Source organism: Patella vulgata, chromosome 4, assembly GCF_932274485.2.
Source record: "Patella vulgata chromosome 4, xgPatVulg1.2, whole genome shotgun sequence".
In the NCBI taxonomy this organism is placed as follows: domain Eukaryota; kingdom Metazoa; phylum Mollusca; class Gastropoda; family Patellidae; genus Patella; species Patella vulgata.
In genome coordinates this window covers 81,477,862-81,599,562 of record NC_065882.2, presented here as the reverse complement: position 1 = coordinate 81,599,562, position 121,701 = coordinate 81,477,862, and the positions used below count along the sequence as shown (strand labels likewise).

Sequence of the window (121,701 nt, the reverse complement as noted above, 5' to 3'; positions counted from 1 at the left end):
CCCATTTCTCTCTCTCTCTCTCTCTTTGCTCGGAATGATGTGTAGGCCTATTTCTACAGATCGTATCTAAGAAATCAAAACTGCGCTACGGACAATATTGAAACGGAAATAAAATTGTCACAGACTGTTTATATCATGTTTATATCTGAAAAGGCACAATCAACATAAAACGTTAAAAGTATATTTGTAGAGATATCAAGCTTCAAAGAGCTAGAATGAATTTATTTGGCTGAGAACGCTCGGGGTTCTTATATCTCCTTGTCGGGAATGTCACAAACTGTTCAAATGTAACGTGTAATAAATTACATTTCATAGTTCCCAAGCCCTGTCTTTATTCTGGGAAAAATGGTAAAAGAAATATCCCAAAAAATCTTTTTGCCACGCTACGTTCGGCCACAACCTCCTTTGCGCCCCCACTCCCTTTTCAAAATTCCTGTACTCGCCCCTGCTACCCCATGACTTTGGTATCTGTGAAAGTTTGATTTATATTTGAACCTATCATTAAAAATGTGTATTTTTATTTTTTAAAAAATATATATTTTGTATCCTTCCGTTTGTCTACACCAAGCTTGAAAGAAAATTGTCTTTCATATACCAGTTTTGCTAGGCAAAAAGAAATGTACGACGTTGGTACCTGTGTGGTGCTAATATCATAAAATCTCAGAAGGTAGGCCTACAATCTCTAAAATACACAATTAACGCTAGTTAAAAAAGGTGACAGATTTTTAACAATCAGCGCTTAACAGCAGGGTCTATGAAGAGGAATGAACACCCCTCATTTCTACCTAGTTTCGAGCTACTTTTTAGCGGAAATAAGAGAGAGAGATAGAGAGATTTTAACGTCCACTCGACACAAACTAGGTCATTTCGGGACTAACATACATGTATGGTTCAATTTTATTTCAATAATTCGCTTGCGCGTAGGGGTTTTTAGCTATGGGATGAAACCGGACGACCAAGAGAAAACCCACGAAGATGAACAGGCGACCTACTCCTTGTGAAGTACAACCGAGGAATCGAAACCACGCCAATATTGACTCAATGACAGACCTTATGATACAACCCCGCCTCTTTTGATGGGACTTTTTGTAATCCAAATGAATTCAAGCCAGGTGATTTTCTACCGTTGATATTTGGGTTTTTTTTTTTTCATTAAATGTTAAATGATCAATGTGAATAAATTTGAGATTGGACTGAGCCTTAATAATATTCAATATTGTCCGAGAGAGAATCAAATGACGATCGCTGTATTTAAATTTTTTTTACTGTTTTGTATATTTGTTGTAAATCTGGTTTTGTGTATTTGTTGTAAATCTGGTGTTGTGTATTTGTTGTAAATCTGGTTTTGTGTATTTGTTGTAAATCTGGTGTTGTGTATTTGTTGTAAATCTGGTGTTGTGTATTTGATACAGTACTATAAAATGGTGTTGTGTATTTGTTGCGGGCCTAAATCGGATTCTATTTTAAAACAAAAAACACACTTATATGGATATACTACCACTGAATTTTATTAGCATGCTACGTTTCGATACACATACAGATATCGTTATCAAGCAAATAATGATTAGTTAACAAAAATGTGGTGCAATATATAGAAGAACACTTTTGAAGCCATTTAGGAGATAAAACAATAACAACAAATTAATTAACAAGATGAAAGATTTTATTAAAATTCAAAAGTAGTATATCGCCATATAAGTGTGTTTATTTTTACTGAAATCTATTTCTATATGTCTTATAAGGATTATGATTTAGTTTATTTTGTTGTATATCAGATTTTGTGTATTTGTTGTATATTTGGGTATCAATTATATATTTGATTATGTGTATTTATTAATTGTATTCTATAATTGGATTTTTGCGTTAAATATGCGTTTATTGGATTTTATGTAGGCCCTATTTATTGTATATTTGGTTTGTGTATTCCTTATTTACTAGTCAACAAAAAAAGAAGACGTTTATTAGTTCGGAGAGTTAGACCGCTTAGCTAGGGGGGGGGGGGGGGTCTAGTGGTCTCTCTAGCTGGCTGGTCACCTCTGGCTTGCCGTCGTGAGCGTATATGTGGCTAGGAGATAGGGGCGCCCTCTAATTAAAAAACAATATGACTTGTCTGCAACATCACCATCAGTGGAAGCGGACGTTAAACACTAATAGAAGAACCGCTTTGTAATCAAATCTATAGTACTGGTATTTGTCGTTGTACTCTATGGAAATAATTATTACACCAGTCCTGTTACAAACTATGTAGTCAATCCGTCAATTTATATATTTGCCGAAAAAATTTCGTAAACATCCGATTTTTGTATTTTATTGTAGATCAATTTTTAGATATAACTGAATTTTCTGTTTCTGATGTTAAGTTTGTTGCGTATTGAATTTTATATAATTTTAATTATTTTAGATCAGATAAGTAAAATCTCGTACTTTCTCGTCCAGCTGTCTACGTCAAGGAAAAATAATATCCGCCATATTGTGGGTGCATCCAAAACATTCATCAGACGGTGGTGACACTTTTGTTTATAAAACTTATTTAGGTTGTTGAAATTGTCATCATGACAAGCGTGTATCCAAGATCTGGACTTGTTCAAAGGCGAACAGCTTCTTCTAATGCCCATGATAGTTCTGGTTCAAGGGAAAATGAGGCCCACAATCAAGAAATCGATGACGAAAATGACGACCGCGATTCGAAAGAAACAAGATTGACGTTGATGGAGGAGGTTTTGTTGCTAGGTCTAAAAGACAGAGAGGTAATCAATTATTTATCTTTATAAAACCCTGATCTAAGACTTGTGCAGGCTAGAAATATTGTAACATTTATTTGTCATCTTAAATTTCAACGTCTGAGCCAGCACGTCGATTGTGTTGTTGTGTCAATGAATAACCCGTCATTTTTACTTTTTATTTTTTTTGGAGGGACGTGTGCGACAACACGGATATCAGGGGTTTTTTTTAGGTTGTCATCTAGAGTTTTCATAGCAACATATACCTTCTCACACTTGCAAGCATTAGAATTTCAGTTATCTTAGATTGTTTAAATTACATTTTGTTTACAGACTGACTCTGTGACAGTTGATCGTTAGAATAAAAAAAAAAAAAGTTTTGTCGTTTTGTTTTTTTTATTTATCAAGGTGAAGAAATTTGATTTTTCATTGATTTTGGAATGGTACTGGCTCGCGTCTTAAGGGGGTCAGCCAGCAAATGCGTGCATGTTGCATTATTAGGTCTGTCATTTAGTCAAGTGGCTTGTTTGACTGTTTCGATTCCGCACTTGTGAGTGACTAAAGAATAGGGTCACCTGTCCAAACTTGTGGATTTTCTCTGCTGCCCTCCGGTTTCCTGCCACTGCTGAACACCCCAACACACAAGTGAACTAATGAAATAAAATTAAACCATGTGTTAGTCCTGAAATGACCTAGTTTGTGTCGAGTGGACGTTAAATCCCCATTTCTCTCACTCTCCATCCTCATTAGTAGAACAATAGGACGTTAAAGGGACTATCCCGATTTGAACAGAGTCTCAAAAATAAGTCCGAGTATGTATGAAATTTAAGCACCCAAATATAGAGAAATGGCGTATTTACCTTGTCTCAAAATTTCACCTTAAAATATTGAGTCGTTTGGATGTGAAAGTCAAAAATGCTTATCCGGACACGTAACCCTTTTAAGATTTCGGGTCAATTTTTTCGTTGGGCGACCTGATAATCGATTTCCATTTCTTTAGAGGTCTATACAGTGAATGACCCATGTGCTGTACTTCATAGCGAAGGGTAAATTTCACCTACACATTATTTTTATAAATAAAAGTCCAGTTTTATCCAGACACCGTATAATACAGTTTGGACACGGGTCTCCATTTCCAGATGAAGACTGGCGGGTTTAAGTTGTTTGAAAACGTATGACAAATATTGAGTTAGTTGCTCGGCTCTTAGGTAGAGGATTTTAACACAAAATTAAACATTTTTATTCTCCAGAATATTATTGGGATTGGCCCTTTAAAACTCTTTTCTTTTCATTTACATTACATGTATTATCGTGTGTTAATGTTTATTAACAAAAAAAATCATTTAATATGTTTGCATCATGTCCGCTGAGTTGGTTTTTTGTTTTTTTAATTCACCCAATTGTAGGTCTACCATAGAATTGAGAATTTTGAAAGAATATTTTAAAGCGTCATTATTGAAGATTATATCAAGAGCTGACAGTTCTCGCTATAATAGTTAAAAAATATAATAGTTAAAAAATAGATTAGGTAAAGGAAATAATAATATGCTGAAAATTTCAGTCAAATTACTTCACTCTGAGCTGACACTTCCCCATTTTTTAATAACACTGTATCCTTGATTGTCATTCTTACCATTGTTACGATAATAAACAAAATCTTGATTATCCATTTTTATGGTTTATCATTAGGTCCCGTGTATACATTGGCGTGCACGTAAGAGATCCCATGGCAGTTGGTAGGCCATACTGCTGCTGCCCAGGCAAAATTTCCCTCCTAGCACACTGTATAGCATATGCCCATTAGCCCAGTTGGAGCAAATCAGTAGTACGTTACATAAACCCCATTTCATTTTGTATTATTCAGGGTTACACATCTTTCTGGAATGACTGTATATCTTCGGGTCTACGAGGCTGTATACTGATAGAACTGGCTCTACGAGGGAGAATAGAGTTAGAGAAAGCTGGTATGAGGAGAAGAAGTTTATTAAATCGTAAAGTTATTTGTAAAAGTGATACACCCACTGGTGATGTTTTGCTGGATGAAGCGCTTAGACACATAAAAGAGACACAACCCCCAGAAACAGTACAATGTTGGATTGAATATCTTAGTGGTAAGTTTCACACGTTAGTCGTAAAATGGGACTCATCATGTCTCGATGCAGAGGGTGTTGGCTGGGAAAATTACTCAGGATTTTGAAGCATTGTTTTCCCTTGTCGTTGGTGCAGGACAAAAGGTCTGGCAAGAAACAAGTGTCTAGTTGTTCGAAAGGAATGAAAAACTAAGGCACACCAATGTGTACGTGCGTTCATAGTTGGAAATTGAAGGGAAGGTAGAAATGCTAAATTTCCCTCATGTCACACTGCAGGGCATATAATGGTCTTCATTCTAGTTCAAATAGTGTATTTCATGCCTTGTAAATAAAATGTTCTACAGGTAAGGTAGGTACATCGGACGTACAGTTGAAGTACAGTTGATAGTGTGTACTTGTTTTAAATTTTTTCACTTTGACTTAAATATTCGGGGTAGGGGGTAGATGGCCGAATAGTTAGCGTGTGCATGTTGTATCATAAGGTCTCATTGAGTCAACTGGCATGGTTTCGAAATGAAATTGAACCATATGTTGGTCCCAAAATGACCAAGTTTGTGTCAAGTGGACATTAATCCCCACTCTCTCTCTCTCTCTCTCTTAATTAAATATTCAATGTTTAGTTCCCATATTTTCACAGTAAGATAACAACATGACTATTAATTGGAACAGATCAATAAGTCGTGTTTGTAATGTAAGGATAAATATTGAGTCAGAGTTTTACATCCGATAAATGTTAAATAATGAATCCCCGAAGTCTTCGATGTTGAAAACACAAATTATTTGTCAATTTAAATCAACATTGATGTTGTGATCTTACCGGGAAAAGATGGGTTTCTGATATCCAATATTTAAGACAAAATAAACATTTCTAATATTAATAAGGGACTCGAAGAACGAGGCTAGACATATTTCACAAGTCATGTCAAATGGTGACACCATATTCTTATCTGAAGAGCATGCACAATAAATTCTATCGGTGTAGACTGGAATAACCAGATGCTAGAGATTGTAATTCGATTGAGACTTTTGGCATATTTCGCCAAACATAACTGATTAATTAGAAATTACATTAAAAAAAGATTGAATGTAAATCAGTTTATATACATTCATATTACATTATTATATACGTTGCGACCCATTTGTGTCAATTTCTAGGTCCCAAATATTAGCAATTTAGCTCCCTTAAAAGCTGTGAACAATTAGTTATTATAAAGTTTGGTTTGTTGAAACACATGTGTAACTAGTATATTAAAAATGATACAAAAATAGATTTTGAACAAAATTGATACTTCTTGTATATTTTCCTGTAATCTGATATCAATTAGCCTACATTGTGTACATGTACATGTATGTAGTAGGAATGAGGATATATTAGAATTGTTACATGTAAGTGCTGTATTGTTATTATTCACACATGTAAGTATCAGACACCAGCTTATACATATGGAGATACATGTACATGCAACAAGCAGGCCTCACAAGAGGGGGATGCAGCCTGTGCACCGACCCAGGGCCCCATAAGAATGGGGGGGCCATGAATATCAAAGTTCAGAATTGAAATGGGCAATTACGCATAGATTTTTTATTGTTCCTTTGAAGCTTATATGATAGTAAGTGTAAGTACATGTATGTACAAAAGTTTTTGCTTTATCGCAATCTGCTAGTGAATCATCTAGATGTGACACGTAAAAGAACCCTTGACAGTTGGAATTCGATCTAAGAGTAAGTCGTAGTCCTGCTGTCAGGGCAAAATTTCCTTCATAGCGCAAATCATGGCATACATGTACATGTATGCCTGTCTTCATTAGCCCAGTCGTAGCAGAACAGTAGGACGTTAATTCGTTAATAGATAACATGAAAGTAATACATATATATGATTATTTAATAGATACATGTATATTTTTATATACCCATATTTAAATGTCGTCATGTACTGTTATCACATACCTGTATTCGCTGTAATTTATACTCACATTGTTTCTGTTGATGATTAAAAGGTTCAAGTTTATTGATTTTCAACCGTTTCCGCTCCAGTATTTATTGTATGACATGCTGTGTAAATATTAGCACTGGCATTAACTACAAACCAATCATAATTTAATTTTAGTTGATAATTATTTAAGGGGGGTTAGATGGCTGTATGGTTAACGCGTGTGCATGGTTTCAATTCCCCAGTTGTACATGACAAGCGTAGGGTCGTCTGTCCAACCTCGTAGGTTTTCTCGGGGTACTCTGGTTTCCGCAAACTGTTAACAACCTCTACACCCCTAGGCGCAAGCAAGTTACTGAAATAAAATTGAACCATATGTTAGTCCTGAAATGGCCTAGTTTGTGTCGAGTGGACGTTAACCCCCATCTCTCTCTCTCTCTCTCTCTCTGTCTCTCTCTGTATGTCCAGGTGTGCCTATAAGTGCTCCAAGTATCTACAAAAGAATAAATAAACAACTTACATGTATGTATACTGCTCGTATGACCCAGCTGCGCTGCTGGCACATTTTTTTTTGCCTGGCAAACTATCTTTCTATTGAACAAATTGAACTACATAATGGTATGAATGGTTGACAGATGAAAATGAGTGTATGATGAGTAACAATTGATAAGAGATCTATGATACGGTGTAATGATTTATAATGTAGCCTGGGGTATACAAGTAGACCATAACATTGGTACATGTATGTAATGGTTGGTTGTTCTGTTCAGATAACACACAGTTATTTTAACTTGTCTTATAAAATTATATAACTTACCCATAGGCAACACTTACATATCTTTTAAAAACAAATAATACATTTAGTGGTCATACACCATTAGTGGTCAGATCTTGTTTAGATACAGATTTCATTGTAATGAGTAGTCAAATATTTCATTTAAAGTCAACATTTGAATGCTCTTTAAATATTTGATTATGTTGCAGTTTAAGATTTCTGGAAACTACTTGTCTTTCAAATCAATATATATTCTTTTAACTGTGGGGTGGGGGGGGGGGGGGCTGTCGGCTCCTTCAATGAGTTGGAGAGTTGGGTGGCTAGATGGTTAATGCGTTTGATTATCATACATGTACATTGTAAGGTCTGTCATTAAAATCAAGGGGTGTGTTTTCAATTCCCTGATTGTACATGACAAGGAGTAGGGTCAGCTGTCCAACCTCATGGGTTTTCTCCGGGTCTACTACTAAAAACCCCTACGTGCTACAAATTATTGAAATAACAGCGGGCGTGAAGTCAGAGGAGAATTCATTGTATACACAAGACGATGTTGTCTTTAATCGCTGACTATTTATTACAAATATCGCATCCTAATTAAATTCTTAGATTATCCACTGCCCGCTTCTTTTTCCGTGAATTTTATCTCAGGAAGTGTTGTACGTCTAACTCTTCACCAAATTTATCAACATGTACACCAAGCGCTCAATCTTCGCGTACAACCTCCAACGTCACGCGTGCAGGTATTCCTAATCGTCGGACTGTCGATTAGGGGACCCCTCACATTTTTGTCCTGTATACGCTCCATGAATGTTTTTCAGGGAATCCAGTATTTTTCTAGTAAGATTGGATATCTCTACTTTCCATATATACCAAAATTGCCATACTTCTATTGGAAATAACCACCCGATAAATACTTTTCTGGGAACCTTTCCTTAAAAAAGCGAATAATTGTGGTTTATATTTGTATTTCTTTAGATATGTCTATTGTGCAATATTTAATAAACTTGTCTGTTAAATATTAAAGATTTATAACTTGACAATGGATGTAGTGTTAATAAGAAAATAGCCAAACGTTTTTAAACTTTTTAACTTATGAGTTTAGAATGGAAGATACATGTAGAATGAATGAAAAGATAACATAATAATACATGTATATATTATATAAACTGTGGATATATATATATATATATAAATTATAACTTATAAATATAACATGCATGTACTGTATATGTAAACTGTGCATATATATCACGCGTGCTCTGTATCTTACATATTCTTACAGTATGTCATTGAGTCAACTGGCAGGGTTTCGATTTCCTGGTTGTACGTGACAAGGAGTAGGGTCGCCTGTCCAGTTACCTCCCAATGATAAAGACCCCTACACACTTAAGCGAATTATTGAAAAAAAATTAAACTATATGTTAGTCCCAAAATGACCTAGTTTGTGTTGAGTGGACTTTAAACCACATTTCTCTCTCTCTCTTGTGCATATGTAAATTATAGAATATATAACATACAATGCATTGTAAATAGTGCTCCTATGGTTAGGACTTTTTGTTATTCGAATAGCCGTAGCTATTAACCGGTTAGTAACCGTTAACCGTATGGTATCAATTTTAAACATAAAACAGAGCTTGTCAGGAGGTGCGAGTCATTACTCGTGCGCACGTTATACTCGCCTGAAAGGCATTACACGCGCAAAAATTTCAGGAATTCTTTAATGAAAATTTAAACTATCTAAGGCCGTAGTTATTTATTTACCTGGTTAACTTGGTTCATTTGAAACATTTTTTAATTCAATATATATCTACGATAATATACAAAACAATACTCTGTTTCCCTTCGTAAGTGACAGATGGCGATAATATTACGATCACACAATGTTACTAAGAATAGAATAAAGTAAATTGGAAGGCGTCTATTGATTGGACAATAAAGAATTAATTCCTCGCATGCAAGTAGAATTTTTATGATTGGTTAATTTAACTATAAACCAAAGTAGAATTCTTGCGAGAAATTACGTGATATGAAACGTGTTGAATGTCATAACAAATCTAGTATAATGTCATTTTCTATCCTTTGATTATATTTTGAATGGTGGTTACGTTTTTAAGTAAATAATAAACAAGGTAGAATATAGTTAGAAATGCCGAGAATTATTTAGATTGGATTAACATTAGCTAAAGTCAGAACATGGTCCGTTGACTTTGCCGTATGACTACGACGAGTGCTATTAATAGTATCATTGCTTAGCAGTCGACATTGGAGGACGACTGTTACATTCTAAGATTTTCAAACACCAAATACAAAATGACAACGGGCAAGTTTTGTTATAAAGAGGAATATAATCAGACACAACTCTATGTAATGGGGGACATCTCCGAATAACCGTACTGTTGAATTCGAACCGTTTAACCGTCCAGTTTTAACCGTTTACGGCTATCCGACTAGTCGTAGGAGCACTAGTTGTAAATGTTGTATCATAGGACGTTGAACCCCATTTTACTTAATTTGTATGTTGAATCTGTACTAATATTTGTGACTGTTGTTTGTCTGACTGTTCAGGGTTGGCAGCGGCTACACTAGGGCTGTCCCGAGGGTGAATAGGGGTAGGTCGTATCGGGGAGTAACATACATGTACATGTAGGCCTGGTGGAAAAAGACCACCGCTTTTGGTGTCGGGAATTATGCTATTTCCGGTTCATGGCTACGCAAGTCAACCACTAAATGTACGCATTGGCCGTGACCTCGTCAAACTTATCAGTGGTCCACTGAATTTATAGAAATGTTGGAACACTATCAAATATATATTTATCCTTTACCGTATTGGTAATTTTCTTCCAATAAAATATTAAAAAGCTCAAATTTAAACATTTTCATAGAAACAGAATATGAAATGAATATTTTATACAGGTTTACATATTTAAAGATACATTATTCTAAATCTAACATAATACATCTTTTAATATTAGACTAAGAATAATAATTTTAATTAAGAAATTGATCAATCTGATTTAAACACAGATCCTATTTCGTTTTGTTTTTTATAGTTCAAAATATCTTTTTACTTGTCTTTACTACACTAGGATATGGAAGAGTTGTTATATTATCGGCGTTTAGGTTGAAGTGATGGATTAGCCAATGAAACGGTTTATTATGGAGTTATTTTGGCGTGAGGTGCACTGAACTGTGTGTAAACCCCTAGAAACATCAACACTGATTGGTTAATCAAATATCTGACATCATAGGGTCAAAAGCAGCTCATATGATCCCTGACGTGACCTTCCATACAACCGGTCAGATCTTCATGTAGTGTAGACCATCGAAAGTATAAAAAAATAAAACGAAATATAGATCTGTATTTTAATCAGATTGGAAATAAATTGAATAACGATAAGTGTTTAAAAGTAGTGGCACAGCCGTTTTATTAAGTCCAGATTACATTGTAGGGATGTGATGTACGACGCCTAGATTAATGTATAAATATTATCACAGAACGATATATTATAGAAAGTGTAGAAATATGCGACAGATATTTCAAACAGCAGTCAGTATTGATTATCGTAACTTGATCCATGCAGTAGGTTAACAGCTGGTACCAACGTATTAATATATCATAAAACATATTTTATAGTTTTCACTCCAACAGGCAGATTATATCAATAAATACTTTTATCCCAGTGAAAAATTTACAAATATGTTTGAAGATACATTATGTAAGATTTAGATAAAGAGCTGACCATTCTTGAATAGCTCAAAAAAAGATAATCCAAAATGAAATTTTTGAAAATTTCATTCAGATTATTTCATTCTGAGCCAAGTTATCACTGTTTGTAGTTTTGACGAGATATGTGCATTGTGGTAACCAGGGCACTGGTATATTCAAGACTTAGCCTTGCTTTCCCATTTTTAAATTAAATTTTTAAATGGCGAACCGTTCTAATCTAGTAAAAATCTTGAGTATCTGATGCCATCGAGAGTTGATTATGGTCTTGTTTTGTTAATAAATGTCTAATTAATAGTTTATATAACATTTCAGGCCTAAAAAAAGACCTGCAATAGGCAGATTTAGCTCTTGCATAATGTCTGTTTAAAAAATGCAAGCTCGACAGTAATGAAAATGTCTCGTATTACCCAATACGATATAAATAAACCACCTTTCTTTTCCACTGTTCCGGTGTTTGGATGGCCGAATGGTTAGCGCGTGCGCGCTGAATCATAAAGACTGTCATTGAGTTAACTGGCATGGTTTCGATTCTCAGGTTGTATGTGACAAGGGGTAGAGTCGCCTGCCCTACCTCGTGAGTTTTCTCTGAGTCCCCCGGTTTCCTCCCACTGCTAAAGACCCTTATGCGCAAGCGAATTATTGAAATACATGTAAAATTGAACCATGTGTTAGTCCCGAAATGACCTAGTTTGTGTGTGGGGTTAATCTCTCTCTCTCTCTCTCTCTCTCTCTCTCTCTCTCAATTTGAATTAACAGTTTATTTCTGTAAAATGTCTGTTTACAGTATGTTATAAAGGCCGTTATCAGGTTGAGTTATAAATGAGCTGTTTTTGTTACCATGGAGAATAATTCATGACACGGCTATTGTATTAAATCAATGATATTTGAAACTGTACTTATTGGCTGATAAACTTCTACATATTTATTTCATTTTTTTTTTTTTTTTTTTTTTTTTTTTTTTAAAAAAACCCAGTTTATTAACCAACAACATACATATACATATATATAAAACATGCATATATAAATCATGAATATAAGTATAAATATAAATCTGTAGATAATCTAAAAACTAGGATTGAATAAATATTACCTATATAGAGAACATAACGAAATGTATATTATATGTATGAATAAATATTTTTAATGATTTTGTTTTATCTTCAGGATGTTGTGTCCGTCTTCTGTGTTGTATATTATCTTAGTTTTCATTTCGATGTATGAAGTATAACTTCTGGTATTTGGAACACTTTTTTTGACCTTACATGAGTAGATATAGTATTTTGATAACAATATAAGTAAATTAACAGTATTTAATTCTTTTTCATTTTTTAAATTCTCATGTATAATTATACCTAAGTGTTTAATTATACTAGTAAGATTAATATATATATTATTATAGATTAATATTTCATGTAGTTTCTGCCATACTAATTGAGCATATTCGCATTGAATGAAGAGATGATCGATATTTTCAATTGTAGAATTACAAAAATCACACAGTAATGAGTTAGATAATTTCATTTTATATAATCGATCGTTAAGGTAAATTACATGGTGTATATATCTAAAATGAAATGTCACCATTTTTGAATCTCTAGTTATTCTTCGTATCTGTGTAAAAATGTGTTTAACTTGGTCTTCTTCTAGGGCAATACTATAATTATTTTCCCACCTGGCAATAGCTGGTGGTTTTGTGTAGTTCTTTTGTACAAGTTTTTTATAAATGTCTTTTGAGGTTATATTTGATATATTTTTTTTGTATAATTTTTCTAAAAAATTATCCAAATTTACATTTAATCTATTGTCAAAAATTTTAGTATTCCAACTGTATTCCGTTTCCGATATTGTTTCCTTTACCTTTTTAATGTTAACCAAAATTTGATTGATCTCCATTAACTTGATAAGATCATTATCATATTTGGAAAGATTGATGTCTGCGATATCCTCAACAAATAAAATGTTATCGTTAATTAATATATTCTTGATTGAAGACTTATTGTTAATTCTTAGATTATGGTTATTCCAAATCAATTGATTTCTTAAGGGAACCAATCCGTCAATATAGCACGTGTATATGTTATACCAGTTTTGAAATAGATTTGTATAAAAGGGTGTCGAGATAATGTCTCTAATATTGAAGTTAGATAACGGTATTAAATATCCATTCTGATTTTGTAGGATATGTTCGTAAATAATTTTCCATGGTTGTTCTTGTTCGGAGTATATTTTTTTTATCCAAAAGATACTCTGGCTTTTCAACAATTCATTAATGTTTATCATATTTAAACCCCCCATTTCAAATTGTTGGGAAATAACATTTCGTTTTATTTTATCTGGGCCTGACCACAGGTAGTTATATATAATCGTATTAAACTTTGAAATGATATACTCTGGAATATTTATCGTTAATGTTGGGTACAGTATTTTAGAGATACAGAACGTTTTTATAACCTGGATTTTGCCTATTAATGTTAAATTTCTTTTTTTCCACCTATTCAGTATTGTTTTGATATCCGAAATCCTTTCTTCATAGTTGTATTTATTGCTTAAACATTTATCATTTGTGAAATAGATTCCCAAAATCTTAATTTTTTCTTTCTGTAAAATTATTCCGAATTCATTAGCAATGGATTGTATATTTTCAGTTTTACTATTTAGGTCTGCTATCTCGGTTTTGGTTGCATTGATTTCAAGACCGGATACTTTACTAAATTTCTTTAATATTTCGAAAAGGTGTCTTGCTGATTTGAAGTTTTTCAGTAAACAAGTGATGTCATCAGCAAAGGCGGTCAGTTTTAATGATTTTTGTCCAAATTCTATGCCTTCAATATATTTACAGTTTCTAATATTTTGACATAATGTTTCTAAAACAAGGTTAAAAAGGTTTGAGCTACTTGGATCCCCCTGTCTAACTCCTTTACTTACTAGGAAGTGCTTCGTTGAGAAACCATTGTTCATAACAGTACATGTAATATTATGATAAAGGGTCTTAATCCACCTCACAAAGTTTTTTTGAAAGCCAAAATATCTAAGCACTGAAAATAGATAATTATGATCAACACTGTCATAGGCTTTCTGAAAGTCTAATGCTAATAATATCCCAGTGATTTTTTTCTGGGCTGCTAGAGTAAAACAGTCACTTATTATCCTGGTATTTTCCTGTATGTGTCTACCAGGCACAAAGCCTGTTTGATTTGGATGAATGAGGTCGTTAAGGAATGGTTTTAGTCTTATGGATAAGGATTTGCTTAAGATTTTTACATCTACGTTAATTAAACTAATTGGTCTCCAGTTAGTTAGTTGAGTTTTATCTTTTCCGGATTTTGGAATTAATTTTATTACTGACTGTCTCTGCGAATTAGATAAGGTTCCATTTTCGAAGGCACAGTTGAATGAATTAAGTACATGGACCCTTACAAGTTGCCAGTGTTTTCTGTAAAATTCAACAGTAAGTCCATCGTTACCTGGTGTTTTGTTATTTTTGAATGATTTGAGGGCAGTTTGACATTCACAATCACTAACCTTGTGTTCAAATATGTGTGTTAAGTTGTCTTCAATTACTGGGTGTGTATTATCATTCATTATAAAAATATTTTGTGTTTGTATAGATTTATTCGTTTGTGAATACAATTTTCTGTAAAATTTATAAATTTCAAACTGAATTTTGTTAGAGTCTGAAATCATTTCGTTATTTTCATTCGTTAGTCTTTGAATAACCGTGTTTATTTTGTTTCTTTTTTCTATTCCAAGGAAGAATTTTGTATTTTTTTCTCCTTCTTCGTGCCACTGAATTTTTGCACGTAGGATTGCCCCTTTAGTTTCATCCTCATAGATATTGTTCAATTTAATTTTCACCTCGTCAATACGGTTCAAAATGTTTTCAATATTTTTTGTTACGTTGGCACTACCTAGTTTATTCTCGTAATGATAAAGTTCGTTATTCAGAGTTTCTTTTAATTTTCGTTTGATAGTTTGTTTACATTTGCAGTACAGTATTGTTTCATGTTTAATTTTAAATTTGAGAAAATCCCATAGCCCCCCCTTATCATATTGATCATGATATGAGCTACACCATTCTTCTATCGACTTTTTCAATAAGTTATAGTAATTGTTATCATTGTTTAAATCATTATTATAAATCCATAAACCTGGACCTCTTCTTTCATTCACGATAACGTATTCAATAAAGACTGCGGAGTGATCGCTTATTGTATTACGTATAATAGAGCAAGATTTTATATAATTTTGAGTACTCTCTGATGTCAACCAAAAATCAATTCTACTCTGTATAAGTGGTTTATTTTGTCGCCATGTAAATTGCCGCAGTTTTGGTTTTCGTATTCTGAATATATCTACTAATTCATATTCATTAATAAGTTCTTTTAAAGCTGCTAATCCCTTGGATTTTACTCTGTAATTACCCCCACTTCTGTCTAAGTTTGTATCTAACACATTATTGAAATCTCCTCCCACAAATATTATATCATATTCTTGGTTAGAAAGAGTTTTTGTAAGTGTATTACGTAGTTTATTAAAATAAGCATTTTGATCACTGTCGGATGTTGGACTGTATGTATTTACAAGAACTGTAATTTTTTCTTCAGCTTGTATTATTAATATAACAAAGTACCCATTTTCATCTGATATACTCTTAATGACTTTTGGTTGAAAATTCGAATTGAATAGTATTGAGGTTCCTGCAGAATTTGTTGAACCATGAGAGTAGTAAATTGTCCCACCCCATTCTCCTTGCCAAAAGTCTTCATCTTCCTTTGTACTATGTGTTTCTTGTAAGAATATTATTTGACCCTTTTGCTCTTTTAGCCATAGGTAGACTTTTTCTCTCTTTTGTTTATTTCGAAGTCCCCTGACATTAAGTGAGAGTGCCCTTATTCCTGCCATTTTAACGGACAATATTGTATTTTATAAATTATCTTCGAGATGTTATTTAAGGTAATATTGGGGTTTTTCATGGTTGTATATTTAATAATAATGTATATGTGATTGTATATTAATGTGTGTATATTATATGGTGCTTGTTGAAACTGGTTTGTTATAATTCGCGTTCGCTTCATCCTCCTAGGTTGTTAAATTGGAGAGATGTGTACAAGGTGTTTTATGCTATAAGTATAATTAACACAATCTATATTTTGTATTGATTATACCATTGCGCATGCCTATTCTTATTCACTATCTAGTGATAATGATATATGACATTACATGATATAAATACATAAATGATATAAATACATAAATGATATAAATATATAAACGATATAAATATAATAGTTCGTCCTTATTTTAGTAGTTATAATTGAATATTGGTGAAGAGATGTGTTTGTGGTGTCTCTGAATACGATATTTGATGTCCCACCGTAGTCACCACCACCCTTGGGTTTCCTCGATAAGAGAGAAGCCTCACCTAATTGAATATATTCGTTGGATGATTATCACAAAAGCCTGTGACTGGTATTTACAAATTATATTTTAGTCCAAAATTTCCAGTCTGTAGCGTACTTGCGTAACAATATTTGTGACTGGTTATTAGTGTTTGTACATATAACCGAATTGGGTCAATGCATGGTCATGTACGAGGCGTGTGTCAACAATAATATTTACATCATGCTTTAAAGATCCGTTGACTGTCTTCTTTGGTCAAAAGGGGCTGACATGAGTTTGTCTCGAAAATTTTCGAATAAGTTAATCTTGATTTTTACTCTTCCTTTAGATTTTGCATATACCTGACCATTGTAATACCACGATTTTTCTACACAGTCCATGTTATTAGCCCTATTCATTAAACTCAGATTGGATTTGGTAATGTCGTCAGTAAATTTCACGTTTTTTTCAGCTACTATTTTTTTGTGTATCATTAGGTTTCGTTTGGCTTCCGAATTCGACATTTTTACTAAAATCAGGCTAGGTTTATCGAAATTCCTGGAAGGGAGGGGGTGAATGGCTGTTATTTCAGTTGGTGATACCGAAACTCCAATATGCTTATGAACAAACTTCATGAATGTTTCTTTCATAGGTTCGTCACTGTCGGGAAAATGTATGCCTGATACTCGGATATTGTTTTTACGAGAGTATTGCTCGTTGTAATTAGCCATGCTTATGGCTTCGTTTATTCTCTGTCTCTCAGTTTCGCTTGTTTCCTTCAATTCATTAAAGTCGGCCCTGAGTTTATCATTTTCCTTCCTTAAAAGCTCGTTTTCTTTCAGTGTAGTATCAAGTTTTTCGTGAATTGCGTTAAATTCTTCCTTGAAGCTTAACAAGACCGAACTAGTAATATCACTTACTATTGTTTTAATATCATCTTTTGTTAACATATTATTTTTCATTATTGTGAGTTTATTGTTCATATCTGTCATTTCTGTAGCGTTGAGGCTTTGCCTTCTTTGATCAGTATCTATTTTCTTAAACGCTCCCCTAGTGCCCGACGACATTATTTTTTGCAGTGGTATGAGTTTTATTAATACTGTTCAACACGCGTGAGTCACTTTAACTCCCAGGTTTGTTATACAGTCACACTATACTATAACAATATACCCTGCTTGTCAATCTATAAATAGGTCAATATCTTCACTTTACAGAAAAAAACTCACTTACAAGTTAACGTCTTTTCCGATCTTCTATATATATTTACTAGGTATTCACGGATATATATAGTGTATAGTTACCGATTTTTAGTAAATAGTTTCACATATTTTAAAGACTATTACATAAAACACCTGTACACATCTGTGTGTGTTGTTGTCAGGTCGCCATTGTTCTTGTCGACCGATCCATTTATTATACATAGAAAGATCAGGTGTCGAAATAACACTTGTCTACTTGTCGAATCCTAGTAACATTTTCAAATGACAAGTAGAAATAAAATCAGAATAATATCTATAAAAATCTGGCGAAAAATGTCTTGTCTAATTTATCCATTCCAATAAATTTGGAAGAGGGGAATCTTTCATAGTTTTATTTTGAACTAATTAGATGTTGTTTAACAGCAGCAACATACATGTAGCTGTCTGTTTGTCTCCATAGTAGCGTGAATTTCTCCCCGATTAACATGACTGAATGTCTAATTTATCCATTCCAATAAAGTTGGAAAAGGGGAATCTTTCATAGTTTCATTTTAAAACAAATTAGATGGTATTTAACAGCACACGACATATCTGTCCGTTTGTCTCCATAGTAGCGTGGTGTTAAATTCTCCCTGATTAACATGACCAAAACTTATATGGTCGTTTTAAGTTCGCTCTATACATCTGGAAAAGGTTTCTTTTCATTAAATTAGTAACACTACTGATTCTATGAAAACTGCAATGTCAATTGATGTTCATTCTTAATCAACCAATCACAGTCTATATATTACATAACTCCATGGCAATCAGGTCTCAGACTGCCAAACATTGATTACATGTGCCCCCAATGCCTCTGTTACTCTAAATGTCATGAGGTCATCATTTAAGCAGTAATGGCCTTTATTTACATGTACATTCAGTCAAAACACTGATAACGTACATGTACGTATCTAAAGAGACACACAGGTAATGTAAAAATAATGTTGAAATGAAGATACATTATGGGAGATTAGATAAAGAGCTGTCAGTTCTCACTATAATAGTTAAAACTAGATAATGTAAAGACAATTTGCTGAAAATTAAATTTCAGTCAAATTGATCCACTATGAACCGAGAATTAAAGATACATTATGGGGATTAGATAAAGAGCTGGCAGTTCTCACTATAATAGTTAAAACCAAGCGCTGAAATAAGCGTCCGGACACGGACAATGTCCGGGCGAATTGACCCCTTTTGACAGGCCAAATTGCCTTTCGTCCGGACATAATTGTCCGACCGTGTTTTTGTAAAACATTAAGTCAAAAATATTTGAGTCGATCGCTATTTATTATTAGACTCGAAAGTCCAGGACCAAAAATATCAATGACCCGAGTCATAGTGAAAATGTTACTATTTATATCTCGGCCGCGTGCAGATAAAATCTTCAATAATTTTTAGAATCGACTCTTTTACGCTGGTTATATCAACGACCCGAGTCATAGTAAAAATATTACTATTTATACATGTATCTCTCTCGGTCGCGTGAAGATAAAATAATGAATAATATTGAGAATCGGCTCTTTTACACTGGTTATTCGAGTCTCTTGGCTAGCTTTGCGTTACTTTCGTATATGATTAGCTCTAAATCACACCTAACATGACATGTAATTATATAAATTATTAGTAATAAAAGTAATAATATTTTAAAATTAGTTTACAAGAAAATGTTCAAGTTGACTATGGATGTAATTAGGTGCAGACTTTTTATACGAAAATATCTCACTTTGTTGGACACTTCCGATGTGAATGTAAATAGAAGAGCCGTGAAAACATGTCGAATAAAATAACTTCTTACTTTTCCCAACCCTCGGACACGGATATCCCGGCTAGTGGGACCGTTCCAGAAAATTCAAAGACCGGTACTGTGTCTTATGTCTCTCATAAAGACACTTCTAAACGGGGGCCGTCGCCGTCACCAGTTCGAAAATTACAAACACGAAGTGACGAACCGTAGAAAAGTGGATCAAAAATGACTTGGCAGATTCTGAACCATTTACGACAACTCAAGATGTCTATTCTTTAGTTAAATTTGAATCTTAATCAGAGTTTTTAGGATTTAGTCCCCAGCCCCATCAAAGAGATTATAATGACATTATTATATGAACTATAAAGTTGTATTCCATATAGATATAAAAACTTACAACTCCAGGTTGTATGTGAGTCATCAATTTATTTTATTAATAAATGTATGTATAATAATATATAAACATAGTAAATTTCAACAGTTTTTTGGTTTAATATATATTATAAAGTATTTGTCAGGCTGAAAATCTGAAATGTCCGGCCGAAAATCAGTTCAGCCTGACATCATGTCAGGCTGAACCTTAGCAGTTATTTCAAGGCTTGGTTAAAACTAGACAATGTAATGGGAATTTGCTGAATATTTCAGTCAAATTGATCCACTATGAACCACGGGTTAAGCTGTTGAAATTTTGGCCTAACCTCGATCATCATTACTAAAGTCGGTATGATAAAAAACATGAATAAAAGTTGGGCAGCAAATCGAATCATAATCCAATAAATATTGCATTCTAGCGTTGACATCGAGAGTTGATTATGGTCTGGATAAGTTAATTAATGTCTAATAATTTAGATAACATTTCAGGCCTAAAGAAAGACATGCAGTTGGTAGATTTACCTCTTGCATAATGTATGTTTAAATTTTGAATCTAATTGTTCTTCTTTTTTCAGGTGAAACCTGGAATCCTCTCAAATTACGATATCAGCTACGAAATGTCCGGGAAAGATTAGCCAAAAATTTGGTGGAGAAGGGAGTCTGTACGACAGAAAAACAAAACTTTTTACTCTTTGATATGACAACTCATCCACTTACAGACACAACATTCAAACAGCGTCTTATCAAGAAAGTCCAAGATTCCGTTTTAAGTCGCTGGACCAATGATCCGCAACGTATGGATAGAAGAATATTGTCACTTATATACCTGGCCCACGCATCTGATGTCCTGGAAAATGCTTTTGCTCCGTTGTCTGATGATGATTATGAAGTTGCTATGAAGCGTGTGAGAGAACTTTTAGATTTAGAGTTTGATACGGAGACAATGAAAGATGGAGCAAACGAACTAATGTGGGCCGTGATTTCATCTATAACAAAATGAATCTGGTGTTGTCCCGTTTTAATCATCCGTGTGGGGTCGAATGTTTATTGTTTAATACAAAGACTAAAAGAAAAAATTATCTCTGTAATGTCTAATGGACATTTTTGTGATCGGGAAACATTGAAGTATATTTATTAACAGATGCATCAGGGGGAATAACTCGTATCGGGATTTATATATATTAGTTGCATTTTACCATGTATATAGATATATTAATCCAATTGTGAAAATACCTAAAATTTTCTGTTTTCATTTTATTTTTCTCATTTGTTTTTTTTTTCTTCTTTGACTGGCTTATGTTGATGTAAATAATCCGTATTTCTACTGTCGCGAACTTGAGCTTGTTAAACAAAAGGTAAAAAGTGTATGTTTGGCTTGAATTAGACAAGTAAAAGTAAAACAACCATGGTTTTAAAATTTTGAAAAGATAAGTTCTTCTTTGATTTGATGCATAAACATGAAATAGTTTTTAGTTTGAATATATTAATTCAAAGAGTAGGTTGTGCATGCATGTCTTCTTATCCAGAAATCTCGACAGTTTGATTTCGATAATAAGAGTAGGCCGTAGCGCCACTGTCTAGGCAAAATTTCCCTCATAGCACACTGTATCGTGTATGCCCATCTTCATTAAAGTAGTCTACTTGGAAACACTCACTCTTCACATACATGTACATTGTGCCATTATTTTTTCCACACCACGATAAGATATAATAATGAACATTTGTTAAAGCGTATTAATCTGTTCTAAAAACCTGCTCACATCACTGCTGAAATAAAGTCAGTATTGTGGTTAAAGTAATCCCCCGATGTCTCTACATTTCTATCAAATATTTTTGATGGTACATCATGTATCAAATCTTAGTGACTCCCTTAAAGATACATTATGGAAGATTAGATTGTTTTGTTAATAAATGTCTAATTGAAGATACATTATGGGTGATTAGATAAAGAACTGGCAGTTCTCACTGTAATAGTTTAAAACTAGATAATGTAAAGGGAATATGCTGAAAATTTCAGTCAAATTGATCCACTCTGGACCAAGGTAATAGCGATTGAATTTTAGGCCTAACCCCAATCATCATTACTAAAGACCCCTCTCAACAAATAGGCTTAATGATTCTAGACCGCCTTCCACACCAGATCAATTTGTCCCGTTTTTTGCGAACGGACAAATCTGATATATTTAAATATTGAGAAGTATCTCTGTGGCCATTAAATAATAATATTTATTTGTGATTAAATATTTTTTACGTAAACATCATTACATTGATTCATTGAACACCATTTACATAAATGTTATTTGATGGCCACAGAGAGAACAACAGAACACAAATTTCAAACGCATAATTCTCAATGTTTAAATATATCAAATTCGTGACAAATTCTATGTTACGTTTCCACCCAGCCTGATCAGTTTAAATGAAATAGATATTGGGTATTATTATGATTGTGTAATCTGTTTTTATTTGGGGGTTTATATCAAAGGGAGATAATCATTGTAGAATTAGTTGGTATTATAATGTTCATAGATAACTTCCTATTTGAAATCTACATGGTTTATGTAAAACGATGTTTTGTGTTCTGATAAGAATCTTTATATTAAGAAATTATCAATTAAAATAATATCTCTATAATTAAATTAACTGTGATCAACTTTACATCTGCTGATCGTCGATTGTATTATTATGACATTATCTCTGTCTTTATGGGTTTAATCTACGATAAATTGTAGTCGAAACCGATTTTAAAAACAGAACCGAGATATCATGGTAGTTAATCTTGTGACTTGGATTCAGTTGTATTTAAATGAGGCCCATCAAAATATTTAAATGAGGCCCATCACAATATTTAAATGGGACCCATCAAAATATTTAAATGAGGCCCATCAAAATATTTAAATGAGGTCCATATTTAAATGGGACCCATCAAACTATTTAAATGAGGCCCATCAAAGTATTTGAATTAGGCTTATCAAAATATTTAAATGAGGCCCATCAAAATATATAAATGAGGCCCATCAAAATATTTAAATTAGGTCCATATTTAAATGGAACCCATCAAAATATTTAAATGAGGCCCATCAAAATATTTAAATGATTCCCATCAAAATATTCAACTAAGGCCCATCAAAATATTTAAATGAGGTCCATATTTAAATGGGACCCATCAAAATATTTAAATGAGGTCTATCCAAATACTTATGAGGCCCATCAAAATATTTAAATGAGGCCCACCAAAATATTTAAATGGGACCTATCAAAATGTTTAAATGAGGCCCATAAAAATATTTAAATAATTCCCATCAAAATATTCAACTAAGGCCCATCAAAATATTTAAATGAGGTCCATATTTAAATGGGACCCATCAAAATATTTAAATGAGGCCCATCAAAATATTTAAATGAGGCCCTCAAAATATTTAAATATGGCCCATCAAAATATTTAAATGAGGCCTATCAAAATATTTAAATGATTTCCATCAAACTATTTAAATGAGGCCCATCAAACTATTTAAATGAGGCCCATCAAACTATTTAGATGAGGCCCATCACAATATATCATCCAATACCTGGCTTGGATGTATAGTAGTCAGAGGATGCAGGCTGTTAACAAATTTTCGATTTGGATTATATCTGTGTAAATATTGAAACGGAATTGAACCATTTTTGCGCTGATATTAATGTTACAGACTCGAATTTCGCTTTATTTTGGTTTTCAGGGGGTTCTGAATCCCTCTAAATGTCGATCAGCAACTTTAAGGCAAAAACTAAATTTTACATTTTTCATAATGTTTAAATATTTTGTTAATTATCCATAATCCACTGATCTAAAGTCAAGTAATGATTTTGATTTCCTGGAGATTTGGTGCAGTAGTAGTAGACCATTCAGAGATAGAAATTAATTATTAAAATGTTAAGTTTCAAATTATATAATTTGTATATTATGTCTGCGATTAATGATTTTTTAAATATTATATATATTTGTGTTTTTTCGTATACATGTATTTGGGATTTTTTTGAATTTTTTTTTTTTTTTTTTTTTTTTAAATGTACATGTTTGAAGATGTATTTGTTATGTATATATATATATACATGGAGGTCCTTGTTGCACACGCACGTCAATCTAACAGGCAGGGTATGCTTATACTTTCTGATACCACTTCTCATTTGGAAAGTTCGCACGGCTAACACCTTGTTTCAAGAACACCTGATATGACTTCTCAAACACATTGTTTCTGGAACACCTTATATCCCTTTTCATTTGAGGAGTTCCAGTAACTAACGCTTATCGTTTCTGGAACACCTTGTAGCACTTGATGAGTTCCTGTAACTTACACATTATTGTTTCTGGAACACCTTGTAGCACTTGAAGAGTTCCTGTAACTAACACTTATTGTTTCTGGAACACCTTGTAGCACTTGATGAGTTCCTGTAACTAACACTTATTGTTTCTGGAACACCTTGTAGCACTTGATGAGTTCCTGTAACTAACGCTTATTGGTTCTGGAACACCTTATATCACGTCTCATTTGAGGAGTTCCTGTAACTAACACATTATTTCTAGAACATTGGATAACATTTCTCATTGTTTTTGTTTGTTGGTGCAGCAGGTCCTTGATGAAATACATGTCATGAATTCAGTGCTTTATAGATATATATAATAATAATAATGTATGTAAGGATATCTCTGTAAATATTATAATAACTCTCACTATATTTGTCATGAGTTGTTTATACAGTCACAGGGGCCACCGACAAAACTATCACGCTAATTATGTTTTATTCAGTAATTGAAAGGGACTGAGGAACGGGCATACCCTATATAAACATCTCTCCTATATTCAAAGTGATACTAATGGGCATCATATTAAAGCTACACAGGAAATTATTTTGTTGAAACCTGTTGATATTAATATAGATGTTATTTTTTAACAGTGGTTGGGAAATATTGGGACTAACATTGTTCAAATTTATTTCGATACTTCTTTTGCGCATAGGGATCTTTAGCAGTTGGAGGAAACTGGAAGACCTGGAGAAAACACAAGTACAACTGGAGAATCGAAACCACGCCAGTTGACTCAATGATGGACCTTTTGATCACATGCGCATGCACTAAACCACTAGACATCTGGGGATCACTTGGCTAAGTGGGTAAGACGCTGGTTCGCTAGCCTGGAGGTCGGGTGTTCGATCTACCCTGCATTGGCCGAGCAAGTTCATCCAGATTTTCCAGCGTGGTTTCCCCTTGTCAGTGATGCAGGATGGAGGGCCTGACAAGGAAAGCTGTCTAGTCGTTCGGATGGAACGGAAAAACGAGGTCCCGTGCACACATTGGTGTGCACAAAAAAGATCCCTTGGCAGTTGAAATTCGATATAAGAGTAGGCCGTAGTGCCGCTGCCCGGGCAAAATTTCCCTCATAGCACACTGTATGGTGTATGCCCGTCATCATTAGCCCAGTTTAGGAGCAGAACAGTAGGACGTTAAACCCCATTTCATTTCACTTCACTAAACATCCAATCCCCCAAAGATGGAATTCGATGAAGACTAGGAAGAAACGGTGACTGAGTAATATGCTGTCTCACTACCCTGCAGGTCGCGGGTTCGATCCTGGTGTTGGCAGAGAAAGTTCATGAGGATTTTCTGGCGTGGTTTCCCCTTGTTAGTGGAGCAGGATGGAGGGCCTAACAAGGACAGCTGGTTTCTTGGGAGCGGGTCAAAAAATTTGTTGAGTTGGCATTAACTAATACTGCAAATATTTCATGGTCCAAAGAAATTTCTCATTATGATCCTTGGAATATTTCATGATGTATAAATAAAGATGTAAATACGGATGTCATTAATATGCTACTAATTACTATGTATCATTGTGGGCATTTTATTATTATTTTTCATTTCCTGTTTCAAAGGGTCTGACACTTATTGATACGGTTAGATATATTTGACAAGGTCAAATGCATAATTTCTGCAAGGCCACGAAATGTAAACAGGGCTAGCGCTAACCTGTAACCCTACACCTTACACTAAGCCTTACCCACAATCCTCGGCAACAATCTTGTGCCCTAGCCCCGTTTACATGTCGTGACCTATGACACAAAAAATTGAGCTGGCCTTATCATTTAGCACTAACCCACATCACAGTACATGCCATGTCGATAAACTTGACAGTCCTTGACCCCTGTATGATTTAACAAATCATACCTTTTCCGACTATTGAGGTGTTCTCCCAGAAAGTTCGTCAGGTTTTCTAGTGTGGCTCCTTGTCACTGGTGCAGCATGGAGGGACCTGGCAAGGGAAAACGTATAGTCTTTTGGATGGTACGAGAAACCGAGGTCCGAGTACACATTGTCGTGCATGTTAAAGAACCATTGACAGTAGGAATTTGATATAATAGTAGGCTGTAGTGTCGCAGTCCGGGCAAAATTTCATTCTTAGCCCACTGTATGTATGACGTATGCCCGTCTTCATTAGCCCAGTTGGTGCAGAAAGTTCGTCAGTAAATCAGAGGAATTGATATATTAATACCAGGACATCTCTGAACAAACTAAAACTACTCTTCCTCAAACAGCCAGAAAAATATATGAATAGCTAGTCCTATTATAGGTCCATTAACAGCTCTTCATCATAGGTCACGAGATATAAACAGAGCTAATACTAATCCCAACCCTAACCCTTAACTTCTCAAAAAGAATCGCCAGTATCGCAAAACATTATCTCCAAAATTATCGCCAGAATCAAATTTTAATCACCACTCATATTTTTATTGCAAATTGCGACTTGGTGACCGACAGTGTGAGCCCTGCCTTTGGGGTTGGGTATCCTGCACGCTGTATCATAAGGTCTGGCATTGAATCAACTGTCGTCGTATCGATTCCCCAGTTGTACGTGACAAGGAGTAGGGTCGCCTGTCCAGCCTTGTTGGTTTTCTCCGGGTGCTACAGTTTTACTAAAGACCCCTACACACAGGCGAATTATTGAAATAAAATTGAACCATGTGTTAGTCCCGAAATGACATAGTTTGTGTCGAGTGGACGTTCAACCCCTAGACTTACCTCCAATGCTTACCCAAACCCTAACCTACAACCTCGCCAACAATCACGTTCTGTAACGATATTTACATCTCAGTGACCTTGACAAAAATTGATCTGGCCTTAACAGAGAGATTTAGCCTCCATTTACTACTTCATGGGAGATGGGGGGCTGTGCATGTGACTGGTTGATCCTAAGGAGCCCTATTTAAGGTGGTATAAATGCTAAAGGGTCAAGCGTGTTATAAGAATCTTAGTGTTCATCTGTTAGACAGCACTTTAAATCAATCAGATTTTAATATATATATATATTATACAGGGTGTATATGTACATTAACATGGAAAAAAAATAATAAACTTTTTGTGATATTTTTATAGTTTTAATTATTACTTGAAAACAAAAATTGAGACATTCAGTGTATGGATACAATAATAAACACTAACATAGGCTTATGGAAGAAAGGGAGGTTGGATGGCCGAATGGTTAGCAAGCACGTGCATGTTTCATACGACCTGTCATTGAGTCAACTGGCGTGGTTTCGAATCCCCGGTTGTACGTGACAAGGAGTAAGGTCGCCTGTCCAACCTCGTGGGTTTTCTCTGGGTCCTCCGGTTTCCTCCCACTGCTAAAGACCCCTACGTGCAAGCGAATTATTGAAATAAAATTAAACCATATGTTAGTCCCGAAATGACCTAGTTTGTGTCAAGTGGACGTTAAACCACATCTCTCTCTCTCTTATGGAAGAAAGGGGGTGGGGGCTGAGTGGTTTAACGTGTGCACTTTATTAGATCGGTCGGAACAGAACCAGTAGGATGTTAAACCCCATTCCATTTTATTGTATTGGGGCATTTAGTGAATGAATAGAATAATAAACTATTACACGTGCTTAAGGAAGAAAGGGAGTGGGGCCAACCACTTTAGATCATAAGCTCTGTCAAGTGACATAGTTTTGATTCCCAGTTTGTACACAATCTGATTAAAACACAGATTCTATTTCGTTTCGTTTTTTTTAATTTCATTTTACTTGTCTTCATGAAAGTATAAAAGAAAAAGAAAAAAAAATAGATTTGTATTTTAAAGATACACTATGTAAGATTTAGATAAAGAGCTAGCTATTCTTGCTATAATAGCTCAAAAATAGATAATGTAAGTGGTAGTTATTAGCACATTTTCCGAGGTGTATCGGTGAATATCAGGACAGTTTTGGTCGAGGGGCCCAGCCGAGGCGGCTCCCGACCAAAACACCGAGGAAAGGTGCTAATAAGTTACTTACATCACATTTCTATCGAGTATTGTGAAGCAAAATGTGAAAAATAGTATTTATTATCGAGTCGTTTCAACCGAAAAGTGACAAATACTTTCTGCTCTTTCGTTATTTATCCCTTTCCGAGCCTCACGTTACATTTCATGGTAGAATGATTTCGCAGTGGAGAGACGACCTGAGTAGTATTTACACGTGCGTCTTGCTATGATACTCTGAGCGTAAAACAATCACGTGTTTGTTTAGACCACATCGTCAAAACAACTTGTCTATGGCGTAGAGGACTGCGATATTATTAAATGTAGTGTAAAGGAAATGCGAAACGTGGGTCATTCCTGGTGAAAGTATGCATCGGCGGATGGTTCTTCCGTTGAAATTTATTTGTAATAAAGTTTATGACTTTCGAGGCGTTTTTTTTTTCATCCTGCTTATTTTCAATGCCTGTGAAGTGTCCAGCAAGAGAACTGCGCCTTCTATCATCACAATTAATTAAAATAATTATTCAATATTCTAATTTATATATTTTGTATATTAATATATATCAAACCAAATTATGAAATAGATGCCAATTGGTATGTATAATAATTGATTTTTGTAATATGTTGTTATGTTAATTTAATGTCATTGTATATGTTTTTGAACTGCCATGTAGTTCCCCCCATTTTGTTTTGTTACTATGATTTTGACTAGTTGTTTCACGTACAAAAAATATAGTCATAAATTTCAATTGCGATCTGGATCGGACAAAACGTCCGCTACTTATTGCTTGATAGATATCTAAAACGGTATGAAAGTATCCGTATATCAGAAATGGACAGTTCTCTATTTGTACATTTCTGATACTCGGATACTTTTATTCATGCATAGCAAAAAAACAGGACAGTGGGATGTAAATATTGAAAATTTCATTCAAATTACTTAATTTAGAGCCAAGTTATCAATGTTTGTAGTGTTGACAAGATGTGTGCATAGTGGTAACCAGGGCACTGGTATATTCGAGATTAGCCTCGCTTTCCCATTTTTAAATTAAATTTATAAATGGCGAACCGTTCTAATCTAGTTAAAATCTTGAGTATCCGATGCCATCTAGAGTTGATTATGGTCTTGTTATGTTAATTAATGTCTATTTAATAATTTATATAACACTAGAAGAATGCCCGGCTTCGCTCGGGGGTCATAACCCTGAAACCGAAAGTGGTAGACTAACGCCACCTGGCCTATGTTACTCCCCGGTCCGAGCTACCCCTATACCCCAAATTTCAGACTCGGGGCAGACCAAGTGTAGCTGTCAACCCCGAACAGACAGACAAACAGACAGACAAACTTCACAAATATTAGTATAGATAGATTTCAGGCCTAAAGAAAGACCTGTAATAGACATATTTAGCTCTTGCATAATGTATGTTTAATATGATTAATACAATGACGTCATTATTAATGTGACGTCATAATGTATGTTAAATCAGATTGACTTGTACGTTGTGACAACCAGTAAGGTAATCTGTATTTTAAGCAGACTGACATGTATGTGGCAATCAGTATGGTCATTTGTTCAACCATGTGCATTTTCTCCGGTTTCCTCCCACTGCTAATAATCTCTACGAACAACTTCTCATTCCGTGTAAAATTTGGATTAGTAATTCCCATGGTGTGAATTAAAATTTTTACTAAATTAAAGTAAAATTACGATTCATAGATTTCATTGTTGTTTGTTTGCTCTTCTTTCTAATAAAAAGGGGTGTTGAATGGCTGAATGGTTAGTGCGCTGCATCATAAGGTCTGTCATTGAGTCAACTGGTGTGGTTTCGATTCCCCGGTTGTACGTGAAAAGGAGTAGGGTCGCCTATCCAACCTCGTGGGTTTTCTCCGGGTCCTCCGGTTTCCTCCCACTGCTAAAGACCCTACGCGCAAGCTAATAAAAAGTGTCCATTATTAACAAAAGGTGTCCATTATTAACAAAAAGTGTCCATACTTAACAAAAAGTGTCCATTATTAACGGAAACTGTCCAAAAAACTATAAAGTAATGAATAGTTTTGTCTTAATAAGGGACTGTTTGTGAGTGATATTAAAGATCAGTCATACATTCTACCAGGGATTAACTACACAAAAGATGACGTCAAAGCAAGACTTTAGCATCAGAAGATGCTAATTGTAGGCCGGTTGGGTAGGTTCGGGAATTTCCAGAGTCAACAATGGACGCTTCATATAAATGGGTATTTTGGGGAATACTAACACTAACCCTTTTTAGAGGGCTGAACTTGGTTCCAATTTACCTTTTACCCCTCTAGGGTTAGGGTTAGTATTTCCCAAAATACTCTTTTATTGACCTATAAAGCGGCTATTGTGGACTCTGGGAATTTCCGAATTTCCCCAACCGACCTACATTTAGCATCGATCATCTGGAATAGGCAGATTTAGCTCTTACATAATGCATCTTAAAGCGAGAATTTCATATTTTCTAAGAAAGTCAAAACATAATTATTTCTATGTCTTTTGCTCAATAGGTTATCAACTCACTATTATACGATCATAGGTATCATTCTTCCACTTATAAATCCTTGACCCCGGAAATAATAACACAATTACCTCCCTTGTTTTCCTATTGCCTCCATGCATTAGCTACCTTCAAACTTTGGAATTTGAACTTGAAAATGATATTTTTGTCAATTTCTCAGCTGAATTATAGGATTAATAGGATTATTATTTAACAAGGTAGGACGGTTTATGGGTACCATCTATTTTAAGGCTTTATTTTAATAAAATTTAAAAATATAATTTAAAAATATGAAATTGCAGCTTTAAATAATTTAAAAGAAAGATGTAATAGAAATAATGTGACAGGTTTTGACGGTGGCCATCCATTCTACACACAGAGATCCATCTTCTTCATACTTCGAAAATAGATCCGTCCCTTTAAAGGCTCAATAGGACTCTTGTTGTAACTGAATAATATGTCCCAATCTTTATTCTGGTCAACAAATTGTACTATTTTAGAATATTTCAATTAATTGATGATACAAATTTCATCTTAACACACCTTATTTAAATATTTTGAAAAATTCAACATAATGGTTTGAAACGTCTAACGTAAACCTTTTCAAATGAAACTTCGATTTAAAAATATTTTCGAACCCTCTGGACAAGTAAAATAGGATGTAATGGATAATTTACACAACAGGTAGGACACTTAAACATCTAGTACTTAGATAGAGATATTATTTATTTTCTGGAGCTTTCAAGCCAGCAAGAGTGTTATTGTCCCTTTAAATGACCGCCATATCCAAAAATGAGTACATTGTTTTGTAATGAGGTTCTACTCCGTTTCATATCTGTCATACACACAATAACTTTAATAAACCTATTCAATTCTATCAAATGGAAGCAGAATAAATACTTCTCACAAATCTCCAAGTATCCTTCGTGTTTTCAACTAAAATCTTCGATTTTGGACTTTTAAAATGTCGGTCAACTAGTTTAGTGTCTGTTCTCCAGCAGAGCTAACTGTAGACAGGCCGCCTAAGTTTAGTATGGATGGTCATCGTCTCCTAAATGCCGATAGTCTGTCGTTGATGTCATGAGGGCGATATCCGGATAATGATTTGGCGACATGGTTGACCTGACTCCCTTTTATTTAGGGTTAGGAATATGGTCTTGAATATTGGTCACATCAAACAGAAATGCCGAGGATTTGAGTGACAAAAAGTTAAGGGACATAACTCTACATAAATTGAAGCCAGCCTATCCCAGTAAGTTTACGTGAATCATTGACGAATGGACTGACGGACAAGGGTCACAACAGTATACACCTTGCCTGTAATGCGGGTGTATAAAACAGGTTATTTGTGTTTGGGTGTTCCATTTTATTTTACTGTCTTTTGATATACTTATATATACACAACCCTAGCGAATTAATTTATCCTCACTTCGCTAAGCAACTTTATCAACCATTCCACTCAATTCCCACTTTCCGGTATTCAATCCTGGAACTGCCAACCAACAAACCTTTCTGTAGTATTTTATTGTCAGTGCAACTATCGTCACACAGATAAAGAAGAACAGCACAGACTCTTTCGAAGTCGGAAGCAATCGGAACCGTAACTTCTTCTTATTCCAGGTCATTGTACAAATGGCGTCATCCTCTTGATTCGACTTGTAATTACATTTCCACGGGTCGAAGTCCTTTAGTTGTGATAATGGAGTCGGATGTTTGACCCACTCTAAAGTCTTGGTAACGGTTGTGATGTACACGTCATCCATCGTCAGCAGATGTTGGATAAATTTATCCATAGCCTTAAGATTAAAATCCTGCTTAAACCATGACGAGTGGAGGTTGACGTGGTAGGGGGCTCGATTGGTTCTATAATTCCTTAAAAAGTTCTTCCAAAGCAGGTGAAAGGACTCCTTGATGTTCGTCCTTTGGTTTTCACAAGAATCGATGTAGACGCAGTACTTCTCCTCCAGATAGCCCATGACGATGACCACAGGCAGGAGCCAGAAACCTGGGTAGGTATTCGCGGGACAGGGATCTATATGACAAACGGTATTGAAGCGGTAATCCAGGGTAAAGGGCCAAATTACCTACCTGTGAGTAAGAATCCAGAGGGAGGCAGGCCCGGCGGAGTGGGGGGGGGGGCTAGGGGGGCTTTAGCCCCCCCCCCCCAATAATTTGGCCGCAAGTACTCTTTTCTCCAGGTTATTGCGGCCCCTGGACCCACACCTATAAGGACCTAGGATGGAAACCCCCCAATCAAGAATTGCTTCCGCCGGCCCTGGGAGGGGATGAGACATGTTGGCATCAAAAGTAAAATTATGCTCTGACAACATCTCGAACATTTTATCTGCACCAGGCTGCAAGAAAGAACTCCGCCATCCCCTTATGCCCGATATTGGTGTACCCGCATGGGTTGCCAAGGTTTGTCTCTGAGTTAAGATTTCGTATGCCAGTTCTTCCTTACTAGCATTGGCCCACCACAGACGAGGTAACTTGTGAGTGTAGCTGTGATCGGCTATTTCCATTCCCCGGGCGTGAAGTTTCTGTATAATTATTTGACACGAAGACCGTCATGGCGATCGGACACCCGTTTGGATTCACACGACTCCCATCTAGCGGGAAAAGATAGCGGTAATAATCCCAATTCTCCCAATTGCTGGCGTCATCAAATGTTATGACTACCATTTGAGGTGTCTCTATTCTGGTGTAGCCCCCAGGAATATCGATTCCCATACATCGACATTTGGGTAGCGTACAATTATTAGAAGCATAACATTCCAAATTCGCAGGATACGGGAAACCTTCGCATACCACACAAAACACGAAGCAGATAAATAACTTCTTCATCGTTTAAAATATAAAACACTATAATGTTAGAACTCGTGGACCGCAAAACTTACCACAATTCGACCTCATCATAGATCTTTTTAAATGGACGAATGCAACTCTGGACAACGATCAATATTGAAGTGTGGGTTTCTATAAATTCACAGAAGCTACGATAACTAAGAGTTAATTTCGTTTAAACATACATTATGCAAGAGGTAAATCTGTCTATTGCAGGCCTTTCTTTAGACCTGGCCATCTTGTGTGTCCGATTTTCTTTGGATTTGAATCCGATTTGCTGTTCAACGTCCGTTGAAGATTAAACCCAAAAATGGATAATGGACAATGACAATGACAATCGTGGCTACAGAGATTTAAACATACATTATGCACAAGCTAAATCTGCCTATCGCAGGTCTTTCGTAAGGCCTGAAATGTTTTCTAAATTATTTATTAGACATTAATTAACTTATCCAGACCATAATCAACTCTCGATTTCAACGCTAGCCTGCGATATTTACTGGATTAGAATCCCATTTGCTGCCCAACTTTCATTCATGATTTATTCATGCGATACATAATCGAGACTATGTTTTTTTATCGTATCGACTTTAGTAATGATGATCGAGACGAGGCCGAAAATTCAATCGTAAAAATCTCGGTTCAGAGTGGATCAATTTGACTGAAATTTTCAGCAAATTGCCTTTACATTATCTAGTTATTAACTATTACAGTGAGAATTGCCAACTCTTTATCTAATCTCCCATAATGTATGTTTAACATAATAGTTTTTAACTATTACAGTGAGAATTGCCAACTCTTTATCTAATCTCCTATAATGTATGTTTAAAATAATAGTTTTTAACTATTATAGTGAGAACTGCCAGCTCTTAATCTAATCTCCCATAATGTATGTTTAAAATAATAGTTTTTAACTATTATAGTGGGAACTGCCAGCTCTTAATCTAATCTCCCATAATGTATGTTTAAAATAATAGTTTTTAACTATTATAGTGAGAACTGCCAGCTCATTATCTAATCTCCCATAATGTATGTTTAAAATGTAAAATGTAATGGAATGGGTTTAACGTCTTAAATTTTTGCACCGACCAGACTAATGGAAATGGACAAACGCCATGAGGTGTGCTATGAGGGATATTTTGCCCGGACATCCGAATGACTGTACATTGTCCCTTTTTTTATTTCGATTATCAAAGGTCAGGGAACTTCGATGTGCTGCCCATGGTATACACTATACTCTTTACCATAAAAGATCCTTTCTTTTACATTTGGATGGCCAAATGGTTAGCACGTGCGTGCTGTATCATACGGTCTGTCATTGAGCCAACTGGCGGGGTTTCGATTCCCCGGTTGAACGTACCAAGGAATAGGGTCGCCTGTCCAACCTCGTGGGTTTTCTCCGGGTCCTTCCACTGCTAAAGACCCCTACGCGCAGGCCTAAGTTCATTTATATGTTTACGTGTACAATTCTTAAAGAGGAGAGAGAGAGGGAGAGAGAGAGAGAGAGAGAGAGAGAGAGAGAGAGAGATGGGGTTTAACGTCCACTCGACACAAACTAGGTCATTTCGGGACTAACATATGTTTCATTTATGTTGTTAACGAGAGAGAGAGAAATGGGGTTTAACGTCCACTCGACACAGACTAGGTCATTTCGGGACTAACATATGGTTCAATTTATTTCAATAATCCGCTTGCGCATAGGGGCCTTTAGCAGTGGGAGGAACCCGGAGAAAACCTACGAGGTTGGAAAGGCGACCCTACTCCTTGTCACGTACAACCGGGGAATCGAAACCACGCCAGTTAACGACAGACTTTATGATGTAGCGCGCGCTGACCATTCAGCCATCGCCCCCCCCCCCCCTACACACACACACACACACCTATAAAGGGGTGGGGATATTGTCCACACAGCGGCATTTTCGCGTACTTTTCCCCCGAATTCCAACTACTTCCCTCATAGCACATTGTACTATGGCGTAACCCGTCTCTTTATTAGCCCAGTCGGAACAGAACAGTAGGACGTTAAACCTCATTTCATTTCGATTCCCCGGTTGTACGTGACAAGGAGGAGGATAGCCTGTCCAACCTCGTGGGTTTTCTCCGCGTCTTCCAGTTTCCTCCCACTGCTAAAGAGTACTAAAGACCCCTATGCGCATGCAAGCGATTTTTTGAAATAAAATCGAACCATATGTTAGTCCCAAAACGACCTAGTTTGTGTCGAGTGGACGTTAAACCCTCCTCTCCCTCTCTTCCATTTCATTTCATTCCATTCCATGTCATTCCTTGCAGTTCACATAGTTAACAGATTACCATTGTACCATAATACAAACATCAACTAGAAACATTTCCCTATTAAAACAGGTGATGAATAAATATAGATTGGGATTAAAGGGATTATTAAACAATTAATGAACATGGGATTATTTGATTTAGATTAACTGGAGACATGGGTGTTTAGTTTAACCGTGTTTGTCTACCGACAACAACCCGCCATTCTTGTCATATGACGCCATTACTATTCTGTTAACATCATGGCGGGGTTGGTGGCCGAATGGTTAGCACGTGCGTGCTGTATCATAAGGTCTACCATTGAGTCAACTGGCGTGGTTTCGAATCCCCAGTTGTACGTGACAAGGAGTAGGGTTGCCTTCCAAGCTCGGGGGTTTTCTCCGGGTCCTCCGGTTTCCTCCCACTGCTAAAGACCCCTACGCGCGTGCGAATTATTGAAATAAAATTAAACCATATGTTAGTCCCGAAATGACCTAGTCTGTGTCGAGTGGACGTTAAACCCCATCTCTCTCTCTCTCTCTCGTTAACCTCATAAATAAACCGTGCAATACAGCTATGTAAACTCGACAGATAACTAAGAGGTGATATGGGGTGTTCTAAAATTAAATGAAAGTAAGACTCACACAAAGTCATCCCGGGACTAACATATTGTTCAATTGCGTAGGGGTCTTTAACAGCGGGAGGAAACCGGGTATTCTAAAATTAAATAAAAGTAAGACACACACAAAGTCATCTCGGGACCAATCTGGTTAAAATAGATCTATATTTTGTTTCGTTTTTTTTATACTTTCGATGGCCTACACTACATGTAGTAAAGACAAGTAAAAACAAAATTTGAACTATAAAAACGAAACGAAATAGGATCTGTGTTTTAACCAGATTGTCTCGGGACTAACATATTGTTCAATTTTATTTCAACTATTTCCTTGCTCGTTGGGGTTATTAGCAGTGGGAGGAAACCGGGGGACCCGTAGAAAACCCGCGAGGTTGGACAGGCGACTCTACGACTTGTCACGTACAACCGGGGAATCGAAACCATATTGTACAATATTGTATAATACTACACCGTATTTTCTGTATTATACTGCCCCCCCCCCCCGTAAGACTGCCTTACGCCGTTCAAATAGGGAAACCTGCAAAATTAGTTACATTCATTTTCTTGTTGTGAGTGCAAATCTCCCTTTAAGGTGGTAATGGCTCTATGCTAGTAATAATTTCCCTTTAAACCGTTCGAATAGGGTAATCTGCATAATCGGATACTGTTATTTTCTTGTTGTGAGTGATAATCTCCCTTTAAAGTGGAGGAATCCACGCCATGACGGTATGCTAGTAAACACCTTCGATCAAACAATGACAGGGCTAATAACTCTACTTCAATTATAACCGTCACATTCTTCCTGTGGTAAAACAATTTAACTATCATGTCCAGTCCCCGCTATATCCACTGTTTAAAGGGGGTTGGATGGCTGAATGGTTAGCGTGTGCGTGCTGTATCATAAAGTCTGTCACTGAGTCAATTGGCGTGGTTTCGATTCCCCGGTTGTGCGTGACAAGGAGTAGGGTCGCCTGTCCAACCTCGTGGGTTTATTGAAATAAAATTAAACCATACGTTAGTCCCGAAATGACCTAGTTTGTGTCGAGTGGACGTTAAACTCTCTCTCTCTCTCTCTCTCTCTCTCTCTACTGATAAAAGGGGCCACGATGATTCAGTGACTGGGCGATTCCTCAATAACCTACAGGTCCCGATTCGATCCAGGTTTTGACCGAGAAAGTTCCCCCCCCCGTGATTTTTCGGCGCGGTTACCCCCTTGTCAGTGGCCCAAGACGTTGCTATTCGAATATAACTGCAATATTTGTAGCTGTGATAATTGTCTTATTTACGGCTACAATTGTTACACTATTCGAGGCTTTGTGCAAGTTAAATTAGGTACAATTGCAAAATTTTCAACACACATCACCACATTTGCATGGAAATACGTAATTATGTTACAAATAGTGAAGAGTGGAACACTGAAATCTTTATCTTATCTTACTGAACAGTTTATCTGTATTTTCGAGATGACGTGAAATCACGTGCGTGTTCTGATTCGGGCTCGACAGCCATTTTAAATGAACAGAAATTTCGGTAGCAGTTGGGTCTTATCAAATCAAATAATTATGCGTTAAAGTTTCACCCTTTTTTCAATGGAAATTGGTTTATTATATGTTAAGCTATGTGCAAAGAGTAGGGTCGCCTGTCATACCCACGAGGTTGAACAGGCAACCTTACTCCTTGTTACGTACAATCGGGGAATCGAAACCATTTGACTCAATGACAGACCTTATGATACAACGCCCACGCGCTAAACATTCTGCCATCCAACCCTCCGAAATGAAATAGTATCTGTGTTTTATTTATACTGACATTTCTGGTAACAACTCGATCATTTGTTTCGCATTGGCCGAGAAAGTTCATCTTGATTTTCCGACGTGGTTTCCCCTTGTCAGTGATGCAGGACGGAGGGCCTGACAAGGACAGCTGTCTAGTTCTTCGGATGAGAGGAAAAACCGAGGTCCCGTGTATACAATGGAATGCGCCGCTGCCCGGGCAAAATTTCCCTCATAGCACACTGTATGGCGTATGCCCGTCTTCATTAGCCCAGTATAGGAGCAGAAAAGTAGGACGTTAAACCCCATTTCATTTCATTTCATTTCATTTCATTTGTTTCGATTTTCTTCAACAGTTGCTCGTCGTTTGAAAATAGATTCTACATAGACGTTTCATTAAAAACAACTACATGGTTTCTAAATTCTAAAAAATAATTTACAATTTCACATTTTTCTCTAAGTAAACAAATATTTGAAGAAAGTCGGTATCACTTAGTAATTATTCCCCATTCAAATATTTCGTTCACAAAAATTTTACATTCTCATATTTTTACGAGACTCAGACGTGATTAATATTATGTAAACAGCCCGACTCAAACTTTTAGAATATTTCACGGATATACGATACATTATATTCGAGGGATTTAAAACATAAAACTAACCAAATATGGCTTCAATTTTTTTTGAAAATTTCAAAGTATCTGATAAAACGGTCATATCTCTGATAAACTGGTACAACAACGGGATTTAGAACAATGGACTTTTACCAAAAAACAGATGAAATAGGATATATTTTAAACAATTTTTGTCTGACAATACCAGAGTGTAAGACGCATCTGTGACCGTACAGCGTATTAACTTTGTACAATGAACTTTAACATATTTACAAAAAGCAAACAAATAAAGTCCCAGTTCTGTGACATTTTGACAATTTTTCACAATTCGATAACGTAAACATTAATATTTTGTCTATTTTCTCGTCTGGTTGTTACGGCGATAAGACAGACGTTGAAAAAAAAAAAATAAATAAATAAAAAAACACAACAAAAAAAGAAAATCAGACCCAAAACAATTAAAAATGAGACCAAAAAAATTGCGCCAAGGTTAGGGCACGTGATTGTTGGCGAGACTGTAGGTTAGGGTTAGCGTAGGCATTGGGGCTGGGTCCAGGGTTAGGGTTAGGATTAGTTTGCATCTCGTGACAAATAGAGCTGGCCTTAGCTGTTAGCAAGCACTAACCAAGATAAACAGGCACAATCTGGCAGGAATTAACCACCTTCGAAATGCGCAGGAAACCAATACAATTAGTAAAAATGTCGATTTGATGTTGTATTTATTATGTACTTACTGAGAACAACGGCGTGGGTTCCAGCAAGCTTCGTCAGGTTGCAGCCATGGATGGTTGTTTCCAGGCCCGTAACTGGGCGGAGGGGGGGGGGGGGCAAAACGTTCTGCCCCCCTATGAAATAATTATCGACCATAGATATACATTGTCCGTCAATTTTACAACACTGCTGATAACACTTCCAGTCCCCCCCCCCCCGTTGCTCTGAGCTAGTTACCGCCCTGGTTGTTTCCGGTGACAAACGAGCTGTTCAGAGGAAGAGAAAAAAAGAAACAGAGAGCTGGACTCCGATTTGACCGTGAATCATTCTAGCACCACGAGATTTAGATCTATTATTTTTTTAACAAGACTGGAGACCTCCTTGGGCTGCGATACAGGACACGAGAGGTCCTCAGACCGCGACACAGGAGACGTTCTCAGACTGCGATACAGGAGACGTTCTCAGACTGCGATACAGGAGACGTCCTCAGACCGTGACACGGGAGACGTCAAAGGACCGCGACAAAGGAGATGTCCTCAGACCGTGACACAGGAGACGTCATCAGACCGTGAAACCGGAGATGTTCTCAGACCGTGACACGAGAGACGTCCTTAGACCGTGACATAGGAGACGTCCTCGGATGCTGCATGCTTTACCCATGTTCTTCTACCAAAGACACCCCCCGCCCCCATCCACCCCACCGGGCTAGATATTAAACAAACCTAAACTTCTAACAACTCGACTAGAATAATGAAATATAGCCGTGACAAGAAATTAATTCCAGGATCTTGCTCATCCATGTATCAGCGACGCTGACGTAGAAACCGGAAGTTGCGCACCATCGTAATCCGTCTCAGTCTGTTATACAAGTGAAAAATTGTACCGGATTCACCAGGACAAGGACGAAATTTACCAACAAAAACAAAAATATAATTTATTTTATTTTTAATATATTAACCTATTTATTTACATAAATTGAGTAAACTTACAATAAATAATTCATCTATATTAAAGGCACCATACCCAGCCATTTATCACCAACAATCTTTTTTGTTTCCCGTTTTGGCCATACATTTTCCCCTTTTTAGTACCTCCCGCCCCTTATCGCCATCCCAAAACAATTTTTTACGCACAATCAAATGCTTTACCTTCGGGCGATCTAGATCAATCTTGACAACTTGTTTGAGAAATAATAGATATTAGTTGTAGCAATAATTTTATTTTATTTTCTTTTCCCGAGAAATATTTCACACAATTTTTTGTTTGTTTACCATATTGTATACAACATACGACTGTTACGACATACGACAAATTAAAACTAATATAGGAATTCAAAATCAAAATAAACATAACACAATAAAACACAACCTGATTAAAATACAGATCTATATTTCTGACCGGTTGTAGTGGAGGGTCGCGTCAGAGGTCATACGAGTGGCTTTTGACCTATGACGTCAGTCATTCGGTTAACCTATCAGCGTTGATGTTTCTCGTGGGTTATCCACAGTTCCGTGCACCTCACGCCCAAAACTCGTCGTAACAGATCGTTTCATTGGCTAATCCCTCACATCATCATCCAGAACGCGGGTTATATAATAACTATTCCAGATCCTAGTGTAGTAACAAGTAAAACGAAATTTTGAACTATAAAAAACGTAACGAAATAGGATCTGTGTTTTAATCAGATTGAATAAAACGCAAATCATTTGTAACATTTTTACTTTAGTATTTACTAACATAAGAAAAATAATAATTTAAGCAATCGTTTTCCCAAAATATATTTTTCTTGTTTTCTCCCTGTGATAAAATAACGATTGGTTATAATCATATCGACAAATTAAAATTACTTCTGATAATATTTTAAAAAACCAAAAAACCGAGAGTATATCGTTTCAAAATTTTGTAACAATATTTTTTAGAATTTACTGGTAGAAGACAATTTTTCCCCAACTTGTTTCGTATTCCTTTTCCCCGAGATAAAATAACGAATAATCATATTAAAGATGCATTATGTAACATATAAATCTTTTTATTCCAGATCTTTCTTCTGGCCTCAAATTTTATATAAATTATTACTTAGATATTTATTAACATGACAAGTATCAAATCGCCATTTTAATAATTTAATTTAAAAATGGATAATCGAGACTTTGTTTACTATCGTAACAAAGGAAGAAGCAAAATTGAGATGACGCTCTTATTCAAAGAGTCATAACTTCGCTCAGAATAAAGTAATTTGAATGAAATTTTTAATATATTTATTTTTCATTATCTTTCTTTGAAACTTTTATAGTAAGCACGACCAGCTCTATATCTAAATATTACATAATGTATCTTCAATTATTGTCGCTTGTTGACGACATTATCTATTTTTTTTAGAGCTATTATAGCAAGAAAGGCCAGCTCTTTATCTAAATCTTACATAATACATCTTTTATTTCTAAGATATATATATAGAGAGAAGATGTTTTTCTCCAAGTGATAAAATAACGAATAGTTTTATTACGTAAAAGAAAAATATCAAAGCATACGAGATTGTTTGGTCAACAGAGAGAGTTAAACACAGTTATTATACAGACGTCAACGTTCTTAGCTAAAATGTCAACCGCTTAAAAAATCACTTCTGTCACCGCCATGTTGACACACGTGCACCGCTTCGCGACTTTTAATATCCCTAACATACACTTCAAAGTTTCTTAAAGAAGCGAGATCTTTTTTTTATTTATTTTCTTTAATTTCGATTATTCTGGGATTCCGATCTACTTGCGTGGTGTCCAAATATTTTCACAGTTTGTGTTGAAAAATAAATTTAAAGTTGTTTTTTTTTAAGGATTTTATCTCCATTTGAAATAAATCATAAAAGTTGTTTGGCGGCGAGACACAAAACAAACAACAATGTGTTAAGAGACGTGGGTATTCTTGGTGAGTCGTTCTTAAGAAACCAGGGTCTCCTGTTTCTAGGGTCGTTGCTACCTCGTCCATTCCCTTTACCACCCTTTGGGGGTATCCCTAGATCATTCCGATTGTCTCCGCCGCCTTGGTTGACGTAATTGGGTCGTTGGGTCGTGGTGGTGGTCGGCTTGTTCGGAGGACGAGTTGTTCGCGGTTTATAAGTGAACGAACAGAATGCATCATCTTCTTGGTTGGGTTTGAAATCACATTTCCAGGGTTCGAAGTCTTTGATTTGCGACAATGGTACTGGATTCTGGACCCATTCTAACGCCTTACTGACAGTTGTTATGTACACGTCATCCATCGTCACCAGCCGTTGTATGAAGTCATCCAAAGCATCCAGATTAAAATCGACATTTAACCACAGAGAATGAAGATTGATGTACAATGGAGCCCGATTCGTCCGGTAATTCCTCAAGAAATTTTTCCAAAGAAGTTGAAAAGCTTCGTCCTGATTTCTTGGTGCGTTTTTACAGAAATCCACATAAGCACAGGGTAGATGCTCGCGATAGTCCATCATCACAACCACGGGTAAAATCCAGAATCCAGGATAAGCTTTTTTAGGGCAGGGGTCGATGTTACACACGAGGGTATAAGAATAGTCCAGGGTGAAGGGCCACATTACCGGGGAATAAACGTTCCTCGGGAAAGGGTATGTCATCGTGGCATCATATGTAAAATTATTTTTGTATAAAATATTAAACATGGTGTCACCTGTTGGTTGTAAGAAAGGACTTCTCCAGCCCTTTAAATCCTCCATAGGGATCTCAGCAAGGTCCGCTAAATTCTGTCTCTGCGTTAAAATCTCCTCAGAAAGATCCTCATCGGTAGCTTCCGCCCACCATGCGTGGGGTAATCTGTGGGAAACGCTGTGATCGGCTATTTCATTCCCCCGCGCGTGGATCTTCTTGATCATACAATAATCGGTGAAGTTGTGGGACACGAAAAGCGTCATTCCGATCGGACATCCATTAGGGTTAGCCCTGCTTCCATCAGGAGGAAATAAACGAGAATAGTAGCCCCAGTTCTCCCAATTCACAGCATCGTCAAACGTAATAATGACCATCTGTGGGATCTCTTCCGGTTTGTAACCCCCGGGTATACTGTGTCCAGGGCAGCGACATTTTGGTAGTTTACAATTAGAAGGCGTACATCGGTTTTCGATGTCGCTTTTTTTCTGCGCAACGGCTATTCCAACAACAAAACACACAAATAAAGTCAATAATAACCAGTTCATGATTAAAACACAACATAAAATATTTCAAACTATTGTTCTAATAAACACTGCTAGTACACCCTATATTCTCCAACGACGAGGGGTGTTTCTGTTGTGTGCGAATTTCAACTACTGAACCGCCTCTCGTTATAAGGAATTTAAATATACCGTCAATAAGCGAACTGCGCAGGAATACCTATCTCGGTTGTGGCGTGTATTTACCTAAGTATAAAGCGAGGTTTGCCGAACTTTCTACATCTACGTTTTGTGATACGCTAAACGTGAGGTCTGACTACCAACAAAATGTCTCGTACTAATAGCCGTGTCAAAGTTCACACTTGTTTCTTAAATAGAAAAGACAAACGCAAGTCATATTTAAGACGAATTTGGTACATTATGGCACGTCCTGTTTTAAAATCCACGTTAAGTTGTGGCGACGAGGGCCTGTTGAGTTTTACTCGCTTATACCACTCGTTAAACATGATCCAAGTCGAGAAATTAGACTTGACTTAACGATTTTCTCAACGTCCAACCCCAAAAGACAGACAATTTAAACTTTGTGTTTTTATTTCCCCATACTTGTTGTAATCTGCGCAGGGTCATTGTCAGGAAAGATCTTAATCGCTTTGTTCTTTTATTGTGCTGACCTTCGGTTTCATTGTTTTACTACGTGGTAACAAAGAAGTAATTATGTTTTGACGTCAACATGAAAGGGATGAAGACATGATATTGTTCCAGTGTTTTGTCTTTTTGTAATTCGACGGACAATAGACCGGTAGTTTCCACAAATTATTAGCTAGACATTATAGAAGATTTGTGAACTTGGAAACAATGGGAATTAAAAACAGAGTCGAATGAGTACATATCCTGGTGACCGACTTTCCAATAGTGGAAGTGGTAACGGGTGTTTCCAAAGTGGAGCGACATTTAGCTAACTGGATGGATGGGAAGTTTAGCTGTCTGGAGGGACGTTTCGCTAGCTGAAGGGACATTTAGCTAACTGGATGGATGGGAAGTTTAACTGACTGGAGGGACGTTTCGCTAGCTGAAGGGACATTTAGCTAACTGGACGGATGGGAAGTTTAGCTGACTGGAGGGACGTTTAGCTAGCTGAAGGGAAGTTTAGCTAACTGGAGGGAGGTTTAGCTAACTGGAGGGACGTTTAATAGCTAATTAGAATGAAGTTTAACTAATTGGGAGGAAGAAATAACGGGTGGGGGGGGGCTGACTGGAGGGAAGCTTAGCTAACCGGGGATGAGTTTAGCTAACCGGGGGGGGGGGGGGGCTGGTTGATGGGAAGTTTGTCTAGCTGGACTGAAGTTTAATTAACTTGAAGCACGTTTAGCTAACCACAGGGACGTTTAGCTAACTGGGGATGAGTTTAATTAACCGGGGGGGTTGGCGTGAAGTTTAGCTAACTGGACTGAAGTTTAATTAACTAGAGGGACCTTTAGCTAACCGGAGGTAAGTTTAGCTGGCTAGAGAAAAGTTTAGCTAGCTAGACGGACGTTTAGCCTTCTGGAACGAAGGAAGTGTGGCTAACTGGAGGGAAGTTTGGCTAACTGGAAGAAGTTTAGCTACCTGAGAGGACATTTAGCTACCTGGAAGGAGGTTTAGCTAAGGAGTGGGGGTGGTGGCTAGAGAGAAGTTTAGCTACCTGGAGGGAAATTAAACTAACTGGAGAGAGGTTTTGAACCTGGGCTGCTGTAGCCGAAAGATAGTGGGTAGATATCACTACTGGGTTCGAGTACAAATCGCTGCTAAATTTTAAGCAGATGTCGATTATTAAAATGAGAGGTTCACCAAAGAATACCCATGCCTATTTTCCTATTTTAAAATATCTTTTACTTACAGGATCCGAGAAATGGTTCAAGTTTATTGATGTCTTCCGTATCGTGTCCATAGGACAAGACGCTTCTGCAGGTAACAGGGCTCCTCTAGGATTCATGAAAAACAAGATCACGTGAGAGCACAGAGAAAACAATATCAGTGGGTGGGTGCATGGCGAGGGGGGCGGGGATCCCTGTCCTTGCCATAATGTCTAGTCGTTCGGGTGGAGCGAACAACCGGGGTCCCGTGTATACATTGGCGTGTACGTAAAAGATCCCTTGACAGTTGGAATTCGATATAAGAGTAGGCCGTAGTGCCACTGTCCGGGCAAAATTTCCCTTATAGCACACTGTATGGCGTATGCCCGTCTTTTAAAATTAGCCCAGAATAGGAGCAGAACAGTAGGACATTAAACCGTATTAAATTTTATATCATTTTATTTTGTAAGTTCTTGTCACTTAGCCCCTACTCGGATTCTTAGCCATTCTTGTTATATCGAACAAATGTGACATAATACTATTCTCGGATTCTCAAACAATACAATACAAGGGAGAGAGAGCGGAATGGGGTTTAACGTCCACTCGACACAAACTGGGTCATTTCGGGACTAACATATGGTTTAATTTTATTTCAATAATTCACTTGCGCGTAGGGGTCTTTAGCAGTGGGAGGAAACTGGAGGACCCGGAGAAAATCCACGAGGTTGGACAGGCGACCCTACTCCTTGTCACGTACAACCGGGGAATCGAAACCAAAATACAAGGGAGAAGACTTTCATCCACCAGAAAGCCAAGTATAAAACACACATTTCGGACAGCTTGAAAATTATAGCCTCAATGATGACGTTATATTAGGGATGAAAAAATATATAAAAAGCATGTTGCTTTTCGGGCAGAACATTATGACATAATATTAGTGATGAAAAGCATGTTGCACAAGCTGCGAGATAAAATGGAAAATTATTTGTGCCATTTAAAAGCTGAAGGCGCTAAACCAGAACAAACCGATCGCCTTGACGTACCACTCCCACGTGTTACATCATTGCCGTTAACACGTGGATGTAAATCTCAACTTGTTTTAGTGGAAGAAAGAAATTAGGGTTAATTTATTTGATTTCCTGTTGAAACCAATGTGTAAAACATGCACTTTACTAACACCGCCGGTGACGATGACATTCAATATACGGTTAAATGTACTCTAGTCCGCGAACCTTTATTGAACAAAGCGTGACATAATTAAAGATACATTATGGGAGATTATTCTTTGAATGGCCTTTAGAAATTGGAACATAATCAAATAACACACTATTTATGGAATAACAATTAATATGGTTTATTTCACTGCGACGTTTCAACAAGATTTCACAAGTCGTTATCAAGCATATAGCCTACACAAATAGATAAAAATGAGAAAGATATGAATACATATATACAAACATCAGTGCGAACTATCCAATGGAATACAAGGAGAGTGAGCATGGGTAGCTATAACATGCTCATTCTCCTTGCATTCCATTGGATGTAATTGTTATTCCATAAAAGTGTGTTTTTGATTATGGGAGATTAGATAAAGAGCTGGCAGTTCTCACTATAATAGTGAAAAACTAGATAATGTAAAGGGAACATGCTGAAAATTTTAGTCAAATTGCTCCACTCTCAACCGAGATATTAGCCCTTGAAATTTAGGCCTAGTCTCGATCATCATTACTAAAGTCGGTACGATAAAAACATAGTCTCGATTATCCACTTTTGGATTTAATCATCAATGAGCGTAGCAGATCGAATTCAATTCCAGTGAAAATCCAACACATAATAAAGATGGCATCGAGAGTTGATTATGGTCTGGATAAGTTAATTAATGTCTAATTAATAGTTTATATAACATTCCAGGCCTAAAGAAAGACCTGCAATAGACAGATTTACCTCTTGCATAATGTATGTTTAATATGATTAATACAATGACGTCATTATTAATGTGACGTCATAATGTATGTTTAATGATAAAAAAAAATGAAAATTAAATCAAATGGGATTTAACGTCCTACTGTTAATTCTGTTCCGACTGGGCTAATGAAGACGGGTATACGCGCTGTAGTGTGCTCCTCGGGAAATTTTGCCCGGACAGCGGCATTGCGACCTACTTTTATTGGGAATTCCAACTGTGAAGGGTTTTTTTTTCGTGCACTCCATTGTGTACATGGTCCTCGGGATTTCTTCCCATCTGAACGATCGAACGATTATACGTTGCCCCTTGCCAGGCGCTGCGTTCTGCATTACCCACAAGCGGGAACCAGGTTAGCGAGTCACTGATACACCGCTGCTCCCCGGAAATCTGTGTTGACAGTTCGGTACGCTAACAGACACCCCCCACCCAACCCCACTCTACAAATTAAAGCATCTTTCCGACTGGCGTACGTGTGAACCTAAAATTGCATCTGTATGAAGCTCCAAAGCAGTTTCATTGGCTATTAATGTATGTTATAAGACCCCAGAAGGCACAATCAGAATATTTCTCGGGAAAGGTTCCACTTGTCAGTGGGTGCAGTACGAAGTTCCTGGCAAGAACAGCTGTCTAGTCGTTCCGATGGTCCGAAAAACCTAGATCACTTGCACACTTTGGCGTGCACGTAAAAGGATCATTGTCTTTATTAACCCAGTCGGTGCAGAAAAGTAGGACGTTAAACGTTTCTATTTATGGGGTTAGAGACTTATTTGAGGTTTCTAAAGATGGAGTACAATGAATAGAGTCGCCTGTCCAACCTTGTGGTTTTCTCCAGAACTTCCGGTTTCCTCCCACTGCTAAAGACCCCTGCCCGCAAGCGAATTATTGAAATAAAATTGAACCATATGTTAGTCCCGAAATCGAAATAACAAGGTTTGTGTCAAGTGGAAGTTACCCCCCCCCCTCTCTCTCTCTCTCTCTCAATGGTTACTTGTAATTTGTGATATGTCTGATGTTTTAATTAGAGAACCATGGTAATTAAATCCATGTTGACCTAGAGAATTGAAATAAAATGTAACTGGCTCATATATACGTGTTTATATATATTTAAAGTATGAATATAAGTACATCCAGAATAGCTAGCATGGAGGTCGGGTGTTCGATCCCTGCATTGGCCGAGAAAGTTCATGCAGGACGGAGGGCCTGACAAGGACAGCTGTCTAGTCCTTTGGATGAGACGAAAAACCGAGGTCTCGTGTATACATTGGAATGCACGTAAAAGATCCCTTGGCAGTTGGAATTCGATAGTGGCGATAGTGGCGCTGCCCGGGCAAAATTTCCCTCATAGCACACTGTATGGCGTATGCCCGTTTTAATTAGCCCAGTATAGGAGCAGAACAGTAGGACGTTAAACCCCATTTCATTTCATTTACATCCAGAATAAGGAGCCACGGTGGCTCAATGAGTAAGACCTTGGCTCTCTAACCTAGCTGGAGATCACGTGTAAGATCACAACATCAATGTTGATTTAAATTGACAAATAATTCGTGTTTTCAATGTCGAAGACTTTGGATGATATTGAGAGAGAGAGAGAAATGGGGTTTAACGTCCACTCGACACAAACTAGGTCATTTCGGGACTAACGTATGGTTTTAATTTTATTTCAATAATTCGCTTGCGCGTAGGGGTCTTTAGCAGTGGGAGGAAACCGGAGGACCCGGAGAAAACCCTTGAGGTTGGACAGGCGACCCTACTCCTTGCCACGTACAACCGGGGATTCGAAGGATGATATTGAGTTAGAGACTTAGCTACTTTAAGTATAGCTATATTGTAATTACATTACAAGTGTTATGTATGTCTAGTATCTAAACCGTTGTTTGACTCACGTCAATATTTCACCTTTAATTCAAACAGAGCTGGTTATTTAGTTGAATGTGGCTTTTATAACAATTGACATCGCATATATTTAAAACAGTGACGTATTCAAGTTGGTATATTACTTAAATGGGTGGTAAATGTGCCGGGGGTCGGATTACCCACCACACAAACAGATAAATACCCACCACCGCATAAACAGATAAATACCCACCACCACATAAACAGATAAATACCCACCACCACATAAACAGAAATTTGCATATTATATGTACCCCTCCCCCAGGGGCGTGGGGACTCATGATTTTGTATGGGGAACAAGATCCCGTCCGGGTCCCCAAAAAACATTATTTATATGTGTATGCAGAACTCAACCGACATTACAGTGTAACGTTGATGTATTTGAACGTTTTTCTTTTTCAGTCGGATAAAAATTGAAACTTCCAGAGGGACCACAAGCTAAAACCGCAATTTTTTTGTACAATCAGGGACGATAATTCAGGAAGTTACGATCCGATATGCGCGAATTTCGATAGGAACCAAGATCGCTGGGTTATAAACATGCATGACAATAAATGTGACATCTAGAGTGTCCACAAGCCAAAAGTGATTTTCTGTACTATCAGGGGCCATAACCCATGACGTTATGGTTCAATACATTCCAATTTCGAAAGGAATCAAGATCATTGGGAGATAGGCCTATATTTCAAGTGTCGTCAAAATCGGATAAAAATTGTTACCTGTAAAATGTCCACAAACACATTGTGGACTGACAGGGGCGACGACAATATACGTCCCTATGAAAATGTGGGTGTATAAAAATGTTCATTGTTTTTTAAGTACTTGATATTAGGATTCCACATTTTCACAGCAACATAACAACATCAATATGGATTGAAATGGGCCAATATTGAATTCTAATTCATGTTTTTAATTTCGAATATTATGGATAATATTGAGTTCCTTTAAATCCAGGTTAGCCCATGTAAAAGAACCCTTGGCAGTTCAAATTTAAAGAGTAGGCCACATGGTGGTATCACGGCAAAATATCCCGATAGCGTACTGCACGTTATGACTGTGTCATATGCTCATCTTAATTGGCCCTGTGGGTGCAGAACAATAAAATGTTTAATCCCCATTTCATTTCATTTTTTGTTTTTTTTTTACCTGTACATCAAATGTTGGCACCAACTAATTAAGTAATATTGGAATTAAGATCAGGAATCACAGTTGGGTGGGGAAGGTTAAGTGCCGTACGTGGATGGGACCCCAGATTTTGATTCAAGCCCCACTTACATTTCCAAGCTTCTAGATCCGTCACTGGCCACGCCGTGACAAAACTTAAAATATTGTCTGTTCATTACCGAAGGAATGCAAGGGCGTGGTGACCACCAATCTGTTTAAAATACAAATCTATATTTCTTTTCGGTTTTTTTATACTTTCAATGGCCTACACTTCATGAAGATCTAACCGGTTGTTGCGGAAGGTCGCGTCACGGGTCATATGAGCTGCTTTTGACCCTATGGCGTCAGACATTGATTAATCAATCAGCATTGATGTTTCTAGTGGTTTACCCACAGTTCCGTTTACTGCACGCTAAGAACACGCCGTAATAGACCGTTTCGTTAGTTAATCCCTTACATCATCCAGAACTTGGGTTATATAACTCTTCCAGATCCTAGTGTAGTGAAGACAAGTAAAACGAAATTTTGAACTATAAAAAAAGAAACAAAATAGGATCTACATTTCAATCAGATTGGGTGATCACTGATTTTGCAGGAGGATCGTGATGGGAACTCAATCGAATTGCTCTAAACCAATATTACACAAAGATTGCCTTCTATCAACCTCTTCACTTAGCCATCAATGGAATGACGTGTCAGACCAATGACGACCCCTACCCCAACCCCCCAAAAAACAACATAATATGGAAATGACTATAAAATATATATTTTTCTTGTTTTAAAGGAAAAATCATTTTATACAATTATACATCAAAAAGTCATATATAAAAAAAATCAATTTCTATTGGCCCTTTTCTTGAAACATCTCCAACAATCAACTATTTCGATTAGAATTTGTCAGTTAAAGTTACAAATAAAACATCTATTAAGTATATATATATATAATTCAACATGCACCATCAGTTTTCGAAAAGCCGTTTTATTTTGCTTTCTCTGAATTTTTAAAAATTTTATTTCAGTTCTTAACAAGGCTTACTACATCATCAAAACATGACTAGTAAATACCAGGCTTAGTATGTGATTACAATTTTACCTTCTTTTTTTATATTTTATTCCAGTTTTAAAGGCTCAATACCACTCTTGTTGTAACTGAATAATATGTCCCAATCTTTATTCTGGTCAACAAATTGTACAATTTTACAATATTCCAATTAATTGATGATACAAATTTGAAACAAGGCTATTTTTTATTTTTTGGAGCTGTCAAGCCAGCAAGAGTGTTATTGTCCCTTTAACAAGGATACTGAATCTGATTAAAATACAGATCTATATTTCGTTTCGCTTTTTATACTTTTGATGGCCTACACTACATGAAGATCTGACCAGTTGTAGTGGAAGGTCGCATCAGAGGTCATATGACATTTGATTAAGCAATCAGCGTAGATGTTTCTAGTGTGTTACCCACAGTTCTGTGCACCTCAAGCCAAAAACTTGTGGTAACAGACTGTTTCATTGGCTAATCCCTCACCTCATTCAGAGTAGTATAGACAATTTTAAATCGAAATTTTGAACTATAAAAAATGAAACGAAATAGGATTTGTGTTTTAATCAGATTGCAAGGTACTAGAACATCAGCAAAATATGACTGGCTAATTACCACAACGCATAATAAATTTCATCAATTGACCACCAGAGGTCACAGTTAGACAAATTTTTATTTTATAAGTTAATTGCATAGATATTTGTTAGCTTAATATCTGCGACAATATAAATAATAAACATAAACAATTCTAATATTATACCACACTATAGTCATTATCAATCTACTGTGATTAGGTGTCAAGAGTTATTCCCCTTTGCTACATTATACCTCTAATGGTAGGTACTATTATGAAACTAACTATAAATGAGAGAATATACTTTGTATTTGGTTGATGAATTTATATGACAATATTAAATATTACAATTACAAATATATGTCTATTTGATGTCAGTACCATATATGTTAGATGTGGGTTATTTTTTATCAATGAGTGGATATGTTATCAATTATAAGTAAAGTTAATATTTCATTTCAATAAATGAATATGTTATTAATTATAGTTAATATTTCATGTCAATAAATGAATGTTATTAATTATAGTTAATATCTCATTTCAATAAATGAATAAGTTATTGATTATAGTTAATATTACATTTCAATAAATGAATATATTATTAATTATAACTATACAATGAATGAAGGTATAATGAAATATAATATTAAATACCGGTATATATATTTAGGGAATATATTTTTGACAATGTATAATATTATTTTTTAGAGACAATGTATTAAGGTGGTAAAATTATATTTATATAAAATGTCTAGAGACTTAAGCCTTAATCAATGAGCACATTTCAGTTCTAGACCTTTTAGCTGATATCGTATATAAAGCTTCACATTGCAAAAGTAGCAATCTTGTCTGCGATATTACCCAAGGTGGAAGCAGACATAAAACCCTACAAAAGAACAATCAAAAGCAGCGATCTACATTCACTTTCTAGCTTGCGGCAATAAAAAAAATTTGCTTCTGTTATCGGCCCAAAATCAGAAACTACCGATAGCATTGATTATTACATCACATGACAAGGCTTAATGCGAGAATTTCAAATTTTCTTAGAAAGTCAAAACATAATTATTTCTATGTCTTTTGCTCAATAGGATATCAAATCACTATTATACGATCATGGGCATTATTTCCCACCCTTAAAAATCTATGACACAGGAAATAACAATACAATTACCTCCCCTGTTTTGCTATTGACAGTATGGGGCAGCCATTTTCCAACGTTAGAATTTGAAGTTAAAAATGATATTTTTGCCAATTTCTCAGCTGGCAATAGCGAATTATAGGATTAATAGAATTATTCTTTAACAAGGTAGGACTGTTTATGAATACCATCTATTATAAGGCTTTATTTTAATACATTTTAAAAATATAACTTGAAAATTTGCAATTTCCGCTTTAAATAATCGGACAAGGCAAGTAAAGGAGGTTGATGAGTCTGACTCTAGACTATCCTCTTATAATACGCAATATTAAAGAGACAATCACAATAAATAAATAATTGGGTATAAAAACAGGTCAATATAAAGAGTAATTAAAGAGACAATTTGTTTAAAATAACTCAGCAGTGAAGAGAAAACAGCAGGATTCTCCAATCTCAAAAATCTATTAAGCCGAGTAATCCAGTTGGATTGAAAGCTTCCTTATATTTGTGGTTTTAGCCTAATCACTTGGTATATTTACTGGATTGCCGTACAATAAGATTAACAAACAATTAAATCGTGGCTTCAAATCAGGCAGAATATGACACTTAAGGCAGTTCTTCAAGAACAGAGGTCATATTCACTCATGGTGTATCTTTAGCTCAATTAGCTCTTCTATAATGCATCTTTAGCTCGATTTGCTCTTACGTAATGCATCTTTATCTCAATTAGCTCTTCCATAATGCATCTTTAACTCAATTAGCTCTTCCATAATGCATCTTTACCTTGATTAGCTCTTCCATAATGCATCTTTAGCTCGATTAGCTCTTATGTTATGCATCTTAAGCTCAATTAGCTCTTCCGTAATGTATCTTTAGCTCAATTAGCTCTTACATAATGCATATTTAGCTCTTATGTATCTTTAGCTCGATTAGCTCTTATGTAATGCATCTTTAGCTCAATTAGCTCATACTTAATGCATCTTTCGCTCTTACATAATACATCTTTAAATGATCGCGAAACAGCCGAGAGTCTGTGTTTCTCGTTTATATCTATAAGCAGCACTGGATGGACAGTTATTACATACATATTATAAGAGATATACAAAAACATATCAATAAATCATTAAATACTAAACAAACTATTTACACTATTATAATCAGAAATCATAAAATACAACACATAACAAATATGGTTAATAAATTATTGCAAATATTTTACACAAAATTATGCTGTTAATTAAATAGGCATTTATTTGTTCGAATTAGCTTATAACAATAGATGTTTACTGATAATCAGTTTCAAAATAAAATAACATTTATTTATCTTTTCAACTTGTTATTGTTAGCCCTTTATAGTAGACCACTTCATCGAAATGCCTGAACTGTCGCAAAAATACTGCTGCCTCTTGCACCTCATGTGAATCGTTGTGAAATGTTTAAGGTCGGTATTTCGATGACTCTAGCAGTTGGAGGTGGTCTAATGTTTAAGGATCATATACCACTGTGTGGGTATTTCGATGACTCTAGGGGTTTGAGGTGGTCTAGGGAGCAGGAGAGACTCATGCGATTTTGAAAAAATGAGCTAAATATTTCTCTAATTTGGTTCAGGGAACTGGGGTAGTCAAAGGGTTAATTAGGTATTTCGATGACTCTAGCAGTTTGTGGCGGTCTAGGGAGCAGGAGACTCATGCGATTTTGAAAAAATGAGCTAAATATTTCTCTAATTCAGTTCAGGGAACTGGGGTAGTGAAAGGGTTAATTAGCACTCCATAATCACATGCAGGATAGTTTCTATCGTATCATCAGAAAAACAGGAAGTCAAATATCATTTTCTTACATACAGAAACAACAGCAGTAGTATGTCTAAATTCTAACAGAATTCAAGAAAACAATCTTAAACATAAAACATAATATTAATTAACATAAGCCAACAAAACAATTTACTTCCTATTTCAGCGATATGAAATATTAATTAATAAGCCAACAGGAAACTTTATTTCCTATTTCAGTAGTAAGAAATATTAAATACTTTATTTCCTATTTCAGTAGAAAAAAATATTAATTACTAAGTCAACAAGAAAATTTACTTTCTTCATACTTCACTAATAATTCACAAACACAACTAGGCTTAATCTTTAATACAAAATGATCAATTCTGTTTGTTAAATCAACAAAAATCAAGTAAGAGGACCGTATAATCTTCCATTTTTCACCACTCCTATATAATTGATCAATTCTCTTCGTTAAATCCATAGATACCAACGATCAATTCTCTTCATTAAATCATGGATAAATATATTAATAGGTCGATATCCTTCTCAGAACAAGAACCAATTCTTTATCCCTCCTAATCAGCCAACAAGCAGAATCCATCATGGATATAATTTATGCTGTTGATCGTTATTTGTGGGATGTTTATTCTCTTGTCAACTACAATACTGTGAAAGTTGAAACTCTATTAGGAATAGTAGTCCAAGATATCTCAATTCTGTTCAGCCATGTCTCATTTTAAATCTGATTAAGAGAGAGAGAGAAACTAAGTCATTTTGGGACTAACATATGCTTTAATTTTATTTCAATAATTCACTTGCGCATAGAGGTCTTTAGCAGTGGGAGGAAACCGGAGGACCCGGAGAAAACACACGAAGTTGGAAAATCTGACTGAATCCAAGCTGGGAGAATTATTGTAATATTGTGTAATTTATTTGTAACTGGGAGAGGGGTTTATATAGGATTTGCCTGTTCCCTAATCCCTTAAGTTTCTGAATAAATATCGTTTATAAAAATAAAAGACTGTTGTTTTTGTTTTCTTAATCAATTTTGAACGTAGATTAAGCCATGAAATGTTGAAGATTGTCTGAACAAGAATGCAAATGACAACTTGGCAGCTTTAACATAACCTATTTGATCTAATTCGTAAAAGAGTCAACATTAACAAAATATACTAGGAATATATTTTTGAACACATTATGCAGATTATGTTATAAAGCGAAATTTATTCGGTTGGTGTTGACGTTAAGTTCGTGTTTCTGCGTATGGTCAGTTTAACTTCGCCGTCAGGTAGAAACTTGAGATGATTCCATGCCTCGTAATGTCGCATCGCTCTAAAATCCATGTCGTTAACTTGTAGAATCTGATCTCGTACTTGAAGCTGTCCACATTTCTCTGCTGGTCCACCTTTAAATATAAAATATCATAAATTAATATTGAATTGAGAGAGTTGGGGAGAAAGTGGCAGAGTATGAGAGAGATAATTATAAATTTACCCTTAAAGATCCTCTTGATAATTATAAATTTACCTTTAAAGATCCTCTTGATAATTATAAATTTACCTTTAAAGATCCTCTTGATAATAATAAATCTACCTTTATGGATCCTCTTGATAATAATAAATTTACCTTTAAATACCCTCTTGATAATCATAAATTTACCTTTAAAGATCCTCTTGATAATTATAAATTTACCTTTAAAGATCCTCTTGATAATTATAAATTTACCTTTAAAGATCCTCTTGATAATAAATGGACCTTTAAAGATCCTCTAAATAATAAATCTTCCTTTAAAGATCCTCTAAATAATAAATCTTCCTTTAAAGATCCTCTAAATAATAAATCTTCCTTTAAAGATCCTCTAAATAATAAATCTACCTTTAAAGATCCTCTAAATAATAATAATTTGACCTTTAAAGATCCTCTTGATAATAATAAATCTACCCTTAAAGATCCTCCTGATATTAATAAATCTACCTTTAAAGATCCTCCTGATATTAATAAATCTACCTTTAAAGATCCTCTTGATAATAATAAATCTACCCTTAAAGATCCTCCTGATATTAATAATTCTACCTTTAAAGATCCTCTTGATAATTATAAATTTACCTTTATGGATCCTCTTGTTAATAATAAATCTACCTTTATGGATCCTCTTGATTGATAATAATAAATTTACCTTTAAATACCCTCTTGATAATTATAAATTTACCTTTGAAAATCCTCTTGATAATTATAAATTTACCTTTGAAAATCCTCTTGATAATTATAAATTTACCTTTAAAGATCCTTTTGATTATTATTGGCATATCTCCTCTTGGTGATCCGATTCCACCTTCAAGACAGAACCCTACTCCTGTTACACCTTTCGTCATGACAACCTCTACTGGTTCACCTGTTGCGTAATCAGCGTAATTTGCTGCACTATAAGATGGTGTGGTGGGCGTAGTTGGGGTCATCGGAATAGTGGATGTTTTAACAGGTTCAGAATCTACAAGAAACAAGATTTACTGTATTATTGATCTGACAGGCTGGCCTAGAAATAATCAACTAGCACCTGACATTTTGAAATGAAATGAAACAGGGTTAAACGTCGTACTGTTCTGAACCAATGGGACCAATGAGAGAGAGAGAGAAATGGGGTTTCACATCCACTTGACACAAACTAGGTCATTTCGGGACTAAGACATGGTTCAATTTTATTTCAATAATTTGCTTGCGCGTAGGTGTCTGGGAGGAAACCGGAGAGCCCGGAGAAAACCCACGAGGTTGGACAGGCGACCCTTCTCCTTGTCACGTACAACCGGGGAATTGAAACCCCGCCAGTTGACGGGACCAATGAAGACGAACATGTCTCAAGAAGTGTGATATATATGAGATAAATTTGGCACAGATGGCACTCTTTTTCAAATTCTAACTGCCAAATGTTATTTACGTGCAAACCAATCTCCCATTGTAACGACTGCTGTCCTGCACCACTGACAAAGGGGAAACCATGCTGGAAAAATCTGGAGATCTTTCTCCGCCACTGGTGGGATCATATCAAGGACCCCCTGGTTAGCTAACCAGCGCTTTACTCATTGAACCACCACAGATCCCTCGTCAAACAAATCTCCAAACCATATAATACTCACACCTGGGATCCAAACCACGAAAGCAAGCCAGAGGTGACCGGTCAGCTAGAGCTCAAAGCACAAGACACCAATCACTCAATGGAAATGAAATGGGGTTTAACGTCCTACTGTTCTGCTCCGAACTGGGCTAATGAAGACGGGCATACGCCATACAGTGTGCTATGAGGGAAATTTTGCCCAGACAGCGGCACTACGGCCTACTCTTATATCGAATTCCAACTGCCAAGGGATCTTTTACGTGCACGCCAATGTGTACACGGGACCTCAGTTTTTCGTCCCATGCGAACGACAAGACAGCTTTCCTTGTCAGCCCCTCCGTCCTGCATCACTAACAAGGGAGAACGACGTCGGAAAATCTGGATGAACTTTCTCGGCCAATGCAGGGATCGAACACCCGACCTCCAGGCTAGTGAGCCAGCGTCTTACCCACTTAGCCACGTGATCCCCCCACTCAATGGAACCCCTCCTTGTCCTTCATTACTTACAAGCAATAAGAGAGAGAGAGAGAGAGAGAGAGAGAGAGAGAGAGAGAGAGAGAGAGAGATGAGATATGGGATTTAACGTCCACCCGACACAAACTAGCTCATTTCTGGACTAACACATGGTTCAATTTTATTTCATTAATTTGCTTACACATAGGAGTCTTTAGCAGTGGGAGGAAACCGGAGGACCCGGAGAAAACCCACGAGGTTAGACAGGCGACCCTACTCCTCGTCATGTACAGCTGGTGAATCAAAACCACACCAGTTGACTCAATGATAGACCTTATGATACAACATGCACATGCTAACCATTCGGCCATTCACACCCCCTACAAACAATAAACATAATTACTTACCTTTAGAAATGTTTAAAGACAAGTGTTTGGAGTTATCTCCCCTGGACAGTACTAGTACAACTGTTAGACATGGTGTTTCTAAAGCTTGTTGTATATCTTGTATAGTTCTATCATCTACAGATTTACCATTCACAGATAATAAACAATCTAATACATGTACTTTACCATCAACGCTTGCTAAACCATCTTCACTTAATCCTGATACCTGTAATATAATAATCTTATTTAAAATACAGATGTGACGTCATCCTTTGATGTTGGAGTACCATTATTTAAAATAATCGTACAGGCAATGTGCCAAGCGTAACTTGGTAAAATATTGAACTCGAGTGACGTGTTTCATTGCAAAGCATGTGCAAGTGTCTGTATTTTAAGTTGTTTAATGGTCTCGAGCTTAAGACATTGCGTAATATATTGTAAAAACTGTTGTTACAATATATTACTTAATGTTTCGCTCTCAACCATTAAACAATACATACTTAATCCTCATACCTGTTTATAATAATATACCTAATCCCGATACCTATCATACAATAATCTTATATACCTAATGGGGCATTATGGGAGATTGGATAAAGAGCTGATATTTCTTACTATAAGAGTAGAAAAGTTGATAACGTAAAGAGAATATGCCAAAAATTTCAGTCAGAATGCTCCACTGACTCTGAACTGAGATATTAGCGATTTAATTCTAGAGAGTGAGAGAAATGGGGTTTAACATCCACTCGATACAAACTAAGTCATTTTGGGACTAACATATGGTTCAATTTTACTTCAATAATTCGCTTGCGCCTTGGGATCTTTAGCAGTGGGAAGAAAACCCATGAGGTTGGATAGACAACCTACTCCTTGTCACATACAACATGGGAATAGAAACCACACCAGTTGTCTCAATGAAAGACCTTATGATACAGCGCGCACGTGCTAACCAATCGGCCATCCAACCCCCCAGTATGTTTAATCCTGATACCTTTAATAATACAATAATCTTTATAATTAAGAACTAAATACCTACAATACAATAATCTTAACTATTTTAACAAGATAAATGAAATGAAATGGGGGTTTAACATCCTACTGTTCTGCTCCTATACTGGGCAAATGAAGACGGGCATACGCCATACAGTGTGCTATGAGGGAAACTTTGCCTAGGCAGCGGCACTATGATTTGCTCTTATATCGAATTCCAACTGTCAAGGGATCTTTTACATGCACGCCAATGTATACACGGGTCCTCAATTTTTCATCCCATCCGAACAACTAGACAGCTGTCCCTGTCAGTATCTCCATCCTGCACCACTGACAAGGGAAAAACAGGTCGGAAAATCCCAATGAACTTTCTTGACCTATGCAGTGATCAAACACATGACCTCCAGGCCAGGCTAGTGAGCCAGCGTCTTACCCACTTATCCACCGTGACCCCCCTTAATCCTGTAATTACAGGTAATTTTAAGGACTAACAATTAAATTGTTCTCTCGATAATTTTGTCATGTAATCAAATGAGATGAATGGAACAATAATTGTTGAATGTCTAAAATCTCTGATGTGTTTTAAATGGTTTGAATCACCAGTAATATGTTGTTATCTTTTCTGTCATGAGTCATCTCCATATCAAATATTGATCTGAATCTCTTTCTAGCCACAAATTACTTCAACACAGTAGAACTAGAAGGGAGAGAGAGGGAGAGGGAGAGGGAGAGAGAGAGAGTAACATCCACTCGACACAAACTAGGTCATTTCGGCACTAACATATGGTTCAATTTTATTTCAATAATTCGATTGTGCGTAGGTGCCTTTAGCAGTGGGAGGAAAGTGGAGAACTCAGAGAAAGCCCACGAAATTGGACAGGTTACCCTACTCCTTGTCATGTACAACTGGGGGAATCGAAACCACACCAGTTGACTCAGTGACAGACCTTATGATATAACTCACATCCAACCTCCCCAGTGAATAAGAAAAATATAAATTAAAATAAAAATAGAACTTACGAGAATCTTGCCATGTGATCCTTTCTTCAATTCTAATCCAACTTTATCTGTTGGTTGGTTTCGATGTAATAGAGCTACAATAATTTGATCGTGGATTGAGCCCCCTGTTTTATCCATCGTTTGATTGGCTAGATCAACCAGTCTTTTCAGTTCCTCTGGTTCAATCAGAGAAATGTTCGAAAAATCGAGAAACTCGAAGGAAGTGTTGGCTTTACCTTCTAGAACACTAGAATCTTTATCGTTTGATAAGAACGACCAGTCTCTTTTACTTGATGATACTTTGAAAGCCTCGTTGGTTATATTGGGTCCGTTGCTCGTTATTGATATATTTACGTATTCACTGGTATCTAGTAGCGTGCTTACATTTGAAGTGTCAGATTTAATCGAGCTATCGATATCGATATTCTTTGTCACTAACTGCTGTGTTCCTTGACCTCGTGCTGGAGTCGATGAAAATATTTTGGCTGATTCTTCGTTGTTTTGGTCAGTACTGGGCAATGATTGCTGGAAACTTGAAACCTGATTGGATGAAGTAGTAGAGTTATTTGTTATATTTGATATATCTGACATGTTGCTCTGCCTTTCCGAAACAGGGGAGACAACTACAGGCTTAGCAGAAAATAAATTTTCATTTGAGTCTAATAAATCGTTTTTGCCATCGATCTGAACATTATTTACATTGGTGCTAACAGAGTCATTTGTGATATCAACATTAATGGCAGAATTTTTTGTGACGCGTTGATCGGCGGCCCCCATGGTGTCGTAGGCTGATACAACACTTAGATCTTCATGCTCAGGTGCACATGCAGAATTTGACATATAATTATTTTCCACAAAATCCAAAGGATCAACGCTGCTACCTTCGGTTTCTGTGGTAACAAGAGTATCAGTATTGCTACTCATAGTTTCCGTGGCAACTAAGGTATCAACATTACTGTTTATAGTTTCGTTATTATCAAAACCGTTCACATTTTTCTGGTATTCATTTTTATCGACACGGATCACAGAACTACTTTCAATTTCATTGTTTACGGTTATTGCACTTTGATTGTCGGGTAATTTATCAGGGGAGATTACTCCAATCATATTAGGAACAGACGACACATTCGTTACAGTCTCTATTTCAATTTCTTCTTCTTCTTGCATGAAAGAATTATCAGTAACCAGATCTGGTTTTGGTAAATCGTCCATCTTCAATGTTGGGATTAAATCATTTGACATAAATTCAACTAAATCTGGGGGGTCTTCAATGCTTCCCATCATTGATACAGGAGGAGGAATTGACATCATTGGCGGGGGAGGGGAGGAGGGAAGTGGTGGAGGAGGGGCATCAGGTAATGGGGGAGGAGAGGGAGATTTCTCGCTGTCGGCAGTTTCAGGGACTGATATGTTGTTCTGAACAATAATATGATCATTTTGAAGATTGTTTGACAATTCAGATGGGCATTGACCACCATCAACAACATCATTAATAATATCTGGTTTGCTTTGATTCACTTCGGCAGAAACAGGAGAAAAAGATTCTTCGACTTCCCTGTCAACAATTTCCATTTCATGATTACATTCTATAGTTTCCTTATTTCCAACTTCTTCTGAAATACCATTCTCCTCTGACTGGATTTCTCCATTTGCCAATGAAGTCAAAAAAGAGTCTTTAGCACTATCGATTACTTTTTCTACCAGAGCAGCTGCAAAAGGTTCCACCACACTTTCTGACAGAAGGTTCTGATCCTCATTCACTTCATCTCCCTCCTCAGCAGATTGATAATCAACGAGTGAACTTTCCACATCTTTATTCTCCAAAACATCTCCATGACCAGGTTCTTTATCACCAGCTTTTTCAGAGTGAAGCTGTTGCATCTCTGTTGCTGCTGCTTCTTGGTTAGTTTCATCTTGAACCTTTGATGCATCTTCTTGATTTTCTGGTGGTGATGACTCAACCATCACTACTTTTTCAACTTGGATATCATCAAGGATCACTGGTGTGTTGTTATCGATCAGTGATTCTTTCTCAGTGACCTGCTGGGAATATTCTGGTTCGGAAACAATTTTGGTTTTTGGTTCAATATGCACAACAGTAGCAGCAACTATACCATCTTGGTTACCAGAATCCAGATTCAAGAGGCTGTCAAACTGGTCAGTTAGTGACTTCCTTTTTTCTTCATCGGTAGATTTAGATTTAGGGCTGACATATTCAACCTTCATTTCAGACGAAGAAGGTGATTCTTTTGAGAGCAAATTGTCCAAATCTGACTTAGTGCCGGAGACAAGTTCTGGTGATTTAGTGCTTTGTTTTGGTGAAGTGAGAGATTGCGAAGGTTTACCAGGTGATTGGTAAACAAGGTGTGGTTTTGTGCTTACAACATTAGACGGTGAAGACGTACATTCAACATTGGACATGCTACTGGAGGACTCCTTACCTGCGAACCATGATTGCTGACTTGGTTTCTTGCCCTTAGATTCGGATGGGAGATATGAGGGAGCTGTTAATTTTACTGTTGATTTGATTTCAACATTCTGATTTTGAGGACTGCCTTTGGGAGCTAGAGCCCTGTTCAACTTAACAGGATTGATTTTGGCAGGTTTTTCTGAAAGGTCTTGGAAAAATGGGCTACTGGGGGATAATGGTGATTGGGTGGATGAAGATGTTCTTCTCCTGGGGGCGGACAGATTTTCTTCTACAGATTGTTTCCTAATTTCCGTCCTTGTTATCTCAGTTGTGTTGTCTGTGTTGGCAATCTTCATAGAATAGGCACGGTTCTGATCTGTGGCTAAATCTCCCTTATTTGATACGGTTGTCGTGAAAACCATGTGTGGAGAATGTTTATCCTGTGCATAAGATCGTGATTTAACTTCAGGGGCTTTGCGTTCATCTTGAAAGAAGACATCCCGATCGGGAGAAGTTGATCTTATGGAAGCTGTGGAGTGTTCAGAACTGGAAGAGGTTCTACGTGATGTAATTGGTGGAGCAGCAGGTTTGGCTAAATCGGTCTGTCTTTGAATTTCAGTTTCAAACTTTTTCAACTTGTCTGTTAGTTTGAGTGTTTCAGCACCAGGTGATTTCTCTTTCTGTCGTGTTGAAACTGCAGACTCTTGGGGAACTTCAGGGACAGGTTTAGGAGCTCGTAATTTAGGTTTAGGTGCCACTGGAGGTGGACTTTTCACAGATTGAGGAAGAGTGTCTTCATCTATTTCTTTCCCCCAAGTTGCAGCAATAATTTTACTCTCGGCTCTTGATTTAGGTATATCGATTCCAAGTTTGGATTCTTTGGATTCCTTGCCCACAAAAATTTGGGTAGCATGAACTTTTGTGGTTTCTTGCCTAGGAGAAGTTTTGGGAGAGACTCTTGGCTTTGAATCTGTTTCATCCAACCTTGGTGACCGAGGTGAAAGACTGGGTGTACTGTCTGCAGATGATAAATCAGTCTTAATTGCGATTTCTTCCTCATGCCCGTTTTTAGCACTGGATGAAAGTATGTCAGTATTAACCTTTTTCACAGAGTCAATATTTTCTCCCGGTGTGTTAGAAATGGAAGCACCATTAGTGGTTCCGTTAGTAGCAGGGGTTGACGGGGCATCAGGGGCATTCTTATCGAAGGGAAATTCCACATGAGTTTCAGATTGTTTATCTATCGAAACTTTACGATACGTTGGTGCCGCCACAGGCGAGAATTTACCCTCTTTTATCACAGCTAATCCTTCTGCAAAAGACTTGGCAGTTGTTGGAGAACTTTGTGCTCCAAGACTTGAGAATGGTTTAGGGGAAAGACGAACACCATATTTAGTAAATCCAGTGTTTGCAGGAGATCCTGGTGAAAGCTCCATACTATCGTCTAGTGTTGTATCAGTGTCAATTGTTAACGGACCTGAAAAGAGAAAAGATCTTTAAATCTATAGCAACAGTAAAGATAGGTTGTCAGGCAGCGAAACATACGCCAACATCCGCTAAGTCGTCTGGGCAGTCAACAAGTGTTGTAGCATATGTTTTCTTCTGTCAGTAAAGAGAACATTTAGGACACATGAAAATCTGATTACGAATAATAACCCATGAAGTAATTATCGGAAATCATTGAAAATGAAAAGGATTCTTTGTCTCATGACCTTAAGCGCTGTGTATAAATCTAAAGTCAATCGAATATTAACTTCAGCCTGTGGAGCGTCCACAAGCAATTGTGGATGCTGTTTTTTATAGTTCAAAATTTCGTTTTACTTTTCTTTACTACACTAGGATATGGAAGAGTTCTTATATTACCGCCATTCTGGTTGAACTACAAATCTAGTCCTAACTCAATTTTGATAATAAAAAAAAGTGAGTTACTAGGTTTTGGCTTTTGACGGGAGATCTCTCTATCTCTCTCTCCTTAATGTAGAACATTAAATCCTATATCCATATAGGCATATCACATGTTAATCTCAAAATGGAACACATATCTGGTTTTAAACCTGCTAAACCACACTTTCATATCTCTCCCTCTCTCTTTCATTTTTTTCTTAAATCTAAGAATAAAATGCCAAGTGAGTTGAACCCCATTCACGAATTATTTACATGTATTTTGTTGATTTAAAAAGAAAGTAATTTGTGACAAAGAAATCTAAAATAAATATTGACACACCATGTCTATATTGACGGAACAACGACAATTAAACATTTACTAAACGTTTTACAACCACAAAAATTATTCATTTAACTTTCGTCTTGACCTGGTATTCAAAAGAAAGGGGTCCATTAGGTGCTGTGTTATTTTATGGCGTTTGTCTAATTTTTGTTATATTTCTGATACATCATGGGTTGTTTGCTGTTCTGACATGTTGATGAAAGTAGCGGAACGTTTGTTTTCTGTTAAAAATAACATATTGAATTCCAATGATCTGATTTCGATGGAGCAAGTTCTCTAGGACTAAATGTTCATTTTGATAGGACATGAAATAGAGTTGAATGTCCTACTGTTCTGCTCTGACTGGGCTAATGAGCTAATGAAGATGGGCATATGCCATACAGTGTGCTATGAGGGAAATTTTGCCCGGGCAGCAGCACTCTGGCCTACTCTTATATCGAATTCCAACTGCCCCGCGATCTTTTATGTGTACGCCAATGTATTAATGGGTCCTTGGTTTTTTGTCCCATCCCAAAAACTATTCAGCTGTCCTTGTCAGGCCCTCCGTCCTGCATCACTGACAAGAGGAACCATGCCGGAAAATCACAATGAACTTCCGCGGCCTATGCAGGGATCGAACACACGACCTCCAGGCTAGCGAGCCAGCATCTTACCCACTTAGCCACTGTGGCTCACCATTTTGATAGAAGTTATTAGTTTTATACAGGTAGTTTTGTTTCTGATGTTAATAACTGACCGTTCCATTTTCTGGGCAAAATTACCTTCATAGCAATAAAATGAAATGGGGTAAATTTTGCTCCGACAGCAGCACTATGGCATACTCTTTCGAATTCCAACTGCCAAGGGATCTTTTACGTGCACGCCAATGTGTACACAGGACCTCAGTTCTTCCTACCAGACCAGGCCTTCTGTTCCCAACCACTGATAAGTCGGAACCATGCTGAAAAATCCTGATGAATTTTCTCGGCCAACACCGCGATCGAACATGGGAGTCACAGCAGCTTCCGTCCTTCATTGCACAATGCATGATTTATGCCCCTTCTTAGCCCCTGTTGGTTTAAGTCGGAGAGGGAGAGAGAGAAATGGGGTTTAACGTCCACTCGACACAAACTAGGTCATTTCGGGACTAACACATGGTTAATTTTATTTCAGTAATTGCTTGCACGTAGGTGTCTTTAGCAGTGGGAGGTAACCGGAGGACCTGTAGAAAACCCACAAGGTTGCACAGACGACACTATTCCTTGTCACGTACAACTGGTGAATCAAAACCACGCCAGTTGACTCAATGACAGACCTTATGATACAGCACGCACATGCTAACCATTCGGCCATTCAACCCCCCTCATAAAATGTCAATGGAACATGAAACCCAAATTTCATTCCACTCCATAAAGTTGACCATAAAAATTATAACAAAAGTCTATGAACACAGAAAGCATTCCTTTACCTAAAGAAATCTAATTGACACAAACGATATTTCAAATGTCCCGTTTAACTTGAGAATGTATTTCTACGGCCATTGTTGACACAACATCAATTAAAGTTCTACTGTTTGACGACTTATTTACATTTTAACTGTCACCTTGAAATATTTTAACACAGTATAAAATGGCAGAAATCATGCACTTCAAAAACACAAATTTTAATCAATACAACAAAAACACCATGTGGGATACTCACGTACAAAAATGATTTAAAAACTAGAAGCATACACTGAGTGTTTTATAGGGGAAGCAGAAAAATAATGTCATTGAGTGGAAAAATACAGTTACACCTTCCTGGGTTCAAATTCTGTATGTAAACAATACTGAGATTTTTTCAGCCATGTTCTCATATGTCAGGAGGGGTGGCTGATTGGTCGAATGGTTTACCGCATGCTCTTTAGATCATAAGGCCTGTCATCGAGTCAAGTGGTGTGGTTTCGATTCCCCCGTTGTAGGTGACAAGGAGTAAGGTCACCTGTCCAACCCCGTGGTGTGGTTTCGATTCCCTGCTTGTACATGACAAAGAGTAGGATCGCCTGGAGTGGTTTCGATTCCCCCACTTGTATGTGACAAGGAGTAGCATCGCCTGTCCAACCTTGTGGCTTTTCCACGGGTACCCTGGTTTCCTCCTGCGTGTAAGCGAATTATTAAAATGAAATTGAACCATATGTTAGTCTGAAGATGACCTAGTTTGTGTCGAGTGGCTGTCTCTCTCTCATTTGTCAGGAATTGTGCCAACAGGACTTTTAGTAAAAGTGTTACCTAGTTATTTGGATAGGACAAAAGTGACGTTCTGTTCGAAATAACCCTTGACAACTGGAAAATTCGACAATGAAATGAAATAGAGTTTAATGTCCTACTGTTCTCCTCCGAACTGGGTTAATGAAGACGGGCATATGCCATACAGTGTGCTATGAAGGAAATTTTGCCCGGACAGCGGCACTACAGCCTACTCTTATATCGAATTCGAACTGTCAAGGGATCTTTTACGTGCACGCCAATCTGTACACAGGACCTCGGTTTTTTGCACCATCCGAACGACGAGACAGCTGTCCTCGTTGGACCCTCCATCCTGCATCACTGACAAGGGGGGGAACCATGCCGGAAAATCTGGATGTACTTTCTCGGCCAATGCAGGGATCGAACACCCGAACTCCAGGCTAGCGAGTCAACTTTTTACACACTTAGCCACTGTGATCCAAATTCGACAATGAGTAGGTGACAAATAACACCGCTATCTCGGTAATATTATTCTCTCTTGGGACCAGAGAAGAAAGAAAAAAGGTTTAACGTCCTACTTTTCTGCACCAACTGGGCTAATGAAGACAGTCATGCGCCATGCTGTGTGCTATGAGGAGAATTTTGCCCGGACAGCGGCACTACGGCCTACTCTTATATCGAATTCTAACTGTCCAGAGAAGAAAAACTCAACCATATTTTTTATTCATGCACATTTCCATTATTCAATGAAATTTTCGAAAAAATACAATGTTGGTCTTAAAATAACCAAAGTATTATTATTATTATACAATTCCTCAACTTCTACAATTTATTTAAATACTAAAATAATTTAGGTGTTTATTTTTAAAAGAATCTGTGTGAGTTTCATATGACTCATTGGCTCATCATAGCAAGAAGAATTCATGAAGTCTTAACCATCTCTACACACTGCCAGGAATTCAATCGTTTAACAAATATTGGAAAGAAAGATTTTAAAAGAATGTAACATTAAGTTCTAACATGCAGATTCATGGCTCCATAAATCTAACTACCTACAGAGTAAACATATTAACATCTGTTTCTTGCGGAACTTCTACACATTATAGAATTCATCATCCAAGGTTTTAAAAATTGATTCAATTAGAAATTCTTAATTCAGAAAAAAAAACGTTTAACTAAATTTACTTCTTCATGACTGTAAACCCCATCTTGTAGTCCCACTTGAAATTTAATTAACGCGCAATTATTATATTCTCTAAATGAGGTAAAAACACATGTCCGACTACTAAACGGGATGTTAAATATTCTAGAAGCATAACATCTGAGTTTTATTATGAATCTGTAATTTATATAAAACAGTTATTTCACTATTTAGGACAGCACTTAAGTTTATTCATTTCATTCAAGAAAAAGTTCAGAAATAATTTAATGCTATATATTATTTAAAAGGTTTGTATTTCTTCTCAGCTGTAATTATAAGTTTATTTCAGAATAAGTGATTTAACTAATTTCCAAGCCATGAATGTGTAGGCAGGCTATTAAATAATGTATAAATATTTGCTGGCACAGTTTCTTACTAAATAATTTTCCTGAATACTTTAGAAATAATTCAAAGAGAGAGAGAGAGAGAGAGAGAGAGAGAGGGAGGAAGGAAACCGGAGTATCTGGAGAAAACCCACAAGGTTGGACAGGCGACCCGACCCTACTTCTTGTCACCAGAAATTAAATGCTTGTAAATTGGACACTCATTATCAAAATTGAATGGTCAGCTTTAAACTGGAGACAAGTACAAATTAGATGATTTTGGGTGATTTTAAATGAATTTTACAAATTTTTAATCAAAGATTTGATATTAAACGAATGTGAAAGAAATTAGTGCTAAATACACAAGATTAAATGATACCCAGGTTACAGTGAGAAGATGAACATACCTGACCAGTGGTAGAACCTAGTTTTAAAGTATCAAGTTGGACTGATGGTAGTATAATAATGGTTACTATGGTATTGATATGGTTACTAGGGAGATTAGTATAAGGGTACCATATGTTATTTAAAGTGCATGTTTTATGTGTGGTATCTTCCTGTATCTATATATCCTTCAAACATCAATTTCATCAGGTCATTAGGTTTTAACACTCGGTTCTCACATTCACATCCGAACTCTCCATCTTAGTTATCGGTGCCTTACATAAGGCTAAGTTTTTGTGTGATTATTGCTTTTAGAGCATCTATTGCACACTACAATACTGTGAACATGGAATATCTAAAAATGGTTAAATTCTGTTCAGAGAGAGAGAAATGGGGTTAAACATCCATTCAACACAAACTACGTTATTTCGAGACTAACTTATGATTCAATTTTATTTCAATAATTGGCTTGCTCGTAGGGGTCTTTAGCAGTGGGAGGACCCGGAAAAAACCATGAGGTTGGACAGGCGACCCAAATCGAAACCACAGCAGTTGACCCAATGCCAGATCTTACGATACAGCGTGCATACGTTGACCATTCGCCCCCCCCCACCCACACTCAATTTGATCAGCCTTTTCTTAATCTGCTTGAATCCATGCCAGAAGATTATGTACCGTCAATACCTACATTCATTTTGTTAATTTGAAAACCCAACTCCTTTTAACATTTAAATGTGAACCAGTGCATGCCAGGATATATGGGTACATCATAAACGCTTCATACAAACAAGATGGTTCCCTCAAAGCCAAAAAATATTAATTTGTCTTATCAGTAATGTGAACCAACTTTATTCTGGCTCTAGGCCCAATGATCTAAATCTAAATGCCACAATTTGTTATCCTGATTTAAAATATAAATATTTTTCTGCTCGGTAAAATGTACTTAAGCAGACTATCCTAAAATATATTTGAATGAATCATTTTTCAAGAATCTGAACAGTTACTTATTCATATGTTCAGAAATAAAATTGTAGAATTTAAAAGTATCAGAAATGAAATGAAATGAAATGGGGTTTAACGACCTACTGTTCTGCTCCGACTGGACTAATGAAGACAGGCATATGCCATACAGTGTGCTATGAGGGGAATTTTGCCCGGGCAGCTGCACTATGGCCTACTCTTATATTGAATTCCAACTGCCAAGGGATCTTTTACATACATGCCAATGTATACACAGGACCTCGGTTTTTCGTCCCATCCAAACGACTAGGCAGGTGTCCTTGTCAGACCCTCCGTCCTGCACCACTTTCTCGGCCAATGTAGGGATCGAACACGCTACCTCTAGACTAGCGAGCCAGCCTCTCAGCCAGAAGATTTTAGATTGAATATGGGTCAAGACTGAAAAAGTTCTCTCATCCCAAACCAATGTTTGAGAGAGAGAGAGAGAAAAAAAAAGAGTAAGTCTTTAATATATTTGGAGAGAGAGAGAGATAAATGGGGTTTACCATCCACTCGACACAAACTAGGTCATTTCGGGACTAGAATATGGTTCAATTTTATTTCAATAATTCGCTTGTGCGTAGGGGACTTTAGCAGTGGGAGGAAACAGGAGGACCCGGAGAAAACAAACATTATCTCTCTCTATTTCGGTCATTAGATTCGAAGATTTTTAATTACTACAATCTTACATTGGTCTGTCTGATATGATCCCAGGGTCAGAACTATTATTAATGTGTTAGTAAGAACTACCGATATTTGACCTGTAACCTTTCTGTGGAACCCGCCTGCAAGTCTGGAATTTTCAAGAGTTACTGGGCCAGAAATAGAATTCAGGCTAGCAGCAGGCTGGCAGGTGTTTCCACACACACAATGATATCTGAAAGTTCAGGTATTGCTTTGATAGGTGTACCATCATCAAATCCGCAGAGCCCACAGGGACTTGTTCAACATGTTCATGGTTCCATTTGTATTGCTCATGTTGCTATTTATATCCGGTAGGAACACGATTAAGGGTTTATTTATATCAGAGAGAGAGAGAGAGCGAGAGAGAGAAAGAGAGAGAGAGAGGGAGGAAGGATTGAACGTCCACTCGACACAAACTAGGTCATTTCGGGACTAACATATGGCTTTGGGAAGGGTTTAACATCCACTTGACACAAACTAGATAGATTCAATTTTATTTCAATAATTCGCTTGCGCATAGGTGTCTCTAGCAGTGAGAGGAAACCGGAGGACCCGGAGAAAACCCACGAGGTTGGACAGACGACCCTACTCCTTGTTACGTAAAACCGGGGCTTCGAAACCACGCCAGTTGACTCAATGACAGGCTTTATGATACAGCACACACGTGCTAACCATTCGACCATCCAACCTCCCTTATTTATATCAATTAAAGGCTTATTGCTTGATTCTTTCCGGTTATTTATAGACCTGAATAGCAGGAATTTAATTTGACAGACACCCATCTAAAGTCAAATTATGTCTGGAACTTACTAATTAAGTTACGGCTGAATCTTAAAACTATTCTATATGTATATGTATTGTTTAACAGACTGAAATGTGTCTAATTTCAGTGGCTATATATTCTATCAACTACCTCAACAAGACAGGAATACGAAGAACTACCTCAACGAGACAGTCAATGTATTACGTATTCTAAGTGTGGAACACAAAACACACCAAATAATAGTTCTAATATCGCTGACCAATAACTTGACCAAACTATGGTGGCGAGTGAGATTATCTCAGGTTTATGTATTGTCAACAAGCTTTTTAACATTCTGTTCTTAAACTTCTACCTGAACAAGACAGGAATATGAAGAACTACCTCAACGAGACAGGAATACGAAGAACTAAAGAACTTACCAGTTTTATCAGTAGTAACATCCGGTGGTTTTGTAGAAATGACAAGTTTTGATAATCCCCGAGGCAGAAGACGTAATATCTGTTGTACTCTATTATCTGATTGGCCGGTTAAAACTGTTGAATTAATGGACAGAACATAATCACCAACTCTACAATAAAAAATAAGTAAAATAAAATAAAATGAAATGGGGTTTGAATTAACGTCCTACTGTTCTGCACCGACTGGTCTAATTCTTTGAGGGAAATTTTGCCCAGATAGCAGTGCTATGGCCTACTATTAGTCTTCCAACTGCCAAGAAATCTTAACGTGCACGCCAATGTGTACACAGGACCTCATTTTTCATCCCATCCAAATGACTAATACAAAATAAACATGATTTATTAAAATTTGATTTAATTCAGCTATTTCATTCAAATATCTAAAGTAGATGTTTATGGATCCAGCTTACGATTTTCTCTGGTTATGTGTGCAATACACGGAAAAATAATTTTGCCCAAACACCTACTCTTCGCCAAATGTCAACTGGAAATGAAATGGGGTTTAATATAATGTCCTACTGTTCTTCTCTGACTGGGATAATGAAGTCAGGCATATGCCATACAGTGGAAATTTTGTCTGGACAGTATGTACACAGGCCCTTGGGTTTCGTATCATACGAACAGCTAGACAGCTATCCTTGTCAGGCCCTCCATTCTGCACCAATGACAAGGGAAACCATGCCGGAAAATCCCAATGAACTTTCTCAGCCAATACTGGGAGCGAACCTGCGACCTCCAGACTGGCGAGCCAGTGTCTTACACATCACTTAGCCACCATGGCTCCCTCAACTGCAAAGGGATCTGTCTTGTGCAAATATTCAAACTGTATCAATCCCTTATTATCCCCTATTGAAATATATATATATATCTAGACAAATTAACCTTGTTTCAGAGATAAATGACAATCAGGCTTAGAACTAAAGGTTCGTAATCGGCTTCTTGACAAAATTCAGACAAAATCGAAGTTCTGTAATCTATCAGGAATAAATCTTCCTCTCTTTCTTGTTCTAACTGACATTTTTAGTGAATGTTTGGTACAAATATCGTACGCAACATTATACAGTATAAATCCCTGATTTATAAATTCATCCGCTGAAGAATGTCGTTTTTCTGGGCTAGATGAACGAATCTCATTTATATTAAATAGCTCTATAATTGTTGTTGGATATTTAAAGTGTTTAAAGGGACAATAACACTCTTGCTGGCTTGACAGCTCCAGAAAATAAAAAATAGCCTTATTCTAAGTACTAGATGTGTTAGTGTCCTACCTGTTGTGTACATTATCCATTACATCCTATTTTGTTGAATTTTTCCAATTTTTTAAATTAGGTGTGTTAAGATGAAATTTGTATCATCAATTAATCATCAATATTGTTAAATAGTACAATTTGTTGACCAGAATAAAGATTGGGACATATTATTCAGTTACAACTAGAGTGGTATTGAGCCTTTAAATCATTTCTTGTATTACCGTATTGATTATTGAGTTAAAACATCTGCCGATTTTAAACAGTCGCGATTATAATTAAATCGAGGGGTCACACACATGTACAATATAATCATTATACTTGTAACTTATTAATTACGGATATAAAATGGACAAAAGAATTCAATAGAACGACAAGAATTGATCCACAGGGTAATAAAATGAATCATGCGATAATTTCAACCATGTTGTGTCATTCACCATAGTTACGCCATACCAGGTTTGGAAATAACGGTTTTAGTTTTATTTGACAGTTTGCTATGAGAGAAATTTTGCCTGGAAAGCGGCGCTACGGTCTTCTCTTATATCGAATTTTAACTGCCAAGGGATCTTTTACATGCAATGTGTACACGGGATCTCAGGTTTTCTTCCCATCCGAATGACTAGACAGCTCTCCTTGACAGACCTTTTATCCTGCACCACTGATGGGTTTTAACTCCACTCGACACAAACTAGGTCATTTCGGGACTAACACATGGTTCAATTTTATTTCAATTATTCACGTGTGCGTAGGGGTCTTTAGCAGTGGGAGCAAACCGGAGAACTCGGATAAAAGCCACGAGGTTGGACAGGCGATCCTACTCCTTGTCACGTATAACTAGGGAATCAAAACTATGCCAGTTGATTAAAAGACAGACCTTATGATACAGCGCGCACGTATCGGCCATCCAACCCCTACTATTTTACGGACATTACTCAGCTAAAAATACAATACTGTATCTATGCATAATGATAACAATATGAAATTATATTGCACTATAATCCATGTCTGACATATTTTTTTTTCTCTGAACTTCATGCTGTATCTATACGTATAATGATAATAATATGAAATTCATATTGCACTATCATCAATGTCTGACGTATTCTAAGCACAGACCACAAAACACACTAAATAATAGTCTTAATATCGCTGACCAATAACTTGACCAAACCCTGGTGGCAAGTGAGATCATCTCGTGTACATGTATTGTCAACAAGCCTTTTAACATTCAGTTCTTAAACTTTCTACTTCTGCCAATAATAATATTGTCACAATGACAAAAATTGACAATAATTTCAACATCCCTCTATTATTAACACAAAATATTCCTGTAATAAATACATCAAATATTTATCCAACCTAAATTGTCAATTGTTCGTAAGTACCGGTATCCACGGATCAATTTCTTCAACAACTCATCTTTAACCCAGTAATTCTTGTATAAATATAATCCACAGTTTTAACAGTCAACAGATACAAATCATACTACATCTATGATTCGGTTATAAAGTGTCCAGAGAGAGAGAAATGGGGTTTAACATCCACTCGATATAAACTAGGTCATTTCGGAACTAACATATGGTTCAATTGTTTTCATTAGTTCGCTTGGACATAGGGATCGTTAGCAGAGGGAGGAAACCAGAGGACCGGGAGAAAAGCCAAGATGTTAGACAGGCGACCCTACTGCTTGTCACGTACAACCGGGAAATCAAAACCACACCAGTTGACTCAATGACAGACCTAATGATGCAACACACACACGTTAACCAATCATCCACACCACGCCCTTCCCCTCACCTCGTAAAAAAAAGTGATTGCAGTCTATGTGTCGATTGGTTTCGAAAGATCATTATTTTTTCTACTTCCTAATCAAAATGACCAATTAAATATCTGTAGTTTATAAATGTATTTACATAAATTTTAGAATTTTTGGCCATTTGCCGAAATTTCCAATTCATTATATTTTTGAAAATACTGAACGGAATCAACCCATTTCTTTATTTTAGTTTTAGAGATTCGACTTTCATAATATTGTAAATAGCAAGAGATTGAAATGTGTTTAAAAAATGATCAGTGATTTTAAACATCATTAACAGAATATCTTATAACAAGCAGGCAAATTTCAACAGACTTATTCAACATAGGTTTGTCAATATGAAAATGAGGGTTTTTTTTTAAATTAAAAATAGTATCAGAATCATTTGTTACATTTTAATAAAAAGGAAACATTTTGAAAAAACCTTAAAAAGCTATCATGACATAATTCAAGTAGGAATTATATATTCCTCCTACATCCAAATTTTAAACTTGATAATCCATGGTCAAGTCAGATTTCACAAAACTCATGAGAAACACATACACTGATCTCCTCAATGAAAACTGACATATATTAACACAACTCACTTGATGATCCTCAACTCAGTTCTACTAACAACTTTATAAAAACAGTTCACCTTAAAGGTACATTATGTAAGAGAGTGAGAGAAATGAAATGAAATGGGGTTTAACGTCCTACTGTTTTGCTCCGAACTGGGCTAATGAAGATGGGCATACGCCATACAGTGTGCTATGAGGGAAATTTTGCCCGGACAGCGGCACTACGGCCTACTCTTATATCGAATTCCAACTGTCAAGGGATCTTTTATGTGCACGCCAATGAGTACACGGGACCTCGGTTTTTCGTCCCATCCGAACGACTAGACAGCTGTCCTTGTCAGCCCAGAGAGAGAGAGAGAGGGAGGGACTATAACAGACCAAACTACACCACACCAAAGTTCCTGTATAGATTACACCGTCTGCTGATCAGTCCTCCTTTTCCTCCCACTGCTAAAGACCCCTACGCGCAAGCGAATTATTGAAATAAAATTGAACCATGTGTTAGTCCCGAAATGACCTAGTTTGTGTCGAGTGGATGTTAAACCCCATTTCTCTCTCTCTCTCTGTGCTATGAGGGAGTGTTTTGCCCTGCCGGCTGGACTATGGCCTACTTTTATTTTGGTTTCTATCTGCAAGCACGTTATTGAAATAAATATATATCATATGTTAGTCCCGAAATGGCCAGGTTGTGTAAAGTAGATCTATACATTCCTAAAAAAAATATCTACCATTACATTGCTAGGAAACTTCTAGAAAGAATGACACCAACAGTCTGGCAGACAGCATCAGTCACCATTAGTCGAACCTGATACTCATTTCTCGCATTTAATTATATCATATTACAAGAACCTGGTTATACCGACTTAATTATCATTATACCAAGACTTCTCTCCTTTTTAATGAATTATAACACTTTCCTCCCAGAGAGAGAGAGAGAGAAAGAGAGAGAGAGAGTTTTATTCACTGGACACAAACTAGGTCATTTTGGGACTAAATATATGGTTCAATTTTATTTCAATAATTCGCTTGCACGTAGGGATCTTTATCTTTAGCAGTGGGAGGAAACCGGATGGCCCGGAGAAAATCAAAAAAGTTAGGCAGGCAACCCTACTCCTTGTCAGGTACAAGAATGGGATTGAAACCATGGCACTTGAATCAAAGACAGACTTTATGATTTAAAGATCTAAACCACCCTATCCCCATCATGCGGGTGGATGGGGAATGGTTAGCGCGTATCATAAGATCTGTCATTGAGTCAAGTGCCATACACGGTTTCAATCCCACCGTGCTTTTAATAACTCATAAAACATCCATCTACATCATAGACTTCATAATAACTCATAGATGATCCATCTATATCATTACAGACTTCACAATAACTCATAGAACATCCATCTATATTATAGACTACATAATAACTCATAGAACATCCATCTATATTATAGACTTCATAATAACTCATAGAACATCCATCTATATTATAGACTTCACAATAACTCATAGAACATCCATCTATATTATAGACTTCACAATAACTCATAGAACATCCATCTATATTATAGACTTCATAATAACTCATAGAACATCCATCTATATTATAGACTTCACAATAACTCATAGAACATCCATCTATATTATAGACTTCACAATAACTCATAGAACATTCATCTATGTTATAGACTTCATAATAACTCATAGAACATCCATCTATATTATAGACTTCACAATAACTCATAGAACATCCATCAATATTATAGACTTCACAATAACTCAAAGAACCTCCATCTATATTATAGACTTCATAATAACTCATAGAACATCCATCTATATTATAGACTTCATAATAACTCCAACTATATTATAGACTTCACAATAACTCATAGAACATCCATCTATATTATAGACTTCATAATAACTCATAGAACATCCATCTATATTATAGACTTCACAATAACTCATAGAACATCCATCTATATTATAGACTTCACAAGAACTCATAGAACATCCATCTATATTAAAGACTTCACAATAACTCAAAGAACCTCCATCTATATTATTATAGACTTAACAATAACTCAAAGAACCTCCATCTATAATACTGTGCATGAAATAGAAGACAGAGGTGGATTAGGTTATGATTCAGTAAGCCCCTGTGCTGTAGGAACTGTAAGTCCCCTCCAGGAATATTATACACAGTATAGATAATGTTTCTTTATATCATAGTACAAAATCATATATACAGTATTTTAATCTCTAATCCTCTTTATATAGATATCAGAGAACTTTTACTCAAATTCCGCATTCACAAAATATTTTTAAAAAATATTTTAATGAATCTTTAGAGCCTCAAGATGGGGACAGCCCTTAAAGTTCAAGCCTTAATCCAGACCTTCACAAAAAGATAATAAAATCAGAAAGTTTGTACCTTTCCTGTGTCTTTAGAGTCTTGTATTACCAGACCATGAGTTACATGTAAACCATCCACCCTAGAGTGTCTCAATGATTCACCAATATTTAAACATCCAACGTTATTTTTAGCTTTAACTAAAAGATATGTATAAAGTTCAGTTGGTCAGGGTATTAGAACACCAACTTCCCTACCGTTTTTCTTGTGGTATTAATTCCACGACTTGAGAATCATTCACAAAAATTTACACAAACGTTGGTTAGGGTATCAGTTCCCTACTGTTTTTCTTCTGGTATTAATTCCACCACCTAACGACTTGAGAATCATTCGTAGAAACTTACACAAATGTTATTTTTAGCGTTAAATTGGTCCGAGTTTGTGACGAACATCTTCTCTAGGCATGTCTTGTGTATTAAATTGCCCACCTACTTTTTGGCAGTGTGTCAATGATCGTGATATAGTTCACATGAGAATCATGTTATCATGATATATCATATCGTATACCACCAGTAGATATAAAATAAATATTTCTGATATGGCGTAACCCCACTCAGCCTCCTATAATATATTTATATAGATAGGTCGAAAAACTCAACCTCTTATAATTTATATACATATTTATATAGTTTCACTCAACATAAACTAGGTCATTTCAGTACTAATATATGGTTCAATTTTATTTCAATAATTCGCTTGCATGTAGGGGTTTTTAGCAGTGGGAGGAAACCAGAGGACCCAGAGAAAACCCACATAGTTGGCCAAGCGACCCTACTCCTTGTCACCAACAAGCGGGGAATTAAAACCATGCCACATTATGATCTACCGCACACACGCTGAAGGAAGGACGAGAGTTCTGTCACGGAATCAATCCTCATTTCCGTCTAGTTTTATTGACAAAGAGTAGGGTCGCCTGTCCAACCTTGTGGGTTTTCTCCGGGTCCTCTGTCTTCCTTCCACTGATAAAGACCCCTACGCGCAAGCGAATTATTGAAATAAAATTAAAACCATATGTTGGTCCCAAAATGACCTAGTTTGTGTTGAGTGGATCTCTCTCCCCCTCTCTTTTTTATTGATAATTTGGTACAAGCAAGTAAAATTTTTTACACCATGATCATTTAATTAGGATAATTTAATACATTTAAGTCGAGGAAATGAAATGTGGTTAACATCCAACTGTTCTGCACCAACTGGGCTAATGAAGATGGGTTAAGTCGAAGATATGACACATTGTAATTTTTAAGGAAAAGCCGATACCACCAAATTGTTTTTTTAAGGAATAATTTTAGTGAAATACTACTCACATGAAACAAGAACATCACCATTTGTTCAGATATTAAATTTATTTCTCTGATAGTAAAAATGATTCACCGACAGATCATCGTAATGAATCACAAATATTCTTGCCGAGTTTCACAATACAATCTCCACCATTTATAAAACGGCTGTTTATTCGAGTGTATCATGCCTTAAATCGTTTGTATGATAGTCAATCAATATAATAAGATTGGTGAGAATAAACGAGATTCACTACAATGAGGTGTTTAATCAGTGATATGAATAATTATCATCTATAAACAGAGACGATATTTGTTTATCTTAACATTAAAGAGAGAGAGAGAGATCGGGTTTAACGTCCACTCGACACAAACTAGGTCATTTCGGGACTAACACATGGTTCAATTTTATTTCAATAATTCGCTTCCACATAGAGGTCTTTAACAGTTGACTCAATGACAGACCTTATGATACAGCACGCACGTGCTAACCATTCGGCCATCCAACATTAAACATACATTATGCAAGAGGTAAATCTGTCTATTGTAGGTCTTTCTTTAGGCCTGAAATTTTATATAAACTATTAATTAGACATTAATTAACTTATCCAGACCATAATCATCTCTCGATGTCATCTGATGTGCTGGATTTTCACTTGATTTAAATCCAAACTGTTGCTCAAAGCTCATTGATGATTCAATCCAAAAATGGCTAGTCGAGACTATATTTTCTACTTTTCCGACTTTAGTAATGCTGATCGAGGCTAACCTAAAATTCAAAAGCTAATATCTTGGTCAGCTGAGTGGAGCAATTTGACTGAAATTTTACACATATTCCCTTTACGTTATCTAGTTTTAACTATTATAGTGATAACAGCCAATTCTTTATCTAATCTCCCATAATGTATGTTTAATATATCAACAGCCTACATCAAACAAGCAGATATTCATCACATCTAATCTTACTAATTAACTTACATACATTTATACAATAAAAATTACAACAATACTTAATCATAATTATAGATATATCTTGTTCATCTTTGTGTGTCACTTGTTTTTTCAAAAAAAATTAAGTATCAAATTTTTTAAGGTTTAAAGGAGATAAATTGCTACACTTTGGCACCTAGAAATGGACACAAATGATTTAAATTGACCAATAAGTCGTGCTTGCAATGTCAAAGACTATTAGATGATATTGAGTTAAAGACTTGCCTCCTTTAAATCAAATTAAAATGAACGAAACTATAGCCGCTTCATGAGAGAAATCATAGATTTCTAATTTTGTACTTAAATGAATTATTTAACATTTAATTCAGAGAACAAAAACTTAAATATCAACACGAGATAATCTCCCAGCTTAAAACCTACCCCCCACTCTGGATCATCACCCCCTGCTTGCTAATCCTACAAAAAAATACATGATCTTTGACTTTTATTAGCATTTAATGGGTAATATGTCTCAAAAAAATGACCCCAAGTAATAATACTAAGTTAAAACACTATTCATATTCGTTTGTTACTAAAGCTATTATCTTTTTTTCTACCAGGTAAGAGGTATATGAATTATATTTTTTTTGACAAGGTAAGAAGTATGTATTATTTTATTATTTTACCATATCATCTTTTTTTCTACCAGGTAAGAGGTATATGAATTATATTTTTTTTGACAAGGTAAGAAGTATGTATTATTTTATTATTTTACCATATCATCTTTTTTTCTACCAGGTAAGAGGTATATGAATTATATTTTTTTTGACAAGGTAAGAAGTATGTATTATTTTATTATTTTACCAGTTAAAAAGTATATCATCTTTTTTTCTACCAGGTAAGAAGTATGTACCTGTCTTATTTTCTTCCAGGTAAGAATTCTGTATTAACTTATTATTTTCTACCAGTAAGAAGTACGAACCTCTCTTATGGTTTGTCTATTTTTTATGATATATTGGCCATGATAATAATAATAAATAATATATTCCCCATGATGATGATCAAACCAGAAGTCAGACTTGACGCATCTGTTTTACATATTACATGGATGAACACAGAATTTTCTACCTACATTTTTTGATTGATGTATTTGAAACAATTTTAGGCCTCTGCTCAATTAATAGAAAATATCGGAGACATTAGTTTATAACCAATTTATAGGCCTCCTCTTCAAAGAACATGAAAAATATTAATGATCCAAGACGTTTATTAGAGTTTAAAACATTACGAGAAAATATCTATTGTTTAAAACATATCTAATCTAAACCCCCTTTTTTGTTATTTCCAACAGAAAATCAAGAATGGGGAACCTACTTCAAAAAGGGTCTTATTGCACCACCCCTTAACTCAAACTATTTATGCCCTTACAACGACCCCTAGAAGAAAAATATTATCTATGTGGTCTATCTGTTGTGTATGGATTTCCGGAGATAAATTCTATAGCCGTGTCAAATTTAACAAATTTTACATCACATGTATTGATGTAATACAAGAATATCTAAAAACAAATTAATAACATAGCCCTTACCTTGTTTATCGTTAAAATTATCCTATATTTTCTGTATTCAGAATTCAAAAACAATGAGAGATGATAGAGAGAGGCCTACACACATGTATGTCGAACCATTCATACACCTTAAATTACTATTCCAGATTCCCCACAGACAGACAGCATGTGTGTAGTGTACAACACAAAGACTATCTCTCTCTCACTCCTGTCCAACTCAAACTATTAAATCAAGCTTATTGATTTTACAACAAATCCCAGCCAATTAAACACTAGTTTAAATTAAGGAAACACTCCAACTTCTTTAATATCACTTGTCTATAGTTCACCTCTTATAATTAAAGTCCTTGACATGCTGCAGAATTTCTACAAATGTTTCCTTAAATTCCAAGTTAAAACACAGAACTAAATGGTGTCCGGTTACTGGTAATGAGGTTTTTATTTTAAAGTCCTAGCTTGCAGTGATCAGACAGCTAGAAGAACAAAGGCTTGGAACAGATGTTGAATGAAGCTTCCCCTAGTGTTGTGTACTGATGATGGCCACACTTCTAGCAGTCTCCCTAGTCTAAACATCAGCAGCAGACGAATTTTACTCTAGATTAAAGGGACAATCTTCAAAACTCTATGTTGAAGTCTATCGGATTTAAATATAAATCGCAGACAAATTTTTCTCTATATTAAAGTGACAGTCTATCAGTTTTAAATACAAATAGATAATTTCTAGCAGTCTTCCTCGTCTAAATATCACCAGCAGACAAATTTTACTCTAGATTAAAAGGACAATCTTCTAAACTCTATATTAAAGTGACAGTCTATCGGATTTAATTACAAATAGACAAATTATACTCTATATTAAAGTGACAGTCTATCAGTTTTAAATACAAATAGATAATTTCTAGCAGTCTCCCTCGTCTAAATATCACCAGCAGACAAATTTTACTCTAGATTAAAAGGACAATCTTCTAAACTCTATATTAAAGTGACAGTCTATCGGATTTAATTACAAATAGACAAATTCTACTCTATATTAAAGTGACAGTCTATCAAATTAAAATATAAATAGATAAATTCTAGCAGTCTCCCTCGTCTAAATATCACCAGCAGACGAATTTTACTCTAGATTAAAGGGACAATCTTCTAAACTCTATATTAAAGTGACAGTCTATCCGATTTAATTATAAATAGACAAATTCTACTCTAGATTAAAGTGACAGTCTATCGAGTTTAAAAATAAATCGCAGTCGATTCCTACCCTAGATTTAAGTGACAGTCTATTGGTTTTAAATATAAATAGATTAAAGTGACAGTCTCCCTAATTCCATTCTAGATTAAAGTAATAGTCTCCCTTATTCCATTCTAGATTAAAATAACAGTCTCTCTTATTCCATTCTAGATAAAAATAACAGTCTTCCTTATTCCATTCTAGATTAAAGTTACAGCCTCTCTTATTCCAGTCTAGATTAAAGTAACAGTCTCCCTTATTCCAGTCTAGATTAAAGTGACAGTCTCGCTTATTCCAGTCTAGATTAAAGTGACAGTCTCCCTTATTCCAGTCTAGATTAAAGTGACCTCCTCCATAATTCACTTTTAGATTAAAGTGGAAGTCTATCTGGTTTCAATATAAATAGATTAAAGTGACAGCCTCCCTTATTCCATCTACATTAAAGAGACAGTCAATCAAGTTTTAATATAAATAATAATAAGTCCATTTATATCGCCCTTATTTCACATTATAGCGTTGTGCTTGCAAATATTTCTCAAATAAGTATGATTTTAGTCTGGATTTAAATGAGTCTAATGATTTTCATGTAACGAGTTCCACAAATTGGTAGCAATGACACCAAAGGAGCTGAGTTTATATTTTGGGAAACGAAGTTGTTCTTGGTACTTTATCTTAGATTTGTCGATGGCATGTAAATGTACCACAAGTTCTCTCTCTTAAGATGGCATTACACAGTACACCCATTGACATGTAAGAGATATCAATTTGAAGTCAATTCTCGCTTCAATTGGAAGCCAGTGAAGTGACCTAGCTAAGTACAGGACTGATACTGTCTCTTAAAGGAGATCGCATTACGATTCGCTTTGCTTTGTTTTGTATGCACTGCATACTTACTGACCCACTGTGGCTAAATTTACATATACAAAAACGACCAATTCTACTATATTTTAAAGTGACAGTCTCCATAATTCTATTCTATTTTAAAGTGACAGTTTGTCCAATTCTACGCCAGATTAAAGTGACAGTATCCCTAAATGCACTCAAGATTAAAGTGACAGTCTCCCTAATTCCATTCTAGATAAAAGTGACTGTCTCCCCAATTCTACTCTTGATTAAAGTGACTGTCCCTCAAATTCCATTATAGATTAAAGTGACATTCTCTCCAATTTAAATGTTAATAGCAGATGCACTTTCCACTCGATTAAAGTGGCTGTCTCCCAAATTTATATTTAAAAAAGAAACAGAGAAATGTGGACATGTTTTCCAGATAATCATTAAAACATAATAGATGACATCTGATAAAAAATATGTGTAAAATTTATGTGTTTTCTGAAAACCAGCCATGTTTAAAACTTTCAAATTATTTTGAAAAGTAATATCAAAGCAGGAGAAATCAAAAACATTATCGATAGAACAAACTTGAAAACAAGACCAACTACACAGCCACAAAGGCCTGTAATTATGGTTCAAACTATTTATAAAATGAAATGAAATGGGGTTTAATGTCCTACTATTCTGCATCGACTGGGCTAATGAAGACGGGCATACGCTGTATAGTGTACTATGATGAATAGCTTGGACAAACACAAACTAGGGGTTTAATGTCCTACTATTCTGCATCGACTGGGCTAATGAAGACGGGCATACGCTGTACAGTGTACTATGATGAATAGCTTGGACAAACACAAACTAGGGGTTTAACATGCTACTATTCTACATCGACTGGGCTAATATAGACAGGTATACGCCATACAGTGTGCACCGAGGGATAGTTTGCCCGGATACAAAGTATTTATAATATTGGTTTAAGTAGCAATGTTAAATACATGTAACTGTTGTGTTGTCAATAACAACAACTGGTTTTAATTTAAACTGGTTAACAACACATGTTCTACACACAAACTGTACACAATACTAGGAGGGTTTACAGGTTTAAAGTAGATGACCCTGATTTACCTGAGAGAGAGAGAGAGAGAGAGTGTTTAACTCCACTCCACACAAACAAGGTCATTTTGAGACTAACATATGGTTCAATATAATTCAATAATTCGAAACCCCGCCAGTTGACACAATGACAGACCTTATGATACAGTACACAGTGCTATTCATTCGGCCATCCAACACCCCTCCAATCTAAATAACACACACCCTATTACCATGTATACTCTGTGAGAAAGACACTGAGCCTTTAACCTCAAGACTATTTCAGCTCTTTATCTGGCTTTAACTAAAGAAGAAATTTTGATAATAAAACCTATTTAAATAGCCAAAAGGGAATATTTCATTAACAAATAATTACTATAGGCCATATACTAATATTTTATTTCTTTGTGTAAAATGGTATAGACCATGTGATTTCACAATAGCGTACAAAAAAACATGATATATGAATTTAATCGGCAAAGTTTCCATGTGTGTTATCAAAAATGACTGACAATAAAATTTTTGAAGGGGAAGCCCTGGCGTTGCCATGGTATAGGCCAGCAGGAATCTAACTAAACAGCTGTAAGACGTCTATAAAATGTAAGGATCTGATTATCGATACATGTAACACTTGATATAATTATTTATAACCAGATATAAAATGTGTAAATAATATTTTATGGTAACGAGATCAAAGACATGTTTATAATTACGTGATTATATAATAAGATGAAAGACTTCCAGATCTACGGCTCATCTAATTATCTCTTAATTATAGTAATAAACCGGTCACAATTCTATGGAATACAATTACTGCTTATTACTGAGCAACGGTTAGTATTGAACGACGTTTCGGCTAGGCTTCTCTAGTCAATATCAAGCAATAATAAAATATTGTTGTGTACATGTATATATTGTCTTGTTAGGCTATATTTTTATATTTCATTTATTGCTTGATAATCACTAGAGAAGCTTAGTCTAAACGTTGTTCAATACAAACTGTTGCTCAGTAATAAGCAGTAATTGTATTCCATGGAATTATCACCTGTATATTTTAGTTCAATTACTAAATGCCATTGAAACAATTAAGGTAATTATAGTAACATGTTCTTTATTTATTGTCAATTCAAACTCAAAACAAAACATTAATATCAAAAAAAATTTATTGACCTGTCCAAACTTGTGGGTTTTCTCCAGGTCCTCCAGTTTCCTCCTACCGCTAAAGACCCCTACGCGCATGCAAATTATTGAAATAAAATTGAACCATATGTTAGTCCCGAAATGACCTAGTTTGTGTCGAGTGGACTATGGTCTAGAGAGTTGATTATTGGTTTAGCATGTGAATAAATGTCTAATTAATGATAATATTTGAGGCCGAATGAAAGGTCTCAAATAGGTAGATTTACCTGTTACATAATGTATCTTTAAGTACAAATTGTACATTATATTCTGTTATAGTAACACTTGTACCAACAGGATAGTATTGTAGGTTCTCATCATTATAAATTCAGTATGGAGCATGTTACTAAATATTTGAAGAACCTATATATATTATATATATATATATGATCTAAAATTCAGTATTGAGTAGGTTACTAAATATTTGAAGAGCCTATATATATATAATCTACATATTAAACTATGAATACAAGGCGGTCCATAATAGTAATAATAGGATGAGAGAGAGAGAGAGAGAGAGAGAGTTTAATGTCCACTCAACACAAACTAGGTCATTTCTGGACTAAAACATGGTTCAATTTCATTTCAATAATTCGCTTGCGCGTAGGGGTCTACAGCAGTGGGAGGAAACCGATAAAACCCACGAGGTTGGACAGGCGACCATATTCCTTGCCACGTACTTCCGGGGAATGAAAACCCCACCAGTTGACTCAATGACAGACGGTATGATACAGGGCGCATCCAACCCCACAAGCAGACTAATGTATATATAGGCCTATTTATGTACCTGGTAAGATTTTACCCGTTTGAAGATTATTACTGAGCTTAATCATTGTGAGTGAACCTAAAATCAAACACAACACAGTTCTATGGATAACAATCACTATATTATATACACACGACAAGATTTCACCGGTCGTTATCAAACATACAAATTACAATTGAGGAAAAAATTGTGACAGTGTTATATATATGTACATTGAACAATAATACCAGAAACCATAAGTTAACAATCATGAAACCCTAGCTTCATTGGTTATCAATTTAATCCTTTAACCGCTGTACTGTTACTATACTATATGCTCTCATAATTAAATCTTAGTATAATTACAAATTAAGATAGGGTTTCATGATTGTTAACTTCGTGTGTTTATAATATAGTGATTGTTATCCATAGAACTGTGTTGTGTTGTATTATGTTCAATCGCTACATGCCATTCAAAGATTATATCAAACATACAGCTTGGTGTATCATATGATCGAAATTAGGATATTTTTGTTCACTGCTGTGGATGAATGAGCAGCTTTATTGGGAAACAATTTAACGATTCAATAGGCTAAAGAATAGTCAGAAATTCATAAAAACATGTGCAATGTGCAGTTAAAAGGTAGCGTTTTAACATGGCTTGAAAGAACTCATTTTCAAAGTGCGCAGGTGCTGTCGGCGTGGGGTGTCCGGACCACAGATGTTTTTGTTCAATGCAATTTTTTATTTATCTTTTTAAAATTTGTCTGAAAAAACATCTTGTCATGCAGGCTACATGTTTCTATTAATTCTGGGAGCTGCAGTGACTCAGTGGGTATTGTGCTGGGTAGGTAATTTGAAGGTCCACAGCTCAATCCCAATGTTAGCAGAGAGATTTCCACAGGATTGTCCAGCGTGGTATTGTCAAATCATTGTTATACAGTTGTCCTGAATTATAGTATTTTATCTTGGTGAATGCATTAGCGCAGCTACAAAATACAATGTCTTGTTTTAAAGCGTAGGGTCGCCTATCCAACCTCGTGGGTTTTCTCCGGGTCCTTCGGTTTCCTCCCACTGCTAAAGACGCCTATGCGCAAGCGAATTATTGAAATAAAATTGAACCATGTGTTAGTCCTGAAATGACCTAGTTTGTGTCGGGTGGAGTTAAATCCCATCTCTCTCTCCATCTCTCTCTCTCTCTCACTCTCACTTTTTTTAAAGCCAACTGCCACAGTTTAAGTTCTTGAAGATATAAAAAAGGTTTTGTATGTCTTCTACTGCTGTATTTATTACCATTGAGAGCTTATTATAATACCTGATATATAAACCCTACTGTTTTAAAGAGATGAGAAGACAGAATAAATGAAAAATAGATTTTAAGACCATGAACAATCAAACCTACTTTTATTTTTTTTTAAAAAACAAACATACTTGCCCAGAAATTATTTATTACTACAAACAATGAGACAAGACAAATTAGAATTCAATATTGGTCCATTTCATATTGATGTTATTATGTTGCAATGAAATGTGGGATCCTAATATCCAATATTTAAGACACAATGGACATTTTAAAATATTGTACATGCGTCGTGTATCATATCGGCCGCAAAACCAATGAGCAAAGAAAATTACAATGCGGCAGTAAATAGTAATGACTGATTCACAAATGATAATAAAAAAACAAGAAGAATGGGCTAATTAGGCGTAAATGATTGTCGCTCAGGTTGGACTAATCGCGTTTTTCAAACATAATTGATTAGAAATTACAATTTTAAAAAAAAAACTTAATATAAAATATAAATCACTTTATCTACACTCACACTCATATTACATTAATATGTGCTTTTAGATCCATTTATGGTTCCAAAAAATAGAGCCACATGCCCTTTAAATAACCCTTTGTCATGTTGATTCTTTAAGATCAAATAAAAGATATGCATTGTGTTTGTATTAACACCTGGCTATGATCTATTTCTACCTGAGAAATCAATAATATTAATAATACCTGGAGAAGCAAGGGGTGACAAAGAGGATCATATAGAGCTAGGTATTATTGAGGATATTATCTTTGTCCTGTGATCGTTGATATCAAGTAGCAGCTGATAAACTGTATTATCTCCCTTTTGTCTATCTCTTTCTCTCGGGTTAATAGATAGTCAATGAACTGTCACAGCAGTCAATTAATATTTGTTTACAATTAGGGAAAAAGAGAAATGGGGTTTAACGTCCACTCAACACAAACTAGGTCATTTCGGGACTAACACATGGTTCAATTTTATTACAATAATTCGCTTCCGCGTTGGGGTCTTTGGCTGTGGGAGGAAACCGGAGAACCCGGAGAAAACCCATGAGGTTGGACAGGCAACCCTACTCCTTGTCACGTACAACCGGGGAATCGAAACCCCACCAGTTGACTCAATGACAGACTGTTTCATACAGCTAACCATTTGGCCATCCAAAGCAATGAAATGAAATGGGGGTTTAACTTCCTACTGTTCTGCTCTGGGCTAATAAAGACGGGCATACGCCATACTGTGTGCTATGAAGGAAATTTTGCCCGGGCAGTGGCACTATGGCCTACTCTTATATCGAATGCCAACTGCCAAGGGATCTTTTACGTGCACACCAATGTATACATGGGTTCTTGGTTTTTCGTCCCATCTGAAGGACTAGACAGCTGTCCTTCTCAGGCCCTCCATCCTGCACCGCTGACAAGGGGAAAAACACGCCAGAAAATCCCAATGAACTTGCTCAGCCAATGCAGGGATCGAACACGTGACCTCCAGGCTAGTGAGCCATCGTCTTACCCACTTAGCCACCTTGGCTCCCCACTTGTTTACAAAGGGAAAAGAATGGAATGAAACCAGGGGACTCAGAGAAAACCCACAAGGATGGACAGATGCCCCTACTCCTTGTCACATACAAGCAGGAATCGAAACCACGTCTCAATGACAGATCTCATGATGCAACGTGCATTCGTTAACCATTCAGTCACCTGACCTCCCTAATCAAGACGGACAGATCAACATGTAGCAAGTAGAATGAAATGAAAGAGGGTTTAACGTCCTACTGTTCTACTCCATATGGGCTAACAAAGAAAGACATACACGCCATACTGCATAGTGTATGCACGTCTTCATTAGCCCAATTGGTGCAGAAAATTAACACATTCAACCCAACTTGATTTAATTTAAAAAAATTGGCTTGAGAAAAAAATCTAAGCACAAAAAATTGAATTAAAATTATTAGAAATTTTAAATTCTATTCATCCAGTAAGATTATTCTAATAAGAAATATGTCGTATTTTTCTGAGTTTAGATATAAATGCCACAAACACTATAATTCACATATTAGTCTGTTAATTACCTAATATCACTCAGGGACAGCGAACAGTTGTCGACCTGACATTTATTATCTAATCTAGACCGACCATTTTAAACTATGCGACAGCAGGAACCCAACATTTTTTGATGATTCACAATGAATTATTGTCAGACCAGCCTTGGAATTAAATTTACTTATCATCTTTCAAATACACTCACTAACTTTGTTTTTTTTTGTGTGTTTCAGGTGTGTGTTTCAATAAGCCAATGGTTGAATTTCATTGTTGATGACATACAGGAAAAAATTCATGAAGATTTCCTAGAATAAAGTTTTGAGGTGTAGAATTTTTGGCCACTGCAAACAGAGTCTAGCACCCAGAAAATATTCATTCCCAGTGAGTTGCCCAGGAAATTCAGAGGGCTATTATACTCATTCGACGCCACTTTTCGACCAAGTAATTTCCATTTTGGGCTACAATATTTTTTTCGATGATTCAAAATGAATTTGAACAATTTCCCAACAATGGTTTGGAACTAAACATTAAACACAGAAATTCCTGCTAAAACAACACAACTACACGATACCAGGGCCCTGTTTCTCAAAATCTTAACTCAAGATAAAATCCAAATTTTAATAGATACTTCAAATTTGATTGGCTAAGCACTAAAATCAATCTAATATTATCCAATTAAATTACTAAAATTTATATTATATTTCTTAGTTATAATTTCGTGAAACAGGCCTCCGAGTTGTAGTGATACATGCTTTCATTTACTGTGACAAGAAATAAAAACAGAACTCACCTCATTTGGCCGTTCTTGGCAACTGGTCCGGTTGTTTGTATATTCGTGACCTTGGCCAGACCATCTTGACCAACAGACAGTTTAATTCCCAGTCCTGCTATTCCTTTCAACACATCGATCTGAAACGGGCCATCATCAGTGCGTCTCTTGGGATAATCAGCTTTAGGGGTCTTAGACGAGAATGACGTTAATGAAGTTTTGATAGTCGAGTAAGATCCCGGCTGAGTCCTAATGGTTGTTACATGAGGGGATGTTGAGAATTTCTTAGGTGATGTTTGTTTAATATTTAAAGATAGTGGTTTCTTCGTGATTGGTTTTTCGGAATCCGTTCTACAAGAATCTGTTGTATCGGGAACTGTTCTAACAGGATCTGTTCTAATTGGATCTGTTCTAACAGGATCTGTTCTAATTGAATCTGTTTTAACTGAAGATTGATTTTTCAGATTCAATGATACAGGTTTTTGAGCAACACTTGTTGTTTGTGATTCAGTTACAACAGTTGATTTTTGATGTTGGCGTAGATTTGGTAAATTTGTTTTTTCGGCGATTGTATTTTCTGATAATGTTTTTATAGATTGTTCTGATTTTGTAAATGTTGCACGTTGGCGAGTTATATTTTCTGAATCATTTTTAATTAAATGTTTGGAATCAATTTTAACACTACTCGACTGATCCGATGCATTTTGACGAGGTTGGTTTTGATGTCTGTTCATATTTCTCCGATCAGAAATCGTTTCACTTTTGACGTGATCTACGGTATCACTAACTAATGATTTAACACTCATATTTTCATGCACATTAGAGTTATCTTCCCTGTCAGAATCCTCAATGTCGTCAATAACTTCAGAAACAGCCTTTTGAAACATTGACTTCTTGGGTTGGGCTTTATCCAGGCTAGGTATGATTTTAGAAAAGGCACCTAAAACAGCTTCAACAGTTTCTCGAGACACTTTTTGCCGCTCGATTGGACTCTCGTCAACAATGGATGCAGATTCTGAAGAAGTTTCAGATTTAGCACTGTCTGCACCAGAGCCTACATTTACTAATTGGAGAAGAATTTCTGATAAATCATTTTTTGCGTTTTGATCTTTGTGTTTCTGTTTTTGTGGTGTTCTTGGTGGGGTTGCGACACAACTACGATTTCCTAGTTCATCCTGAACAAATGCCATTGGTTGAATTGTCTCCTCTTCGTCAGCTGGTCTCGCTAGCTTGACCGGAACATCCTGGTATGTTGTCACGTTTATTCTATCACTACGATCACTTCGGTCGGCTTTTGATGTTTTGGGACGTGGTGGTTTTGACTGAACTTCAATTGTTGTTGATCTTTTATGCAAAGTGACAACAGGCTGCTGATTGGTCAATACAGGTGTGTTTAAATCTGATTTTCTTTGTGTCTCTTCGCTCTCTTGTTTCTCATCAATATCGTCAATAATGTCAGAAACGGCTTTCTGAAATATTGACTTTTTGGGTTGGTCTTTGTCAAGGCTAGGTATGATTTTAGAAAAGGCACCTAAAACAGCTTCAACAGTTTCTCGAGACACTTTTTTGCGCTCGATTGGACTCTCGTCAACAATGGATGCAGATTCTGAAGAAGTTTCAGATTTAGCACTGTCTGCACCAGAGCCTACATTTACTAATTGGAGAAGAATTTCTGACAAATCATTTTTCGCGTTTTGATCTTTGTGTTTCTGTTTTTGTGGTGTTCTTGGTGGGGTTGCGACACAACTACGATTTCCTAGTTCATCCTGAACAAATGCCATTGGTTGAATTGTCTCCTCTTCGTCAGCTGGTCTCGCTAGCTTGACCGGAACATTCTGGTATGTTGTCACGTTTATTCTATCACTACGATCACTTCGGTCAGCTTTCGATGTTTTGGGTCGCTGGGGTTTCGATTGCACTTCAATTGTTGTTGATTTCTTATGCACAGCCATGACTGGCTGTACATTCGTTGATTCTGCTGTCCTTGCATCTGATTGGACATTGTTTAATTGTTCCGGCTGGCCAGAATCAATCAAAATGGTGGCGTTTGGTTGGGCCGCCGGAACAAGCGATGCTCTGTTCAAAGATGGTGACAACTCTGTATTGTTGTTTTTGTTAGGAGGATGTGATCGTCTAGGGACAGGTTTTGGTGGAGCTGCAGTGGTTGGCGTTTTAAGTTTTCCAAAATCCGTTTCAACACCATGTGAGACATTTTTAAAATCTGACTTAGGAAGATGTCGCCTTGGTGATGCAACTGGGGATAATTTAGGAGAATCTGATTGGTTATCGAAAGTTATATGAGCGGTGTTACTATCTTTAGCATCGCCATCAACATTAAACAAAGTGGAACCCGGAAGTTTTGTAGGTCTCTGATGTTTCTGTAAATTGCTTGAATGTTCGTAACCGACGTCGACTCTTGTTATTCTTGGTGCCTCGTTCACAACAATATTTGTCACCTGATTTTCAATTGGCTGCGAATCCCTTTTTTTAAATAAATTTTCATTGACAACAGGTACTTTAGTTACTAATCCTTCATCTATCAAAGTTTCTTGTTCAAGGGAGATAAATCCAACTTGCACTGTTGTGACATTATTAGCAGACGACTGTATTTGATGAATGGGGGTCTGTTCTTGTTGTTTTGTTTTAATCGTATTATCAACAGCAGAAAAATTTCGACCATGACTGACAAACTGATTATCATTTCTCGTGGATGTGTCCTTCGATGACCTGTACTTTGATGCCGTTTCTACCACCTTATTTGTTGAATCTGGAGATAAGAAGTCGTCAATATTGACACTCTTACACGTCTGTTGAACTTGAGAAACAGATTTTACTCCAACATCAAATAACGTTGTTTGTTTCCCGTCTTCAATTACATTAGATACACGAGTTTGGAAGTCCAACGGTTTACCACAAGGAGAGGTTTCACTTTCCGTCTGCAAAGTATTTCCACTGTTCACATAATTTCCAACGTTCCTCACACCGGCAGACGGAACATTGCCAGACCTTACAACTTGCTCACCTCTGACACCTGAATTGTTTGGTTCATTTGTTTCAATTATCAATAATTCATCATTTTCTGGAAAATGTTTATCGAAATTATTGCTGGAGGCCACGGCAGTATGAATGGGTGTACTTGTTGAAGAGTTCAATAAATCGTCAATGTTTGTCACAGGAACATTAATTTCACCCGAATTGTTCAACGTGCTGGTTTCGCTCTCTCCTTGCGAAAGAGGATCATCCGAAAACTCCGCAGGTGGTGGAATATCCATGGTGGAACTTACGAATGAGCTGTTGGCACCGATCAAAAAATTTCCATCTGTAAACGAATCCATGTCATGTTTTAATCGCGTATTTGTTCCACCTGTTAAATCGAGAATATGCTGATCATATTGACCAATCGCTGACCCTGTGTTATTAAGAGCAGAAGACGAATTACTTGAATTCAAGGAGTCATCGTGGTTTGTTACAAAAGGTTGACTGTACGTTAATTTCACATTTTTCTGGGCAAACACAACATTCGCGTTTGATTTTGAACTAGAGAACCCGTGATCTGACTTCTGCTTTAAATCGTCCCCGTTTGCTACGTTATTATTTGTTTCAAGGCTGGCCGTCGACTCTCTACCATCGAGGTTAAAATCCATATTTAAACTTTCACGAGGCACTTGACTTAAAACTGTCAAAGTCAAATCATTTCCTGCCGTTTTCAGAATATTCAAACATTCATTTTGAGTGACACCTTTTAAAGTTTGACCATTACAAGCCACTAGTCGGTCTCCTACATGTACTTCACGATCACGAGCACATACACCACTTGGTAGCAATCTTTTTACCTGAAGAATACAAATAAAACACAAATTATAAACCCTCACATTATTATCTCTTACTAAAGACCAGGTGAATCCATGTGTGACAATACCTGTGTTCAGTCAAGCATGACTAACAGTCAGACATATATAATAATAAATATATATACTGTGTTATTCACATGAGGAAGACGTTTAAGTGAAGTGGGTGTTTATAAACGGGTGTATAATAAATATCAAATAAAATAAAAATATCATAAATATTTATCACACACTTGGGTATATTTAGCCTCGTTCATCAAGTCGCTTCATTACAAATGGTGCTTGAAAGCATTCTGGCACACAATTCATGTGCCAATTCAGAGGCCCATCTTTTCACGGTAAGATAACATCAATATTGATTTAAATTGACCAATAAGTCCTGTTTGCAATGTCGAAGACTGTGGATGATATTGAGTTAAAGACTTGCCTCCTATAAGGCACCGGAGGGCCTGAAAGGACAGCTGTCTAGTCATTCGGATGAGACGAAAAACCGAGGTCCCGTGTATACATTGGAATGCACGTAAAAGATACCTTGGCAGTTGGAATTCGATATAAGAGTAGGCGATAGTGCCGCTGCCCGGGCAAAAATTTCCCTCATAGCACACTGTATGGCGTATGCCCGTCTTCATTAGCCCAGTATAGGAGCAGAACAGTAGGACGTTAAACCCCATTTCATTTCATTTCATTTCCTATAAGGCACATATTGTGACATAAATTTGTCTAATATCAAGATATTTTCATGAATAAATCAGAATATCTCTAATAGTTTTCTCACAATATTTGAAAGACATGAATTCTAAATTTTATTCTCATTTTCCCAATATCAAAACAGTCACTTCAATATTTCTCGTTATATTTGAGACACATGTAAGGCTGATGGGACCTGTGGGTACCATCATATTTCGTATTTACAGATGCAACCGGTCCCTTACTGATGAATGAGCCTGCAAGAGTAAGGTATGTTTTTCCTGGTGGAGTGCAGTGATTTAGTTTGATCCTCCTGACACCTGATAGGTTTGTACCTCTGTCAAGCCTACATTCACTGCATTTTTTGGGGGAGTGCCTTCAGGTCTAAATACTATGGCCACCTGCAGAATTCGTCAAGTTCATGAGATGTAAACAGGGCTAGCGCTAACCCTAACCTAAGATCTAGCAGTAACCCTAACCAACAATCCTTAGCAACAATCACCTTGACAAAATCTGCAGGTGGCCTTAATATTTACATCTGACCATGGGATTGCCCTTGATGGGGAGGGCAGTGGCCCGAGCCCCGCTAGGCCCCACTATGGAGGGCAGTGGCATATTCCCCACTAGGCTCCACTATAGATTCGCTACTGGACACATTTCACATTTTGTCTAATATGAAAAAAAAAAGTTCTTTAATAATTTCTTACAGTTAATTTGAGATAAATTTAAATTTACATTTTATTCACATTCTTCTAATTGCCTTTTAATGTTTCTAACAGTATCATTAGAAATACTGTACAATATGGCAATTATTGTAGGGTTGTGAACCATCTCAAAGTATCTAAATGAAATTTTATTCCGCTCTCTTATATATGTGTATCACAACATGATAGGAATTCTTACTTGTTGATTCAAAACTTCTATTAGGTTTCAGGTAAAAATGATTAAAATGTGTGACAGGACGCTATATTGTGAAATCGACCCTCATGAAGACCAGTAGGTAATATACACAGATGTGATTAACTACTGACTGTCATCGTTATAACACCCTCTTTTATCCTTTCATGATCCTTTATAAGGGGACAGATCTAATAATAGGATTATACTATATATACAACTATTTTTAAGTATGGGTCAACGATTTTACCAACAGGTTTAGTCAAACACACCTTGTACGACCTAAAATACCTGAGTGGTAGGTAATTCACTAAACAAAATACCCCCTTTTCTGTATAACCCTGAATTCTACTAATTGGTCGACACGACGGATCAACTCATTCTCACGAATCAACGACCTGTGTAGAGACGATTTAAATCATTGAAAGAAATCATTTAAAGGGGCTAAAATCTCCAACTCAATATTTTCTATAATATTAGAAATTAAAATACAGATTTGACGTCATCCTTTGATGTTGGCATACTATTACTTCCAATAATGTACGGGCAACTTGCCAATTGTACATTATCTATACTAGATGAAATATTGGACTCGCGTGACGTATTTCATTGAAAAGCACGTGCAGGATAGTGTCTGTATTTTAAATTGTTTAATGGTCTCGAGCTAAAGACATTGCGTAATATATTAAAACAACACTCGGCTAATGCCTCGTACAGTATCAATATATTTCTTAATGTTTCGCTCTCGACCATTAAAACATACTTAAAACCACGAATTATAATTCAATATTGATCAATTTCAATCAATAATGATGTTACTATATCACGTCGTGAAAATATAGGATCCTGCTAATCATCCAATATTCTAAAATCATTACAATAATAGCCTACACAAGTCATGTATTTTATGGTTTGAGCGCCATTTGTAATAAACAAAGAAAAACATATCCTAAAAGACAATGCGGAAGTAATTAGTAATGGCTTATTGACAAACGACAGATTAATAATAAAATATTGTGTAGAATGGACTAAGCAGACGTAAACAACTATTCATTCAATCTAGACTGTCTATTAATTTACACAGTTCATGTACGCGTATTTCATGGAACCTAATAGATTAGAAAGTACAATAAATTTCTTATAAATCACTTTATATACATTCATATTACATTGATATGTGCTTTTAGAACCACTTTCTTATATATTAAAGTAACAAAGAATAGAGCCATACGCCCATTAAGCCTGCAAAAATATTTTCGTTTGTACTTGTGTATATAAACAAGTAAATTGCCTTTAATAGTATGATTCTTTACAAGGAAATGGTAATAGAGAGATTCTCTGCTGATTTAAATTATAGATCAAAGGGGGCCACAGTGGTTGTCTCAACTAGAATGTCCCTGATTTTGATCCAGGCTTCACGTGGACAAGATTTGGGGATTTTTTTAGCCCGGTTCTCACTTGTAATGGAGCTGACAAGAAAAGTGTATGAGACAAAAACTGAGGTCCTGTGTACACATTGTCGTGCACGTAAAAGAACCCTTGACAGTTGAAATTCCATGAAGGGTATAATTTCAACTCAAACAATTGGGCCGGGAAAGTTTCCTGTGGTTTTCCAGCATTGTTTGCTCTTGTCAGTGATGCACGAATTTGAGGGCTGGAAAACAGAATTCCCATGTACATGTTGGTTTCCCCTGGTCAGTGATGTAGGACAACGTATAGTTCTTCGGATGGTATGAAAAACCAAGGTCAAATGTACACAGTGGCGTGCACATAAAAGAACCTTTGACAGTTGGAAACCAAAATAAGCGTACGCTGTAGCACCGTTGTTCCGGCACACTTTCTTCCATAGCACACTGTATGGCTTATACCTGTCTTCAATAGCCCAGTCGGAGCAGAAAAGTAGGCCATTAAACTCCATTTTATTTCATTTTATTTCATGTAGCTGTATATAGCCTATTATAATATTGACGGACAGACAACAATGTCTACATTCCTACTATACAGGTTCTATCAATAACATTCAACAATGGTTACATTCCTTCTTTTAAACACGTATAGTTTCTATCAATAACATTCAACATTTTGCCTATATTCTGTACAATAATATATTGTTCCTGTCAGGTGATAGGGCACCCTGGGTCATCGCAATGTTTTCTTTTTAGCAGACGCAAACAATAATAATGGACTTAACAAACCATGATTGACAGTTATAAACATTTACCGATAGTTAAAGTTCCTTGTTTGTTTACATTTTATAATGATATCCCCAAATTCACCCAAGTTTTGGTTGAGCAGACATTAAGGCCGCTTTTCCTGTTAATCTCCTATCATTTGTTATTGACACTACCAGAGAGAAATGGGGTTTAACGTCCACTTGACACAAACCAGGTCATTTCGGGACTAACATGGTTTAATTTTATTTCCATAATTTTCTTGCGTGTAGGGGTCTTTAACAGTTGGAGGAAACAGGAGGACCGGGAGAAAACCCACGAGGTTGGACAGGCGACCCTACTCCTTGTCACATACAACCGGGGAATCGAAACCATGCCAGTTGACTCAATGACAGACCCTACGATGCAACGCTCACATGCTAACCATTCAGGAATCCCCCCTCCCCCACCGCGCGCCCCTGAACACTATTTAGACGACAAAATGCCTCATCAACGTAATATGTTATCTGTTTATTGAAAAATTCAAGATTTGCAAGAATTAATATGAGGTTATTTTTTCTTGTATCCCTCCAACAAAAAAATATTAGGTTTGTTGTACTCCATGCCCGTCAATAATTTTTATTAATTAATTAATTAATGAATTCATCTTCATCAATCTCTTACCAATCAATCAATCAATCAATCAAAATAAATTAATTAAAATTCAAATCAATTTAAGAGAATATTATAAAATAAAGTATTTAAACAATCATTTCCAATGTGATTCAGTCAAGTAGCGTGGTACCTTCCCCCTGCTAAAGGATTCCCTGGTTGTACGTGACAAGGAGTAGGGTCGCTTGTCCAACCTTGTGGGTTTTCTCTGGATCCTTCAGTTTCCTCCAACTGCTAAAGACCCCTATACACAAGCGAATTATTGAAATAAAATTGAACCATGTTAGTCCCAAAATGACCTGTCCAACCTTGTGGGTTTTCTCCGGGTCCTCCAGTTTCCTCCCACTGCTAAAGACCCCTACGTGCAAGCAAATTATTGAAATAAAATTAAACCATGTTAGTCCCAAAATGACCTAGTTTGTGTTGAGTGGACGTTAAACTCCATTTTTCTCTCTCTCTCCTTCTGCAAAAGATCCCTACACACAAGCGAGTTTTAGAAATAAAATTTACCATATTTTAGTCCCAAACATGACCTAGTTTGTGTTGAGTGGATATTGTCAAACCCAATTTCTCTCTCAGTCCATTCAATAAAAAACCTGGTTTAAAAACTCCGACCCCCCACGACGGTAATTTCAATCCAGAGTTTTAGTGGAACTCTTAAATCCATTGAACTTGAAATTTGGATCAAACATCTTATAATAGTAACCAAGTGTTCATTATTAACATACACTCAATTTAAAGATATTTACATTTTCCCCCACACCGTCCAAAATAATGTACTGGGTCAACTTTTTCCAAATGATAACTAATACATGTGCTCTCAGTAATTTTATTCCCCCTAAAACTAAATTTCTCATCCCCTTTGACCTTTTTAAACTTAGAAGACGCCTATTATCTCGGAAGGAAGTTGGTTTTATTTCATGTCACATGTTAAACATCACGACGGTCATTTTATATTCCTGATTTTATAATTCAAAACATATTTATATAAAACTTTATACGCTTTGACACCCTAACAAAAACTGATCTAACTTTTTTAAAATTTACCATTTTTACAATTTACCATCATTAGCAATTATTGTTCCAACTAAATAACAGAAATAAAAACACAAATTTAAATATCTGGATTTATCAGAAAAGAAGCTTCGGACATAAAAATCGCCACAAAAGTGAGAGAGAGAGAGAGAGAGAGAGAGAGAGATGTAGGTTTAACCTCCACTCGGCACCAACTAGTTGTTCCAAGATATAATTTGAAGTCATATGGAAATAGGTCTTTCAGTTCAGCTGGTCCTAGATTATGGAACGAACTTCCACAACAGATCAAGAATCAACAAACTTTTAATCAATTTAAATCTGCACTAAAGACTTTCCTGTTTCAACAGTTTTACCAGTAGAGCCATTACAAAAAGCGTTTTGAGCATGTGTCAACATGGAGAAGACGCTATATAAAACTTCATTATTATTATTATTATTATTTCAGGAACAACATGGTTCAATTTTATTTCAATAATTCGCTCGCGCATAGGAGTCTCTAGCAACGTAAGGAAACCAGAGGACCAGGAGAAAATCCATGAGGTTGGACAGGCGACCCAACTCCTTGTAAGGTACAAGCTGGGGATCGTAACCATGCCAACCGACTCCATAACAGACGTTATGATCTAAAACACATGATTTGTACCAATCACCCAACCCCACTCCATCTTGTGCACAATACCCATCAATATTACTTTAAAACTGGTATAGTTTGAACTTGGAGGGGGGTTGGATGGCCAAATGGTTAGCACGTGCGTGCTCTATCATAAAGTCTGTCATTGAGTCAACTGGCGTGGTTTCGATTCCCTGGTTGTACATGACAAGAAGTAGGGTCGCCTGTCCAACCTCGTGGGGTTTCTCCCGGTCCTCCGGTTTCCTCCCAGTGCTAAAGACCCCTACGCGCAAACAAATTATGGAAATAAAATTGAACCATATGTTAGTCCCGAAATGACCTAGTTTGTGTCGAGTGGACGTTAAACCCCAGTTCTCTCTCACTTGAACTTGGATTTCAGAAGCCCATGCTACTTGGTATAATTAAGGTAGCCTCTGGGCAAAGGCCAGCAACTTATCTTTTATCCTCTAAGCCATACAATTATCTTTATTGATAAGAAAGTTATGTATATATAACTACCTTTAATAAGTGTAAAATTTACCTGCAGGCGATATAGATAATTTATAATATAAATATAAACAAACAATCAACAGGTAAGTCAATACCTGTAGGCAGAGTAGGATTATGAATTGGGTGGCCTTGGGCTGCAGGTAACGTGAGGCCCCCAGACAAGTTATATGCTATATGAATCTAGAGGAAATATAAAATATATAAATATATATATATTCATTGAGAGATAAAAATGGGGTTTATTTAACATCCACTCAACACATTTTGTGACCTAGAGAAAACCCTACTCTTTGTCCCGTACATGTGGGAAATTGATATAAAATATAATATTTCAAGACTTGAATGATGTTTATAAATTCCACTTGTCTAGGTAAATGAACATTAATAACTTGTCTAGGTACATGTACATGTATAACACTCACGTCAAAAGGCAGCACCTAGCTTTGGTAACTCACTCTTTTTTTTATCAAAATTGAGTTAGGACCAAATTTGTAGTTACTGGAGTTTAATATTCATTCATTACGTTTTCCTTTGTTTTCTCAAAATAAGAAAAACATGAGTTACTAGGTGTTGCCTTTTGACGGGAGAACATGTCTAGGTACATGAACATTTCTAGGTACATGTGCATGTATAACTTATCTAGGTACATGTACATTAATAACTTTTCTAGGTACATGTACATTAGTAACTTGTCTAGGTACATGTAACTTATGTCCCATCCTAATACATACATTTTTTTTCACCAGTTTTTAGATACCCTGATCCCATCCCTCGCTGCACCCACCCACCCACCACCGAGTAGTAGTTAACTAACCTAATTGCGGTGAGAAAACTTAAGTGCACTTGCAAAAAGAGAGGTTTGTACTGAGAGAAAAGAGGTTACTATGATTGGAAGTATATGACATGTTGTGTATGATTAATATAAGTTAATATAGGGTACAGTAGGTATATAATAATCTATCATAAACCATCAGACTGATTAATATACCTAGAGGGGTAATATACACCTAACACTTCATAATATTATATATATTACATATACTACAGTCATAGACAATTACACTTATTTATACCCATACTTCACCTGTATTACACTGGTTTATACAACAAAATCATAGAATATTACATATATAGCAGCACATTCGTTTATACCACTCAACATAGATTATAACAGTATCACACTCGTTTATACTACTCAACAATCGAGTCTATAATGGCTTTTTAAAATTATCCATGTGACCCTCTGTAAGTCATATGGACTTAAACATCATCGTAGACTTGATTGTCTACCTAGCGAAATTTAGTGAGTATTGCCACTGGTTGACGGAATCGAAAGTAGTGAACTTTGAAACCAATTATTTAATTCCAACCCGTTTCTCACATTGGTATTATGATATCTACTGCAAGAGAATCCATTTCAGACGAGTTATTTGCCCCTGAGTTAGAAATTGGAATCAGACGAGTTATTTGATAATCTCGCTTACGAACATGGACGTAACAGACTTTAGACATATACTTAGTCATAGTTTGATGTTATATTTGGAATATTTTCCACGTTACAGGAGACTGTGCCACTGACAAGCAGAAAGCATGCTGGCAAATCCTGATGAATTTTCTTCACGCCAACAGCGGGATTGACCACAGGATATCCATGCCGTTTAGCGAGCCAATATCTAACTCACTGAGCCACCGTGGCTCCCCAAGACTATTAAATCCCCATTCTAATACACTCAAATATCCCCTACACACATAATCAGCACATGAATCCATAGCCACTGAACGTAACATCCATGACAACAAATTAACATCCTACAGCAATTCTCTATATCCACCAGGTGCAACAAATCTAAATATATGGCGATAATTTCATGATGACATCATGCAAACACCAGTGAGCTTGGAAAATAAATATTGATACAGCTCAAAAAATAATACATCTTTTGTTTTACTGGGAATTTATATTGCAATGAGAATACAATCAACTGCTGAAGTATTTCTTTATTTGGTTAAGTTATTTGTAATTATCCACAAAAATATCTCAACTCTAGACTTATACTACCACAATTACAAATTATATAAATCAAAGATTAGTCTTCTGTTTAAAGCATCAGTTGTTTGGGGAAATCTTCTAGACGATATTAAAAACAGCTCCTCATTAAATTCATTCAATTATATATCTATATAAATAATTTACAATCTATATAGTAATATATCTCTCGCATGCCCCACACTAATATTTGCTTGACCCAAAATTCAGTCCTTCATGTTTATAAAATTGTGCGGGAGCCATAAAAAGCTCCTTATACCTCCTTATATGCAGTTTAAAAGTAAACAAAAACTGAAAGTAGTTTATTTATCTCAATAATAAGGAGAGCGATTTAGCTAATTTGCAGGAATCTTTAATGACTCCTTCGAAAGAAAGCTGACGTGCGTCGAGGGGAGCAGGAGCGAAAGCTTCCCTTAAGCGTGAAGGACTGAAAATTTGGGTAAGGAGATAGGTCACCAAAAGTTGAGCATAGCACTTCTAGCAATTCGAGTGAAAGATGTTTGAACACTGGGAGTCAAATTCAAACATTAGGAGCCGAGTCAAATTCAAACATTTGGAGTCAAATTCAAACATTAGGAGTCAAATTCAAACATTTGAAATTCAAATATTAGGAGTCAAATTCAAACATTAGGAGACAAGTCAAATTCAAACATTAGGAGGCAAGTCAAATTCAAACATTAGGAGACGAATCAAATTCAAACATTAGGAGTCAAATTCAAACATTAGAAGTCTAATTCAAACATTAGAAGTCTAATTCAAACATTAGAAATTCAAATATTAGGAGTCAAATTCAAACATAATGAGTCAAATTCAAACATAATGGGTCAAATTCAAACATAATGAGTCAAATTCAAACATGAGGAGGCGAGTCAAATTCAAACATAAGAAGTCTAAGTCAAACATTAGGAGTTAAATTAAAATATTAGGAGTCAATTTTAAACATAACAAGTCAAATTCAAACAAGAATATTCAAGACTAATATAGGATGTTTTTCATCTTGAGCTCGGCTACATTGGTACCTAATTTGATGCTCGGACAAAATCAGAGAAATGCAGGTACCAAAACCTGTGAAACCCTCACACAAAATCAATTAGTTACATACACCTATGGAATCCTACTTTTTACTCCTTTACTTAATATCACTGAATATAACACAACACAGTTCTATGGACAACAATCACTATATTATATACACACGATGTTTCAACAAGATTTCACTGGTCGTTATCAAGCATACAAAATACAAATGAGGAAAACAATTGTAACAGTGTTAAATGCCATTCATAGATTATATTATCAATGAAAATACTATTCTCAAACCATTAATATGTTTCTGTGATCTCAGAAAAAAAAATTAAAATTCAAAATTTAAAGGATAAGCTAAAGATACATGAAAAACGAGCATCATACTGACAAATATTTAAATATTATTCATGAAAACAAACCTTTATAACATGCACAATACTTTTCTCGCTAATCCATTTTTTACTAACGAAACCGTTCAGACCTCAGTCATATAGTTCTTTCATTAATTCACTTTATCACATGTAAAACTGAACAACGACCATCCATATATGGCTATCATATCAATTCATGTATGACCTTTGACCCTATATAAATATTTCAAGGCATGTAACAAAATGTAAATATAAGATGTTCTACTTGACAGCCAGCCATACTACAGGTATCAAAACCTAACATGTAAGTAACGAATAATAAAGGGGTGCAAACACTCGAATCAAGGTTTCATTTTTCTTGAAACGGATCATGACTGGGATCAGTGGTGTTATTAGATTGAAGGGTAGGGGGTGGTGAGGGGCAGGGTCAAGCGCATATGCATATCTGACTGACCTCAGAAATTTTGAATGTCATTCTTAAGATCATTATTTAAGCATACATTATGCAAGAGCACATTTATTAACTTATCCATGACATAATCAACTATCGATGTCATCTTTTACGTGAATGCCAAAGTATACACCGTACTTTGGTTTTTCGCTTCATCAAAATGACTAGACAGCTGTCCTTGCCAGATCCTTCATCCTGCACCACTGACAAGGGGAAACCATGTCGGAAAATATTGATGAACTTTCTCGGCCAATGCAGGGATCGAACACACGACCTCCAGGCTAGTGAGCCAGCGCCTTACCCACTTAGCCACCGTGGCTCTAAATAAAATACAAGTTGTTATTATTATCTGTATGGAATATGCTATTCTGTTTTTATCTGTATGGAATGCTATTTGTAATCTACTGGTAGTCAATTCAATACAACCTGTTGACAGTATAAAGATGGCGATCTATTTCTTAAGGCCAACTTTAAAGGTCAAAGGTCACGAGATGTAAACAATGTTAGGGCACGTGATTGTTGGTGAGATTGTAGGTTAGGGTTAGGGTAAGCATTAGCGCTAGGTCCAGGGTTAGGGTCAGGGTTTGGATTAGCGCTAGCCCCGTTTAGAACTTGTGACCTTTGACCAAACTTGAGTTGGCCTTATAAAATAGATCTAACCAAAGGAAAAGTCCTCCCAGTCAAATCATATAAAATACAACTTGAGTTGGCCTTATTAAATAGACCTAACCAAAGGAAAAGTCCTCCCTGTCAAATCATATAAAATACAAGTTGTTTTTATCTGTCTGAGATAGCTGAAGCCCTTGAAGTTAAGGTATATATTTTACATGGTTATTTATTGTCGAAACTGACATAACAAGGTCACCTTCAGGTAGGACAACACAAAAATATTTCAAATATGTCAACAAATACATATTACATGTTTATATATATATATATATGTATACAGTGTTCAGCAAGTAGGAAATGCAAATATATTTTAACAACATTATTCAACCCCGCCAAAAAAACATCGACAAAATTCTTCTGCATACATGTTTAAAGAAGCATGTCAATCGGAGGGCGTTCCAGTCGTGGGAAACAACAGAAAAATTCACAGTTATGCAAAATCCTGTGACAGAACTCTCAACTGCATAGATGGCTGAACAATGAAGTCTTTGATCTGTAATGCAGTGCCTTTGACCATTCAATCCCCCCCACCCCCCTCCAATACCCCTACCTTACATAAATGTCTAATTTAAAAGAGTCAGAGAGTCGGGGAGGGAAGGTGGGCACCCATAAAGAAAAAACAAATATTTCCAACTGTAATATCTTCACTAACGGCGCTTCATATCTCAGGACTGACTTTTGAAAAGAATTTTATTGCTTCTGAACAACAGAAAGAATGTTTTTAAAGTTCTCCTTAAACGAGGACAGATTAAAATTCTAAGTTGAGCATATAACAATAAATATGTAAAACTACACCATGAAATTATACGATACACAAGACGGTTTCTCATATCAAATATCTTAAGATAAATCATTCACTGGCTGACATTCAACCAACTGTAACAGAGAGAGACACACAGAGAGAGAGAATTAAAGAGAGAGGGAGAGATGGGGTTTAACATCCACTCAACACAAACTAGGTCATTTCGGTTTAATTTTATTTTCAATAATTCGCTTGTGCGTAGGGGTCTTTAGCAGTGGGAGGAAACCGAAAGAGCAGGAGAAAACCCACGAGGTTAGACAGGCGACCCTACTCCTTGTCACGTACAACCAGGGAATCGAAACCATGTCAGTTGACTCAATGACAGGCCGTATGATACAGCGCGCACATTCTAACCATTCAACCATCCATCCGCCCCCAACTGTAACAGACCAGATGTATTAAAGGGATATACACATACCCCTTCCCCACCCGGAGCCTATCCTTTAGATGAAATATACCTTGGGCGCTTCCATGCATGCAAAGACATTGTGTCTTATCCAAAAACGCTGGATCAAGCCTATTTTGTGGCTTCTTCTGGCAAGTTTCTTAGGAAACACTTGTCTACGATATCACCTTAGGTGGAAGTTGACGTGAAATACAAGCTGATTAAAATACCGATCTATATTTCCTTTCGTTTTTTTTTAATACTTTTTATACTACTACATTAAGATCTGTCCAGTTGTATTGGGAGGTTGTTTCAGAGGTCATACGAGCGGCTTTTGCCCCTATGATGTCAAACATTTGATTAACCAATCACCGTTGATGTTTCTAGGGGTTACCCACAAATCTGTGCAACTCATGCCAAAACCTTGTCGTAACAGACTGTTTCATTGGCTAATCCCACACATCGTCCAGAACGCAGGTTATATAACAACTATTCCTGATCCTAGTGTAGTAAAGACAAGTTAAACATAATTTTGAACTATAAAAAACGAAACGAAATAGGATCTGTGTTTTAACCAGATTGCTAATCATACCCCTTTCCAGATAATTTATTTATTCATAAACTTTATCTGAGTGAATTATAGGGAAGGCTCATAGAACATGCCACTTTAGCTGGCAGACTGGCATCTCAGATTTTTGGCATAAAAGGCTCTAAATTAAAGGCCAATTCATGGTAAATTCCACTCCACCACCCCCTCCCCAAGATAAAATAATATTGCGACTATATTAGTTAAATATATAAAATATCTAATAATTTTAAGTAACTTCCATCTTATTGGGCAAATTAATGTCCAATACATGGTCAATTCCCCCCCCCCCCCAAAACTCCCCAAGATATTGTGACTACAAAGCAGACTGACCACAGACTGAATGTTCAGCGCTACAGAAAATGATTATTATCATACTACATCTAGGGTTGTTTGAAAATACGACATTAAATACCATTTGCTATATAAAGCCTAATATATACCTTACAAGCATTATTAATTTAATTTAATATACTTTTAGAAACCTCTGTAAACCTTATTCTATGTTCTTATGATGTTTATTAATGTTTTGTAATTTGTATTGTATGCTTTACCATACTCGTGTATATACCATGCAGTTGTGTAATAAAGCATTATTATTATTATTCTGTATCTATATAACTTCCATTTTATTGAGCAAATTTCATAAAAAAAGTAGAAAAATTACCTGGTTACACACTACAATATTGATAAAAGCACTGATCCCTCCCTGCCAATATCTTGTAGATATAAAATAAATACGTCCCCTAAGACATAAAAACTCACAATAACTTCAGCATTAAGAACACAACACAAACAGTATGATTTTCCAGCTACAGATCTAAAACCAACACATAGATTGAAACTCACTATCACTCCATATTAACAAAACCATAACACTAACAGACCAGCACTGGGATTCAAATATCTGCTACACCCAAACTCTCCACTAAATATCTTTAAAACTAGTAAAATAATCCAGACTTTTACAATGGGTTGGGTCCATTTCTTTTATTGACACAGGTTTTATTATAACAACCTTCACGCTACCAAATCTTTAAACTTTCCACCAGTTTTCACTTCAATTAGAAACATATTTTTATGTGGTTTCAATATCTCTATATATAAAGTATTTTTCTTTTCTTTTATGAGAGGAAATGTATGAACTTTTGGACATCATTAAAACCACTGATACAATATTAAAAATAAAATGTAAAATAAATAAATGAAATGAATTTAACATCCTACTGTTCTGCTCAGTGGCTCTAGGGTCTTCTCTTATATCGAATTCCAACTGCCAAGAGATCTTTTACGCGCACGTCAATATATACATAGGACCTTGGTTTTTTTTCCCATCCAAATGACTAGGCAGCTGTCCTTGTCAGGCCCTCCTTCCTGCACCACTGACAAAGGAAACCTCATTCGAAAGTCCTGATAAACGTAAAATAAATAATACTGTTCCTAGATTTAATGGCACTGCCAGGATCCCTGACATCAAGGGGCATATATTACTGTTTTGGCAATGATATTTTTGATATTTGTAATAATATTTTTGATATTTTTAATGATATTTTTGATTTTTGAACTATTTCACCTGCATTTATACGATTGGCAACAATTTTCATTGCATACCATATTTTTTAGCATTATCTCACTCAATTTAATCAATTTTTAAGTGTATTTTTACAAACTTTGCATGTATACTCAATTTTTAAATCAATTTTTTAAGGGTATTTTTACATATAAAATATACATTTAGGTAACTGAATTTATTGAGTTGTAAGGATATTTTTACATAGAAACTATACATTTAACAAACTATACATTTAACTGAATTTATTGAGTTTAAGGGTATTTTTACATAGAAACAATACATTTAGGTAACTGAATTTATTGAGTTTAAGGGTATTTTTACATAGAAACTATACATTTAACTGAATTTATTATGTTTAAGAGTATTTTTACAAGAAATTATACATTTAACTCATATTTTTAAGGGTATATTTACATAGAAACTATACATTTCACTGAATTTATTGAGTTTAAGGATATAGAAATTATATATTTATACATAGAAATTATATATTTAACTTACTGAGTTTGAAGGATATTTATACATAGAAACTATATATTTAACTGATTGAGTTTTAAGGTTAACTGACAGGTATAAGGTGCCTACCTGGTTAGTTTCACTATCAATCAGTCATGACAGGTATATAACAATGATAATGTGAGCCCTGCTATGAATGTGTTTTACATGTTGTGAAAGACGACCTGCTGTTAGTCTAGATAGTTTGATTGACAGGTACAACCTACTGTATATAATGTATACAATATAGACAAAGTTCAACAAATATACCTACATATACCTATCAGGTATACAAGCTGTTTAAAGAGGCACGGCTTGGAATAGAACAGTGTCTAGTCCTTCGGATGAGACAAAAAATCTCTCCATTTGCCTATCTGGACTAACCACCTTGTTGTGCATCACTGATCATGTTTAAAACATGATTAATATGAGGTTAGTAATTTAATTATTTATAATGCTCATTTTGATTATTGTAACATGCTCATGTTTTTATTGTAATTTTGTTACTGTAATTTAATTGTTATATTACTAATTAAGGATATTTTACACCGTGACATTTCAGTTGATTCTTGGATTGAGGGACACAAGGATAATAATTTTTATCTAAACTAAAGGAGATGAGTCGCTCGTTTGTTTGTTCCTGGAGGTTTTACATCCACTTCCACCTAGGGTGATATCACAGGTAAGCGGAGATAAGGCGAGTAGATCAGGCCCTTTAATAGATTATGTAAAATATAGAGTTTGTAATGTGGGTGTTGTGACAAAACCTGTATTTTAAACCTTTAATCTCTCTCTCTCTACATACATTGTATATCTATCTATTTATAGTTGATATAATATTAATCTCATATAAGATAACATCTTTTACATAATAAAATAACATTGAAACTAAAGTTAAGTCTATTTTATTCTAATCTATTTTTCTTAAATGTCAATTTATGACCTTTTTTTAATGACATCTCATAGTGCCACACCCATCCATATAATATATTATTCCATGATTTTTTATGTTATTCAGTTATTCCTGAAGAGTTTCTATGGTTATGCGAATGGGAGAATAATCAAAAGTGTCTATGGTTATGTGACAGGGTGAATTTTGCCTTGGCAGCTGCGTGTCTATATATTCTTCTCTGAGATGTTTTTACATGATGTTCAAGGGCTCACAGAGATTAAAACACTTGGACATCAAAGGAATGGGTTCTATGTGAGAGGGAGAAATTTGTCCAGGCAGCTGGTATTTCAGTCTACCAATCTTAAAACAGGGTCTCGTTTTTTTGTCCTATTGAAAGAACTTGAAGAGCTTCCCTGTCAGTCCTATAAAGAAAACATACATCTACCTACACAAGCGACCCCCCGATTGTACGTGATAAGGAGTAGGGTCAAATGTCCAACCTCGTGGGTTTTCTCCAGGTCCTCCGGTTTCCTCCCACTGTTAAAGATCCCTACACGCAAGCAAATTATTGAAATAAAATTGAACCAAGTGTTAGTCCCCAAATGACCTAGTTTGTGTCAAGTGGACATTAAACCCTATTTCTCTCCCTCTCGCACACACAAGGGACCCTCAAATTATTTTTTTTTCTACTACAAAGGGTGTGTTGTCAATTTATGCAAACCAAACCACGAGTTGAAGCCCTCCATGTCAAGTTCAACAAGTGAATTCATTAAATAAAACCTTCTTTTATATAATCTCCTCGCTTAACCTTTTCTTACGAATAAAAACCTCAAGAATTTCTGTGACAATCCCACCCACTATTCTCGACCATGTTCAAAGCTTCGCGCTAGTATTCATCGTGTTTGTTTAAGAGTTTCTACAATTAGAGGACAGATTGTATTGTCTAATTGCCACAGTTTTTACACGTAACACGTTATCGTGATTCAGCCCGCTAACCTTTACAATAAACCTCCGAATAGGACGTGAAATGAAATGGGGTTTAACGTCCTACTGTTCTATTACAACTGGGCTAATGAAGATGAGATAGAGAGAAATGAGGTTTAGTGTCCACGTGACACAAACTAGGTCATTTTGGGACTAAAATATGGTTCAATTCCATTATTGGGAAGAAACCGGTGGACTCAGAGAAAACCCACGAGGTTGTACAGGTGCCCCTACTCCTTGTCACGAACAAGCAGGAATCGAAACTACGACACTTGTCTCAATGACATGCATGCGTTAACCATTCGGTCACCTGACCTCCCTAATGAAGACGGACAGATCGGGATGTATCAAGTAGAATGAAATGAAATGGGGTTTAAAGTCCTATTGTTCTGCTCCGACTGGACTAATGACGATGGGTCAAACAAGGTGCATTAAGCAGAACAAAATGAAATGGGCTTTAAAGTCCCATACTGTTCTGCTCCAAATGGACTAATGAAGACGAGCTGGTCAAGATGTATCAATTAGAACGAAATAAAATCTGGTTTAACATTTACTTCTCTGCAACAACCAGGCTAATGTAGATGGAGACGTTATTTTAATTGAAATTTAACATTCTACTTTCCTTCATCAACCTGACTAATAAAGACGGGAAAAAAGAGAAAGAGAAATGGGGTTTAACGTCCACTCGACACAAACTAGGTCATTTTGGGACTAACACATGGCTCAATTTTATTTCAATGGTTCACTTGCGCGTAGGGGTCTTAAGCAGTGGGAGAAAACTTGAGGACCCGGAGAAAACTCACGAGGTTGGACAGGCGACTCTTCTCCTTGTCACGTACAACCGGGGAATCGAAATCACACCAGTTGACTCAATGACAGACCGTATGATACAGCCCGCACATACTAACCATTCAGCCATCCAACCCCCCTAAAGACGGGAAGTGTTGTTTTACGTCTATACTAACGTGTGCATAGGATCTTGTTTTTTTTCGTCCCATAGACGAAGAAGTATAAGTAGCCGACTCAAAAAATCTATATTTTATAAGGAGGGGAAACAGTCAAGCTTAGAAAAAGACAGCAGTTTACAGGAGGTTTACAGGGGATGTGGTTATAATAAAAACGACCAAAAAATATCAATACATTGCAAAAACTACATATTTTACAAAACATTATTATTTCCCTGATAACGTTTATATTAAGTCTATAAAAATATATGTGTTTAAATCTCCTAATTACCAACATATTATTTGTTAATGACTTGTGTTATATAGTTGAAACCAACTGCTATCATATTTTGATGCAAAACATGTGTTGTTTAGATGACAGACCTGGGGGGGGGGGGGTAATTTAAATATGGAGATTTAATTCTTAAATCATGATCACATGATCTGACACTCAAACCAGACGCGGAAACTACTAGAACCTCGCTCGTTGCCCAGAACACAAATAATTTATACAGTTATAATATCACATCGAACAGTACAACCTTGTTCCTCAGTAAAAATAAACATTGAATTTGATATCTAGCACTAACAAGTTATTTAAATCTGGATTCAATAAAATTATTTGACAATTCTCTCTGTTATATTAGTGAAAGTTTAAAGAGAGAGAGAGAGTTTAATGTCCGACACAAACTAGGTCATTTCGGGAATAATACATGGTTCAATTTTATTTCAATAATTCACTTGCGCGTATGTTTCTTTAGTGGTGGGAGGAAACCAGAGAACCTGGAGAAAACCCACGAGATTGGACAGGTGACCCTACTCCTTGTCACGTACAATCGGGGAATCGAAACCATGCCACTTGACTCAATGACAGACCTTATGATACAGCGCACACATGCTAACCATTCTGCCATCCAACCCCCGAAAGTTTAAATGAATTCAGGTTAGAATTTAGTGTCAACCTCAATTTCAGAAAACATTTAACTCTTTCTATTCCTAGCAAACACTGTACTTTGATAACATGCCACTACTGCCTTTGTTAAAACCCTCAACAAAATTCTAATAAAATTTTATAAACAAGAGCAACGCCCGCTGCGATATACGTCCACATTCCTGCTTTGATTGATATGGTATTTTTTAATATGAAGAGAATGAAATATGAAATGGCTGCAACGACCATAATATTATGACAAGAGGTAAAGAATTGAAATGAAATGGTGTTTAACGTCCTACTGTTCTGCTCCGACTAGAGAGGCAAAGAAGGCTAGATGTTGTTGGGTTTGTTTTGCCAAAATTTACAGACTAATTATTAACAAAAAATTCTATAAAAAACTAAAAAAAACTATAACTTTTTTGAACAGATAAAACTGTGGGAATAAATCATAAAACTTGTGACATTGTTGACGAATGATAAATAAAACTGAAATTAAAAGTAAATATTGATAACTTACCTATGATACGAAAAATAAACGATGAAGACAAATAAAAATTCTCGAAGAATACAGCTCACATTTATATAAACTAATTAGAACAAACAGGTAGGAAAGTTAATCGAATATTCCAACACAAAGTGTAAACTTTCTAATACACAAACTTCCCAGCCTTGCTACATATTGACTACTAGATGATCTAAAGTCAATACATCTGGTCAGTACATGGTTCAGGTCACACAGTAGGATTTGTCAGTTACTGTAATAGACAGGTAGGGTGTATCACGCTTCACTGAACACGAAGGTATTTAATATATTCAGTCCTACCTGTCATAACTCTACTAGATTACAGTTAGTTATTTCATCTCACCCGATCCAGGACACGGTCAACCAACCATTGAAAACAAACTCTCACAGACAAAATATTCGGGACACCTTTCTAATGTAAACATAACTCTAGTATAACCAGTGTGTAGGATGACAAATCTTTTTACCTGTATTCATTCATCGTTTATGTAGGTGTATATATACATACTTCTATATATAAAGAACCTTTTTTTCACAGTACAATGTATGTAAAAAATAAAAGATATATTACGGGGAATTGCAATTGCTAGATATTAAATTTTGAAAATGCTTAAAGATACACGGGTTGGATGGCTGAATGGTTAGCGCGTGCATGTTGTGTCATAAAGTCTGACATTGAGTCAACTGGCATGGTTTTGATTCCCCAGTTGTACGTGACAATGAGTAGGGTCGCCTGTCCAACCTCGTGGGTTTTTTCCGGTTTCCTCCCACTGATAAAGACCCCTACATTCAAGCGAATTATTGCTATAAAATTGAACCATATGTTAGAACCAAAATGACCTGGTTTGTATGGAGTGGTTAAATCCTCCCTCCCTCTCCCCCCCCCCCCTCTCTCTCTCTCTCTTAAAGATACATTATGGGTGATTAGATAAAGAGCTGACAGTTCTCACTATAATAGTTAAAAACTAGATAATGTCAAGGGAATATACTGAAAATTTCAGTCAAATTACTTCACTCTAAGCCGAGAAAATCTCATCTTAAATTAACTGTAGCCTTGGTTGTCATTGTCACGATAATTAACAAAGTCTTGATGATCCATTTTTGTATTTTATCAGATCGGATTCAAAATCCAATGAAAATCCGACACATAAGATGGCATCGAGAGTTGATTATGGTCTGGATAAGTTAATTAATGTCTAATTAATAATTTATATAACATGTCAGGCTTAAAGAAAGACCTGCAATAGGCAGATTTACCTCTTGCATAATGTATGTTTAAATGTATGTTTAACTTTTATTGTGTCATGTTGGAGCTTTAAGGTGATTCCACACCTGTATTTTTGAACTAATTACTCAACTGACTTATAATACATGTAGCAAGTGATAGCTTGTTTTAATTTTACATATGTTTTACATATGTCACGTCAAACCCTACCTCTCCTAAAATCATCAGGATATGTTGTAGTATACAATAAAATTAGCATATTGTTGTCAGTCTAATACAAGGTGTTCAAAAACACACAGAAATAGGATGAAGAAACATAGTCAGGGATTTGACAGGCCTCTTGATACGCCCACCCATCAACGCCCACCAACAGCAGCATGTCATCCATGCCTGATAAACTTTCTCGGACAACACCAGGACATCCTAGCCAACTCTTATTCACCGAGCTATGACCTTGACCCCTATTTCTATACTGATCTTATTTATGACCCAGTGAGCGAGAGAGAGAGCGAGAGAGAGAGAGAGAGAGAGAGAGAGTTTGACACAAACTAGGTCATTTCAGGACTAACCTAAGGTTCAATTCTATTTCAATAATTCGGCTGCGCGTAGGTTTAGCAGTGGAAGGAAACCAGAGAAGACCCACGAGGTTCGACAGGCAACCATTCTCCTTGTAAGGTACAACCGGGGAATCGAAACTGCGTGAGTTGACTCAATGACAGACCTTATGATACAACGCGCATGTGTTAACCATTCGGCCACCCAACCCCCTGTGACCTAGTGAACAATCCCTGCCAACTTGATAAAAATCTCTAAAGAACCTTGATCTACTGTAGACAAGGTGGACAGACAACCCAGAAAAGGGTTGACAATATACAACGGTGCTCAAATAAATATTCACATTCGGATCTATTTAATCTGTTTTAAGGATTTTCTTTAATTCAACATCAGTTAAAACCAACGTGATTCAATCGGAAGATTCATTCTCACGCAATCTAGTATAATTAAAGTTTGATTAACAACAACAAATGATTCTGGATTGCGAGACGTATTGTCCCGTCAATAATGGGTGTTGAATAAAAAGGTATATTTGTACTAACAATTGGTGGATAATTTGATTTTATAAGATTGTTATGGTTGGGATATTTTATATAGATGTAAAATATTATCATCATGACTCATACAGAGTACAAATAATACAGACCATTAAAACTGATGATGTTATATAGAGGAAGGGGGGGGGAGGGTCATTACATTTCACAGACAATATTGCCATTCACTATGAAGTCCCTACAACATACATTATTACTATGTATCTGTATGATATTCCATAGACTATATTACCATGAATCTGTATGACATCCCATAGACAATATTACCATGGATCTGTATGATATCCTACCCATCAACAATATTATCATGAATCTGTATGATATCCCATAGACAATATTACCATGATCTGAATGATATCTCATAGACAATATTACCATGGATCTGTATGACATCATATAGACAATATTACCATGATCTGAATGATATCTCATAGACAATATTACCATGGATCTTTATGATATCCCATAGACAATATTACCATGGATCTGTATGATATCCTACCCATCAACAATATTACCATGGATCCGTATGATATCTCATAGACAATATTACCATGGATCTGTATGATATCCCATAGACAATATTACCATGATCTGAATGATATCTCATAGACAATATTACCATGGATCTGTATGATATCCCATAGACAATATTACCATGGATCTGTATGACATCATATAGACAATATTACCATGATCTGAATGATATCTCATAAACAATATTACCATGGATCTGTATGACATCCCATAGACAATATTACCATGGATCTGTATGACATCATATAGACAATATTACCATGATCTGAATGATATCTCATTGACAATATTACCATGGATCTGTATGATATCTCATTGACAATATTACCATGGATTTGAATGATATCCCACCCATCAACAATATTACCATGGATCTGTATGATATCCCATAGACAATATTACCATGGATCCGTATGATATCTCATAGACAATATTACCATGATCTGAATGATATCTCATAGACAATATTACCATGGATCTGTATGATATCTCATTGACAATATTACCATGATCTGTATGATATCTCATAGACAATATTACCATGATCTGAATGATATCTCATAGACAATATTACCATGATCTGAATGATATCATATAGACAATATTACCATGATCTGTATGACATCATATAGACAATATTACCATGGATCTGAATGATATCTCATAGACAATATTACCATGAATCTGTATGACATCCCATAGACAATATTACCATGGATCTGTATGATATCCTACCCATCAACAATATTACCATGGATCCGTATGATATCTCATAGACAATATTACCATGGATCCATATGATATCCCATAGACAATATTACCATGGATCCATATGATATCCCATAGACAATATTACCATGATCTGAATGATATCCTACCCATCAACAATATTACCATGGATCTGTATGACATCATATAGACAATATTACCATGATCTGAATGATATCTCATTGACAATATTACCATGGATCTGTATGATATCTCATTGACAATATTACCATGGATTTGAATGATATCCCACCCATCAACAATATTACCATGAATCTGTATGACATCCCATAGACAATATTACCATGGATCTGTATGATATCCTACCCATCAACAATATTACCATGGATCTGTATGATATCCCATAGACAATATTACCATGGATCTGTATGATATCCCATAGACAATATTACCATGGATCCGTATGATATCCTACCCATCAACAATATTACCATGGATCTGTATGATATCCTACCCATCAACAATATTACCATGGATCTGTATGATATCCCATAGACAATATTACCATGGATCTGTATGACATCATATAGACAATATTACCATGATCTGAATGATATCTCATTGACAATATTACCATGGATCTGTATGATATCCTACCCATCAACAATTATTACCATGGATCTGTATGACATCATTTAGACAATATTACCATGATCTGAATGATATCTCATTGACAATATTACCATGAATCTGTATGATATCCCATAGACAATATTACCATGGATCCGTATGATATCCTACCCATCAACAATATTACCATGGATCCGTATGATATCCCATAGACAATATTACCATGGATCTGTATGATATCCTACCCATCAACAATATTACCATGGATCTGTATGATATCCTACCCATCAACAATATTACCATGGATCCGTATGATATCCTACCCATCAACAATATTACCATGGATCCGTATGATATCCCATAGACAATATTACCATGGATCTGTATGATATCCCATAGACAATATTACCATGATCTGTATGATATCTCATAGACAATATTACCATGGATCTGTATGATATCCCATAGACAATATTACCATGGATTCGAATGATATCCCACCCATCAACAATATTACCATGGATCTGTATGACATCATATAGACAATATTACCATGGATTTGAATGATATCTCATTGACAATATTACCATGGATTCGAATGATATCCCACCCATCAACAATATTACCATGGATCTGTATAAGATACCAGCCTATGCTTATTCACTACATCTTGTACCCGGGCTAGTTTAGTTGACATCAGGCTAGGCTTGGAAATAACAAGTTTAGTCACAAGCTTAATTAGGTTAAGTATGGGCCTAATCTCCAGGTCCCATGGCAACTTCTGTGCAATATGTGATGACCTTGTGTCCAAGCCCCACGTAACGAAAGGGTTATAAACATTCCAAATAATATTCTCTTTTTGAACGGGCCCTATCTCCAGGTCTTACGGAAAATTCTCTGCAATATATTATGACCAGGGGACAAGAGTTAAAAACATACCAGGTGACCGAGTCTAACATAATGAAAGGGTTAAAAACGTACCAGGTGACCAAGTCTCACATAATGAAAGGGTTAAAAACGTATCTGGTGACCGACGTCTCACATAATAAAAGGGTTAAAAACGTACCCGGTGACTGAGGTCTCACATAATGAAAGGGTTAAAAACATACCAGGTGACCAAGTCTCACATAATGAAAGGGTTAAAAACGTACCTGGTGACCGAGTCTATTAAAATGAAAGGGTTAAAGCATACCCGGTGACCGAGTCTCACATAATGAAAGGGTTATAAACGTACCCAGTGACTGAGTCTAATATAATGAAAGGGTTAAAAACGTACCCGGTGACTATGTCTCATATAGTTAAAGGGTTAAAAAATAACCCAGTGAACGCGGTCTCACATAATGAAATGATTAAGAACATACCTGGTAATATTCTCTTGTTGATCCGTAACTTGGTACGATACTGATTCCTAGATTCTCTTTACTCGTCTTGTGTATGACAATATCCCGTAACTTAAACCCTGACGGCTGTTCACTTTCACTCTCTGTATCTGACATTTCTGATGATCTGTATCCGTTATATCGCGGCCAGCTAGTCAACGGTCCCAACCTCTCGTGAAATGCATGCTGGGATTGTTTAGGCATGGTGTGTAGTTTAACGGATAACACAACGCGTAACGGCATCTCGTGAAACACTGTTACACATTCGTCATGAGTTAAATCAGCAAGGACTTTACCATTCACTTCCAGAATTTCGTCTCGGACCCGGATTCCCCGTGAACCTCCTGTGGCTCGATAAGCAGCACCCCCTAAAGTAACACTTTTAACAATAACCTTTTGCACTCTACTAGACCCCTTTTTTCCGGCCTCAACCCCTAATATCATTCCCAGATTTTCTCCTGGCAATCTATGAAGCATTAATTGTTCGACCGTTTCAACATCGGATAATCCATCCTCGTCACTTTTATAGTCCGCGTTATCCCTACTGTGAAACTTCCGATAACGTAATCCATATATAGTGTCGCGAACCGGAGACGCTATTTCAGATTCGGTGTCCGTCGTGCTTTCGTAGGAACTAGAATCGGTAGTTAAGTTCGCATTTTGCATGATAGACGAACCTTTATCCATAGGATAATAATTCCTGGAAAGTCCCGGAGCAGAATCACTGTCGTCAGGATTGACAATATACTGTCGATGTTTCCTTTGTGGATTATTAGTTTTTTGCTCCCCTTCTCCGTGGAAAGAATAAACGATATTTTGGCCCCGTCCATCTTGTGGAATAATATCAAATTGTTCTGATTTATCTGTGTTGTGTTTCAAGGGGGGAGAACTCAGATTTCTCTGCGAAAAAAGACTATGATCGAAATCTGAAAAATCTGATTCTGTGCTTTCTGACTCCATGTTGACGCTGTGTGTTCTGGGTGGTGGAGTTTTTGATCCAATCGATGATGCTGTAGGTCCCTCCGATAATGATCTCTGTAAACGCGCTAATTTAGCTTTACGGACTGGTGGTATAGGCACATTATTTTTATCCGCTTGGACGTCAGTTCTGTCTGCCTGAAAAAGATTTAATGAATGATTGTTAAATTCCGATTTTTTAATGAAAATGAAATGAAATGAAATGGAGTTTAATGTCCTACTGTTCGGCTCCGAACTGGGCTAATGAAGACGGGCATACGTCATACAGTGTGCTATGAGGGAAATTTTGCCTGGACAGCAACGCTACGGCCTACTCTTATATCTTTTACGTGCACGTCAATG

The 121,701-nt window shown here is 36.2% G+C and overlaps 4 protein-coding genes across 8 annotated transcripts; 1 reads left to right on the top strand and 3 right to left on the bottom strand.

Annotated features, from left to right (window-relative positions):
• The first annotated feature begins 2,456 nt into the window (after positions 1–2,456).
• On the top strand, positions 2,457–27,371 carry LOC126817119 (Golgi phosphoprotein 3). 3 transcript variants are annotated; one of them, XR_007678773.2, is made up of 4 exons: positions 2,457–2,747; positions 4,585–4,831; positions 20,551–23,119; positions 23,204–27,371. XR_007678773.2 is itself a non-coding variant. In XM_050543939.2 (3 exons), the coding sequence occupies exons 1-3, from the start codon at positions 2,553–2,555 to the stop codon at positions 20,973–20,975; spliced, it is 867 nt and encodes a 288-aa protein (XP_050399896.1). In that variant the 5' UTR covers positions 2,457–2,552; the 3' UTR covers positions 20,976–27,371. The 3 variants fall into 3 exon arrangements, 1 of the variants encoding a protein (XP_050399896.1); XR_007678770.2 differs by having other exon boundaries at positions 23,181–27,371; XM_050543939.2 differs by having other exon boundaries at positions 20,551–27,371.
• Positions 22,365–33,489, bottom strand: LOC126818116 (chitin deacetylase 1-like). Its single transcript, XM_056100494.1, is given in 4 exon segments — positions 22,365–22,381; positions 32,390–32,631; positions 33,250–33,296; positions 33,298–33,489. Coding segments are annotated over 4 exon segments (498 nt in total).
• A 7,018-nt stretch (positions 33,490–40,507) lies between these two features.
• Positions 40,508–44,051, bottom strand: LOC126817108 (chitin deacetylase 7). The gene has a single exon (XM_050543920.2). It carries the CDS (start codon positions 43,771–43,773, stop codon positions 42,439–42,441), a length of 1,335 nt encoding a protein of 444 aa, XP_050399877.1. The 5' UTR covers positions 43,774–44,051; the 3' UTR covers positions 40,508–42,438.
• An 11,321-nt stretch (positions 44,052–55,372) lies between these two features.
• On the bottom strand, positions 55,373–121,488 carry LOC126817080 (PDZ domain-containing protein 2). Of its 3 annotated transcripts, XM_050543867.2 has the most exons (7): positions 120,364–121,488; positions 91,703–95,514; positions 72,661–72,809; positions 61,068–64,933; positions 59,079–59,283; positions 57,385–57,597; positions 55,373–56,514 (listed from the first exon to the last, which is right to left on the bottom strand). In XM_050543867.2, the coding sequence occupies exons 1-7, from the start codon at positions 121,339–121,341 to the stop codon at positions 56,333–56,335; spliced, it is 9,405 nt and encodes a 3,134-aa protein (XP_050399824.1). In that variant the 5' UTR covers positions 121,342–121,488; the 3' UTR covers positions 55,373–56,332. The 3 variants fall into 3 exon arrangements, with proteins under 3 accessions (XP_050399824.1, XP_050399827.1, XP_050399828.1); XM_050543870.2 differs by lacking the exons at positions 91,703–95,514; positions 120,364–121,488 and adding an exon at positions 82,525–83,050; XM_050543871.2 differs by lacking the exons at positions 72,661–72,809; positions 91,703–95,514; positions 120,364–121,488 and adding an exon at positions 65,386–65,473.
• Positions 121,489–121,701: the final 213 nt, after the last annotated feature.

Excerpts from the sequence above, each read along its gene's own strand:
- LOC126817119 (XM_050543939.2), top strand. The coding sequence starts at position 2,553 with ATGACAAGCGTGTATCCAAGATCTGGACTTGTTCAAAGGCGAACAGCT. Across the intron at positions 2,748-4,584 it reads TAGGTCTAAAAGACAGAGAG|GGTTACACATCTTTCTGGAA; the intron begins GTAATCAATTAT and ends TGTATTATTCAG. Across the intron at positions 4,832-20,550 it reads TTGGATTGAATATCTTAGTG|GTGAAACCTGGAATCCTCTC; the intron begins GTAAGTTTCACA and ends TTCTTTTTTCAG.
- LOC126817108 (XM_050543920.2), bottom strand. The coding sequence starts at position 43,773 with ATGAACTGGTTATTATTGACTTTATTTGTGTGTTTTGTTGTTGGAATA.
- LOC126817080 (XM_050543867.2), bottom strand. The coding sequence starts at position 121,341 with ATGGAGTCAGAAAGCACAGAATCAGATTTTTCAGATTTCGATCATAGT. Across the intron at positions 95,515-120,363 it reads CAACAAGAGAATATTACCAG|GTAAAAAGATTGCTACCAAG; the intron begins GTATGTTCTTAA and ends TGTATTCTTCAG. Across the intron at positions 57,598-59,078 it reads GTCTTTAAACATTTCTAAAG|ATTCTGAACCTGTTAAAACA; the intron begins GTAAGTAATTAT and ends TGTTTCTTGTAG.